Source organism: Rhamphochromis sp. 'chilingali' (assembly GCF_963969265.1).
Source record: "Rhamphochromis sp. 'chilingali' genome assembly, chromosome: 10".
Classification (NCBI taxonomy): Eukaryota; Metazoa; Chordata; class Actinopteri; order Cichliformes; family Cichlidae; genus Rhamphochromis; species Rhamphochromis sp. 'chilingali'.
Window position 1 is genome coordinate 2652961 of NC_137937.1, and position 137592 is coordinate 2790552.

Sequence of the window (137592 nt, forward strand, 5' to 3'; positions counted from 1 at the left end):
TGAGTCATTTTTGTCAGTAAAACAAACAACAACAACAATAATTTCAGTAATAATAAATTATTACTATTATTACCATTATATAACATAAATAAAACAAAGACAAATTATCTGCTATTATTCCAAAACATTATGTACATTGTGTATAGCTGCTGAGGAGACCTTAAGTGAAGGTAACTGATTACTCAAGATAACTAATCAGTAAGATGAGGTGTACATTTGAGCAGATACAGCAAAGTTGTGTCCTGCTGAATGGAACAATGCAGTTTTTATGTGTGTGTGTGTGTGTGTGTGTGTGTGTGTGTGTGTGTGTGTGTGTGTGTGTGTGTGTGTGTGTGTGTGTGTGTGTGTGTGTGTGTGTGTGTGTATTTGCCTGTTATCTTTTAAGGGCACAAGAGTATTTCTCACTCTCAGGAAGTGGCTTATCAACATCTACACGGAAGTAGAAGTGCACTTTTAAGTTTCTAACCAGTGGGGAAAAAAGGCTCCAAGGTGACAGAGAAAGGTTGAACAAGGCAGACGGACGAAAAACGACCTCCTCCCGCTCCTCCCCACCAACCTGCAGTCAAACAATCCCGATCTTCACGCCTCTTTGTTCAGGACTCCCATCAGCCTCGCAGTGGGAGGTGTGGTCAGAAAGAAGAGGAAATTGCTGTGAATTTGTGGGTAATTGAAAACACCTATATCCCCCTGAGCCTCCATATCTACCTGCTTTAAAAACCTCCACACCCCTTCTTTCTCACCATCACCCACCTTCTATACCAATGCACTCCTAATGGCACCCCCTTCCCATCCTGTCCTTAATCTCCCACTGGACTGAATTGATGCAAACGATTGCACGCCCATTTGCTGTCTGGTGGAGAGGTGACCCACTTGTGTGGTTCGCCCGCTGTCTCCTGCCCTGCCTTTTCCCAATTGCAGGTATTGATGCCCCGCCATTGTTTCCTCCTGCCCAGGGGGTGGAGTGGTTTGAGCAAAAATTGGGGGACCCCTCAGGTGTTTGATGGCTTTTATCGATTCACACCAGACTCTCCAGTTCCTATTTACCCTCTGCTATGCTGTGCAAGCTTTTTAGACAGCAGCTGTATCTGCAGAGGTGGCTATTGTTAAGTAGTATTATTCTGTTCCACTGATGCATAAGCACCCCTTTTTGTCTTCTCTTTTCTTCTGTGTGGTTGATCAATGCAGACAGAAGGACCTGTGCCGGTGTTTCTGCATGTCAAATGAAAGATGTCCTGCTTTCAAATGTCTCTGTTATTTGCAATGTCTTTTATGAGAAATACACCCTTTATAAACAAACGTCCAGAATTCATAAGGATATTTTAGGAACTCCAAAGTTTTGACCCTTGACTTCCTTAGCTTTTAGTGTGCATACATAGTTTAAAATGCTTTTTTTTTGGAGTGTACACTTTGCCTTGCTTGCTTGCTCTGAGTAATGGGTAAATCTAGAAGTCTAATAACTAGCTTTTTCCTTTCTATTTTTTAATATTGACTATCATTTCCTTCGTCACCGAAGAATTTAAGCTTCCCTAAAGGCTCTATGAAATGTGACATGACAGCACCCCCCCCCCCCCCCCTCTTGTTTTTTCTTTTTGAAACATAGGGTTTCTATTAAGCCTCATCATCAGTAAGGACCCGCTGTACGAAATTGTCACCAGAGCTTACAAATAGCTGCCCCTTTAAAAGCGTGCACCAGCAGCACCTTATTGCTCCAGTGCCAAGCTGATGAAGCTCTTAAGGTTTTTTTCAGAGTGAAATGGTATTATGCTAGCATGCAAGCATTTTTTTCATTAGCACAGATGTTGTGTTTCATACATTTACTACTTTTTACATGTTTCTGTGATTTCTGTGACTGCAATTGTTCACCATCAAAGTTATGAAAAAGGTCAACCAACCCTTTGTTTTGGACTTAACAGCAGGGTAGCAAAATAAGTGATCGTGCTGACAATCCAAGAAGATTAGCACCGTGCTGTCTGAGCCACATTAAATTCAGGAGTGGACACATTTTGGGTCAAATATGGTACATTTACTTGAAGTGTTAATATATTATCGGACAAGTCTGATAAAATGGAAAATGGACAAATACTTACATAGCATCTTTTTACTCGGTTGAGGACTTTGTTACTACAAGCAGGGGCGATTCTAGGATCAGAGCTTTGAGGGTGCTGAGCACCCAGAGAGCTGCCCAGCCAGGCAAGATAAACCTGTCTCTGTCCGTCCCTGCATCCTTAAACGTTGTCCCGAGTTGTCTCTGACTGTCTCCTTGGTGCATTTAAACCCCTGTTCCTCCCTGTCCTCATTGTCTGTTGTCTTCGTCTCCGTTATCAGTCATCATAATTTTACCATCTCTGTGCAAGTCTGCAAATTTCTTTATTAAATCATAAGATTCTTAAATTCATCAAGTCTCTCTGTGCCTGGGTCCTCGTCACAAAACATGACATCACTGTTTTGTACATTTTAACACAATTTAATCCCACATTTGTGAAAGAAAAGCAAAACACTTTTTTGAAAAGTGTAACAAAACCATCAAATCTGATAAAGTTTATTTAAATGCTGCTAAAGAAGAATGGATTGGAATAGAAAAAATCCTAACCTTAATTACTGGGGGCGAATAATGAACGATGCTCATAGTGAGTAAAAAGTAAACTGAGTGCATTTTTTGGACAGAGATTCACTTTTAATGTGTGTGTATAATATAACACAGATACATAAAAACACTCCCAAAACAGAATAAATTATTACAAATAAATTATAACAAAATATTAATAAAAAATATTAAACTGGAGGCAACTTTGCCTGTGGTAGAATGTCTACAATGTATGAAAAAATCTTTACTGCAGATACTAATTTTACTAATTTAATAATATTAATTTTGTGTTGTAAGATTTATGAGTTTCATGCTTTCATAGTGGTCCTTAGGACAGCTTGACATTTTATCAGGTGGTCCACACTGTAAAAAGTGTGAGAAACACTGATAAGTGTCTGTGTGCTTTTGGAAAACATTTAAAGCTGCTGTACAGAATCTTTGAAACAAGCTTAAAACATTTTTAGAAACAGAGCATCTGCTTCTCTTTACAGCTCCTCACTCCACCAGGGCTGTTTGGCTCTTTCTGATAGTGAGCACATGTGATGCACGTACTGCAGCAGTCATACAGACAACTGGATGGTCCAAAAGTTGGCCGACCTATTACTGGCTGAGGTTTTGAGTTGTGGCTGAACCACATAAAAATATATCATTAATTTTAATCTCCCCAATCAATGATAATGTTATGTTGGAATGTTGTTAAAGAGGGTCAAAATGTTTCAACCCAGTTTGTTTAGCAGATTCTGTACAGCAGCTTTAATATAGGGAGGACACAACTTCCAGATTGTGAGTAAAATCAGGTTTTTTCCTCTTTGTCAGTTTAACAGTTTCTGTTGTGCCTGTCACTGCTCCCTGTCTGTTTGCTTACCTGGTTCTTCCTGACCTTGTACTTTCTCCTCACGTTCCCTCTTTCGACTGACAATCATACACAAATAGATTGTATTCAATTAGATGAAAAATTACATTAATATGAAAAAAACTCTATTAAGATCACTAACAAAAAGTCCCCTCTCGTGTATTTTCAACCAAAAGGCAAATAACCAAACCACACGAACATGTAATAAAAGATATAAACATTGAAACACTGATCCAACATTAGTCTTGATTTTACACTTTTACCTGAATGTGGCTCCTTTTTTTGAAAAAACTTCCTCATATCCATTATGAACCTGGCTGTCTATCTGTACACACACACACACACACACACACACACACACACACACACACACACACACACACACACACACACACACACACACACACACACACCAGGTGTTCTAAGGTTAATGGGCATTCAGTCAGTTAGTATCCATTTCAAGCAGGACAGTGGTAACAACAGCAGGCTGTGGACAATTTTAAGTTTTAGATTTTAAATAGGCTGTATACATTTCAATGGGAGCAACAGGACAGTCAAATGTAGCTGATTTTACTACAGAGCAGGACAGATTGTAGGGTAGCAAACATCGTCGGAAAACATGTTTTCAACACTGCAGGTTACCTGGTGTAATGTTTTTCAGCTAAAAAGAAACATGGTCTGACTCCTACCAACTATATGAAGAGTAACTGAAGGTTAAATGCAGCTAATATGTCTCAGCCACCATCGCTCTGGCAGCAAGAGCGCTAGAGCCAGAGCAGTGGAGAGGCGAGCTGGAACAAACCATTTTGGGAGGGGGGGTTATCTATAATTTTGTTGCTAAAGTGTTACGTCTCAACCAAGTACTGTATACTTTTTATATTTTCAGTAGTGTGTCACACAAACAGCAAATATTATCAAAAAATTAAGAAATCTTTGGGGGCGATTTTAGCCCATTTAATGGGCTAAAATCGCGCCTGACTACAAGTCTCATTCACCTATTACACACTGCTTATGGACATCATATAGTACTTTCATCCTAAGGATTTCTTAGTGTTCACACACCCTTGAACTCAGGAATCAGAACATTGTCCAAGAATACTTCAGTATGCAGACTGCGGGAGTCAGGAATTGATCCACTGACGATTCTACTGGTAGATGACCTGTTCTACTACTTACAGTGTTCAAGAGTAACGGAATACATGTACCACTGTCAGGGCTGGACTGGGACAAAAAATCGGCCCGGGCATTTTGACTAGAGACCGGCCCACCAGGTATGATAGGAAAAACCATAAAGCCTTTGAATGAAAACAAACGCTGTTGTCACAGTGATGCACACTGTCTTGTTGGTATATATGTATCAATCTAATAAACTTAAACCTACACCATCCTCCCTATTCTGGTATTTTAATCAGTACCCGAAAGTGGACTGCTTGGTCGAGTTAATCTCCTGAACTATCTAGAACACATGGTGAAAACCTGAAATTAAGACAGAGAAGACTAGAGGTTACGTCTTGCTAACGGTAACTAGCTTGATGTACAAAAAAGACGCAAGAAAACGGTAAACTATTGCTAACAGAGAAAAGGGAGAGAAAAACATGGTTAAATTGTACAAAAACGAATAGTTCTAGCTACAGTCAACAGGGGAACAAGGTTTGTAATGTGCATGATTTAATTTGAGCAATCTGAAACCCATAATATGTATTGTATAGTTTAATAGAAAACGGTTAGATGAATGAGTGAATGAGCGGTTAAAATGGTGTCACATGAATAACATGGTAATTGTTTTATTTGTTTGTCTAGCTCTTACGTTGGTTCGTTGTCTGATACACGGCAAGGAATAATAATAAGGATTGCATTTATATAGCGCTTTTTCGGGGCCCTCAAAGCGCTTTACATTTCCACTATTCATTCACTCTCACATTCACACACTGGTGGAGGCAGCTACAGTTGTAGCCACAGCTGCCCTGGGGCAGACTGACAGAAGCGAGGCTGCCATATCGCGCCATCGGCCCCTCTGGCCAACACCAGTAGGCAGCAGGTGAAGTGTCTTGCCCAAGGACACAACGAGCGAGACTGTCCGAGCCGGGGCTCGAACCGGCAACCTTGCGGTTACAAGACAAACTGCCAACTCTTTGAGCCACGATCGCCCGGTAATAATAATAATAAAGGTTATTCAAAAACCATCAGTTCTGGCCTTCTCAGTTCGACTGGACGCTACATACTCTCATTGAGTAACGTAACGGAATACGTTACAAAATACATTTTGAGGCATGTATTCTGTAGTGGATTACATTTTAAAAGTAACCTTCCCAACACTGACTACTTAAGTCACAGCAGCCTCAGATAACATGCATTTGTCTACGCTTTCATATTACTTCAATGCTAAGTCACAGGTCCAATTGCTCTCACTTTAAATTTGATGTTTGATGTCAAAGCCACTGGTGGCTCTGAGAATTCACACGGTGGTGAGCTGGCACAAAAAGGACTTGTTGGGTTAAGGAAAAAATGGGTTAATTGCATCAAAATGTGAAATGAAAACTAAATTGAGATATTCTCATCCTGGGCCCATTATTCTGATCATTTGCTGTACAGTTTCATATGGAAAGCTCTTGTTTTACAATGACAATCATTCCCATTATAACTAAACATGATCCATTTACTTTTCAAAGAATTTTGCCTTCATGGGTGAAATAACCTGTCTCAGTCATTATCATATGAACCAAAATGTTGGTTAAAAGCTAAAACAGCATAATCTGCAAACCTTTCTCTCTCATTAATTTATTTTTATTTCAGTATCTGTATAATTAGAATTAGTTTGCAGTGTCTGTAATGAGGGGATATTTCCCATCCTGACTACTGGGAATTCTAACTGGCTGCTCCTTTAAACAAAGCTAGACTTTTCAACTTTTTGCCACATCTGACATACAAATTATCACAAGTCACAATAGTCACACAAAAGCTATGACTTCAAAACGCGGAGCAGAAAGAAGCTGCAGTAGGATACTTGCTGACTGATCTCCGAGAAGTGCCGAGAAAAACTGCAGTAATGAGCGCTTAGCACCAAACAGACAAAGTAAAGCAGGAAAAGAAAACAAAACAGGGAACGTGCAGATTGCACTTTAACAGCCTATTGAAATGTAAAAAACAATCAGTGGTGTGTGATCCAACTGCAGCGTACAGAAATAGAGCTTTAGAGCTTGTTGTGCTGCGAAGGAGAGACGAGGTGAGACTCTGGTGCAGAGAGCGGGCTCTCCATGCACATAACTATCTCTTCATCGGCGGCTTTCTTATGCTAGGGTTCACCCACTGAAATGTATATCACTTCCAAATATTTAATTTTCAACTTGACGTGTACCTCTTGTTTATATAACCAAAGCGTCCTTTCAATGGGAGCACCCAGGAGTAGAGGACGGGAGTGATCTGTGCCCCCTCCTGCTTCCCAAACACTAATGTATGAACACGTTCTCTCTGCAGCTCTCTTCCTCACACACTCCCTCTCCACCTGCACAGCTGCTGAGATAATGAGATTAAAAATCTATTTTTGCGTGTTACCTGCAAGTGGTGCATTAGTGGAAACATTCGGCACCACCAAGGCTATCACCAGAATGAATGGGAATGAAATTGCTGTTGCCTTTTCCTCACTTTAACACCTGTCACACTTACAGAGTTGCGTACAATGACATTTTGTAAGGGCAAGTGCTCAAGCCAAAAACAGGGCACCTAAGTATTTACTTAAAAATTGCACTCGGTAGGACACTTTGTACTTGCTTACAGACTTTATTTCTGTTTCTATGCATCTATTTATTTCAGCACCTATACAAACATGCACATTTCTGTCAGATGACAAAGCAACAGTTTAATAATCAACAACTTCCCTTAGTTCCCTTTCTGTCTGTTTTCTTAATCTATCCTTTTTCATGGCATTGTGCTGCGGCTGGCAATTATAAAATCAATATTGCACATGATAGTTAAAGGTTAATCTGTATTAACATGTGCAGGGTAAAACAATGATATAGATAACTAAGTGACTTGACACTTCAGCCTTGCCCTCAAGTGTGCACTTGCACAATCTCGGTGGATTCATTATTTTAATTCGGTAGTTTTATCCAGATTAGTGTCTGTCTCTGTTGGTTTTTCCTCAACAGCAGGTCACATTCACACATACAGCACATGCTACTAGTCATATGTTGCAAACTCATGCACTGACTTTTCATTGTTTCTTCTTGCTTGTACCTCTGAACAGTGAAAGAAACCTGCCTACAGTGCCAGGAACCTGATTCACTTGCACACGCACAACTAGGGCCGGGTCATATCATACCGTTCACGGTAATACCGGTATAATTTTGGGCAACGATAGAAAAAAGAAATATTGCGATAGAATATGGGTAAAACGCGCATGCGCAGTGCCTTTGGTTTCATACGCACACGTCGGAAAAAGCATGGTGGCGAAAGCGGATCGTTGAATGAAACGATGAAGCAGAACTGGTTTGTAAAAATGCTGCAGCTTCACTGGTGTGGAACTGGTTTAGCTTTCGTCCGTCAGATACACAACAAAGCACTATTTTTGGTAGAGCATGCTAGCAGGCCGTCGTTATTACCGTGTTTGTGGAAAATACGGCGCACTTAAAATCAATCCTTTGATTTTTCTGAAAGTCGACAGAGCCCCTTATAATCCCGTGTGCCTTATGTATGAACTCTGGTTGTGTTTACTGACCTCGAAACGATTTTATGTGCACGGTGTTGTGTTGGGCTCTTTTAATAAAACTCCTCGTTTAGGCGATAACGTGGAACACCACCATCTTTATTTCCAGCTTACTCTTCCTATCCAAACATAGCCTCACTTCCTGTCTAGAAGGGTAAGTACTGCCGCCTAGTGGCGCATGATATTCACCAATATAGATTACGCCACATCCCCCTTACTGAAGTTAGACTGGTACATTCTTTTGTTCTTCAAACAAAACATAACTGCATATAGTTTTTTCATTACAGGCATACCCCAACATTTCAGGAAACATAAAGTCAGTATTGTCATAAACACTTTTTCTTTTCCTCCTGTAACAGAATAAACACTTTCTCTCTTCTTTTCCACCCGCAAGAGAATAAACACTTTTTCTTCTTTTCAACCTGTAACAGAATAAACATTTTTTTCCTTCAACATGCTACCCTCAAAACCACAACTCAGCATTTGAAACACACTTTTCTGTTTTCAAACAATCAGCTTCACAGATCAAGTCTTTTCGGTTTAATCACCTCCCTACCCGACCGGGTTCTAATCACACCTGGTGTATGGGGTGCGCTTGGCTCAGAAACTGTCTCGGTAGGAGTAGCTTGAATCTGTGTGGCTTCGGTTTGAGCCTCTGTTTGTGGGATCGGCACAAGATGACTGCGGTTCCTTCTAATTGTCCCTTGGGGCCCACTGATGACGTACGATCGTGGAGTCGGGTGGACTGCTGTCACTGTGCCCTGTGCTCTTGCATCCGTGATCCAGACTGGTTGTCCTGGCAACAGTTTATCCAGTTCTCTTGTTCTATGTCTCTTGTTAAAACCTTCGGTTTGTCTCAGCCGTTTCTCTCTCTCCGAACAACTAACCTGCTGAAAATCAGGCAGACAGGGCTGTAAGGTTTCAGGAAGCATTGGCAAGGTAGTACGAAGCCTGCGCCCCATGAGAAGTTGAGCCGGGCTGTAGCCATTTGCCAGTGCTGTTGTTCTGTATGCCAGCAACGCCTTGTATGGATCGCTAGCTTTTTTGAGGAGATTCTTGACGGTCTGGACGCCTCTCTCCGCTTCGCCGTTGCTCTGCGGGTACCTGGGACTACTGGTAACATGCTCAAAGCAGTAGTCCTTTGCAAAGTCTCTCATTTCTTGACATGCAAATTGTGGCCCATTATCAGTGATCAATACTTCCGGTATGCCATGGCGTGCAAATATTGACTTTAAATGCACAATCACATTGGCTGAACGAGTTGGACTGAGTTGAGCAATCTCGACATATCTCGAGAAGTAATCCACTACTAACAGATAGTTTTTGTCTTTTAGTGTGAACAGATCAGCTCCTAAGTTCTGCCATGGCCTCTCAGGTAAACGTGTGGGCATAAGAGGTTCCCTCACATTAACTCTCTCCTGAATGCACAGCCTGCACTTAAGGACAAGTTCACCGATCTGGTTACTCAGGCCTGGCCACCACACTGCTTGTCGCGCACGTTCTCTACACTTGACTACTCCTTGGTGTCCCTCGTGTATTTTGTCCAGAACTGCGTTTCGCATGTTTGCAGGTATGACCAATCTTGTACCTCTCAGTAGTAGTCCATTGTGTACACTCAAAACTGCTCTTTCCGACCAGTAGTGCTTTACCACTCCCTGCAGCTGGTTCCTGTCCGGCCAGCCCTCTGCACAGTACTTCATGACTTGCGAACAGACGCTGTCAGACTGCAGCTGCTCACGGAGATCTGAAAGGTATTTGCTGCTAGTAGGAAGGCCCTCCAGCACTGTGTCAACGTAGATATCAGTGTCCTCCATAAGGTCATTGTCTCTGGGAATCACGTTGCCTGCCAACGGCAACCGTGACAGCGTGTCAGCTGTGGTGAGGCTTTTGCCTGGAATGTGCATTATAGTGTAAGAATACCTCATCAGGCGCATGCGGAATCTCTGTATCCGCGGTGGAAGCAAATCCAGGGCTTGTCCTCCGAGTAGGCTCACTAGTGGCTTATGGTCGGTCTCAAGCTCAAAGTGTAGCCCTAGAATAAAGTCACTGAATCTTTCACAGGCCCAGGTGAGCGCTAGCGCTTCTTTTTCCAGCTGAGCGTAGCGCTGCTCTGTGGCTGTCAATGATCGCGAGGCATACGCGACAGGTGACCACACATCATTGTCTTTCTGTAGTAAGACTGCCCCCAACCCGTATGAAGAGGCATCTGCTGAGATCTTCTGGGGTTTGTTTGGGTTGTAGAGCTGTAGCACTGGTGCAGATGACAGTTCTTGTTTTAAACTGTTAAAGGCGTTTTGTTGCTCATGCCCCCAGTACCACATGTTTTTAGTTGAAAGCAAGTCTCTCAGTGGTTTGTCTTTCTCAGAAAGGTTTGGGATGAATTTCCCCAGCTGGTTCACCATTCCTAAGAAGCTCCTAAGCTCACTCACAGTGCTTGGCTCTTTCATCTTCTGCACCGCGCTAGTTTTGTCAGGGTCAGGGCTCATGCCTTCAGATGACACAATTAATCCTAAGAATTTCACTGCTCTTCTGCCAAACTCACATTTTGACATGTTCAGGGTGACGCCTGCCTTCTCTGCACGGTCGAGGACAGCGTGGAGTCTCATGTCGTGCTCCTCTCTCGTAGATCCCCAGACCAGGATGTCGTCCATGTGGCATACGACTCCCGCGAGGCCGGCTGTCACTTCTGTCACCATCATGTTTTGGAAATGCTCTGGTGCACTGGAAATACCAAATGGCAAACGGTTGAAATGGTACCTCCCAAATGGCGTAATAAACGTGGTGAGGAGAGCAGATTCTTTGGATAGCGGTATTTGCCAAAAGCCCATGTTAGCATCGAGCTTGGAGAAATACTGCGCCCCTGTGAGCATGCCTAGTGTTTGGTCGACAGAGGGAAGGATATATCTTTCACGGCACACCGACCCATTTAAAGGTGTCATGTCCACGCAGATGCGGACTGTCTCTTTGTCCTTTTTAGGGGCTACGACCATGCCGCAACACCAGTCTGTGGGCTCCTCCACACGACTGATCACCCCCAACTGTTCCATCCTCTGTAGCTCTGCTTTGACTTTGCCCAGTAGTGGGAGCGGAACACGCCTGGGCACTTTCAGTGAATAAGGTTTAGCGTCGGGCTTCAGCTTAATCGTGTACGGTTTTTGAACAAGCCCGAGCCCATCCCATAGCTTCGGGTACACTTTCCTCACCGTCTCAAGGTCAATATTGTCCATTCGGGCAATTAATTTCAGTCTCACAGAAGCTGTCCTGCTTAAGAGAGCTACACGCAGGTTTCTGACTACGTAGATCGTCTCTGCAGTGCTCCTGTCACTGTAGGAAATGTCCTCCTTTGTGGACCCGAGCACGGTCAGTGCTGCACCTCCTGGTCCATACAGTGGCTTTTCAGCTTTTTGCAGGTGCTCATTTGGCTGCTTAATGTCTTTGAATGTCTCTTCTGAGATAGCTGTGACATCTGCCCCCGAGTCTAATTTGAAGGTCATGCTTTTGCCTCTCACGCAGATGTTAGCGAGCCACGGGTCTTCTCCTGAATCCAGTTCACCTAGGAAGAGTCCATCTGCACAGTCTGCCACCTCATGCACAGCTGTAGACCTACAAACTCTCCCGTAGTGTCCACGTTTCCCGCAGTTGCGGCATTCTGCATTTTTAGCTGGGCACTGTGCTGCTGGGTGCATCTGTGTTTTTCCACATTTAAAACATGTTTTAGTCTCTTGTTTTGTTATTTGTGGTTTTCGTGGCTTGAACTGCTTTTGCTCTCTGCTTCTGAATTTATTTGGCTGTGACTTTCTGACATGCACGGCATCCATGGCTGTTTTGCTTGTGCTGCTTTCGCCTCTGAGGTCAGTTTGCTGTCTTTTTATTTCCTCAGATTGTCTCGCCATTGTGATAGCTTTGGTTAGCGTCAAATCTTTGTTGAGCTGCATTCTCTCCGACAGTGATGAATCTTTAAGACCCACAACGAGCCTATCCCTCAAAAGTTCATCGTGGAGTTCACCATATTCACAGTTTTCAGCGAGAGCATATAGAGCTGTTATGAAGGAGTCAACTGTTTCCGCTGGCTGTTGTACTCGCTTATTAAACTTCGCTCTTTCATAAATCACATTCTTTCTGGGGACAAAATGTCTGTCAAATGCGTTTCTGACCGCATCGTACTGCTGGCGCTGCCCGTCTGTTAGGTCTAGTCCCCTTAGCACGTCGTCAGCCTCGTCTCCCATGCAGTATACTAATGTGTTCACTTGGTTAGCATCAGTTGAACCATTCAGATTACTTGCCATTCTGAAACGCTCGAAACGTCTGATCCACTTCTCCCATTCTTGGGGCTTTGTGAAGTCGAACGGTTCCGGTGGCTTGATGGTGAAAGTAGCCGCTGGTGGAGCTGCCGTAACCGGGCCAGGAGTCGCCGGTAGAGCTGCTGCTTGCTCCGTCATTTTCGTCGCTAGCCGTTCGCCAAGCTGACGTTTATTTTGTCCACTGTCTCTGTTCACCGCCTAGAGCGAGTGCACTTCTGACACCATGTTGTGTTGGGCTCTTTTAATAAAACTCCTCGTTTAGGCGATAATGTGGAACACCACCATCTTTATTTCCAGCTTACTCTTCCTATCCAAACATAGCCTCACTTCCTGTCTAGAAGGGTAAGTACTGCCGCCTAGTGGCGCATGATATTCACCAATATAGATTACACCACACACGGCGCTCGAAAATCTGTCAGATGTTTCAGTACGACTTTGCTAAGCTACGAAGCCGCACCGCTTGATGGATTGTGGGAGCATTACGGCTATCGTAGGCGGAGCCTCGCAGAGTGATACGTACTGTGCTTCAACATAATGTTACCGTATTGTGTGTGTATAACCTCTTTTTAAGTTTTGTGGATATTATACATGGTTACGCTGAGGATATGTCAGCCAGTTTCCACTGGAAACGCCTTTTGGTTAAACTGTCAGCGAGGAATTTGCACTGTTACATTTTTATATAACTTTAATGCAAAAAACAGCTGCTTGTTTAAGTGAAAATACATTGATGGGTTTTTTCTTTTGCACTAATAAAGTTGTGGAATTTTCAAATGTATATCGTGATAAATATTTTTGGTCATATTGCCCTGCTCTACGCACAACTACTCGAGACGTGTTCCACAGTCCAAAGGCATGCAGTGAGTGGGGTTAACTGGTCATTCTAAATGGCTGAATGGTTGCCTGTCTAGCCCTGCGACAGACCTGACCTGTCCAGATTGTACCCTGCTACCAGTTCCAAGGGAGAGCCTCATGAATATCAGTATTATTTCATTTTTATTCTACAACTTTAAAAAACTGTCAAAATTTCAAATAAAATAAAACTACAAAAATGGCTTATGGATTTGGTTGTGTGTCCAAGATGTGCGTCAAGGCTTTACTAAAGAAGACCTGTCATATTACATGAAACAAGCTGTTTTAGCTTTCTTCCCCTTTCCTCGGAGACAGCTTTCCTCTGATTGGCTTTCCCTTGTAAAAGCACACTCGCAGCAGTCATGTGTGGGGTTTCTATGCTCACAGTCGGCGGTAGGAGTCAGGAAGAAACATGTTGTGCTCTCACTGAGCTCATACAGAGACAAGAGCAGAACAAACTGAGTTAGAGAAGAACACACAAATGGATGACAAAGTGAAAGAATTGGGGGGAAAAGCCTCAAAAGACAGACCAACCCAAATGTATGTCCTGATTTTCACAAGTGGTTTACGCTAACAGGTGCTGGAAGATTCGTTTCAGTTCTTCTTGGCATTAATTTTCCTTGTGCCTGGAACTCTGCTGGATAGATGGAACGCCGTTCTTCCAAAGCATATTTTCTCCCAGTGTGTGTGATGATGGTGGTGATAGTGAGTGCTGTCTAACACATGTTCAAAATGTCCCATAGGTGTTTAATTGGGATGAGATCTGCTGAGTGAACGCCACAGCGCATGATTCACTCTATTTTCGTCCTCTTACAACCGTTTAGGGCCCTCATGGGGGCAAATTCTGCTGGACATATTATGTATCAGAATTCTTCACTTATTGCTTCTTTGGTGTACTGACTGATCTCACTGTGTTTATTTGTTATTTGCAGCAACCAGAATTCAAGGGAAGACGGCAGCACTAGCAGGCAGATAACACCACTGCTTAAAGCAGCTACAGTACAGGCAGGATTTCCACCAATTCCCTCAACCAACTAGAATAACAACAAAAAGTTACATTCCCAAAGTCACAAACTCATTAACCTTTGCTTAGTTTAAAGTCAAATAATGGTAAATTTGACTGGTTCCACTCTGTGGGGTCCAGGCCTGTTGGCACGACTTTCCCACCTTTAGCCTCAGATCAATTCCAGCGCATCCTGCCTACTCTGTTTGCACAGCTTGCTGCCCAACACTCATACTAATACAATACATTACCTCAAAGCAGAGCAAACTATTACCTGTCATAATGGGAAGTGACTGCAGTTGGCTCATCAAACAGGGCGACCTAACGACTCTGTGAAACTCAGAGGTTTTAGCAACTTTTAAGTTTGGGTCAGTATGAGCTCTGTGGTAAAACATGGTGGGTAATACTCCTCACTTCTAGTGTCTCAGTGTTTCTGATATCATTACTTGCTTACTTCATATCACTGATATATTTGAAATGTGTTGAACATGACTAGTTTGAGTTGTGGGACCTCTGGGGTAAAATGTAAGTGCTTAACCCCCTGCTCCTTCCAGACTCCAGTAGTATGTACAGTTTGGGGTACAACACTGTATGAAATGTGACAGTGTGACTGAGTATCATCATTGCACCACAGACATAGAAGTCATGGCTACCTCTGACTCGCATCACTGTGGAGCAAAGACACTATAAGCTCTGCACTTGCTGCTGGACCACAACATGAAGGGTTGTAATAAACTATTGTGCCATAAAACTACTTCACGTCTGAAATACTGCAGCTATAACCTAGAAAATGCATGCATAATATTAGAGTGGATTATTAAATACTAGATAAAGCTTTATGCTTTATAAATGCATGCACCATTTAAAAGTATTTTTGCAGATGTAGCTCAGTTCATACGACCTTCTGAGTGATGAGTAGGAACTTTCCCCCCGTTTGTCAGTGTGATTTCAATCGTCTTTGTTTTGGTTTTGTGTGAACAACAACATGGCGGTGAATAGATCTGTTGCCATGACATAAGTTTTGTTATGAACTGCCACTATCTATTATGAAGCTGAAATGAAGTGAACAAGAACTTATTTAGAAAAAAACACTATAACAGTACTTTTTTACTCAAATAATATGAGTTTTAACTACAAGTTATATAACCTGATTATATGTTGTGGTAATACGCTCCAGTGCAGAGCTGTGATCGCAGTCAGCAGGGAAAAAGGAAGACAAAGTGTGATATTAGGACATATTCTCAAAACATCTGATTGCCAACAGTGAAACAATCGATCACTAGGATGATGTTTGTTTGTTTTTTCAGTCTCAGTGTCACAGCTGAGATCTATGTGGGACTTTTTTTTTATTCTAGTAAAAAATGTTTTTTTTAAGCACTATGTTAATAAAACCAAAATAGGAAGTTTAGATTTTCCATTTTTCATGTTCGCTAGTGTTGTTTTAGCCCACCAGACATATCATTTTACTGTAGATAGGAATAACAACCTTATTTTGACTACTGTGGAACTGACCCACAGTTCTCAGCTACAAGATCATTGTAAGCACCTGATGGGACAGTCGGAGTTACTGATTCACAACCCTGCCACATTCCATCATGCGGCACTGTTGAAAAGTGAAGCCTTGCAGACTACACCTCCACTTGCTACAGTATTCTTGTGTTCAGCATTCCATTGTCCCAGTCACTCTCCCCCAGTTTTATCCCCTTCTCACTGGAGCTCTGAGCCACAGGCTGATTTATGGTGCAGGAAAGGCTTAGGAATAAGTTGTAACTGCAGTTTTTTATGTGGTGCTGGTGAGGTGTAGTTCAGGTTTCACATTATGAGATCTGCTTTGGTGGTCTTTGTTGTTAGCTGGGGCTGAGTGTGGAACTTAGCTGGGAGGGAGCTGCTATCCCGCTACCTCACCCAAGAGTAAAGCAACCCAGATGGGCTTCTTTCTGGCCAGTTAGCTGTGTGCTGTGATTGGAGCGGCCACTGAGTCATCTAGTGCTGTTAATATTATGGCTCAAGAAAAAAGTCTGGGTTTTTAAGGGTGCCTAAATCAGGATGCATGAGGAAATTGAAGGCCAAATTCTGAGAAGGAGAACAGAGACTGAGCGTGCTCAGAGAGAGCGTGTGGAACTGAAACACAGATTGAAACGATACACACTGCAAGCAGATGTGTTTTTGCAGTTTTAAACGCGGAGAAGGAAAACACAGAGTGAAGGCAGAGGAGATGCTTTTGACTGGATATGTGAAACATGCAGAGACAAGAGTGTCCTGTTACTGAAAATGGGGATCAGGTCCTATGCTGGAATGTTGCTCTTGCTCCCCTACCCCCATTTCACTCCCCCTCTCACTCTCTTCTAATCGGTCCCTCCATCACTTACTTGGCCTTTGTTTGACTCCCTCTGTGATGGTCCACTTCACTTAGCTCATAAACAATGCCTCCAGTTCCCTCCACACCTTCATATTTCTGCCTGAATATGAGCTTCAGCCTCTCTCTCCATACCTCCCTCCAAGTCATGTCAGACCTTTTTAACAGTAATGAATTGAGGAACTAAAGGACAGTGAGATATTTCCTGGATCCCTCCCCATCTCTGCGAGAAAGAAAAGGGTAAGGTATGGCTGTGGCGGCTGGAGCATGCTGAGATAATGACGGGCTCGTCGTACACATCAAAACAAAGCCAATACTTGGTGGGTAAAAGGCCCTTTTTGTTGCCTTCTCTGTGTGCAAACAGCATCACAGGAGAAAAGAACAAGGCAGTAAGACCAGCTGCTGCACACATCTATTGTCAGAGTGAGTCTACTTCTCAGATCAATGCAATTAAAACTATGAAAAGTGTAGCTCTTTAGGATGGTTGCTGCTACACCCAAACAGTGGACTTCACGTCGAAGCAGGGGTGTCCTCTTACCAAGAAGGGTGTCGTGTGGCGGCACAATGGTATGTCCCCAGGGGGGAGCATAAGCTGCCAGTGACAACTTGGCGTCATTTAAAAGCCTCTCAACGAAAACTCCTAACTCTAATTGTCCCTGCAATGCTTATCAAGGCTGCCAATCCCAACTAGAGCGTAAAGACAGAGCAATTTCCCCATTATAGCAGGAGCAGAAAAAGGAGGAGAGACGAGGGAGCCTTGTGTCTCCAGAGAGCAGTGCAGATGGCTTCATCTCCTAGTTCAAAAACACAGACAGGAGGGGTGGGGGCGAGGGACACACAACATGAACACTCACAGGCACTTGCAATGTCCTAGTGCACTTATGTGCACGCAGACAGAGGCACAATTCATGCACTGTGACAACATGCAATCAATTAGCTTTTAACCTCCTTTCTGCAGCCAGTTTTTTCAAAGAGCAGCCATAGAGGATTCATTTCAGTGATCACTGAGATCATGAATGTCCTGCCACAGCGGTTAGATAAGCTCGCTTCAACACTGTGTGTCCTGTGCTTTGATCTCAGACGTCCCAACATGGACATTTACATTAAACCTGATGGGAGAGCTGCATTTCCCCATCCCCGAAGCACAAGAATGCAGTACTAGGATGACAACAAATGTTGTCCTGATAGCATCACACAGACCGGGATTCAGCCGAAGCTTTACTATCCCATTGATGAGATTAATCTGTGTACAACTCAGTTGAAGTATACAGGAACCCAGGCTGAAAAACGATACAGTGTGCCTGTGTGTGTGGAGGAGAGGTTGCCTATACTAAAGTCTCCTTTTATTATCAATGCAGACATCTTTAAGTGTCTGCCGTCTGGCTCCATGAGGCTTATCAGTTCCTGATTGGCTTACACAATTATAGAAAACACACACAGAAGTGTGTTAGCACACATACACTTGAAGCCATGCTTGTGCGCGCGCACACACACACACACACACACACACACACACACACACACACACACACACACACACACACACACACACACACAGGCAAAGAGGCATTAAGCAGCCCACTTATATCAAAAATAGATCAACTTATCCTCCTTGAGGCAGCTGAGCGGTTGCACAGCCCATTAGAGAGCAAGTCTTACAGGCCTAACAGACAGCGACAAATATGGTTGTTTTATTACAAAAATCCATCATAGCATTCACCTAGCAGCACAGAAAGTGGGACTGTGTCAGTTCCCTTCAGTTTCTGAGGTCATGACCAGCAGAGTAAGCAAACAGAGTTAAAATGAGGCCACAGATTGGTGGACGGGGCTGTTGGCCTGATCTCTTTTTGAGCAGCAAACTTCCACTGCAGCAGATACAGCTGGAGACACCGAGATAACCAACTGTCAGGCATATCTTTTATTTTTATTTTTCTTGGGAAGCCTTCAATTCCCCGAGTTTCAACAGACCAATATAGGGATACTTTTTCTTCGTGCCACCCTTAACTGTCACCACACAGACACGCATCCTATTGTAGTGGCTGTGCAGGTGTACACGTGCTGATAAGAAGCATTGGTGCCCAGTGGGTCATCGAGGTTAGGCCACATAAGGGTGAGCTCTGCCCTCAGCCCTACACTGGCATTTCCATCCAGGGAAAGTACTGCCGAGGAGGGCAGAGGCAGCAGGGCTTATCAGGCTGGAGAATGAGAGCCAGGCACCCAGCAGAGCCATGGGGACTTGAACTTCTCGCCCAGCATCGTCTGTTTCAAACAGGAAAACCACAATCCACCACTGTCAGGCTGGGACTGAACATCAACCCCACCCTAACTGACTCTGTGCACCTCTCACCGTGCTTCGCAGTGATATCTCCCTCTGAAATGCCAAACTTGAACACACATATATACGCATACAAACCAGACAGTGACATTTCAGCTTTACTCTTTCTGATCAGCCTTTGTGCTGGCTCTTCAGAATCACTGAGATCTCTGAGCAGTTGGAGGCTGTAGTGTTAAGTTATCCTTGCATCACATGTGTAATCAAAAGACTGCAGTTTCACTCACCAAAGGAGGGCATTTTAAGGGATATTTATTTTATAAAGGGCAAAATGCCTGTGGTACTGAAACCTGTATCAGTATGGATAAGTGGCGCACTTCTGACTTTTAAAAGGTCTGTGCTGAGTGTAGATAGAGTGAAATAAAATAAACAAAGTACTGCTCATGTAACATGAAGAAAAACTAAGATATTTTTACTTATGAGAGAATATTAGGGCTAAAAGATTAAAATTGTAAATTTACAGAAAAAATTACAAAGTTATCAGAAATAATATAAGAGAAAGCTTTTTCATATTTCTCATACTAAAATGTTTCAGATTCTCAAATGAATTTTAATATTTGACAAAGACAACACAGGTAAGTACAAAATGCACCTTTCATGCAGGACCTAGGGCTCTAATATCAATCTAATATCTAATATCAAACAAAACAACAGAGACATTAGGAAGCAATCACCTTTTATTGATGTAGACTTCCATTCTCCTTCTGTTAACATAACCTTTATGGATACAAGGAAGGTTATATTTGAAATGTAACTGGCTACAAATTACTAGAAAGAAAGATAAAGTGTAACAAGCAATGCCAATATTAATATTACTCTGTGCAAGCAGTAAAACCTTTTTAATAATGTTGCACTTAAACATGCCTGCCTTTGCCTGGCCAGCTGGTTAAAATCATTGCAGACTCAGGTTGGTTTGATTGATCAGCAAATTGGGGAAGAAAGTGCAAATTCAGACAAGAGTCCCAGTGAGAACAATGGTAAATAAATGGAGATCATGTAAACACAGAAGCAGCTTTGTGTTCCTACTGTTGGTGGTGTTGCACTGTCGAAGCCATTCGTCCCAACGTTCACCACATTATATTGAAACATGCCAAATGTCGGCATTCCTCCATGATAGAAAAGATCAAATACATAACCAAATGATTGTGCTCTATTTATCCATCCATCCATCCATCCATCTTCATCCGCTTTGTCCGGGGCCGGGTCGCGGGGGCAGCAGCCTAAGCAAAGAGGCCCAGACCTCCCTCTCCCCAGCCACCTCCTCCAGCTTATCCGGGGGAATACCAAGGCATTCCCAGGCCAGCCGAGAGATATAATCTCTCCAGCGTGTCCTGGGTCTGCCCCGGGGCCTCCTCCCGGTGGGACATGCCTGGAACACCTCACCCAGGAGGCATCCTTGTCAGATGCCCGAACCACCTCAGCTGGCTCCTTTCGATGTGGAGCAGCAGCTGCTCTACTCTGAGCCCCTCCCGGATGGCTGAACTTCTCACCCTATCTCTAAGGGAGAGGCCAGCCACCCTTCGGAGGAAGCTCATTTCTGCCGCTTGTATCCGCGATCTCGTTCTTTCGGTCACTACCCACAGCTCGTGGCCATAGGTGAGGGTAGGGACGTAGATCGACCGGTAAATTGAGAGCTTCGCTTTTACACTCAGCTCACTCTTCACCACGACGGACCGGTGCAGCGTCCGCATTACTGCAGCTGCAGCCCCAATCCGTCTGTCGATCTCCGGCTCCCTTCTCCCATCACTCGCGAACAAGACCCCGAGATACTTGAACTCCTCCACTTGGGGCAGGAACTCATCCCCGACCCGGAGTGGGCACTCCACCCTTTTCCGGCTGAGAACCATGGCCTCAGATTTGGAGGTGCTGATCCTCATTCCCGCTGCTTCACACTCGGCTGCGAACCGTTCCAGTGCGAGCTGGAGGCCCTCACCCGATGAAGCCAACAGAACCACATCATCTGCAAAAATCAGAGATGAGATTCTGAGGCCACCGAAGCGAAAGCCCTCCGCCACTTGACTGCGCCTAGAAATCCTGTCCATAAAAATTATGAACAGAACCGGAGACAAAGGGCAGCCCTGGCGGAGCCCATCACCCACCGGGAACGAGTCCGACTTATTGCCCGCAATGCGAACCAAGCTCTTGCAACGGTTATATAGGGATCGAATGGCCCGTAGCAATGGGCAGACACCCCATATTCCCGCAACACCTCCCACAGGACACCCCGAGGGACACGGTCGAATGCCTTCTCCAAGTCCACAAAACACATGTAGACTGGTTGGGCAAACTCCCATGCACCCTCAAGTATCCTGGAGAGGATAAAGAGCTGGTCCAGTGTTCCGCGACCAGGACGAAAACCGCATTGTTCCTCCTGTATCCGAGGTTCGACTAACGGACGAACTCTCCTTTCCAGCACCCTGGCATAGACTTTCCCAGGGAGGCTGAGGAGTGTGATCCCCCTGTAGTTGGAACACACCCTCCGGTCCCCCTTCTTAAAGATGGGGACCACCACCCCGGTCTGCTCTATTTATATTCACCATATATAATTTATTTACTAATTAAGTGATTATAATTACATTTATTCAGCAGTGGAAATGGACTTCCCACGAAGGGTGACTGGGCCCTTCTTTAGCCGTAGGGTGAGGAGTTTGACCATCCAGGAGGGCCTCAGAGTAGAGCCGGTGCTCCTCCACGTCGAAAGGAGCCAGCTGAAGCTGACAAAGATGCCTCCCGGGTACCTCCTGGGCGAAGTGTTCCAGGCATGTCCCACTGGGACACACTGTCCCACATTGGAGGGATTATATCTCTCAGCTGGCCTGGGAACACCTTGGAGTTCCCCTGGACAAGCTAGAGGTGGCCGGGGAGAGGGAGGTCTGGGCTTCTCTGCTTAGGCTGCTGCAACCGTGACCCAGTCCTGGATAAGCGGAAAAAGATGGATGGACCGTTGGATTATTCAGTGCAATGGCCTAAGTCACAAAACCTAATCTTACTACTGTCTGCTTATTCCCCCAATCAGAGCTTAATTTTCTGCCCCACAATATCATCCTTATTTGTTATTAAAGGAAACACATTTTTAAATGTGATACTTGGCAATTGTCAAACAGCAGTGAGTGTCAGCTTACTAACTGGTCCCCAAGTGATGATATGGTGTTAAGTTATGAAATTCACAGTGAACTTGAAAGGTGGTGGGCTTACACCTTCTTTCATGTCCTTGTTGTCTGAAAATTCATGGCCTGATATTTGAATGACTGTGTAAAGAAAAGAAGAAAAGACGCTTTTTAAAACTTGCTATCATGTTTTAGTTTGAGGAGGAAGCATAAAACATTCAGTGTTACACAATCATTTAAATAGATTTCCTTCAGTGGTGTTATTGATTGTGCTTCGGTCAACATATTAGTTGACCTTCTTAGCTGTCTTGGTTCAGGGGTCTTTGCAACACCACACTGAGCATACATCCAATGTGGCAGTGTGATAAATGTGTCACAGTTTTATTTGTTTAATTCATTAATAATTCTGTTAGCTAGGTAATATTTAAAGACATAATATTACTTGGGTTTACAAATGTTGTTACCTGAAAAGAAAAGAAAAACAAAAAGAAAAGAAAAACTTGATTATTTTTCATCATTGCAACAAATTAATGGAATGAGAGTAACAATACCAGAAATAAGGACTGCTCCCGAAATATTATTTAGCTCTTCAGAAGTTCCAAAAATATATTTTTTCTTTTTTTCGATAGCCACATTGCATGTCCATCCATCCATTCGTTTTCTTCCATGATGGTCTCGATAAATGGTAAATGGACTGGTTCTTTAATAGAGCTTTTCTACTCTACTTGAGCACTCAAAGTAGAGTATTCAAGTAGAGTACCTCACTGACCCATTTACACAAGCAAGGAGGATAATTAGGCATGCAGACCGGAGACTGGAGCAGCCTGGGACAGAGCCACAGACCTTCCAATTAGTCGATGACCACCTCCTCCACCTCCTGAGCTACAGCTAACCTTAATAATTATAATTATTAAAAAAATTTAACATAAAAATATATTTTAAAGAACAGTAATTGCATTGTTAGTTGTGTCCCCAAAAACATGTGCAACCATGTTACCAAACTTATTTAGCCTGGAAAAGGAAGAGAAAAAACAATGAGATGACAAAGAAGAAGTGGCATGATTGGGTCAGGCACTGACTGAATGTTTCACTGTAACCAAAGCAACCCTGTTACCCATATTGCTAAAAGAAGACACATTCATTTCAAGCCTCCTACCTTTATTTGTCTAACCACATGTATCCTTGACCTTTACAGTAGATTACATTCCACTGCTATCATCTTCTTCTGAGAAAACACCAGTACTAGCTCTGATTTGCAACCCTGTTACCATACATATACAAATATATCTTAAAATGCTATATAATATTAGAATTATAAAAAATGTTTGTGGTCCTGAGTATTTATTAGTAACATGTATGTCATAATCTAAAGTAACAGTAATATATCCATTCAGCCATGTTAACGTGTGCAACCACATCAGTCTAATTTTACCCGGTTACCATATCACTTTAATGAAAAAAGCATAAACCTTTTTCTTAGCTCATAAAGGTTTAATATATTGCCTTTGTATTTGTCATGGTCCGTGGTCCTGTGTCTGTGGAATGCGTGATGCTCGGGTAGCCACACCCCCGGGCTGGGCCATCACCAGCACACCTGCTCTCCATCCCGGTGATTACACGGAGATCCACTTAATCCGGCGCTGACGGATGCTCCACGCCAGTCCGTAGTCATCCCCACAGTGGTAACCAGACTTCCACGAAAAGTGTGCATTCTCTCCTGCTTGGAACTTTGTTTAACCTGCCTACTTCTGTCCAGGTTTCTACTCGGCGTCTGCTACCTGCCTGTCCTCCGGCTCGACTGGATCTCGCGGTGCTCACCTGGCCCACTCGCCATTCCACGGACTTCCTGCCCCCACGGACTGCCACACTTCCCTCCCGAGCTCCCACGGTTCCGTTCTATCGTAAGGCCCTACTCTAACTCAGTCCTGATATGTTCTCCCCGCTTCCTGGCTCCCTAGTAATCATCTCCCCTTTCTATTGCAGCCCCCCGCCGTCCCGATCCCGGCTTCCTCGTGTCATTGTTTCCCCGGATTTTTAGTTTCTGTTTTGCTCTCTACTTTCCCCGGGTCGCCTTTCGTTGTTTTATTAAAGTGTCTTTTTGTTAGCTCGGAGTCTGCGCCTGGATCCTTTCGTGCCCGCGCACCACGGCGCATGACAGTATTGGCTTGAATTATTATATGAGTAGATTTAAAAATAAATACTGGAATACAAAAACATATGACTACTGAAAAGCAGAACAGGTTCATTTTAAAGTTGCTGAAGTGAATGTAATGAAATGATGTAATCTTTCCATGGGTACTATGTGTACAATTTTAAGGTGAAAACTGAATGCAATCCACGTTAGAATAAGGTTGTAACCAGCGAAGTGCCGTGAGTACTGTCAGACACACTGTACATTTCCTCCAGTAAAACACTCACTTTCACTTTTGTTGTCAATCATGAGAAGTTCAGCCACTCACACCAGTGAAAGCTCAACTCAGATCCACAGACAGGGCATTTTTCTGTCTCCTACAGCTCCACCATATTAACTTCCTTCATGATAAAAATAGTCCGACATAAAGGCAATGATATATGATCTCAGTCATTCACCTAAATTGGACAAATGAGGCCCACAGGTCTGAGCTGTTAAAAGCCCCCACCCATCTCTTCCATGATAGGACCAATGTGTGTGTGGAGGATGGAGGTGTGTTTTTATGTATAAGGATCTATTTGTGTTATGGCACTATGTGTGTGTGGATGAATATAAACACACGATGACTCTGTTCCATGACCCTCCATAGCATTTGTTGGAGCGTCTTTTTAAAAACAGATGTGTGTTTGTTCACCTCATGCTCTGCATGAAAGAGCGAGACAGTGAGAAGGAGCGTTGTTGCATCTGCTTCTCATTAAAGGGCGCTAATGAACGTGTGTTCCTCCTGGTGGAGTGGGGGAGTTGATGAGGGCCAGCCCTTTCTCAGCTCTCCCGTTTGTCTCAAGACAAACAGGGGAGCTCGATCCCCAGACATTCATCTGACAGCATCTTGCCGGTTCCTTCTTTAATGATGAGGGTGATGCCCAGTGGCAGGCACAACTGTGACTGTACCTGGAAATAAAAATAAGTCATGTTACACAGAGTACCTGAGATAGTACAGTGTTTATATTTATATGTAAGAGCTTTTGAATAACACAAATTCACCAGTTTCCTAAAGTCATTTGGTGCCTTTTTAAATATTATTGTTATTTTTCTTTTAGTTCATGTACTTGTGTACACGTAAATGTGCGAGGATCAACTGCAAAAAATCAAGTTTTGCAGGTGTTGCTTTAGAAAAGTAATGTATTTTGCATTTTAAAAAATTAACAAGTACTGCATTATGGTAAATATTTTCTCTGTGAAGAAAGTAATAAATTACATGCTTTGTTGCATTACACCAGCGAAAATATGGCGTGAGACATGCCATTACATAACTAACAGTTGACAATACACTACAAACCCTGGGCTCCTCATTTTTTCACTAGTGTTGCATTTGGATAGGGTCAGTGATGATACCTGGACCCTACAGAGGTTGCACAGGTAGTCCTTCCAAAGACCTTACAGAGAAACTCAATCATATGACCCCCTAAGAGAAAGCACTTTGGCGACAGTGGGAAGGAAAAACTCCCTTTTATCAGGAAGAAACCTCCAGCAGAACCAGGCTCAGGGAGGGGCGGGGCCATCTGCTGTGATTGGTTGGGGGTGAGGGGAGGGAGACAAGACAAATCCAATACAGCATCATCTTTGCTTTGGGCCGTCAGCTACTAAGAGAAAGATCTTAGAGATGAGTGTCCTCGTTAGGGATTTGTGTTGGTGTGTGGGGCTGTAGCCTCAGGTTTATGTTGTTAGATGGTGATTATGAGACCATGTATTTTAGCTATTTTACAGAGTAACATGAAAGGAATGTAACAAGTAGTATAGCAAATTACTTTTTCCTGGGAATAATTAAGTAATGTACTGCATTGCTTTTAAGAAAACTGTAATGTGTAATAGTTAAAAACCTCAACAAACATACATAAATGTTTGACCCCAAGCATGCAATTAATTTGCATGAATGCAATTTCTTTATTGCTGCTTAGCAAAGGCAGTTATTCTCAAAACGGTGCAAAAGAGAATCCAATGACAATCGATAAGAGAGTCGATAAGCAATATTGATAATTGCTAAATTCTTATCAGTTCCCATCCCACATGAGGAGCCTGCTGTATCATTTTTTCACTTTGTTTTTGGGCTTTCTTTGAATTCAGCTCTCTGTAGGTTGATCATTTTCATTTCCATTAAACACTGCAGTATCCTTTCATTCCTAACACATTACGCAGTTTGTATCCAACATGATTTATCTCCCACTGAGATCTGATGGGTTTTTCGAGTGTGTTCCTTTCATTTTTTTGAGCATTAACACACCAGTCCAAACAGCACTTCACAGATAATGTGGTTGCTCTCTTGATTCTACTCTAACACAGGTATAGGTAAACATGGAGGCTAAGGAGCTACCAGCCTGACTACTCATCACCGCTTTTGTTACTTACTGAACACTGGCCAATCAAAATCAATTAAATTGTATCAAAGTGAGCACAATCCTTCTTCTTTCATCTTTGTTCTCTCATAAAGTTTCATGTCTGTCTGAATCTAGCCTTTAAAATTGCCGACATCTTGTAGCAGCAATTGGCAGTTATCAGTGGAAGCAGGATTAACTTGGCTTCACTGTGTGTCTCATTAACAATGGCTCGAGCTTTTCACGTTCAGCCCACCAGCTTTTTCTGCGTGTTTTCACAGACGCATTGACGTGAACTTGATGTGAGACTAGCGTGAAAGACAATCTGCTGCTGGCTCTGATTTCACTGCTCTGAGATCAGATACAAGCTCTGCTTTGCATGCAATCACATCTGACTTTAACAAGGAGCTTCTCGGATTTTTCCTTCTCCACAACTCTTCACTATCAACTAACAGTAAATATTTTGATGATAACTAGACAAGTCACAATATTTTACAATTCTTCAGCCAATTGGTCCAAAATTGCAGAAAGATGTCCAGAAGGGTCCATGAGGGCGTCGGCTTATATCAGAATCAGAAAGACTTTATTTATCCCCAAGAATAAAAGACAGGCAGCCCAAAATGTTGTGTTTTAATCCAGTTTGTCTTGTTAAATAGTGGAGGATTTCTTTTTCTCTTTACTTACCTTCCTGTGAAGCCGCTGGTCTTGATATGTCTGATTTACTTGTGCCAGCATTAATGCATACATTACTTGCTACTTTAAAAAAAATAATGCTTTGTGTTACTTAATACTTCTGGGATAAGTAGTTTATTAGATTACTCAAGGCATTATTTATGTGTTACTCTATGACTTGGACTGAGATGCTGTTTAACATTTGGTTCAGGCCCCGGTGCCAAACACATCCCTTTGAGAAGACACACAGGAGCTTTCTTTTAAATGCATGGTAAATTTACAGCTCCTTATATCGTGTTTTTCTTCTCTCTCTGAGCACTCAAAGGGCCTCATTCCCAAATTCATACAAGCATTTTTCTACTACTAGGTGCTTTTTATTTCACATCTCCAATGATTGAGAAACAACTTGGGGTTCGGAATCTTGAGACGGGTGCAGCCAAGGATCAAACCACCAACCTTCTGGTTGAGATGGGCAGCTCTACCTCCTGAGCTAAAGCCCGCCACTAATGTCTGTTTAAATATAAACACAAGACAGCAAAGTTAAAGAAGATATGAAGGTTAGAGTCTGCAGTCCAGACTGCTAATCACTTGTTCTGCTGAAGATCAGGCTCTGGCTTCTCTCCTCACGGTGTCATACACTCAGCTTCTACATCACTCTAGGTAACACTGTCATGCTACCAATGGTTGTATCTGTACTGGAGTGAGATTTTCCTTTAAAGATAACAATGAAAGAAAGATGAAAGCGTTTGAAAACTCATTTTATATGCAGAGAATTTGCTTTTTATTTCTCCTGAAGAGTAATGGGGAGTTAAAATAATTTCTTCTTTTTTTATATTTCAATTGTTCACAGATAATAATGGTGGTTCGTTCCACTGGAACCAAATACTGTATGATGGGAAATAGACTGCATTTATTTCTGTAGTCTTACATATGAGTGAGGGTGCCTTAAAATTCATTATACAGAATAAGAACAGACATTCAAACAGTGATATATAACACTGTACATGTGCTCTGCAGACCAGAAAAGTCCAATGGTTCTGCGTCATATCACACAGTGAAGAAATGACTTTGTTTATTAAGCACTTTTAGAGAAATGTTACAATGTGTCACACAAGTAGGAGCAATAAACCAAAATGAAAAAGTGATAAAACTGTAATGAACAGGTTATAAATCACAGAGAACAGTAATAAAACGAACACATTATAAAGTGATACTCTGAGCGATTATAGCAATCAATCAAGCACAAAAACAAAGCAGAGGCACGTTTAAACCTGATTTTGCACTAAGATGTTTTGGCAACTTCTTGGAGGCCGCTTGTCTGTTTAAGTGAGTTCAGTCTGCTTGAGTTCATTATTTATTTGTTAACTTTACAGCAATCCTTAGAATATCAGGAAAACTGCTCAGTATTATTGCTGTAAAGTCAAACAGCAGATAAAGTAAATGTACCATTATTATATGTGCAGCCTGTGTACTGATGTTGTGTTTTTATCTATCAGCAGAACACTGGGGGAGAGGTGAAGTAAGCTGGTGCTTCAACCACTTTGCAAACACCCTTCTCCTCCTGCCCTGCAGCTGTCTGTGAGTCTCTGCGGTGAGAAGGCCTCCCTCAGGTTTCTCCCACAGCCTGCTAAGGTGGGTATTGATACAACACCCCTGTGAGCTCCCCTAGCACAGGCACTGCTGGCAAAATTCACATCATAATCACTCAGTGAAGTTGGCATCTTTTTAATATGTTGGTGTTGAGCTAATCCTGTCAAACTAGTCTGGTAAGCTAAACCTCTTAATCATCATGATCAGAGTTTTCTACAGTCATTGTTCTGGATTCACAACCACAGAGAGCCACAGTTCCTTCGGTTCTTTCAAGGCTTTGATTAGTACTTCAGTACTTAACGCAGACACAGAAATTCATTCGTCATGAGGAGGAGCAGCAAAAAACAGTGACTGACCATCATAGTGAGCGATGGCTATCCAGGATAAATGCACTGATCAGTGTGCTGCCCTGACATTAGCGTCAGCTCAGATGTTTGACATACTTTGAGTTTTTTCTCACTCAGTTTGTCTCTCTGTTGGCTTTAAAAGAGGCCCCACTCTGAATCACCACACTGCCACTCAGGGACACCAGCGCACTTTAAATTACTCTAAGCCAGACTTCTTTAATGTCTGCTTGGTTAGTTAGCTGCATTGATATGCTGTATGACACACTGTTAGTTAGTGCTAAGTAACAGACAAATAAAATGCTACATTTTCACTCACTAAAATTTGAACACAAATTTCTAGAAAGCCGATATTATTTGTTTATTAAAAATCCTCCAAAAAGGCAGAAACACCAGTCCAGTCACTTGGATTAACACAGGTGAAGGATTCCCAGAAGCATTCTTTAGGGCTGGAAAATGAAGTAGAAAAATAAGGAGGAGAGAACTGAGAAAGCCCAGGTACAAGCTTACAGGCAGATTGAAGTATCTGCAGCTTTTCCCTGTTGCAGGCATTCAATGCTTTTTTCCACTTTCAGTGTCTTTGTAGAACAATGTAGCTGGGACACCAGAGGTTGAAAGGCGGGTTACATTTGTTGACTCCATCACATTTATCTGTCTTTGTGAGTCTAGCTCTGAAAACACCATTCCTCAACCGTGTCCAACGGTGACAGCTATGGGTAATGACAGTCAAACGCTTGCTTGCTCTTCATTTACTCCGAGCTGGTAGTGTAACAGTTCGCTCAGAACTCTTAAGTGCTTGTTAATTTAATATGCAAATAAGGCTCTTGTCAATCTGAATGCATTTTAATGAAACGGCTTCTGCTTCCATGGGCGGCGGCTGCTACTGGTTGCAGTGGAGGATGTAAAATGGCCAGGGGCAGGTTGAGCAGAGAGTACAGGGGAGGTATAACTGAAGGATAGTAGAAAGACACCGAGCTAGCTGGTGTTTTAGGGGCAGAGCCCAGACGACACATTGATGGCCACATGACACTTGACATGCATTGACGGCTGGCTGCAACACTTGCAGACGATGCAGATGTCACCTTGGCACTGGACCTCTGCGATCTGTGTTATCCAGAGCTTCAAAACAGAATCCCGGGTTTTGAAAGGCGCAAACTCTTCATCAAGCAGCATCGGCACAATCACGATGAAATGCATGCCACCCTCTAAACACATCTGTCTGTTTAGGACAGAACTTAGCTCAACCTTTGCCTACATATGGTTGGTGCAGTGTGCTGAAATTGAGGTGAGCGTGTTATTGGGAAGGTGGTGGGGGTGGATTACAGGCGGTGTTAAGTCAAGCAGGAACCCTCAATGTTGCTAATTTATTTACAGATTTAATTAGATGGATAGAGCCCTCACAGATATAAGAAAGAGAGGAGAGATGTTGCCAGCGTTACAGCACTTTAATTATGGTAGCAGGCTCCTGATCCCTGCGCTCTGCTGTCTAGGGAGCCAGTTAATTAAAATCCTCATTATTTTACTTTTAATTAGTTCCCCCCTCTTTTGTTTCCTTTCACCATATGGCCGTGTTCCGTGGTCAAATTAAGGTAATTGAGCTAATTAAGCCAATCACTTTAATTATTCAAAGCGTTCCGATTGGCCAGGAGAACTTTTCTCCCTCTCCCCTTCCTGACATTCCTGAATGAGGCTCGGAGTTGTAAAGTCCCTCTCTGTCATTACGCCCCTCTACTCCCCTGCTGTAGGCAGTGAGTTATGACTGGAACATGCCTCGCTTCCTACATGTTTCAGCTCTGTCTCGTGTTTTGCTCTAGTACAATGGCAAGGTTTGCAGCACTGGAGCCCTTAGTGAGTTCAGAATCAGAATCAGAATCAGAATACTTTATTCTGATTCTGATTCTGATTTATTCTTTATTCAGAAATCACATTCAGCACACTATGGTTATGATAAATTAGGTGTGTGTTGGAAATTGTTGTAGCTGGCTCTAAACAGTCGTGTAGCTCTTCGGGATTTGGAAGCTACCATAAATAGCTTTGGCAGGCCGGCGAGCTTTCGGTAGGATTGCGAGCAAAGCTAAATGCCGTAGAGATCTTTAAGCACACCAACATTCAACGTTTTACATGCTTGGGTTCTGACAACAGTGAAACCAGATGGCGTTTTTACAGCAAACATACCTGTGTTGAGCTCAGTGCCTCAGGGTGGACAAGACCTGTCTATCAGCATTCACCAAGCACACTCCGCACACACTGAAGCTCACTTGAATCATTCATATTGAGGATCTGATTTCCAACTCGTCATGTACTTGGTCTGAATCCCTTGCTGTATTTTAAAATACGAGGCTCCCTGTTGCCATCATTTTTAACAAGCATAGGAGGCTGATGGAATTTATATTCTGAAATAGGCTGTTAATCATGACAGTGGAGGTCAGTTTTATTGCAAATGTATTAAATCCAGCCTTTAATAAGTGGTTAATGTTGTGAAAGGGTTTATTTTTTATCCAAACGAAGTGTAATTAAGTAGCTTAACACTAGCCGTCCGCAACCCCCATGCCACGGACCCATCCCGGTCCCGAGTCGTTTGGTACCAGGCCGCGAGAGTTGAGGCTCAGGTGTGAATTTACGTTTTTCAAGGTTTTTATCGTTATTTTTTTAATCGTTTTAATCGTTCACTCGGTTTTCCTGGGTCTTTTCCGTGTGTTATGAATAAATCTTCTTTTTTTGGTACCAGTACTGGTTTTATTTTGTTGACCTTAAAGGCCGGTCCGTGAAAATATTGTCGGAACAAATATTGTACTAAAGGACACCTGAAAACAAAAATGACAATCTCATTAAACCAGAATAAGTAAACTACTCAGCAGAAAAGTAAACCCGAGATTTCTGTTAGCAAGTAATAATCACGTGTAAAGGAACTGAAGGAACTGCGTTGCTGTTTGTTAACCTATCAGGCTCCTGTTCTGCACGACCAGCTCACAGTTTGCATTTTCACGGACCGGCCTTTAAGGTGTGACAGACACTTGCTTTTCAGATAAACATTAAAATGTTCCTTTGGGATGGGCTAACCTTGAACTATTCCTTAGTTATGCTGCTGTAGACGGGGGCTTGCTGGGGAATTTCCCATGATGCACTGAGCGCTTCTTCACTTGTTTTTACAATATAAATAAAATTGAATCAAAATAAATAGTAAATATTTCAGAACAAATGAAATATTTCCTGTTAACAGGAAGTGAACCAGGCTTTTTTTCTAGTGTTTGTTCATAGGTGATTGCTGGAGAGTTGTCTTGCTAATATTTCTAAGGATTTACCTTTCACTATGAAGCACCTTGTGATAACTGTTAACCCTACGGGGTGCTGCTGTAGCCTCTCATATTTTTACGGTAATGCAGAGGCATTCGCTGTGCATCCATAATCTTATGTTAGAGCGGTATAATACCACTTAATACACAGAAAAATCACATTTTCATACAAGTAAAATATGAAAAAAGTTAGTCACAAAATGACACAAACTGCTGATACTGCACTGTGATAAGAAAAGCAGCACTGTCACTTATAGTACCAGTTTAAAATGTAAAAATTTCACTTTAATTTGATTTAAATCAGTTTTTTATTTTTCATACATCAATTCACAACAACAGTCGCCTGAATGAGCAAGTACTTGGCAACAGTGGGAAGAAAAACTCCCTTTTAACAGGAAGAAATCTCGATTAGAACCAGGCTGAAAATATTTTCTGACCTACTCGAGTAAAATCTAACAAGGAAGATGCAGTTGGTGTTCTTAGTTTTAGTCTTAGGTTAAGGGATACTGCAGGTTCGAAGCAACGTTGCTAGGAGTGGCTGGAGAATAATGAAATTGTGTCATGTTACCAAAGCATTTATTTGTCTTTAAACTGAAATGTCACAGATTCCAGTTTATAATGCATCACCTGTACATGATAGACTCTGGAAAAGAATTAGCAGCGTTGACACTTGCAGGAATGCATTGCTGCCAGTTCTGTAGTTTGGGGTGATAGTTGACACTGCAAATGTAACCGGGGATACTCAACTTAAAAGCACAAAAGTAACGAGCACTTAGATTTATTATTGAAATGTATACTCAAAGGTTTTTTTGGTTGCTTGTTTGGGGGTTGGCTCTGGTGCTCACACTCTAGGTCACATCTGGTGACACATTACAGAGTTGAAAAACAACTCCAGCATATTGTCTGGTTCCAAATACTTCACATACACAGGCACACTCGTGAGAAAGTGCTTCTGGCTGACAGACTGACAAATCAGCATCAAGGGGGGTGGCCATTTTTGATTTGTCACAGGAGTATCTGGGCAAGGAGGAGGCATCTCCTGTCCTTCTCATCATAAGCATGTAAAAATATCTTGGCATCTTCTTGTGTCTTCACACAGTGTGAGGTGGAGGAGCTCAGGCAATTACACTCATCTGCATGTGTTAATATGATTAATTAGCAGGAATAAACACTTTCCTATGACACAAGCTACACGGTGAGCCACACACCTGCAGAAGCTCTGATAAAAGACAACGCCTCATGGCAAAGTGCCTTTTCATGAGACCCGCTAATTGGCATCTGAAAACGTTCCGGCTAATTAGGAAAAGGCAGATGAGGCTTGATTAGTTTGAATGCAAAGTGTAACTTGTGGTGTGGTGGGACTCGGGAATGTGCCAAGATTTTATTTCTTCACCATCACGATACAAAGATAATTGTGATCATTTGCATACGTTAATGAATTTGCGTGACGCTTCTTGATCAGACGTGGAATAAATAATTGATGCGGTATCAGCACCTAGCATGACAAGTGGGACGCTTTGAAATAACTAAGCGCATTAAGGTGCGAGTTTGATGGCTGCCATGCTCCCAGGCAAGGTGTGAAAGTAGAGCAGATGCTATCTTGTGCTTCCTGCACACGGCGCACTCTGTTGCCACTATCACACCAAGATTAGCTCCAAACTACCGACAATGCGCTAAGACTTGAAACCTTTTTATATAGCATTAAAAAGGCATAGCGAGTTAGATGCAGCTCAAGGAAATGCATTTCAGAAGCATTGCAAAGTGGCAGAGAACAAAGAACAGCAACAGGAAACAAACCAGGCTGTGTGGGAGCTTTAATTGGAACATGGTAAACAGTAAATACATAAGATTTTTTCAAACGCCCTGGATGTAGAGGGAGCTACATCCCCTTTAATTAGCCTGCTTTCAGATTAAGCTTTATAAGAAGCAAGCAGCCACCGAGTCAGTCAACCTTGGGATATGCCCCGAGTTCAGCCTCCCAGGAGCTCCAGCAGCACAGATACAGGGATCATGTTTAATTGCTTCTGTAAATGGTCAGAGCTCAAGCCCCCCAATTCCATTCCTCAGGGTAATCAGGCATGTTTTCACCATACAGGGCGAAAGAGAGTGAGAGAGCCAGTAACATCCACCACGCTAGGTACCATGCCACATGTTGCCACTGTAATGCCACTAACGGGCTTAACCTCAGATCACTTTGTGACATGTTACAAGAATCGTTTTAATTGAATTTTTCTTTCAATGCCACATACCACCACCATCCCAACACAAACACCAAACACGCATCTGGTAAAGAAACAAAACTATACAGCAGAAAAATAAAGTTGCACGGGATTGTTTTACTTTGTCGATGTGCAGGGCACAAGAGAAATCAACACGTGACAAAGCAGCGACAGGCTTTAAAAGCTTTCTGCTGCGGGTTAAAGGATTTCCAATGACTGAATATTTTCACATTTTTGTCATCCATCAATTTTATCTCCTCAGTGTCAGATCTCCAGGTGAACATGTACGTAAGAGCGAGATCAGGAGTTTAGTAATAAAAAAAATACAATTAAAAAAATAAAAACAGTGATGCTCAGGGGAAAAAATGCCACAAGGCATCAAGCAAAAGTTCAGTCATTTTACAGCAGTCCATCAAATGTTCACTCAAGCAGCTTTTGCTCTCCTCCACTTGGCATCCAGCCTTTTGTCCTTTAAGAGCCTTTTGCTAGTGCAACTCCTGAGTCTTTGCATGATGCACAGACCACTTTAACATTGACCACAACATAGACGGGACTTTGCATGTAGTACAGAGGGTCTCTCTGATATGACGAGTTGTGGGATATCTTGAGTGAGAAACTGAGAAACTGTGTCCACTCTGGGAGGGGATGAGAAGCAGGTGGGTGGTGATGGGAATCCACAACAACGGCAACAGTAGCACAAGAGAAGAAAGGAGTGAAGCTTTGGAGAGGAAGGCAAGGGCAGCGCAGGGCACGTTTGCCACTCAGCATACCTGCAAATGAACAAACAAAAGCAGTGACCACAGAGTCCTGCATCACTTATCAAGTGCTCTCTTCATCTTCAAATTAATGCATAACAATGCACAATACCTGTTATTATTACAGTTCTAAACAGCAGTGTGACAGCAGCAGCTTTGAAAAGCAAGGAGATTATAGGACTGTTTACATGTTGCATTTCAGTTCTTTACAAAAATCAGTGCACATTTTTAATGTAATGTAGCGATACCGCACTACATTAAGGAAAAATGTCATTACAAGTAACAATTCAGTCATATTTGACTGAACAAGGGTTTCTAATGTTCTTTGCAGACTAGTGACAATGTCCAAGTAACCCAAATAATACATATCAAATATGTGATTTCTGACTTGTGAAACATTTTTGTTCAGTTATTTGAAAAATGAAAGTTTTTCTTCATAACACAGTGGCTGTAGTTCAGGAGCAGTTCATCTACCAATTTGAAGTTTGGTGGTTCGATCTGACTGCATTACAGCTATTAACTTTATTGGCTGTACTGTATGAATGTAAGACTTTCTGCATTTACGTTGTAGTCAGGTTACCACATATTTTTCTTCACTTTAATAATACCATCGGCCTGCTATTACCCTGTCAAAGAGGGAGTTAACAGAAGTTTCATTCCAGCACAGTGACGTTAGCTGACAGTGAATTTACACTCCGTCTTATTCACCTTCTGGTTTGTCAGCACAGAGCTGCTCTGGAGTGCTGGCAGGTGGCTGTTGAGCAAGGCAGCGCCCGGTCTGTCGTGCTCACAGAAAATTGTACCGTTGATGTAATGGAAGCGATCGCCAGGCATTAGTCTGCTCCTGCAAGTGGCACAGCTGAAACACTGCAGAGGATCGGGGAAGAAAAAAAATCTCATGTCAAAATTGAACGATTTTCAGTTGATGCTGGATGGAAGATATTAAAAATAAAACTCTACAATGCTGAAATTCTGTTGTAAAAGCACCTAAAACATCTTAAAAGAAGTCTCAAAGCGTGATTATATGTGGGTATAATTCCCTTTTCTCCTGACACATCTCCACTTCAAATCCTAGATGCTTCTGTCGAACAAGCTGCGGGAGATGAAGCACAGTAACGTGAGAGCTGGGGATTTACCTTGAGGTGGTAAACATTTCCCTGTGCCCTCATCACCATTTCGTTGGCTGGAATTGACTGGCGGCAGGCACTGCACGCCCCGCTGTGCCCAAACAGTCTGCAAACACAAAAACAAAGATTTGGTTTTGGTAAGATCTGCATGGCCTCGGAAATCTAAAAATCAGCAGCTTCCTTTCCCTCCTTCCTCTGGCTCTCACCTGATGTAGTCGCTCCGACAAAGAATCATGCCCCCTTTGCTGTAGCAGGTGGTACCGATGTCCCCCAGCTGGGCTTGGCAACAAGAGCACTTGAGGCAGCGCGTATGCCAGTAGCGCTCCATGGAGAAGAGCAGAAAGCGGTCGGCAATCTTCCCCCCACATCCTGCACAAGACCTGGGGTCTGACGGTACACCTGGCACTTGGCTGTTCACCATGATGCTGTGGCCCTCTGAGGCTCCTGAATACACAGGATGGGTGAGACGGGTGTAACCAATCAAGGTTCACTCACCCTTTAAAGATTTCAAAAACAACATTAATGCTATTAAATATCTGGAATAGATCTTAAGAGAACGGAGTTGGTTCCAATCTGAAGCACTTTTTCACATTTATGGTTACACATGCTAAACGTTTACAAGGCTTCAGCATGACTGCAACATGCTCTAACAGGCTGACCTCAACAGAACATACGCAACATGAGAGAATTACTGTGATGTTTTTTACCCAGAATTCTTTGTGCACAGCGAGTAAAGCAGAAAAGGTCAAATATACAGTGTAGATTTGCATTCGAGAGCTGTGTAGTTTCAAAAGAAAGCTTTTTATGACAAAAATACCGGGAAAGGATTTACTCGCGTTACCGGTAGATCAAAGGTGTGTGTGCGCGCGCGCGCTGGAGGGCTGGGGAAAGTCACCAAATGTTACTTTTGGTAGAGTTCCGGTAACTGGAAACATCAAAAACTATTTCTGTTCGCGTCCTTTAGGTTTATATTATTATATCGTAGCCTAGATGCTACTTAATGACACGAGCTGCTAGCTTTGAAAGCGGAGCTGTGCTCAGAAATGCGCGCGCGGACGTAAAACAACAGGAGAAAAAGACGCGTTACCTTGCGGAGACGAAGCTTTTCCTCCTGACGAGAGAACTTTTTGAACCTGGAGAAATATTCAGCCTGCGCACGCTCAAAGCTGTGGCCCCACACTTAAGCTCGACATGCTCCAGGATCCATATCGCTCCAGAAAAGAGCAAAACAGGATTAGCCACGGAACATTAAGCCCGGGACGGTAATAGTTGAGCAAACTCTCCCCGACGTCCAACTCCGCGGATAAATAACTAGACGTACGCGTGAGGACGACACATGACGCAGCTCGTGCTCCTCCGCTCTCCGTCACAGCTGTCTGTCTGTCAGCTCTCCCCTCCGTCTGACGCTTTTGACAGCGACCCTATTCATCAAATTCCGTAAGGGGGCTATTTAAATTACCAAGAGGGGACGCAGCCGACGAGAGGCACGTAGCAGCCAGTAGAAGAGCAGGAGGCGTGTCCACAGTCAAAATGATTTATGAGTTTATGGGGCCTTATTAATATGCATATTTTCATTCCTTGAGCTCCTTACAGAGCTTCACTGAGAGTGTAAACTCTATAATTATGGAAGGATATTTTACAGTGCTTTGGAATATTCAACATTGTGTGGGCATTTCTTTAAAGGCAGTGAATAGCTGAGTTTAGATATATATCTCCTACGTCACAGAAAACTGTCGTTTAAACTGCAGATTCTACACAAGAAATTATGAAAAGTTAGTTAAAACTTCATATCTAGACGATCGTGTAAATGCGTTTGCACCTCTGAATCCATATCTATATAATTATCTATATACTGTGTATTGTTATGATTTAAGAGTACCATACTACTTAAGTAATAATACACTGAAGTATTTGATTGACTATATTTTACAAGCCAGACTTTATTATGTGTCAGTTTATTGGGTTCACCAGTTCAAAGGCTTGTTAATACAAATATCTGATCAATCACATGTTAACTACTCAGTGCATTTAGGAATTAGACTATCTGCTGAAGTTTGACCCTAAACCAAGAATAGAAAGAACTTATTTAGATGGCATGGCTGTGGGTGCCAGACAGGTTTGGTTGAATGTTTCAGAAAATGCTCGTCTACTGAGATTCCCCTGCAAAGCCAAGTGTGTGGCAGCTCCCTCGGTGAAAATACGTGGTTCATGCTAGAGGTCGCAGGAGAATGGCCGGACACATGGCACACTCTGGGCACCTTAGTACAACCTGTGCATGGCTTAAATGCCACAGCCGAACCTGAATATTGTTGCTGAGCATATCCAATCCTTTATGACCACAGTGTGCCATCCTATGGCTGCTTCCAGCAAGATAACGCTGCCTGTCAGACAGCAACTGCATGATGATATCATGTCACTAAGGACCAAAATCTCTCTCATCCTGTTGTTTGTTTACTTTTGGAACATAGTATGGCATGGTTCAATAGTTAAAGTGAGCCAGTTAAGCATACTTGCATACAGTGATGAAAGGAAGTGTATGGTAGATAATTAGTACACGCTACCCACCCTGTTTTATTTGTCGGTGATCAGCAGCACTTCAGCAGAGCAGTCTCAGTAGGTCAGAGATTTTCATTCATGAGTGTACTTCCAGCTGAGTTCCAGTAGAGGATCGTGTCCTATAATGTTCTGAACTTGGAGGTGAGCTTGGAGAAATAATGGAATCAGTTTATTTTTCAGATTTACATTTAAAGCTTTGTTTGGTTGTTTTTTACAATAATATGCCAATATAATACATATTTAATATGCTACACTGAACCAGTTTCACAGATGGTTGAGTGTAGTCACTGATAATGATACCAGCTGGTTCCTTTTTTGCTTTTCTGAATTTAGATTATTACATTTAATCTAAAGCTGCTTTCAGACATACACCATCCCTGTGCTGTGATACCAGCACTGAACAGGTTAGACCGCCCTGGTGACAGTCCCAAACTCCCAAACTCCCAAAACTCTGTCCAAGTTGTTTTGGTGGGGCAACACACTTTCTCATTGTATCCACTAGAGGGCAGTGAACACTCACTATTCAAATCCATCAGCCTCAACACTTTCAGACAGAGACAAGCAATGAGTTGCTTCTTTAAGTTGTTTTAGTATCTGTCCATTATTTTTAAATGCCATTATAAATAATCGTAATAAAAAAAACTGCTATAGTTTATGGGATGATGCAAATGTTTGTAACCAATGGGAGTCAGAGGAGCAATGTGAAGAATGTTTGCCAAATTGTAATAGTGAAGTTTTTTTGTTGTTTGTGTCTATTTTGTTATGTTTTTCGTAACATACTGCTCAAAATCTAAGCCATGATTTATTTTTATTGTGGGTGTAACCTTTGAAGAGTTAAAGCCTCTTAGTAATTCACGGAGCAGCACGCAGCGGCCATATGTAGCACCAGGGTCTCGTTTCACTCTGTACTGTACATGGTTGAAATGACAGTAAAAGCCACTTGACTTGTTCAAATGTTCAGGTCAGCTTTACTGTTGACCTGAGGAATAGTGCACACACATATACTTCCTCTGTGATCCATGGTACTACTCCTGCATTTCTGGTTGAAACTGCTGAGTTCTCTGTGGAAAACATTTACCTAATGCAATGCAACAATTCCTTTAGCACTGTCTAATCATATGTGTGCAATATGCATGGTTGGTTGTTTGTTTGTTTGTTTTTTCAAACTCAGTATTTAAACTTAGACTTGACTTAATGACAATGCAATAAAAAGTTGAAAAGTATAGAGGCCATATTACCATTTAATTTCTTTTCCATCTATCCAAAGTCTAAAAGGTCTGATGTGCCATTTGGAATGGAGTTTGTTTCAGTTTGTTTCCTGTTGTTTCCTCAGCTGAGAAGCCTCAAGGCTGGATAACGACAATTTCTGTGTCTGATTTTCTTTTTCTGTGAACGGGAACTTGAAACAACAAGCTCACATCTATAAAGGATAATGAATTCATGTTTTTACTTTTATATAGCGATACACTATACTGCCAAAAGTACTTTCTCATCTGCTTTCTCATCCATATGAACCTAAGTGACATCACATTCTTAACACATAGGGTTTAATATAGCCCAGCCTTTGCAGCTATAACAGCTTCAGTTCTTCAGGGAAAGCTTTTTACAGGGCATCAGTTGGGACTGAATGATATTGATTTGCACTAAGTAGCAGGATTGCTTTCTAATTAATGGTATCTTTCAGCTGGTGTCATGGTAGGAGGATAATCGGGAGACTTTTTGAGTGGATTGTTCGGTTTTGGCTGTGGAATATGGATTTGGATCACAGACTTTGAAGGTTGGCATTCAGTTCAATTCAATTTTATATATACAGTGGATCGGGGAGAGGGAGAAGAGAGGATAGAAGTATGTTAGGAACTTAGAGCAGCAAAAGAAGTTTAGAGGGGAATAGTTCAGATAACGTAATAAAAAAATGATTATCAGAGAAGACTTTAAAATAATACTGACGATGAAGGGGTGCAGTTAGGCCTGATAATTTAGTCAAGAGAGCTGAAAAAGAAGTTTGAAGATGTAACACTAAAGTACTCAGAGATGGAAGTCTGTTGATAGCCGTTAAAACAGAAGAGCAGACAAATAAAGTGTTAAATACTGAAAGTACCTGCAAAAGTGTGTGAGAGAGGAAAATATTGGGGGAGTTTTAAGTGGGAGTAATCACAGGTATTCCAGTAGAGGAAGTATATCTTACAGTGCAGTCAGCAGGATTAAAAGACTGGCGAGAACAGTCAATCAGGAAAGAGTTGATGTGTCTGTAATGCTGGAATTCCAAGAACTGGTTCTTCCAGGTAGAGTTAAGATCGGATGTATGAGTTTTCCAGTAAGGCCACATATACCTCTGCCTCTCAGGTCTTATAAATGCCAGAGGGCACGTCGCTGCAGTGTGCAAGGGGAAAGTGCAAAAGAAGGGAAGGGAGAGTTTCAGCAATTTTCAACAGCAGACCAACGACAGACTGAAGAAACCCATCCAGCAATCAGAGTGGAGAAGATGATTTTGTTCATTGCGTGTGCAATAAACCGTACAGACCAAGCAAAACACAAAACAGAGAAGATTAAAATAATTGTGAAAGGGGCAGAGACATTTTTGGCATAAAGGATTTTAATTTATTTATTTTAATTTAATTTATTTTAATGTCCTGGGAGCATGTTCATAAGAGACTGGGGGGAGATGAGACGTCAGGAGGACCAGGAGAGAAGACAGTCTGAGTTTTATACAGTGAATGGGTAAGAGAGGTTTCATTAAGGATCTTAGAAAGAAACTGGATATTATCTGTATTCAGGAAGCCTGACTTCGACCAAGTTTGGATTTTGTTATTAAAGAGTTTATAAAGAGTATGAGAGTGTGTGGAGAGATAGAAGGGAGGGTAGAGGGGAGGGTGTGTTATATTTATGAAACAAGTAGTTCAGTATAGAGTCCTCGGAGAATAGAACGCAGAAATGGGGTTTTGGATCAGCTGAGTGTAAAAGCAAAGCTTTACTGATTGATCTACGTCCCTGCCCTCACTTATAGTCATGTTCTGTGGGTAGTGACCAAAAGAACGAGATCGCAGATACAAGCGAATACAAATGAGCTTCCTCTGAAGGATGGCCTCTCCCTTAAAAATAGGGTGAGAAGTTCGGCCATCCGGGAGGAGTTCAGAGTAGAGCCGCTGCTCCTCCACAGGAAGGTTTGGACATCTGACAAGGATGCCTCCTGGGTGATATGTTCTGGGCATCTCCTACCGGGAGGAGGCCCCGGGGCGGACACAGGGGAGAGGGAGGTCTAGGCTTCTCTAATTAGGCTGCTGCTCCTGTGTCCTGGCCCCGGATAAGCGGAAGAAGATGGATGGATGGTATAAATGATCAAATGTTCTAATGGATTAAGTGTTTTTGTGGTAGGAAGATGAATAACATTAAGGTGTACGACCACTGTTCGTCGTACAAATGTTTACATTTATGCTACGAGGTTTAAATTCTCAGTTCATTAGACTAAAATGATGTTTTAGAAGTGGGGATGAAATCAAGGTCAAATGATATAAACAAGAGTTGGAAAGGATAAAACAATTTACGTTTCTGGGGTTGTGTTTGATGAAAGGGTGACATGGACTGTCCATATTTAAAAAATAATAGACAAAAGCTAGAAAGTGTTAAATATAATGAGGTGCTCAGTGGGAATTGACTGGGGAGCTGATAGGAAATCTTTGAAAGCCATATATATTGGGTAAATTAGATCAGTATTGTATATAATTCTGCTGCCAGAGCAAGTCTTCATAAGTTCGATAGTATCCAGTATCAGGTGCTAAGACTGCACAGGTGCATTTAAAACAACCCCAACAGCAGCAGTACAGGTAGAAATGGGAGAAATGCCCCTAGAAATCAGAGGAGAGCAGCTAACACTGAACTACTGTGCAAGTCTACAAAGACATGGTCAAGATCATCCAACAAGAACTATTTTCCAACCCTGCTGGGAAAAAGAGAAAAGAGAAATGAAGAGTGGGTGGACAGTCAATCGGAAAGCGGCTGAATGTAATCTGGACAAGATCAGCATTAGCCAAATAATACCACCATGGATATGTGGTGGTAAATCTACTACACCACTGTCCCCTGATGCTATAGTAGATTCAACACTATTGGACAAAAAGTTTAATTCCAAACTCACAGACAGTGCAGGCATATATTGATCAGTATTACGGTTATGTCAAAATCTATATAGATGCATCTACTAACACAGCCAACCACAGCGGGATAGTATCAAAGCAAGGAAAAGGCTCAGTGATGGATTATCAGTTTACAGTAGAGTAGAATACGGCAGACAATTGAAGAAAGGTGGCAAAAGCAACAGGAGGAAGAGAGGAAAGGGCGATGGTTTTACAAAATCCAAAGCAAAACAGGAGAAATGAGAAGCGCAGAAAGGAACAGGAGAGAGGAGACAGACATGTTATTTTTAACAGGAAAAAAAACATGAAAATATATGAAAATCTGGCTGCAATAGAGAAGATGAAACCATAGAAAATGTTTTAGTGCATTGTCAGAAATATGATGCTGAAAATGAATCGCTGATTCAAAAGCTCAGAGATATGAAAGTGAGACTGGACTTGGTTGATTTATTTCACAAGAACTCGAAAAGTGAAAGTTATCCAGCCATATTTTGTTTTTTAGGACAGATTCATTTGTTTGGGAGGATATTTTTTTGTATTTCAGTCCACACCAGTTGTTGGTGGTAATGCACCATTTCTCTGTTTGCCAACTCCCAATAAATAATAAAAAGGAAACACAAGAAGAAGATAGCGTTGTTTTTTTTAATTTATGGTTTGATTTCTTTGCATGTGTCGATTAGATTTGTCGTTACTGGCATCTGGCGAAAATTTCATGTCAATAGCACCTTTAGAAATATATTTACTTAGAAAATCGTTGATGTGCTCGACATTTGTTTTACCTGCTATATTAGAAAACTAGACCAGCACTACTAGTTCTTTAGGTTCCTTGTAATACATAAAGTTGCCTTATTATCAAAAGGATCAGCAGTCGCAGTACTACTGGAAACACTGTAGTAGCAATTTTAGAAGGATATCCTATAAATCAGTGTTTGACGTCACAGTGCTTCCTCGACTGTGACCTCTCGGTCTGATCAGAAGGCTTTGTGGAAAGGTTGACTTTAGCTCCATAAAAGATGTTGCTGTGACACTCTCCTGGTTCCACACGTTCTTTTTCAGCACAGCAAGAATAATAGTAATAATTTATATGGAGACATACAATGTCATTCCTCATTATCCCACTTCAGTACATCCTTCTTTAGAGTGCATGGTAGCGGTGGGAGCACGTTTCGTTTTTTTGCTATGGACAAGAGTGGCAACCTGAGCCAACTTCCATACTCCCCGAGGCCCCTGTTTATTTCCGACACAGTTCCTGTTCCTCTGTCAAGGCCATGCTGAAAGTCACAGCCTGCTGCAAAGCTGGGCAACACCTGTAGCTTCCAGTCTGAGTTTCCAGCCAATATAAACCACTGTAGAGCACCACTGGATGGCAGGCTGCCAAGCCGTCACATTTATGCAGCACGCTCTGTGAGACATCCTTCCATCTGAGGCTCTATTTTCTGTTTATCTTGAGGGTAAGTCAGGGTCATGTGAGTTTTGTAGTATTTGTTCAGAAATGATCCACTCTAAATAAACCTCGATGTTTCATGAGTACACATGTGCTGGAGTCACATGCTGTTCTGTGGGTTCGGATTAGGATTATTTAGCGGTAAAATTCTGTTTTCTTTGTTTTGTTCCTACTGTTCAGTTTTGTTCTTCCAAACACACAAACATGATTCTGTCCCAGATAATGTACCCTACACATTTATATTGTAGATATCATTTTGAAAGATTTTAACTTCGTTTCTGAGGATTAGTGTGTTTTATGCTATTTTGACATTCCAGACAGGCCTAATACATTTGAGATGGAACAGAAACTTTTCATAGTTGCTAATAATCAGTATGGTCTTCTAAGCTAATCCAGTTTCCTCCTTGTTTCTCTTGATTTGTCCCTGCTGCGTTCCCAACTGTCTCAACTTCTCTTAGTCACCCTCCTCTATATTTATTGTCTTCCACGTCTTCTGTTTGTTTCCAAGTACCTTAGTTTCTATTTCCTATCTTGTCTGAGTTTTTTTAAGATTATAATAAAGCCCTCTATTGCCATTGTGCGTCATGCTAACTGTGCCAGAATAAAATATAAATAGAGACAACAGGAATAAATAACAAGCAGGAGAAATATATTTATCCAGCTGGATATTGTATCTGATGTAAAATGTATAGAAATCATACATATACCAACAAGACTGTACATCACTGTCACCACAGCGTCTGTTTTCATTCAAAGGCTTTATGGCTGTAATACCTGGGGGGCCGGTCTCTAGGCCGATGTTCTGTCCCAGTCCAGCCCTGCGCACGACACGCAGTGAGTTAATCTGAGAAGGTGCATTAAAAAATAAATGGCCGGGCCAGCGCTGCACATCGCAAATTAGCTCACATACACACATTAGTTGTGCCGCTTCTTAATGACGGTATCTTAGCTAACAACCCCAACTACCAGATTCAACTTGTAATTGGCTAAAAATAACTTCGCCTACCGGTGAGAGGGACGTTGCTAGCTGACAGTTTTTTCAAGCGATGTTGAAATTTCCACATTCAGACACTTCAAATGCTTCAGCAGCTGTTCGCTCAGCATCAGCACCACGGAAATACACGGATACATCCGTAGACTCAGGACAGAATTCACAATGTGTTTTTGGGACTTTCAGGTGTTTGGACCAATGTTTTCTTTCTGATCAAACCAGAAGCTTTAATGAGCAGCTGGATTTGTCTCTCGTTAACTGGTTGGACACAGAGGACATCGACATGCAGCTGATTGAACTGAAAAGCTCGACTCTGTGGGGTCAAAGTTTGCAGAACTACGAGCACAGCTGGAATCCACAGCTGTGTGTGTTCATGGAGCTGCATGTTCACCTGCTGGACGTCACTACCTGACAGGTTTAACTGTCTTCAGAACATTGCAGAGGCCTTATTGACAGTGTTTGGCTCTAATGTCTGTGTGAGCAGATTTTCTCTCACATGAGTCCTCAGGTAGCCTCTGAACGCTGGACACTCGGAGACCAGCAATCATATTAACATGTGTGTCTCTGTATTAACAAACATGCCATATTGGCCCAGTTTATTTTTCTTATCATTGTTGTGAGGAGACCATAGATAGCATTTGTATTTTCTGTTGTACAGTTCATTTGCTGTTATGGATAAAAAGTCTTTTTTTGTTTCAAAATAGCTGATAACTATTCGCTGACAGCTGCCAACATCTGAGAACATATATAATTCTATAAAGTGGTTCTATATAGTGTGTAACTGTTAATATAGAGCATTATTAAATTTATTGCTAATGCAATCATATGGCACATTGACTTCTGAGGGAATTTTAGATGCACTCATCATCAGAAAGGTTGCCGACCCCTGATTGACTGAGAGAGATGAGCTCAAAGTGTAGCCAACAAGCTCCTCTGTCACAGGTGAAACTCCAACACGACCACTAAAATATTTTGTGGTACTCTGTTGCACTTTATACATGTTCATAAATCACACCAACACTTGAGCCAGTTTCTGAAACAGAGAAGCTTCAGACTACATCAATGATGTCACTCACCCTTAAAGAAGCAATCTCAATGGTTGAGTTCATTTCAGTTTCATTTATATAGCACCAAATCAGAGGTAAAGTAAAGAGCCTACAATACAATGATTATGAAAAAGGATGTTGTATATTTCAAACTGCTCTTGTAAGTAATCCTCCTTTCCTCAGATCTTCCTTCCTGTTTGCCAGATGCTCTCAGGGCCTGAGGTAAAGACAGAGGCAGCATACTGAGCATTGTAACTAATGTGTATATATATATGTGTACACATATACACATATATATATATATACACATATACACATATATATATATATATATATATATATATATATATATATATATATATATATATATATATATATATATATATATATATATATATATATATATATATATATATATATATATATATATATATATATATATACACACATATATATATACACACACATACATATATATATATATATATATATATATGTATGTGTGTGTATATATATATGTGTGTATATATATATATATATATATATATATATATATATATATATATATATATATATATATATATATATATACACACACATACATATATATATATATATATATATATATATATATATATATATATATATATATATATACACACACATACATATATATATATATATATATATATATATATGTATGTGTGTGTATATATATATGTGTGTGTATATATATATATATATATATATATATATATATATATATATATATATATATATATATATATATATATATATATATATATATATATATATATATATACACACATATATATATACACACACATACATATATATATATATATATATATATATATATATATATTGATATATATTGATATATATATTGATATATATATATATATATATATATATATATATATATATATATATATATATATATATATATATATTGATATATATATATTGATATATATATATTGATATATATATATTGATATTGATATATATTGATATATATATATTGATATATATATTGATATAATATACTGATATTCTCAGGAATATTCCCTTATATCTACCTGGGGTACTTCTTTTGGGGGTGTAAAATTCACTGAAACACCAGGATGACTCTTAAACAAAGCAGCAGTTAATTGTTGTCAGGGGCCACCAGCTTTAGTGTATAACAACTCGGATCATTTACCTGAGTTTACACCAGACAAACAGTGCAGGTAGACAATTGTCGTCATCTAGAGGCACTGAACAGCGAAGTGGATGGTAAGGAAGTCTCCATGGTGAGAAGGCATTTATGTACCGTATGTTTCTTTCTGCAGCTCAATTTTATTCTTATTTGTCATTGGTAATTTTACATGGTTATATCTACACAACACAGATATGCCTACTTAAACAATAATTAATAATTGCAATAATAATTGTACTGCCCAATGCAAGCATGTATGTATGTAAACAGAACTGGTGCTAAAACAGAACCCTGTGGAACTCCATAATTAGCCTGACTGTGTGAACCTGACTCCCCATTTTTATGAATATCTATATTTATAGATTTAATCTATTAGATATGATTCAAACCAGCATGGTGCCTTTAATATGTACAGCAGTAGGACCAGTGGTATTCCCATTAGGACATATTTGCACTAGACCCACACCCAGTATTGATGTGCAGCACATGCAGCCCAATTAAACTAAGACAAAATAACCAAAACCCTTTTCTAGTTCAGTTGATCATGGTCAGGACTACAGAGTTGGCCAACATGTAACTCACCAGTAGTTCTAATGATAGCCAATAGATCACTGTGTTCCACTCTCCCCTCAGAATGAGGCACAGGCCGGGGTGAGGAATGTAGTAGTCCACCGTAAGGTTTGTGCTAAAGAGCCAACACTGCACGAGGACATGAGCAGAGGTGGGACGTAACAAGGTATATATGCTATAACTGTATGATACTTTCTACTTTAAGTAGAATCTTCAGGTGTTTGTATCTTACTTAAATATTTATTGAAGTGCTCTATTGTGCTCATAGTATGAGGTCTTTAAGAAAAGATGGGGCCTGGTCTTTGAAGACCTTGTAATGAGGAGAAAGACTTTAAAGTCTGTTATGGATTTAACACGGAGCCAGTGAAGAGAAGTCGATATGGGCGACATATGTTGTCTCTTTGTTGTTGTGTCGGTACTCATTGCTGCACTTTGGATCAACAGAAGAAGCTTTTAGAAGAAGGTGTAAATAACGTTACAGTAGTCCAGTATAGAAGCAAAAACAAACGAGTTTTACAGAGCCACTCTGAGACACAATGTTTGTAGAGTGAGTGAGTGACCAAGATCTCACCAGTAGTTCTGATGATAGCAGCCAATAAGCCACCATGTTCCTCTCTCCTCTCAGAAAAAGGCACAGGCCAGGTGAGGAATGTGGTAGTCCACTGCAATGTTTGTGCCCAAGAGTCAACCAGAAGCTTGTGTTAGGACCTGAGGTGAGGTGGGAAGTAATGCACAGATACTTTGTTGCTGTACTTAAGTTGAGTTTTCAGGTATCTGGTGAATATTTATCTTTTGACAACTTTTTACATTTACTCCATTTTAAATAACTTTCTTTACTTTTTACTTCTTACATTTACAAAACTCGTTGCTTTAGGTTTACTGCATTTTGAGGGAAGTTATTATTTTACATCATTATGTACCAACCAAATGGTGGGAACAATAGTGCATAAAAGACAATCCTATTGGTGTACGAATCTTTAACCTCAGCTTGGAAATGTTTGCTTACTTGGACACACTGCATTTTCCACAACACTAATGGAATAATTAGAAACATTTTATTTCATATTGCTTCATTTTATGCTGTGGAACCTTCACCCAGCATAACATCACCTCAAACTTTTGTTTACCATAAAGACACATCACAGGTTAAGTTTTTATTTGACGTACAGGAGTTTACAACCAATAAACTTCTAATACACAAGTGACAGGTGTCAAATATGAAGCTTTAAGAACCAAACATGTATTTATTATATGTACACAGTGATAGACACACGTTAAAAAACACAACGGTATCACACCTCGAAAAATGAGGTGATCCTCGAATATTCTCACTCCACAACTAAGAGTGAAGTCTGTATAGCCTGTAGGATTTTAATCAATATACCAAAGTAGCATAATAAGCACAGTCTGTAAACTCCTTTCTGAAAGCCTGTCGCTGTAAAACAGACACATCTCACACATTTCCCCGTCAGTACTTGTACGGGGAACAGGTGGACTGTATCAAGCACAATCCATGTGAACCAACAATCGATGCCACTGCTCCTCAGCATTTTAAAATGTGGTGAAGAACAAAGATGCATGTCTTTGATAACCATTACTTCCTGTTAATATGCCTGTTAAAAAGCCTTCTTTATGTTTGACAAGTTGTCGTGTCACCCTCTGTGGAAAAGAAAACAAAGTTGAAAATAAATTAAAGTTTCAGTTAAAGCTCTCGGCCTACACTGTGGCATAGCAGTCACACTGTTTTGTGTCGTCCTCGAGACTGCATAGGACGCTGGAGAGGCACCGCCTGTAGCGTGGACAAAGTGACATCATCATGACAGCAAGCTTAAAGTGCAAGCGAGCGGACTCCTTTCCCACCCAGCGGACAGACATTGAGGCAGTGAGTTTAGCGAGGGGGAGGTGCAGAGTCCGCTGATAAGTCAGCATCAGTCTCTGAAAGTGTGGATGTCATTGTAGAGGTTGACGGAGGTGCTGGAGTGATAGGTGTGTTTACCACAGCTCGTACCGCAGCTGCAGCGCTGGATCCACATTACATTGTAGAGGATGTCTCCACTGGGGCAGTGGAAGCGGAGCTGCACGGTGCGAGAGAGAGACGGGGCGCAGCAGCGGCCGTCAGTGCAAGTCCCACAGGTCCGAGGCCGATATCGCTGAGCTGTAGAGCATCCACCAAAGGTGATGCTGACTGGCTCGTGTGGGCGGAAGGTTCGCTGACATTTCTTCCAGGATGACAGAGACAGCCACAGTTAAATAACAAATCTCAGATGTTCCTATCGGCATTCTACATCCATCTCCATTTGAGTATACACTACCTTCTTAGTTATGGGAAGCTGCAGGTCACAGTGCTGGATCTGGCACAGTCTGGTTTCTCTGACTAGCTGACAGTCTGGGTTGTGATTGGTCACACGACTTGAAATGCCCATCCCACATGTGGCAGAGCACTGGGTCCACTCAGTGGTCTGTGGGAAACACTGGGGCTCATGTAAGACCTCAGAGAGGGGGAACGATGCGATCTCTGCGTGAGAGCACAATACAGCAATGAAGTCATGGATGCCAGCAGACAATTAGTTACCTTGTGAGTCACTTCTTGGAGTTCTTGAGGGTTTTGTGAATATTTCACATCAATAAAGTCATCAACTTATTTGAGAGTGCTGCTCTGATGATTTACAGTATTTTCAACTTTACCTCTGAATGTATCTGCTCCGCTGGCAGCTGGGAGGGGATTCTGTCGCTGGACTGGCAGCAAAGGACTGATGTGGTTTGGGTGCAGCTGGCTCTCTGTTGGCTCACTCAGCTCCTCGCTGATGCTGTTGTCATCATCACACACCCATTCTTCACAACAGCCACCCTCGGGCTGCGCCAGCCGGGGCTTTGAGCATCGCCACCGAGGCAGGGGCACTTGGTAGGGACAGAGGGGCATGCAGCCCACCACACCATTCATGCAGGTGCACTGGTGCTGGCAAACGGGCTGGAAGTCCTCACCATGCTGGTACACTCGCCCATTGAATGCACAGGGTACGCCATGAGCTTCAGCTGACATAGAAAACAGGAAACTGAGCTGTTAGCAGACACTTTTGAACTTCATGGAAGGATACGGCAAAAACTTAATGAGTCTGTTTGCTGCGTTTTTGTGTTTTTACCTCTCACTTTGTATGTTGTATAGCTTTTTACGTCTCGCTCACAGGAAACACTGCTGATGAACTACCATTTTGGCTTTTCCATGCTTTCCCTCTGTTGTTTATCTATGTAACATGTGTTGAGGCCATCCTCTAAACACAGATGCTGTCAGCTGCCTCATAGTTCACCATTTTCCATTTTCGTTTCCATGCTAAAGCCACTTTTCTAGCTGAAGACTCAGAGTGTTGCTTTGAGTGTATTATAGTGGCAGCAGCTTCACAACAGGAAAACTGTTAGCGTTATCACGTCTGCAGCTTTGATGCTAACATCAACCAATAATCAAGCATCGTCTGTGTGTTAATGTGCTGCTGTGTCACTTTTTCTGCTTTAGTGCAAATCAAACTGACTTTTTATTTCCCTGAAGGTACACGTGTGAAGGTCAAGATCCATGGAATCAAAAAAAACACATACTCATAAAATCTGTAAAATCTGCTCAACCTTTTACTTTTCTTCACACCAGGCCAGCTGAGCAGTCAAAGAAAAGGTTTCTTATGGAGGACGAGCTAAAACAAAACATTTCTGACTGGAGGTCAAAAGAGATGCTGAAGCAATGTATTGCAAAAAAAGAATAATAAATAAGCATGTAAACATTATCTAGTAAAGTTAACCTGAGTAACCTGTAAGTGAGCCTAATATTGGCCCTTCAGCTAAGACGTCATACTCTAGAGAAATACACCAAGAAATCAAATGGATTTCCTATCAGGGAGATTTCATGCTTTTTGAACAGTTTAATGCTCCCTTGTGATCTGTAATGATCCCACAGATTCATAGCACCTTTTATTTCAAATAAATGTTTGCATTCCTGCTTTTTCATTTATTTATTTTCCAGCTAGACCTTAAGCAGCTCCTCCAGAGCCATTAGAGTCATTACATAAAAGTGTCCAGAGTTCCTTTGAAATGCATCTGCAGGGTGTTTGTGGACAGTTGCTCTGTAATTTCAACAGTGTGCATGCATCTACCCTTGCTGTCTGATTCTCGGTACAGGAGCTGTGTTTTTGTTTGTAGCTTTTGTTCCAACATCAGAATAATTATTCTTTTAATGATTTGAAGCTGTGAGCTTTCAATAAACTCCTTGCTCACCTTGACACAGTCCTCTCTCTGGGTTTCCTCCAGCCCCCAGATGGCAGTGCAGCCCCTTGATGTGATCACAAGGTTCTGTCGTGCTGCAGTCCTCATTAAACTGCCGAGCACAAACTTTGCAGCAGCCACAGTCGTCAGTTACATGACTGACGCCGGGCAGGCACAGTGGAGGCGAGGGGGGGCAGGAACATTCAGCTGGGCATGCACTGTCTACCTAAATACCAGGGTCAGAGGTCAGCTCAGACTGATTTTTATTTATTTATTTTTTAAAATGGTAATCAAAATGTTATCTAAAATAACTATATGGAAGATCACAGAAATAAAAAGCATTTAAAGCCACAGAAACTCACCATTACTGCAGCTCTGCCCAGCATAAACAGGGTGAAGGAGATCCGCTGCAAAGCAACAGGACAAAGCATCCTGATCCCAGCAAATAAAGCAAGCAAACAAAAAGTAGGCTTTCACATCCAGATTCCCAAGAGGAAAGAAGTTATTTTTGCAGCTCCAGGATGAAAAGTATCCAGAGGTGAGTTTGGCACCCAGAGGTAAATTTGCCTGTGCCTCTCCAGCAGCGTGGCTCAGCTCTACTTCAGTCAGAGGTTTCTCTCTGCACTTATAGACACACATGCCCCTGCCCTGTGACATCATTACCGCGCCTCTCAGCAGAGCGTCCAGAGAGAGGAGGAGGAGGTGTGAAACACTTACAGATGTGTTAACGTCACAGTGTAATTATGGATGAGTCAAGGTGTCATTAAAGGTGTCACCAGGAAAACCCTGGTTTACAAGAGCTGCTAAATCCTGGTTAAACTGCTTGTAGTTTTCAGACTGTGTGTGAAAATCGTTAGTTTTCTATGCATGAACACGCTAGAAAGGAAACAGCAGAGGACATACTTAGCACATGAAAAAAAGAAGCCAGTGGTTGGACAGGTGTAATGGAAAACTTAAGGAGGGAATCCCGCTCAGTGAGGCTCAGAGTGATTAACTGTGAGAATGGAGAAACTCCCTGTAAACAGCTCTCTTCTACACTGAAGGACAATGTGCTCAGAACATCCTGTGTTCCCTCCGTCTCTTTCCTAATGGGCAGCATTCCAGGAAACACAGGCTTATCCTCGTGTTCCCATGATTGGCAGGAAAAACTCTGCATTCCCATTGTCACCGTGGTGGCACGTAAAGAGTGTTTTGCTGGAGAGCAGGAAAGTCCTTGCATTAAGTTGGCCTAGGCTGTCAAGAAACATGGGAAACTTAATTTGGCTTTCGATAAGGCTGCTGAAGTTTCTCTGGCCTGTTCCTTAAAAGCAGCACTGTGCAAAAGTCCACGATCGTCCCCTTAACGCTTTACATTTTGCACCTCACAGTTTAGTTTGTGAAGCCACTTAACACTGAGCTATGAATGTTTCAAGCCTTACAAAGACACTTAACTCAAGGGATGAACCGGTGTTGTGTCTACACGTAACAGACTATTTTAAATTGTATATACTTTGGACGGTGGGAGGAAGACTCCGGCTTCCTCCCACTGTCCAAAGACATGCAGTTAGTGGGGATAGGTTAATTGGTTAATCCAAATTGCCACTAGGTGTGAATGTGAGTGCGAATGGTTGTCTGTCTCTGTGTGTTGGCCGTGTGACAGACTGGCGACCTGTATACCCCGCCTCTCGCCCTATGACAGCTGGGATAGGCTCCAGCGCCCCCCGCGACCCTGAAAAGGATAAGCGGAAGCGAACGGACAGACAGACAGATCTATACTTTGTTACTTGCAGCCTGTGACAAAAGCACGTCTACAAATAACATGACAAGGATAACACAATTCTGAAATAGCATATACATATCTTGGCATGGTGTGCAGTGTGTCCTTACAAAACTTGAGGAAACTGGACACGCGGAGGACAAAAGAAGAAGCAGGTAAAAAGATAAGCTATAACAAAAACTTGAAATCCTTGGCAGAGCCTCGACTATTGTGATTAGCCTGTTCCATTGATTCCTGTCGTGCATTTACAGCTACACTTTTTTTGAGAGTGAGAGAAAAACACTCATCCCCTGAACATAAAGAATAATGACGAAGAAGAAAAATGTCTCAGCATTTAATTTTTTTCTATTTCTAGGCACCACATTGTAATTCACATGTAATTCACCACACAATAGCATAAATGTGAGCAACGTCAGCCACTTATGTAGGTTGTGTTCTAGGCTCTACAAGAGTTCCCCACAGAACTCTGATTCAGTCCTGAGACATAGAACATGGATGAATGGGTGAATGAGACATATCACATCTATCACATCTATCACTCCCAGCATGTAAAGCGCCTTGAGCATCATTAGACCCGGTTTACTTGCAATATTTAACATGGAGAAGAAAGGCTGCTGAAACATCCACAAAGACTCCTTTCATTCCTGCAGTGGACTATTTTCACTCCTGCTCTCAGGAAGGAGGTCCAGGTGTCTCAGGACCAGCTTTGGCCCTGGTGCCAGACACCTGAACTGTGACCCAGCCTGATCACATCCACATGAAACAGCCATGAACTGTCACTCAGTGCAGCTGCTTGCTGGCAGTTATCACTTTTCCATCTGCTAATACTCCACATGCCTATGAAGTTTATGTCATCTTTGGAGGATGCTTTCATTCTTAAACTAGCACAGTCCACTGCAGCTCCTATATTATAGTTATACATGCAAATATATTTTACTGCTTCACTTATCTTGTAATTCTGTTTACCGAAATGACCAAGACATTTCAAGGTGTCGAAGATTTCACATTCAGACGTGATTTGAAGACTCACCCAAGCCTCCCACAGCCCACCCTGAGAGCTTCATCAAATCTGAGCATGCTGCAGTGAGCCAGCCTGTGGCCTTCAGCTCTCTTCCTAACAGCAGGCATTGCAGCTTCAGACTGAAGCAGTCATGTTACTGTGTGCAACATCAAATCAAACACAGTGTCCCGACTTATGCAAGCAGCCACCCAGACAGCCCGGCCAGCTGGCTTGTAAAACAACTGGGACGCTGAGCAGCAATGGGAAAGGGGGGGGGGGGGGGGGGGGGGGAAGCACCTTGCTGGGCAGCAGCAGGGAGGTGAGCAGTAGTCTGGATTCTTGGCATTCCTGGCCCACAAAGCCAGGATGTGTGCACTGGCCACGATGTGCATCGGACACTGATGCAGGAGCAGGAGGAGTTGAGGGTGGAGAGGTTGCCAGTTTGGCAGCCTGCTGCCCTGACTGTGTGCCAACCATTGTTTGTCAGCCAGGCAAACTTTTCCAGACCACATGGAGGTCAGGAGGCATCAGGGATTTGTTTGTTTTCTCAGTTCAATATCTGACACCAACCACCAGCCTAACTTCCTATCAACTCCTCCAACAAGTCAGTTTTCCTGCATGAATCAAGCAAGGCAGCACGAATGAATCCATGTCCAGCTGTCATTTTCTATCCTGATATTTTTAGATTCTTTCAATGTGAGACTTCCTGGAAATCTGGCAAACCAAATGGCACAGAAAGAGTGGGGATCACAGTTTCGACGCAAACAGGAAGTATGTGCAGGATACGTGTGGAGGTGCTGTTGCTTCTGACCACAGCGAAACAAGAAAGACACAACAGGGACCCAGACAGGACCCACAGCAGTGAGTGGATTAGACAGAATTTATATATGTGAAAACTCTGCCCCTCTCACCTGGTGAGGGGCGATATGTATATGGTCTCAGTTTTCTGAGAATTTAATTTTAATTGAGCATTACAGAATATTAACCAAAAATATTAAACACCCCCCCCCCCCCCCCCCCCCGCCCCCCACATAAAAGCCTCAGGATGCAGGATGCAAGTTTTCACATAACTCCACCATTAAATAGAATATTTGCAATGATTTCTGCAGATGGGTTGTCACTGTTGTTCCCACTTCTTCTTTTTCAGATGTCTGGGTTCGACGTAACCGTTCACATTTTGTGCTACAACATGAAAATGGTAAGAAAAGAGCACACATGAATTTTACATTTTCCCTCAACATGTGGTAGCTGGTAAGTGGCTGAAGGACACTAGAGACATTGTTTGAGACATTGATGGTCATTAAGTGAAACACAGAAGTTTAGTGGAGGTGACCAATGTGAAATGTCTTTATAACCTAAAGCTAGCATTTTATGTCTGGTGCCTGTCTTATCAATATAATCTTCCAGTTCAAAACATATGAAACGTTTTTTTTTCATTAATCCAAAAGCCTAAGTGAAGTGGTTCCATAGTGTTGTGGTCTACACAACAACATTTGCCCAACATGTAAAAGGTTCCTGTTTCAAAACTGAGACGAGACACAAATCCCCTGGGGGTTGCATCAGAAAGAGCAGTCAGTGTAAAGGGGAAAGAAGATCATCTGATGTGGTGAACCATGAGGGAGCAGCTGAAAGAACTTCAGTCCTAAAGCCTGCAGAAAAACCCACTGGCTGTTTTGTTGAGGGGCTAACTTGTGGAATTGGGATCTTCATCCCGATCTCACATTTGTAGCAGTTTATTCTGCCCCTAACTACCTTTCATGAACTGGTGTACGCTTTTATAGTGCCAAAGTACTATATAAGTTATATAATATAGTGCCAAAAAAAACCCCACATTATTATTTTGGGCAATTTATATATAATTTCTTAGTTTTTACCTCCTTAATTTCTTTTTACATTCATTCATTACAGGCTACAGGATTTAGAAGCTGCTGGATCATGATTTAATAGAAGTTAAACTCTTCATCTAACAGCGTTTGATAAAACAGGAAATGACCATTAAAGTAACTGAATAAAAGTTAATGAAAATGTGGGCTACTCCTCCATGTGGTGTCTGCAGGTGTGACTGTCCTGCAGCTGTATACAAAAGACAGTCATGGTTCAGCTGGCAGCTGCCCAGGAACCAGGACAGAGGGAAGCTGTGGTCTGCACATTCCTCCTCAGCATCTAATAGCAGTGATGACAGCGGGGAGCACAGAGCACTAGCAATAACCTGGCCATTGTGCGTCTGACATGAGCAGGTGTGCTGCAGCTCCTGATGGTCCCACCCCTTCCTCATGGTGCATAGAGAATGCAGCGAGTGGATTTAATCAATTAGTTTTCCTGGGTGCTGTGACTCAACAGCTTCTCTGTGGGCTGTATGTGTAGTCTCCGATGTCTTTAAATTGAGTAACTTACCCTTTTATTAGGTTATATAAACTGGGCAAAAATGAGTGCTTCTCATCGTATCAATGCATAAATAATAAAGAGCATCACCAGGAGCAAATAAGCCCAGAGGGAACTGCTTTTTTTTGTACTGCATTCATGCTATTGACTCATTTAAACCTAGTGATCAGGTTCAAAACCTGAACTTCACAATATAAAAACAAATTAATCAATAAAAATAAAATAACAGAACAATGGTTCCTTAACTTTTGTCATATATACAGTACTGTGCAACCACCTAATACTGAACAGAATTTGCAAAAAAGCAAGGCATCAACCAGTGTTTAATCTATGCATAACAAGCAGCTTGGCAAGAAAAAGAAACCATCCATCTTCTTCCGCTTTATCCGAGGCCGGGTCGCGGGGGCAGCAGCCTAAGCAGAGAAGCCCAGACCTCCCTCTCCCCAGCCACCTCCTCCGGCTTATCCGGGGGAACACCAAGGCGTTCCCAGGCCAGCCGAGAGATTTAGTCTCTCCAGCGTGTCCTGGGTCTGCCCCGGGGCCTCCTCCCGGTGGGACATGCCCAGAACACCTCACCCAGGAGGCGTCCTTGTCAGATGCCCGAAAAATAAAAGGGGTTTCTTTTTCTTTAGGAGTCAGCTGAGGTGGTTCAAGGTTCAAGGTTCAAGGTTCTTTATTTGTCACATGCATATACTTGTATAACTATGCATGTGACAAATAAAGAACCTTGAACCTTGAACCTTGAACCACCTCAGCTGACTCCTAAAGAAAAAGAAACCCCTTTTATTTTTAGATAATTTGTTATTAGCAGCCTGTCACAAAACAACATTTTAGTTTTTTTTAAATTGTGTTGTCTCAGTTTTAATTGTCTCAAATTGCGTGAGCAAACAGCAAAGGTAGGGGAGTGGCCAGTTGCATTAAGATATTTAATTGGGCAATACAGAGTCAGTAATGACAATGAACAAATGGGCTGCTGTCAGTCCTTGTACGGCCGGTGTACAGCAGCCATTCAGGCCGCCATCGGCCCAAAAGTGTTGGTCCACCGGCAAAGTGCCCAGGAAATGCCCTGTGTCCCAGATTAACAGTCCAATCACTATCTGCAGAGGGTCAAGCAAGTCCTTATAGTCAGCTGAACAGTGAGAACAAGATCGGGGCTATCAACACCTACGCCCTGCCGTGCCTGTCAGATACCCTGCTGGGATAATAAGCTGGCCACTAACATCAAAACCAGGAAGCTCCTGACCATGCATGGAGTCAGTACCACAGTCCAGGATGAGACAACAAACATCCACGAGTACATCAGGAAGATGTAGAAGATTAGAGGCACTAATCATGGCAGCAAAGGAAAAAGCTCTAAGTACAAGTGCCATAGAGGCTGGGGTTTGGGGGCAGGATGCAAGACGCTACCAGGCAGGGCATACATGGAACGCCATAATCAATAGTATACCGAAACATCTGTGCTGAGTATGGCCTGGAAGTCCTGAGGTCAAAATGGTAGACGTGGTCGACAACGACCGAGCTAAGATCCTGTGGGACTTCCAGACAAGTAGAGGAAGACGACCACTGTGTGTAGACATAGCGATACTGAATAACAGCGACATCAGGAAGAAGGAACATGAAGAGCTGGAGAAGTACCAAGGACTCAGAGAGGAACTCGAGAAGATGTGGAGGGTGAAGGTAACAGTGGTCCTGGTGATAATAGGAGCACTTGGTGCAGTGACCTCACAAGCTAGGTGAGTGGCTCCAGCAGATCCCAGGAGCAACATCAGAGATTTCTGTCCAGAAGAGCGCAGTCCTGGGAATAGTAAAATATTCCCAGTGAAAGACCCTCGAGCTCCCACGGCTCTGGCAGAGGACCTGAGCTTGAAGGATAAAGACCATCCGAAGGGGTGAGAGGGGACTTTATTCATACATGTATATAACCGGAGAGGGAAAGGAAAAAGTTAAATAGACTGGTAGCTCTGTCCTGACCAGTATCCTAGACCACATAGAGTAGGTGGGCTAGAGGAAGATGTTAGCCAAGATAATGTCCATTAGGGACGACACCTCTCACACCCTGCATGACTGTCAAGGCCCTGAGCAGCTCCTTCAGCAGTGACTGTTACAGCAGCACAATACCCACAAAGGATAAACACTGTTAAAAATCCATGAGTGTTATTATCGCTCCCACTGCACGTTATGTACACATAACCAAAAAAATTTTCCTACATCGTCATTATTCCATCCACTGTGCAATGCACCAGTACCACTGGCAGCAAAACAGCCCCACAGCATTATGCTGTCACCACCATCCTTGACTGTTGGTGTTCTCACCTTTATTCCTGCAAACATACCTCTTGTTATTGTGGTCAAACAGCTCAATCTTTGTCTTGTCTGATCCTTTGGCTTGTCCATGTGGGCAGATGAAAATTTTAGACAAGTTCGAAGGTGCTGATTTTGGAGTAGGGACTACTTTTTTGGTCGGCACCCTCTCAGTCCATGGCACTGTGGGTCTTGGTGGTTCCTGGGTTGTTCACCTTAACCAGTTTCCTCTTATCTGACAGTCTGGGTCTTCTTCCAGACCTTGGGAAAATGTTGAAACTGATTTTTTAATAAGTGTGGGAGTGTGTTATTTGAGCTTGTATGTATACTTTTAACTATGTGCAAGAAAATCCAAAGTACATTTCAAATTTCAAATTATACGCCTTTGACGTGGTATATCAAAGGTGTACGCCATAATTCAACCCTGGAAAAGGAACAATTCAAAGAAATAATCAAAAGCCCAAAATTACATGACATTCATGCCCAAGATGAAAACGTATGTAAACTTTGGATCACAACTGCATGTGAAGCTGAGCACTAACTAAAGAAGGAAAAAAGAACTTGTATCAACTGGCGAGGCAGAGAAATAAAGCTGGAAAGGATGTGCAGCAGGTTAGGGTGTTTAGAGATGTACTAACAAACATTTCTTGTTGAGACTGAGAAGAGAGGCCCCGATCAATGAGCAGCAGAATGACTTCTTGAGAATCAGTAAGAGCTCTTACAGATACAACGTTTGCTTTGTGCGTGTCAACAGATAAGTACAGAGAGGAGGTGCATAATGTCTGTGAATCTAATGACAGGATATGATCAGGTGAATCAGTAGAAGCAAGACAGAATGCATGTGTGTGAATGAGACAGAGCCAAGAGTGAAGCTACAAACAGTAGAGTGAAATGTGGACACGTTTAAATACTCAGAGTCAACTATCCAAAGCAATGGACAGTGCACAGAGAGGTGAAGAAGAGATCGTAGGTAGGTTGGAGTAAATGGAGGCGATTATTAGAAAAACTTTCCTTTACGTTTGGTGTGAACAAACTCCGTAACACACTTCCACTTTTGTTTGTCAGCACTTGGGGAGCTCCAACCGCTTGGGTCTGGAATCCCAGAAAACACTGTGCCATCCCTGCAACAGGTTTCAGGAGATACAGACAAAAAGGACTCTGGAGGAGTCACGATTCATAATGTCACAGGAGGATAGAAAAAGCCAAGCCAACCAAGTAGCAGCGTGAAAACAGAACTGAAGACACTTGCAGGATTTAGCTAAAAATGACTGAGGCCAGAACATCAAAAAATGCTGCCTCTCCCTACAGCAAACCTGAGGTTATTTGACCTGCACACTGCATATTTAGTACGCTAGAATAAACAAACTGGTATTTCAAAGGAACTTTAGTGTGGGAGCTGGCAAAGTAGCCGACTGACAGACAGTGTCCTGTTAGTGGGCAGGGGAAAGGTGGCACCACCACACAGCACTGCCTGTGATTCAGAGGGGAAAATGTTATCGCAGTAAAGCTGTAAACACAAAATGTTCCAGAGCTCCCCTACGGGAACTGGGGCACTAACACATAAAGCTCATTGTGCCCGAGGAAGCTGGAAAACCATGTACACTAAAAGAAATCAAGTCATTTTTAATGAAATGACAGCACATAAGGTATTGTACATGTGAAAAAAACAGGCCTGGCTGTATTTTGTTTCCTTTGGTGAACTAGCAGCATTACTTGTTTACTTAGTAGCTAGCAGCACGCACTAATACCCAGTGACAAATACTCAGTGTTACTGGGAACTAAAATTAGGCATAGGTGTTTGTGCTGATATTCAACTGAACTGAGGTCATTTATTCAAAGGGCTCTTTGAAAGTCTTCAAGGTTTAGGGTGTGAAAATTTGGGACCAACCTGAATGGACAGCATGTGTTTGAAATCTGGGTTTGTGTAGCTTTAAAATACAATTTATACAATCAAACCAAGCCAAGGAAACTCACTTGTAAACAAAACAATGTTAGTATTAAAGCTATTCTTGCTTCTGCTGTTGTTGGTCCTTAAACCAGCCGTGGAGAAGAGCAAAGCTATGACACACACTGAGGAGAAACTGAGCTTTAAAAACAATCAAAGTTTTCACTGCAGCCGCTTCCTGTGTTTTTACCTTTTTTTTCACATTTCTCCCACTTCCAGCGTCTCCCAAACACCACCATCACTCCCTTCCCCGTATGCTGTGGCTCTGTACAGGGGCCCATGTGCCACAAACAACCACTCTGGGACACTCTGGTTCTTTTTTGTTGTTGTCAGCCTGAGCCACAGAGAAGGCCTAAGTCATGATATGAAATGGATTTCTTCTTAATGAAATGAAAGCTAATGTTTAAAAACAGTACAAGTGTCCACTAACTGTTTTTCTGACTTGAGCAAGTTTGACTTTGAGTTGAGGCCTCCTTGCCTCCTGCTCTGTCCCACATTTGTCATCTGCATTTATGAAGTGAGAAACAAAGGAAATTGTTACCTTTGACAACTTACTTAGCTCAGGTGGTAGAGCGGGTGACCTACTTACTGGAAGGTTGGTGGTTCGATCCCATTCTGCTCTAGTCTGCGTGCCAAATATCCTTGGGCAAGGGTCCATGTTGCCCACCGATGCATCCATCAGAGTATGAATGTGAGTGAATGTTAGATAGAAGCATGAAAAACCTTAGATAAAGTGCTTGTATGATTGGGTGAATGCACGAGTTGTATAAAGTGCTTTGACTGCTCAGTGAGAGTAGAAAAGCGCTATATAAGGTAAGAATCAGTCCATTTACCATGATGAAGCAATGTGATGACAAAGTTCAGTGAAACCTCATGTTGACACCTGGCATAAACCTAAATCTTGTTGCAGTCCACATGGACCATTTCGTACAAAGACCTACTCTGCAGAAGAATGTTTTATGCTGGTTTTTTGCAGAGTTTTATTTTATGATTAAAAGGTCTTAGAGGATGTAATCTTTAAAAAACATTCAAGTCGTAGTTTAACTGTACAAACCTCTCAGATTTCAACTTGAGTGCTTCCAGGACTTTTGGGTCAGTGCTGCACCATAGTGACTCGTACTATATTAGATAGTTTATATTAGGTTGGTTTTCCTGTTGTACCTGATGTGGCTGGATGACAGGAAATGACTTGACAATAACAAGTATGTCCTTTTACAAGTATCCTTGGCATACATGAGAAGCTTATGAGGAGTTGAGACAGAATTCATTTCCAGCCTTCCTGCATGGAGGCCAGGGGAATCAGGAAAATACGTGATCAACAAGCACTCTCTACACACGACACTGAAGACTAAACCCAGCAGTTGTGTTTGTATTAGCACTTTGATCTTATTCCCACTCTCACTGTGCAGTTCCTGCGAGTTGTCCAACTGAATCCCACGTAAAAGACAGTCCTAGGGAGGGTCAGAGACCTCTTTGTGTCTGTGTCAGCCTCTGATTTCTGGGTCAATATAGACTTCAAATGAGGCACTCTTAAGTTGGTTTTTTTTGATAAATATGGTTTTATGCTTTTGATAACATAACAGGATATTAGTGGTGTAGTGCTGTTTTGTTATCTAAGTTTACTGTGGCTTCCCAACTTGTGCAGATTTGGGTTCTTTCACATATTGTCAAATTCCCAGGTGCAGTGTTTTGGTTGGCTTTATGTTTTTTTCACAACCTCACCAGTTGCAGTCCGGAGATGGGTCATTTCTTTCCCTCTACAAGTTTGGCTTACAGTTTTCCATGTACATGTTGCCTGGAAGGAGGCGCTGCTCTAAAGACAGTGTCAGTGCAGCATAAAAAAGATCGCCCAAAAAGACTGTAAAATGAGTGAATGTAACCCTGATCTTTAAGATATGCAATGATTCATCACTACAAGTCCAAAAGTAACACTGTGAGAAATCATGAAGTTGTTTTTGACCAGAACATATCATTCAAAGTGCAAATTAAACAAATATGTTTAATATTTGTGCATATATGCATTTGTGCAACATCTCTAAAATTAGAAATATCCTGTCTCAGAGTGACACTGAAAAACTAGTTCATGCGTTTCTTACTTCTAGGCTGGACGACTGTAATTCACTATTATTGAGATGTCCTAACAACTCTCTAAAAATCCTTCAGTTGATCCAAACTGCTGCAGCAAGAGTCCTGACAGGGACTAGAAAGAGACGGAAGATTTCTTCCATATTGTCTTGTCTTCATTGGCTACCTGTTAAATCCAGAATCGAATATGAAATCCTGCTCCTCTTGAATAATCAGGCCCCATCTTCTCTTAAAGACCACATAGGATCGTATCCCTCCAATAGAGCCGTTCAGGCTCATCTTCTGTGCAACCAGCTCCCAGTTTGGATTCGCGAGACAGACACCTCCTCCACCAAGTTAGCGCTCCACCTGAACTGTGGACAACCTTATTCCAAAGTGGGTTGAATTCATTTTTCTCCATGAACACCCAGAACACCCCATAATGACAAAGTGAAAGAAATTAGCTTCAAATTCATCAAAATTTATCAAAAAAATAAAAAAAATAAAAAAAATACATGTACATAAGTATTCACAGCCTTTACACAATAATATGTTGAAGCATCTTTGGCAGCAGTTACAGTCTTACGTCTTTTTGAGGATGACACTACAAGCACAGCTTGGTGTATTTTTACTCCCATTCCTCTTTACAGAACTTGAAGCTCCGTCAGATTGGATGGGAGCATCACAACCACGTGCTTCGCCCCAATCCAAGGTCCTGAGGAGGTTATCATCAAAGAGGTCTTAGGTCATTGCTGCATTCATCATTCCTGTACTTCAAATATAATCCACTTTCAATGTATGAGAATAAAATAAAGCAGGATACTTTCTCCTTGCTTCCTGCAGTAAAGCCACTTGGCTAATGGCAGTGCTAGTAGCAGCTTCTAAGAAATATTCTCCATTCCAGTGAGAGAAAATCCCAATGAGCCACTCATCATCAGCCCACCCTGACACATTAACCACAGTGATGGATGGAAACACATCATCTGGTAACACATATATGCTAAAATTAGCCATCAGCCTGCATGAAACACATTATTTCAAAGTGCTGCGGCGGGTTGAGAGATGTCCCCACCTTCATAACCTGTTGCTGTGGCCCTGCTGGAGGAAAAGATTTCACCAGTCCAGCCAAAACGAATACATAACAAGTGCATGTAAACATAAAAGAGGTTGTTGGCAATTTCAATTTTTAGACAACACAAGCAATATACAACCGAAAGTGAGCATATTTTCTGCCAAGGTGTGACATGGTGAGGCGACTTCCCTGGATTCATCCGCCAGTGTTTTAACACATTATGGTCTCAACACGTGCATTAATTTCAGTTCTGAGTCACAGTTTGGTAACGATTAAGAACCAAAAGATACTCGTTTAGGTTTCAGATCACGTTTTGGGTTTAAATGCCACTTTCTCAAAAGACCCCATCTGGCAGAAAGCCATGAAGGCTAACTTCTCTCCCATATGCAGTTATTTGTTTTTTATGACAACTCTGTAACTAAATTTTCGTAGTATGATGGTACAAAAATCACCTGATCGTCTCAGACCTCCCATATGCAACTCTATAGTAAAAAAAAAAAAAAAGTTCCCTTTAACTATAAATGTTGCAGTGATGCTTTTTTCCTTCCTTTTTGCAGACAAATGCCGAGGATCAGTAGGAGCTTGGCCTGTTTTAAAGACAGTTACCTGGTGAGTGGCTACGTAAGAAAAATCCAACAAAAAGTGGAAAAAGTTCGCTGATCCTCGCAGGTCTGAGACGATCAGGTGATTTTTGTACCATCATACTACGAAAATTTAGTTACAGGCCCTCTGAGGGCATCAGGGTGGATAAATGTTGCTTTTATTCACTTTATTATCACAATCATCTTTGAGACCCAGATTCATTTTCCAGGGCCAAAAAATGCATCTAAGATCTGTTAAAAACTGCAGCCTTGTCAAGTGTCATATTCTAAAGCTAAAAATAAATAAATCACATACTGGCACCTATTTGAGTATGAAGGTAAAATTATTACTTCATTAATTACCAAATATGGTGTACTTAAAAACACTGTATGTATGTAAATAAAAGTATTTTCGGCATTAATTGATACAAAGTAACTGAGTTGGTGAATAAAAACTGACCTGGAGTAAATTGCCTGATGCTTAACATTTCATGGGAAAGCAAGGCTGAGAAATGCTTTTTCTGAGGACTTGCAACATAAAAGCTAGGTTCAGTTTATTAGTCCCACATGTTTTTATGCTGGGACAAATCAGAATGTTAGCCTTGAAAAAAATACCAAGTCACTAACTGTACTTAAAACCATGAGCCAATGAAAATTTGACAGCTATATCCCATTGGAAAGGACTACTCAGAAGTCATTTATATATGTTTATGTTTGTGTGTGTATATATATATTTTTTTTCTTTCCATATTTTTATAGAATTTAAAGGTACTAGATTTAAATGCAAGTTGCTGGGCCACTGAAAACACTGCACAGGGTAACATTAACCCCCCTAACAGACTAAATGTATTAAAGGCTCACTTCATGCCAACTAAAACTAGGAAAAAGGAAAAGTAGGAAATTTTGGCTTTTCTCACATTTGAATTGAATTCACTAATTACAGAAACCTTTCATCTGACGCCGAGCGTACATTTTCCTACAGGTTGCTCGTCAGCTTGATGGCGCTTACTCAGCAGCAGTGTAGCTTTCCTTTGGTCTAGAGCTCCCTCTCCTGGTCATTGGCAGACATGCCACTAAAGAGGCAATCATGCTTTGTGCTTTAACTTATAACCAATCAATAGTTTTTATATGTAAATAAAAGGATGATGTTCACTTCAGTGAATGTTCCTGAAATAGCCAGGACTGAACTTACACAGTTACAGTAAAACACATAACACTGAACCAGGAGAGTCAATAAAGGCCACGTGTCTCTGATCATTTATTTTTTGAAATTAATATCAGCTTAACAAAAGTACGTAAAAGTTCAGTTTTTAAAACTGTGATTAAAAACTTAGCGAGTACAGTCTGAAATCATTTATTCCTGCATGTGAATCTGCTACACTGCATGTTAAAATCTGGGCCTGAACTGATTGCATCATCAACTGTTATTAAACAAGTACAGAAAGGCATTTCATTAGATTCCTCTAATTACAGGCTTTCAAGGCTGAAGCTTTGCTTTGTCTGCAGCAGCCGATCAATGAGCAGGATCACACGGAGCTGCAGAGCTAGACTGACCATCCTCTGTTCAGTCAGTTCATCTCTTTCACCTTCACGGCTCTACCGTGGAGACACAGCTGGTACACCTTGCAGTGTTTGTAGCTTTGGAAATTAAAAGACGCAGACTAATAGTGCTCTGGTTCCATGTCAGTTCATCCAGTCCAGATCATCATCATCCTCGTCATCACCAAACAGGGGAGCAGGTGGTGGACGCCCCTTTAGGCTCTGGACACAAAGCAGAGGCAAAAAGAAGAAGAAGAAAATCACAAATAGTGTCCAAGTGCTAAAACATCTCCGACACAACACACAGGGGAAGGGCTGGGTTTAGTGGGATGAGGTAAAAGCGCTCAATCAAATCTGAGAGCTTTGCCTGAACTCTACAGATCCTTCCTTACCATCTCCTCTTCCTCTTCCTCCTCGCTGGGTGCTGCGGGGGGATTGGCAGGAGTTGTGTTCTGGAAAAATGGCTCCTCTCCATTTTCCTCATCAATTCTCCCAGTCAGACTGAGAGAATAGCAGAAAGAGGTGGGGCGAGGCAATAAAGCCAGCAGGATAGCGTTTATGCAAGCGGTTAGTTAGCAGGAGGGTATGTCAGTAGTAATGTAGACATAAATATGTTGCAAGTTACAAGTCTTTTCTTAACACTCTCTATGCGCTTAAGGTTACATTATTCATTGGCTCCACTGGTAAACTTTTCAGTATTACTGACAGCTGTTTGCCACGACAGTCTAAGAAAGAATACTTGAAACGTGATGCGTTCAAGGACGCATTTATAAGCACGAATTATAAGTCCTCACATGACGAAGTACATGAGCCCCAATTAAAGCAACCATGTAACAGACCAATGTTCACTCTGTCCTGTGTGTATAATTTTATACTGAAACATTGTTGTGATTGGCTGGAATAACATTAACCATAAAGTGTATATGAAAAGTGGACGCAGCTTCCCAGTCTATAGGGAGGCCAATGAGGCTTTTTGTTTTTTGACCAGCAGAGCCACAAAATCAAACTCGTAACTTTACCACCAGCCGTTATGACCTGTGCTCACCCTGTGTTCTCTCCCGAGGTGTCCTGAAGTTCGCTCGGTGGTGGAGGCGGGTTGGATGGGGGTCCAAAGGCTTTATGAGAAGCAGCATTTTTTTCTCCTACATCCTCTCCATCATCTTCCACGCTGTCCACGCATGCCTCACTGGTCACTGCAGCGTTCGTTTCTGACACAGCATCTTGCCCATCGTCAGGTGAACGCTCATCTGGATCCAAAGACTTGCTGGTGTCTTTATCTTCTGCAGAGCTTTCAGGAGCAGGTTGCTGCCCCTCCTCCTCCTGTACCTCGCACTCTGCTCCTGGTGCTGCCGTTATTGTCAGCTCTTCTGATTCGAGTTCAGTCGTTGAAACTGGATGGATATCTGTGCTTTGTGAATGTTCTGCCTGAGTTGTTGTGTTTGACTCACACACCGTCTCCTCAGCTGCTTCTTCCTGATCCTCACGAGTCTCCCTGACTTGATGAGAATCTGAATCAGCCACATGTTCCTCCTCCTCCTCTTCCTTTCTGACCTCTGTCTCTCCATTTATGTGCACATTCTGGTGAGGTTCTTCTTCCCGTTTCACATTTTCAACCTCTTCTTTCTCCTCTTCCTCCGCTGTTTCCTCCTCTTTTGTAATTGGTCTTGTTGCAGCCCCGCCTTTGGCACTAAGGAGCTGCAGAGTTACATTCTAGAAGAAAAGAAAACCACATTAATGGCTGGTTCTAGAATTCTGTGATTCAAAACCAAATGCCAGTCAAACACTTCCATTATCATGAGATGAGTGCTGTGATTGTACAATATGGATAAATGAACAATGCCTTTCCACCTGTGGTGATGTAAGACAAAAGATGTGTCGATTAGTCCAAACATTTAAGAACTCTGAATTTGTGCACAAAGGCTGCATATAAAAAAGAAAGGTGTGGTCTGTGGCTCTGCTGCAGTGGAGGGGTGGTACAGTAAGCTCACAGGGGGCGGTGCCAGGAGGTCTGAGGGGACAGGTGAAAGGAACTGGAACTAATGAACTCTTGGCGTGTGTGGTGTGGCAAGGAGCTGCAAAGCTGGCTTCCTGGTTGAACATAAGGTGCCGAAGCAGTGGAAGTGTTTTAGAATAAAGGCGCTACGACTGACACTCGAATGCTGTGAGGCTCCTGATCGCTTCAAAAGGATTTTACCTTAATGGTAGAGACAATGACCCCCAGCACAGCCTGGCCGGTGTAGGATTCAGTGAGATCGAACTCCCCTCGCAGTGAGTGGAACACTCCGTTCATCACACGCTTCACCTACAAGAACACAAATGGTGAGTTATGTCCCAGCATGCACTGGCCTTAGACTTCACACAGCATCACACTAATGCGCGTACCAATAAGCAAACTTTTACTTCAGCTTATTGATAAGCGCTTTGAGTGCTCAGAGTAGAAAAGCGCTATATAAGAACCAGTCCATTTACCAGCTGTGATCCATGATGCGTACCCACACTAGGAAACCCACTGATTATGAGTGAGAACACGTGTTTGGTATTTTTAGGACTAAATCATAGAAGAAGAAACTCTACGTCCCAAAATCAGACCTACTGTTGATGTACTACAAAGGCTATGATGGTGATCGGTCATGCTGTCTCAGTTTAAAGGAGCGTGAACATAATCCTGTATTTCATGCTCCTCACTCGATTTTTCTATATTATTCATTATATTCACTCATTACATTTCATCTAATGATGTTTGATTTTACAGGAGCTGCAGAGCCATCACTCCTCTGACCTAAGCTTTAAGCAACCATGACTATGGTGCAAATCAGCACTTTGACTTCCTGTTGAACCTGATGTCTCAGATATGTCTGAAGGTTCTCAGTCATCTAGGTCATGGATGAAAAGAGACTTAAAAAGAAGAAACTTCAGGAATGTTTTTCTGTCTCAGCTCCTTGGACTGATTTCTCAGAGAAACCTGTTGTCCTAACTGTTGGCTTCTCATAAAAAGATGGAGATATTCGTACCGTTCTACATAGAAAACAAAATGAGAAAATGAATTTACTGAAGCATTATTTACGATACAAACCCTCTGTGAAAAACTGTGCTCTCAAGATATTAAACATTATACAAAGTGTCTCTTCAAACAATACATCAGTCATTTAAATCAAATTAGGTTAATATTAGGCCTCTGGAAATATATAAGAGATTTTGTTAAATATAAATGTCAACTTCATGCCAGGAAGATTTTAATAATTTTATTTTGCCAGGACAGATTTCACCTGCTCAGCAGCTTAAAGCTTTTCATAATGGCCAAAATGTTTCTATATAAGCACATCATCTTAGTCTTTGCTGTGTGATGCCGTGTTCTCCACAGCAGAATCGTGTACGTTTTCAATGCAGTCCTGTGTCAGGATCTGAACATCTTCAATGTTCGATACAGGTTTTACGTACAGACACTGCTCAAGATTCTCTGATTCTTTTACTGATATTCTGTAACATATATTATAAAACCAGCCAATACTTTACAGCTGTGCATGTAGAAATATTATTTTTAAACTGTTGAACTATGTGCCCACACAGCCTCTCAAAGTCTGGGACGCTTCCCCAACTTTACTTCTAGAAGACTCTGTTCTCTCAGACTGTAGGAAGCTCGTTTCATATGCAATCATGTTCCGAGTAAACCATTTAGTTTATATGGGAATTATTTTTTACCATAACTTTCTGTGTGTTATGACAAATCACTGGATTCTGCTTATATTTACATTTAAATCTCAGCTTTTTTTGTGTTTGTTAAATTGTACATTAAAAAGTTTCCCTTAAAAAAAGTCAAATTCCTGCCAAACATACAGCATTTTCTATAATGTATATGTTACGTGGGTAAAGTTGCTAGATACACTTGAAAGTATCTCTCAACACGTCAATATAATAAATAAGAAATGGTTTTAAAATGGGTTCAACCGATATTTAACATGACGGACTCAACATCAGAATCCAGTACTGGATTGGAAACATCAGGCAGTATTATGGAAAACAAGCTGAAAGCTAAGACTAAAGCACCTGCACTGGCATCTGGAGACATTAATGAGCTGCTGCTGATCATTTCTGATTTTCATTCTGTGATTTCTATCAGCTAAACAGCTTCTTAAAGTGACAGATGAAGACAAAGGCTGCACTGCACCTTCTATTAATTGTTCTGTTTGAAAGGTTTCATGTACTTCTCACCTCTGCTGCAGTGTCTCCAGAAGCCTCCTGCTCTTCCAGTTTGCTCTCCAGTTCTGCCACTCGTCTTCGCAGCTTCTGTCTTACAGTCGCTCCCTGCTGCTCCAAGGCTGTGTACTTGAAGAGAATAACATGACATAAATATATGTAATGTAAATCACAACGGTATGGTTGTAACCCCTCCCACCCCATGCACGCCTCCATGATGGACCATCGGAGCACACGCAGCAAAAGACTGGAAATGCAGAACTGATCCTTACAACTCCTCCTCACTCTGTAGGTGATTTTCCTGAGGATTAATAACAAGGCTATTCTGTCATTCAGACCGTGCACCAACAGTTTTTCATTGAATGTTTGTTTCATCTCCCCATCATAGCACAATACTATGTCACTTTAGAATCACCTGCACTGATAAGCTTCAGGATTTAGTTATATTGTTACTTGTTACAGTTATTTGATCTTATATTTTGCACTATCCTACTGTATACTTGTATTCTGTTGTACATATTGTATCTTATTCCTCTGCTCCTCTGCCTCTCTCGCTGCACTGAACATGTGTACAAAAGAATTTCCCTCAGGATAAATAAAGTTCTTCTTATCTTATTTTAATCAGTCATAACAGGCATTTAACAGCTACTTCCCAGAGAAACAGAGGAGTCCCCGCCACACTTATTACCATCACTTTTAAGATCAGGATTCTGTGTAGCTCTGCTTTTTGTTCAGGTGAAAATGTCAAGATTTGGCTACAGCTTAGGCACAGTCTCCGTGCTAAAGGGCTAAATATTCCTGGGTAGTGAAGTCGCTGAAAAAATGCATTCCCAGCTAATAATAAATATTTAATCTTGTTAGACAAGATGAGTCAAATGCAGTCATCCATCTTACTTTTTCCTGAAGAGCGTGCAACTCCTCATGATGCTTGTGTTGCTGCAGCAGACTATGTTCTTCTGAGTCTCTCAGCTGCTTCAGAGCTGTAAACTATTGACAGCAAACATGATTCAACAACACACCATGTAACGTGTACGTGTCCCAATATAAACTTTTCTCAACTTTAAACTGAACAATTGAAGAAACTACTGCTGAGTGGCACAGGACACCGCAGTAATGAAACGTGTGGTAGTATTATATTATATATGTGGAATGTTTGCTAGTTACTAAATGAATGGTGAGTTAAAATGATTATTATTGTTATAATAATCATCTAGAAAAGGTCAGTGTACTTCTCACATTTCTACGTTAATTAAGAGATTCATTTAAAAGTAAGTTTTTTTGTTTTTTTAAAACACGTTTCAGTGACAAAGCAACTCAAAGTGCTTTACATGAAGTGCCAAAGGGCGTAAAATGAACATCATAAGACGATATGAGAGCACGAGCTCATGCACCTTTTCCTGCAGCTGGGTTAACTTGTCCTGCAGACCCTCTCTCTGCTCTGTTAGTTCAGCCACCTCTCTGCTGTGCTGCCCTTTAGCTGAAGCCAACATCTGGGAACACTTGCCCTTCCATTCCTGCTCAAGCTCTGCCTGCAGCTGAGACAGCTTCAATAAGCATGTAAAGCAACGTTAATGTTCACAAAACACTGTTGATCTTTCCATTTAGAAGATGTGATCGCCCTTGGGCTGGATGCAGAGATGTGACCTGTTCTGATGCAGCGTTGTCACTGCTGGTCCTGGCCTTGCGAAGTTGAGCTCGGAGGTTGTCGAGCTCCTGCTGGCTGCTCTTGCGGAGCTCCTCCACCTCCTCATCCCGACGCTGACGCTCCACCTGCCATTTCTTCTTTCTTTCTGAAAGTGCCTAAATGTGAGGCACACCTTTTTGTCAGACATCCCTTTTTGATTTTGTTTCCATGGTGACTGTGTATTGCTGTAATTCATTCACAAAAGAATGAAATCCGCTTACTCGTTCTAGGCTCTCCTTGTCAGTCTTCAGGTCCTGCAGCTCCTCTTCCATGGTGTTCACTTTCAGCTCCGTCTCTTTGCGTCTTTGTTTCTCTGAGCGGTACTGAGTCTGAACCCTCTCTGCCTCCTCCTTCAGCTCTGAAACACATGAACACACAGATGGTTAGTCCGGTCCATTTTTCAAAAAAATAGTCTGACATCTTCTCCTTTGCTCTTTATGTACCAGGCACTAGATGTTCTTACACAGGGTTGCCTTGATTTTCTTGTTGCTGATGTCACACATGCATATTTTTTAAAATCAAACGTTTCTGTTAAAGTAACATTCGTAGCTCAGATGTTGGAAGGGAAAATATCTGTGTGGTCGGTAGCTCTGGCCGTAAGTTTACAGGGAAAGACAAAAGATTTAAGGCATGGACAGAACTGTCCAAATCACCACAAGGACACTGAGGCTGCTCTCCATTTCAGCAAAAAGGGAAAGCGTGAGCTCCCTGCATGGTCGAGAGTAGAGAGAGCATACATTAAGGCATTCGTTGAGAATGAAGAATTCAAAGAGAATTCAAATATTCAAATCTATCCATGCATGGATAGGGGGAGGGGGGGAGAAGTCAGATACACCCTGGACAGGTCAGCCTCCTTCCACCCCCATGACATCTGTCTGTGCAGGCCACAGAGACAGCCAGATTTAACGATTAGCCTAACCCCATTAGCTGCGCGTCTTTGGACTGTAGGAGGAAGCCCGAGTACCCGGAGAGAACCCACACAAACAGGGAACATCCAAACACCCCACAGAAGGGATTCTAACCCAGTCTCTTCTTATTGTGGGGCAACAAAAGTGCTAAGCACTAAACTTCTGGTGCTAAACGTTATGAGGATACGGGACAGGCTTCCTTCTGTGTGGCTGCTGTATGTTTTGCAGTAAAACACAGTTTTGATTTCCTTTTCTAACAATCCGATTTCAGCTTCTGTGTGACCTCAACTAGTCCTGTTAACTGTCATAATAATGTGAAGGAACAGTTATGTTAAAGAAAGAAAATCTTCTGCTTTAAGTCAGACAATTTCAGATTCAGACAGATTGTTAGGAAAACGTTTGGGGAATGTTTAACAGTGGACCTAATGATGACTATGAACCAGCCAAAGTACAAGCTCGTTACACATTTAGTCAAATTTATGAGTTTGTTCGCTCTCTCGAGGCGCTCAAACCTTTGGGTGTTTTTGCTTCTTCACTTGTATGAAATGTATTCATCTGATAAAAGGATTTGTACATTCTATAAATAAAATGAGTCTTATCCTTCCATGTTATGTCTAATATGTCCAACATGTCTTGCTTCAGCATCAGCTGCTCTAAGTTTAAACAACAGGACAAAGAAGCAGTTAAACCTGCGTAAACCATCGCTGTGTTTTTCTGTTGGAGATGTTTTAGAGAGACATGAATAAAACTTTAATTCTTTAGTCCCTGTGTGTTGGTCCTGTGACAGACTGGCGACCTGTGCAGGGTGTACCCCGCCTCTCGCCCTATGAAGGCTGGGATAGGGTTCAGCGCCCCCCGCGACCCTGAAAAGGATAAGCGGAAGCGAATGGATGGATATAATATCTGCGGAGGTAGACTCTGTATTGAATGCACCTCTCTGATTGCAGCACCAAAAATTCTGATATTCATAAAAAGGCACAATTTTTATAATGTTTTTTATACTTATCGGGCACAGTGTATTTAAATCGAGCACACAAGCACCTTCCAGCTGTGCTTCCAGGGCAGCGACGCGTTGGCAGCGGCTCTCACCGTCCTGCAGCGCTGTGCTCAGTTTACCCTGCAGCTCCGCGGCCTTCTGCTGGTGAGCTGAAGCTTCGAGCTGCAGCTGAGACACCCGCGCTGCCGCTGAAGCCAGGTCCTCTGTTAGACGAACCTGGGGGAGTTGGCGAGAGGTGAGAGGGGAAGATGTACTGGTGGCACTATATCAAAATAAAAGCCACAGAGATGGTGGAACAACATAGAAACAAGCCTGGATGAGTGTCTGCTGGTGCTAGCAGTGTGTCCCTGTGGAAGGAAAATGGTGAGTGCTGATTGATGAAAAGGAAGCAGAAGGACAAAAACAGAAATAAGGTTAGTTGAGGTGCCAGTGAAGGATGATGAAAAAGGGTGATCCAGTGGCTGCAGTCAGACTGGGATCAAATAGGAGCTTCTCACAGTTCTTTGTGCTAAATTTTGTGCTTTCTGGTCTGCAATGACCTGGAAATGACTATTTAGAGTCTCGGGATTTTTTTCAGCTGCGCTCTCTTACAGCATAACAACAAAACTGCTTTAGGCAGCATTGTCTTCCTGTAATTTAAACATCGATTATAATTCTAGATGCTTTTTCTTATTTTACAGATTCTAGCTGACCCCAGTCTGATGGCACTACACAGAGGAAACAGGCTCACCTGGCCAGAGCCCAGGTCCAAAGGCAGAGGATGCTGAGAAGAGAGAGCAGTGAATAGGAGTTTTTCCTCAGAGCAGCACTGCAGCTTGAATACAATGAAAAGAGCATTTGGAAAAGAGTGGAATCAGCAGACAGCAAACCTTTAACCAAGTCCAAACTACAAACTGGCGACACACAAGTGTACAAACTATAGGAGCACAATAAGAAGGCAGGCTGGAATCACCAAATACACCACGTTATTAAACCTTACACCACACCCTTTGTACACTTAATAAGCAATTCAATTACAAAATCACAAATAAATCCAAAACAGTTTAACCAACATTTATTCTCAGGTTTTAAGAACAAAAAAACCCCAAAAAAAACATTAAATCTCAATTGTGAAGACCCGCAGCCGCCTGCCACAAAATCAGCAGACTGTAATATGCTGCATGTGACCACTAAGTCCAACACATGTCCTGTTAAGTTCTTAGTCCTTTCACTAAAAGGGAAGTCTGTCACCACAAACATCCAAAACTCAGCCAACAGCCTTATTTGATTCATTAAAGACCAAAAATACCAAACGACTCACTTTGTCCTGCTCAGCCTGCAGCAGTCTCGCCTGGTTCTGTTCACTGGACGACTTGAGGGAGTCATTCCTCTGTTCCAGCATCAGGTGACTCTGCTCCATGTACCTGAAAAATCACACGTCTGCATCAAGCACACTCAGGCTCAAAGACTCCCTCGTGCTTTCATTAGGCTATGTGGGACTGCTTGGTTACTGTTAAGATCAAATTACAACGTGACAGAGAGACAGACAATTAAACATTAGAACTAGAAGCAACCCATTCTGAACTGTTAAAAACTGCATCACACTAAAACTCGCTGGTACTGACAGAACATCCAGGCTTATGTCATTAAAAAGTCTGAATTACAGCCTGGTACAAAAAAATGTTTTAAACTGTTAATGTTTCTGCTGTTTCTATAAAGTTTCATAACAACTGCAGCATCAAGGAATTCATCTTCACGTTAGCATTTCAGCTGCTTCCACATTGTGCCTGTATTAACAAACAAGCAGCCACACACTTAACAAACAGGCTTCAAAAGTCAGAGTCTATAAATCTCTGAATTTTACTGCCAAGATCCCTGATGGCACTGTGCAAGGAATAAGAATCTGAACATCTAAAGAGACTTAAGCTTTAGGCTGCCCCGTATCTGTGCGTAATTCTTAATTCTTTCAACTCACCTCTGGTTCTGGTTGATGAGATCTCCGATCTTACGGTTTTGCTCCTCGATGCGAGAACTTTTCTCAAACACTTCTTTTTTTAAACACTCATTTTCCTGAAAGCAAAATAAGTGCTCAGAACAGCTGCAGATGGGGGGATTTAACAATGCCTCTATAAAGCACTGCGCTGCTGATGCATGTACCTGAACAATTCTTTGGATATTGTGCAAGATCATGGAGGTTTCCATCGACACAGTAGACAAACCCGTGGAAAGGCCCCCCTGCTTTTGAAGATCATCGATCTGTTAAGATTTTGAGGAAAGAAGAAAAAAAACGAAATCAAATGTTTCTGCTTTGCATTAAAGCTGCTTCATGATTTTGTACCATTTCAGAGTGTACCTTTGAAGCCAGCTGATCCACTTTATCGCCTACTTTTCCAACAGCTAAGCGAATCTCTGTGTTATGCTGTCTGGCCTCAGTCATCAAGAAGGAAGTCACATCCCCAGAGCCTTGAGAAACAACAGGAGCACACAAGGGTGTGTAATTTGAAACCATTGCATCCAGCATTATTATCATGAGGTCATCAAATGAACTAGTGGCTTCCTGGTGGTTGAATCCTACCCATGTATGGGACAGCTGGTGCAGGGTAGACCTGGCCCACAGGCTGCAGTGGAGTCTGTGTGTAGGAGCAAGGCTTTGAAATGATGTAATGCACTGACATAAACACACATTTTCCATCTCTGCCACTACTTCTTCCAACATGTATTAGAAAATATTAAGTTAGTACAAACAGTGGCGATGCTACACCTGGAACGCGTGGCTGCTGGTTGGCAGTCCAGGCTGTGCTGTCACAGTGCTCATAACAGGAAGTAAGGCGGAGGTGGGAGGAGCATGAGGATGAGGATGTACTGCAAAAAAAAAACACTGCAATTTTACAGATGCAGGAAGAGAGAACTGACGGATGAGTAAGGACAAGAAGTTTACCGTGTGCAGCAGCTGCAGGAGCAGTGGTGATCGGCACTGGAGATGAAACTACGGGATGATCCTTTGCTCTGCTGCCACTGGTGTCCTGGAGATAAACGCACAGCAGTGTGAACTCACCAATGATGATGCCAGAAAACATTTTGTGCGTCATATTTTCATGTGAAAGAGATGCATTAATCTCATCATTTTTCTTTTAGACTTAGATTAGATTTAAGGACATGGCGAGCACCACTGCAATTTAAATTTTTCCTCTTCGGCTCTGCTGTCTGGTAATGTCCACAGTTTTGAAATCAAAATGCAATGCTAGTTTCCTGTTTAACTAAAATTAATCTAAGAGCATAAGACAGTGTAATAATCCCACACACCTCTACAGCCACAGACCATATTTATCAACAAGATGACTTAAAAATCAATAAAGACAAAGTGTTAAGAGCATTCTAAATGTATGAAAAAAAAAAAATAAATAAATATATATATATATATATATATATATATATATATATATATATATATATATATATATATACACACACACACACACATACATACACATACATACACACACAAAGATACTTATTATTAGTTATTCATTATTAGTCATATTAAAAAATATGGTTACAATCGCAGTTTTGTAAAATCAAACTAACCTGAAATTTAATGACTCATACACACTGTCTTCTATTGCTAAAGACAAACATAAAACACTATTTTAACCATATGTTTTAAATATCATTAATAAAAGGGAAAAAAGTAAAACATGTAAATGTTTTACAAACAGAAAAACATCCAAACATTTGTGTTTGTGCACATCCATGGAGACACACAGACACACAACAGTATGAAGTACAGTTGTGTTTGGGACAGTGTGGCTAAGTGCCAGCTGATCCACATTTCACTCAGATGCCACTTTAAATGTAACAAGAAATAACATACAATATAAAACAGTTTCATCTTTTGTGAAAACATAAGCAAGGAGCCATTTTATTCCATATACGGCATTTGTGGGTTTTGTACAGACAAAGTTAAGCAATTAAAGCAATGGACTAATTTTCCTTTGTTTTTTTTTACAGAAAATAGCCTCCTAATCTAGATCAGCTGTGAGAGCCAAGGAACAATCTCAGGGACTTCCTGACATGAAGTTTTTACCATAAATTTGTCCTGTGAAGCTTAAACACCAAGTCTTTTGAAGCAGGTACTGCAGATAACACTAATAACGCTAATACTTCTAATAACAACCCTAATAATAGTTAAAGTGCAAACGACAGTCAGGACCCATTCCATGACCTGAAAACATGAAGAAGCAACGCTCCCATCCACCAGTAAGAACCCCAGCATACTGGCAGCAAGTGTTTTCTATCTAACATTCATACGCGTATTCATGACGCATCCATTGCAGAGCACTGGGTTAGTATCTTGTCCAGCGGTGTTTGGTATGGAGACTGGAGCAGGCAGGGATTTAAACACCAACTTTCCAATTAGTGGATGACCTGCTCTACCTCGTGGACTACAGCTACAAACAGTACACTGGCCCTACAGGAGGGCGGTGGTCATTTCCAAAGATAGAAATCTTTTTAAAGAAATGCCTAAAAATACACTAAACCAGGCTTAGCTGCAGGATTCAGGTACATTTTCTGGAGAGTATTTTAAGCACCTGTGGGTTTAAAATGATCTACAGGTACAGGAATAAAGTTTATCAGGCTTTGGATACAAGGGCAGTAATATTTAGGTTACTGACAACAGGAAAATGCTAAACCAGTACACATGACAAGATACTGACCTCAAGCTCAGAGTCACTGGATTCAGGCTGGCTGGCCACCCCTGTCAGAAACGGCAGCATGGGCTGGCCCATTTTTGCCATCCGAGAAATCAGTTTGGCTTTAGTAGCATCTGGGTTCTGAAATTGGAGAAGAATAGCAGCTCCAATCTTCACAGCACCAAAACAAATGAATACCAAAAACACAAAATGAGGTGCTTGCTTACAGCCAGCTGCTCACTCAGAGAGTTTGACTTTGCACGAAGTGGTGGCTCCCTGGGAAGACAAATCAGCTACTGTGAGGGGAAAAAAAGTTTAGAATAATAGTGCTAACTATTTTATCAGGTTTAAATCTTACCCTGGTCTTCCTGAACCTGAAGAGGGGGCCTGTGCTGAGGGCTCTGGGACCAGATTTTCAATACTGAGGGCTGGGGAAGGAGCAGCAGAGTCTCTGGAGCCAGCACTTGCCCGATCAGAGCCACTGTCCTTTGAGAACTTGACCTAAACCACAAAACAAGCTCAATAAGCTTCTAATATTTCAGAAAGTGGTTGAACGGTAGACTATAGTTGCTAAAACAGATACAAGCAGATGAGGGAGATGTCGAGGACTGTGCAGCGGATGTTACCCGTCGAAGCTCTGCTTCAAAGATAAGAGTGCTGTTAGCCGGGACACGGTTAGGGACACCCTTAGATCCGTAAGCTAAATCGGGTGGGATGACAATGAGACGACGGCCTGCCTTCTTCATCCCCAGCATCCCTTCCTCCCAGCCCTGTGCATACAGCGAAGGAGAGGAAAGAGATGATGAGGTAATAACATAATAGCAACAGAAGAGTGATAAACGGCACAATCTCAGTGCTCACACACTAATTTAAAGCTATGCTAGAACCTTTCAAAAGGAACTGTAGCATTTTTGGATGATTAGAAATGCAGGACAGACCCAACACAAGAGCAAATATAAATAAGTGATGATTTAATAAATTGAAAATTATATTTATTTAATCGACAACATCATAAGTTAAGGTGAGCCTAAAAGCAGCTGGCTAATCCACTGGTCTCATTTACGACCCCAGCATTGTAAAACAAATTAATATCAAACCTAATGTGAGAATGTAATATTGGCTTTTTTTGTCATTTAAGCAGGCAGTAGCTAAGCCGTTTCATGTATTATGTGCTTTTTATTTTTAATGAGTGAATGAACTGTAACATATCTTTAAAAATGAGGCATTCTCCAACTTTCTTGGTTGACTAATAGTCTGTGGACAGTGAAGAATGTGGGCTGTAGTCTCTCTAAGTGAGAAACAAACGGCTCTAAGCACAGTGCAGGTTACAATCTATAACATAAGAATAGAACCCTCTAGTGTTTTGTTAGCTTGTCAAATTACATCACAAGCTAGCATGAGGCATGTCAGACAATGATGATTATTCCCATCACCAAGTCTTGTACAAAGAAAAGAAAAAAAAAAGAAAAGCACAAAGATTTCTGCAACATCAGTACTGATAGGGATGAGTTTTCTCTCTTCACTGGCTGTACTGTAATTCATTATAATCATCAGGATGTCTTAAAAACTCCCTGAAAAGTCTTCAGTAGCAAGAGTCCTGACAGGGACTAGAAAGAGAGAGCACATTTCTCCTGTATTGGCTTCCCTTCATTGGTTCCCTGTTAAATCCAAAAACCTGCTCCTCACATACAAGGTCTTAAATAATCAGGCCCCATCTTATCTTAATGACCTTGTAGTACCATATCACCCTATTAGAGCACTTCGCTCTCGCTCTGCAGGCCTAATGGGAGGCAGAGCCTTCAGTTTTCAGGCCCCTCTTCTGTTGAACCAGCTCCCAGTTTGGCCCAGGGAGACAGAGCTCCCCTCTACGTGTAAGATTAGTCTTAAAATTGTCCTTTTTCATAAAGCCTAAAAAAAGGATATAGTTAAGGCTGGATCAGGTGATTCTGAATCCCCCTCTACTTATGCTGCAATAGGCTTAGCTGCTGGGGGCTTACCATGATGCTCTATTTCACTCACCATCTGACTCCCTTCCACAGTGTGTATTGTATGCCGTCTTCCTCCCATCAACCCAACTGGTCATGGCAGATGACCGCCCTCCCCAAGCCTCATTGCACCAGAGGTTTCTTCCTCTTTTAAGGCAGTTTCTCTTTACCACTGTCGCCAAGTGCTTGCTCAAAGGAGGTTTGATTGTTGAGGTTTTGTCTGTATTATTGCAGGGTCTTTACCTTATAATTTAAAGAGACTTGAGGTGACAGTTTTTGTCATTTGGTGCTATACAAATAAAACTGAATTTTAAATACTGAATGTAGAACTAAATCTTTTCCAAGAACAGTCAAGATGGGAAGATTAGGCAGCTCTCTGCAATATGGAGAGCATAATGTTTCGAGCTTAGTCCTTTTACAACAAGCTACTTAGTCATGGTAACAGGAACTCTGATCATCATACCTAAAATATATGCTAGTTGATGTACATACCGTACATATAATATTACAACATCGTAGTGAAGGACAGTCTGGTCACACAGTGTGTTAACATGAACGACACACAAACTTCAGTTCACTTAAATCCTGTGTGCATCAGTGAGTTTATCAAGTTGCACAGAGCTCCATAAAAATGTAGCTGGAATTACAGTGTTTAGCTATGACAGCTACATTATTCATTCACGTTTTACTTGATTCAATGAATCCACACAGAAAGCAATTAGCTCAGCATGCATTATCTTGCTGCTGAAGGTTGGTTGCTAACACACATTCAATGCTCAGGCTGCCTAGATAATCCTCCGATGTATTTAGCACCCTGCCATGCCAATCAGCAACCACCTCATTTAGTTTCACTCGAACCACCAACTTCATATCGCCCGCACTTATTTCACCCATTCTTTTTATGGTGTTGGGTTGCCACATCACTGCATGTCACTTCCTGTGTGGACAGCCCTTTGAGCTACTATTCACAGTCACTGCAGTATACTTTCACTCACTCTGATCACTTTCCCAGCTCCAATCTTCAGTCGCAGCAACTTGTCTTTGTTTTGGTTGGAGTCAAACATCTGTAGCAATACAAATAAGATTCAAAGACTTGTTCGTCATCATAACCAGAAAATCCACAAGAGAAAAAACAAAAAACACTGATACTTGTTAAAATGAATGATGTGAGTGTTTGACCTGTCCACAAGTGTGGTTCTCCAAAAGCCAGCCCGTGTACACCACCTCCACAGAGTCTCCATTCTCCACTGACTGGCCCTCACCAAGACTGAGGTCCTGGAGTACCACTACATCTACAGTCGCAGCGCTGTTCACTTTTGCTAAACATACCTGATGATAAAAGATAAGATAACCTTTATTAGTCCCACACATGAGAAATTTGTGAAGACTTCTTCATCATGCTTGTACATAATGTAGACTACACACATCGTTTTTTGAAGATCGCCTGATACTTTTGGACTTTGTGCTGTCAATAAACAAAGTCTGTTTGTTTTGTGTTGGCCCAACTGTAATCACAGTATTTATTATTTGAGGCTCACCTCTTTGCAGAAGTCTGAAGCTGATTTCTCTGACTCAAACATAAGGGACCAGTTCTGCCTCTGGTCATCATAAAAAGTGCAATAATTGTTTTGCTGTACCTGCAGAGGAAGAAGAGCATGTAGCCATGAAAACAGTCAGTGGGGGAAACAGCTATTCTTTACAGCTGCTACAAGCTTTTCAAAAGAAAAACTATCTAAAGAACAGGGTTTAAACAGGTATCGCAATGATTATCGGAAATATATAACTAACATTTTCAGATGGTGCATCTACTTTTGTATCCTTCATGACTATACTCACCGTGAAAGCAAAGCCCACGTGAATCTTGGCAGAGGTTACTTGTTTCTGTTGGCTTAAATACAGAAGCAGCTTGTACTGAAGAAAAGAAGAGCTGAGCTCATTATTAAAAACCAAACAAAAGTCAAACCAGGAGCATAAAGTAAGAGACTAAATAACAAAGCTCCAACCTCTTTTGTTGTATGGTTGCCCAGCACAGCAGCTCCCAGCTTTCCCTGCTTCATGTACTGTCCATTAATACTACATGAGACAACACAGCTGTTCAGTGAACAGAGAGAGAACTTTGGGGGAGTAAAGAGTTTAATTTGTGTAAAGAAAAGGGGGATAATGCTCCAAACAGATGTAAAAAACAAATAAACATGAAAACTGACATTTAGAATATAGCACCTGACATATTTAGATGAGTGCTTAAAAATGGTTTTCAAACTCACTATCTGAAGGCTTGGACTGCTGTTGCAAATAATACTGCTGGAGCTCCAGGTTGTGGAGCTGGCTTCTGATTGGATGGAGCTGCAATAATATTAAAGAAATGATCAGTGGTGGCTCTGCACGACAACTGGATGTAAATTCAGCAATGCTGCAGTTCTGAGACTGTTACCTTGGTTGGAGCTCTTTCTAGGCTGTTTGGGGGCTGTGTACTGGAATGACTCGTTCCCCTGACTGGTTTCCTGGTCTAATCCAAACAGGGAAGCCAGCTTGGCCCTAAAAAACACAAAAGATTATGTACATGTGGTTGTATTTGCATTGCTATATGGTGCTTTAAAAAAAAACCAAAAAAAAAAAAAACATGCTGGACATCTATACTGATACTGGGTAATGTGTTGGGAATGAAAGTATGCAAAATAATGTCATGGAAATTAAAATGATTAAATAAAAATTATTATATTGTATGCATGTCTGAAACATCAAACCATGATCCCATGATCGATTCTGTAGTATCGTGATATTTTGTTTGCTAATAATGTATCGATACAGGGACAGCAGAAATCGATATTTTGTTACAAAAAAGGGTTTTTTTGCTCTGACTTCAGAGCATGTTGATCCTTTTTCTGAGCAAGAATCCTGACATTCCTTCACTGTCCAAATGTGTTTAACTTTATTTTGGCAGCAATAAACATGACAGTTTACTTATTTTAATTTAAGACACGTTTTATTTTAATTAAGTTTAAAACTTTTTTATTTAATGTAAAATTATATTTTGTTTTAATTTACTTTTAAATTCTTCAGTTGCTGAATGGGCTGCATAGTTTTCATAAATTGCATAGTTCAGAATAGCTATAATTGTACCAGATGGTTGCATTCAGTTAAGTTGGCCAGCTCTGTTCTAGGATGCCCTCTGGACCCAGTGGAGGTGGTGAGTGACAGGAGAACGGCGGCTAAGCTGTCATCCCTGATGGACAACATCTCCCACCCCATGCAGCAGACTGTGACAGCACTGAGCAGCTCCTTCAGTGGGAGACTGCGGCACCCACGGTGTGGGACGGAGAGATTTCGCAGGTCTTTCCTCCCCACTGCTGTCAGACTCCATAATAAAGACTTTAACTGATCAAGCACACACATCCATACATATGCAATAATACTAAGTGCAATAATCCTTTCTGTCATCGTTGTATTTTTACTCAGTTGTATATAGTATTTGTTGTATTCTATTTTTATCTTATTGTATATTTATTTTATTTTATTCTACTGTATATAGTATTTTATTTTATTCTATTCTGTACAGTTGTGTACTGTATTTATTCTTATTGTATTCTAATTTTTGCCTCATAACTTTTGCACTGTCCACTCCTGCTGTGACAAAACAAATTTCCCACGTGTGGGACTAATAAAGGTTATCTTATCTTATCTTATCTTCTTATACAGGTAGACTACAAAGACAGTTGTCAGGCACAGGCTACATCCACACTAGCCCGGATAGATTTGAAAACGGCGTTTTCGTCTGAAAGCGAAAGCGAGTGAGAATTAAAGAATTTGAAGAAAAGCTATCTGCAGCATGTACAAACTGATATTAATCTTTAATAGGACTGTCAAAATTGAGAGCAAACAAAACAACTGCCGTATAATGCCTTCTATCTTAGTTTAATTGGTCACATGACTGCATCACATGACTAAAATGTAATTGTTTTCAAAAAGTCTTTTCGCTGTCCACACCGCGACGTGAAAGCACTGTTTTTAAATGTATGCATTTTCGAGAGCGTTTTCAAAACGCTGCATTTTCCTTCAGTGAAAACGCCGTCTCAGTGTGAACAGGAGGCCAAAACGGAGAGAAAACGAGGTGTGGACGTAGCCACAGTGTCATGGTGCTGCCCCCACCACCCACCCCTCTTTACTGAAATCCCACCTACTCTTATGTGTGATGGCAAGTCTTCAAGAGACAAAGACCAGGAAGGAACCAGGTCCAGACAGTGTGTCACCCTCCTGCCTCAAAGTATGCTCTGACCAGCTGGTTCCCATCTTCACACTGATCTTCAACAGATCCCTGAAACTGTGTGAAGTCCCCTCCCATTTCAAGCACTCCACAATCATCTTGGTCACTGGGTTAAATGACTACAGACCTGTCACCCTGATATCCTTTGAAAGACTGATGCTGGCCTGCTGGTGCTGGTTGTGAATCTTAGCTTGGCAATTCACCAGGCCTCGAGTATGGACAGCTTGTTGTACTTCTTAGGCACCAGTTTCTTCATCACACCTTCCTGCAGTTCTGACAGATGGCTAACTTCCCTCCATGCTGCCTTTATGGGCATTATTCAGACATATGCAGCAGCACAGCGCTCCCAACTACTGTACACCTTTTTTGTGTTTTTGTCCTCTAATGCAGCGGTCCCCAACACCCGGGCCGCGGACCGGTACTGGTCCGTGAGTCGTTTGGTGCCGGGCCGCAAGAGTTGAGGCTCGGGTGTGAAATGTATGGTTTTCAGGGTTTTTATCGTTAAGTCGGTTTCCCTGGGTCTTTTTCCGTGTTGTAGTCGTATGTCTTATTTTGAAAGAACTATTTACGCATTGCCATAGCGATCAGAGAGCATCAAGAAGCAGAGAGGAGGATCTCCAAAGGTTGATTCTGTTCGTCTGGACGTAGCGTTTTGTGGGAGAAACGTTTCGTCACTCATCCAAGTGACTTCTTCAGTCTCAGCTGACTGCAGGTTTCCCCAAACGCTACGTCCAGAGGAACAGAATCAACCTTTGGAGATTTACTCACTGAGCATGCATCAAGACAGAGAGGATGTTACTCTCAATGTTGTTGGCGCATTTCAGGAGGTGGCTGCTAATAAAGTTACACAATTACACAGTGAATTCGGTTTATTATTATATTTGCAAAATACCACAGTTTGTCTTTGTCTGTATCATTTTATTTTGTTGTATTTGTCCGCGACACCTTAAAGGCTGGTCCGTGAAAATATTGTCTGATATTAAACTGGTCCGTGGTGCAAAAGGTTGGAGACCGCCGCTCTAATGTGTGCCTTTCTCTTGTTTTGTATACATGTCTCATATTTGTTATTTATTCCTGCTGTCTTTATATTTTATGACCCAACTTCCTCACTCCCCCTTGCCATAGCATTTGTGTAGAGATTAAGGAGTCAGCTGAACAAGAAAAACACGATTCAGGGAGTTGCCACATATGTCCTGTCAGTCATCAGATACTTTACTGGGATAATAAGACAGTCAAAGGAGGAGACTGGTCCCACTGACATCAGGGCAAGAAAGTTCCCTAGCATGCATGGAAGGTTTCACCACAAAAGTCCAGCACTCTGACACTTTACGCTAAGTGGAAGGAAAGAAGCTTGGGACTAGTGAGTGCCAGAACCACTGTTCAGGATGAAACAAAGATCCGCCAGTATGTCGGAAAGATGACACAACTCAGTGGTTCCCAAACTTTTTTTGCTGGGCCCCCTTTGTTTTACAAGAAAAATGTTCGCGCGCACACATCCTCCAACCACACACACACCCATATTTTGCTCCATTGCGGTTTATTTCAAACATTTAGTAAATAATTAAGCAAATACAAGTAATCTGCAATAAATTACAGGTAGTAAGAAAATAAACGACTAACTCTTTTACGCTACGTCCGCACCTACACGAGTATTTTTGAACACGCAGCTGTTTCGTCCACATGGAAACGGCGTTTCGAATCACTGAAAACTGAGATTTTTAAAACTCCTTTTTTGAGTTTAGTGTGGACGAGGAATACAGAGTTCGTCACACAACATCAAAGGTATGTGCCTTTTTCCACGTCACGCTGTACGCCACGTTATTGTTTACATGAGATGAACTGCAGAATGGCAGACACAAAATACTGTTAATCTGACTGACTGCAGGTTTTACACACAGTTACTGTCCCTCCATTTACAAAGGCAGAGGCATCACAGTGTGATTATTTTACGTGTAGTTGTTTTTTTCCCCGTGTAATAATATTCAACATTGCTTTTTCAAAAAATGCCTCTCTGTGCAAAATGGGTTTAAAAACATAAACAGCTGTGGGATACTGTTTGTCCATGATTTGAACCGGGGAACAAATCGTGGCAGGATCAGCCTGATGTTATTTGTATCCCGCTGTAACTTTACTGTATAAAGTATAGTATAGTATGTACAGTGGGGTAAAAAAGTATTTAGTCAGCCACCGATTGTGCAAGTTTCCCCACTTAAAATGATGACAGAGGTCAGTAATTTGCACCAGAGGTACACTTCAACTGTGAGAGACAGAATGTGAAAAAAAATCCATGAATCCACATGGTAGGATTTGTAAAGAATTTATTCGTAAATCAGGGTGGAAAATAAGTATTTGGTCACCTCAAACAAGGAAAATCTCTGGCTCTCACAGACCTGTAACGTCTTCTGTAAGAAGCTTTTCTGTCCCCCACTCGTTACCTGTATGAATGGCACCTGTTTGAACTCATCATCTGTATAAAAGACACCTGTCCACAGCCTCAAACAGTCAGACTCCAAACTCCGCCATGGCCAAGACCAAAGAGCTTTCGAAGGACACCAGGAAAAGTATTGTAGACCTGCACCAGACTGGGAAGAGTGAATCTACAATAGGCAAGCAGCTTGGTGTGAAAAAATCAACTGTGGGAGCAATCATCAGAAAATGGAAGACATACAAGACCACTGATAATCTCCCTCCATCTGGGGCTCCACGCAAGATCTCATCCCGTGGGGTCAAAATGATCATGAGAACGGTGAGCAAAGATCCCAGAACCACACGGGGGGACCTGGTGAATGACCTGCAGAGAGCTGGGACCAAAGTAACAAAGGTCACCATCAGTAACACACTACAACGGCAGGGAATCAAATCCCGCAGTGCCAGACGTGTTCCGCTGCTGAAGCCAGTGCATGTCCAGGCCCGTCTGAAGTTTGCCAGAGAGCACATGGATGATACAGCAGAGGATTGGGAGAATGTCATGTGGTCAGATGAAACCAAAGTAGAACTTTTTGGTATAAACTCAACTCGTCGTGTTTGGAGGAAGAAGAATACTGAGTTGCATCCCAAGAACACCATACCTACTGTGAAGCATGGGGGTGGAAACATCATGCTATGGGGCTGTTTTTCTGCCAAGGGGACAGGACGACTGATCCGTGTTAAGGACAGAATGAATGGGGCCATGTATCGTGAGATTTTGAGCCAAAACCTCCTTCCATCAGTGAGAACTTTGAAGATGAAACGAGGCTGGGTCTTCCAACATGACAATGATCCAAAACACACCGCCCGGGCAACAAAGGAGTGGCTCCGTAAGAAGCATTTGAAAGTCCTGGAGTGGCCTAGCCAGTCTCCAGACCTCAACCCCATAGAAAATCTGTGGCGGGAGTTGAAAGTCCGTGTTGCTCGGCGACAGCCCCAAAACATCACTGCTCTCGAGAAGATCTGCATGGAGGAATGGGCCAAAATACCAGCTACTGTGTGTGCAAACCTGGTAAAGACCTATAGTAAACGTTTGACCTCTGTTATTGCCAACAAAGGTTATGTTACAAAGTATTGAGTTGTATTTTTGTTATTGACCAAATACTTATTTTCCACCCTGATTTACCAATAAATTCTTTACAAATCCTACCATGTGGATTCATGGATTTTTTTTTCACATTCTGTCTCTCACAGTTGAAGTGTACCTCTGGTGCAAATTACTGACCTCTGTCATCATTTTAGGTGGGGGAACTTGCACAATCGGTGGCTGACTAAATACTTTTTTGCCCCACTGTATATCTCCAAAATGTCAGAAGTAGTTAGTCATTACAAGAAGTGTTTGTGAACAAAAAATCACGAATGTGGGATACTGTTTGTCTCTGCAGGGAGACCTACCTCGGCACTTGTGCAGGTGAAGCCAAAGGGCAGATTTGCTTCAGCATATTTTCTAGTCTTTGGCTTAGAATGAAGTTGGTTTGGAAACATATTCAGCGATGCTTCATCTCCTGCTTTGCGTTTCTGTAGGTGCCCGTGCTAGCAGTGTCCACGCGTTTTGTTTTTTTTCCCCCTTTCCATCCCGCGCCCCCCCGCCATGGCTCTGCGCCCCCCACACTTTGGGAAGGTCTGACACAACTGATCCTACAAATGGCTGGACAAAGCTGGACTAAAATACAGCACAGAGGCACTAATCATGGCAGCACAGGAATATGCACAAGACTGACAGAGGCTGGGTCTACAACACTAGGCACGAGCCCAGGTGCAGGCTGAAATGGTGGTTGTGGTTGAGAATGACCAGGCCAAGACTTCCAGATACTGATGGACAAATTGGTGGCAGCTAACCAACCACATGTAGTAGTGGTGGGCAAGAAGCGGAAGAAGTCTGTAGTAACAGATATAGCCATCGCAAGTGATAGCAAAGAACACAAAAGCTTGAGGAATACCAAGAGCTAGAGATGTGGAAGGTGAAGGCAACAGTGAGCCCTGTGATCATCAGAATACTGTTGACCACAGGCAGTACCCGCCAGACGGCGGTAACAGCACCAACATTTTATTTTATAGTCAAGTTCCCAGGTATAAACTGTATATATAGCAACCAGACATGTGTAAACAAGAAAGTGTCACAAAACCACACATCATCGAGCTGGCATCAAGATGTCATTATTGTAACCATTTTAACCACTACCAGCTGATGTTTGTTTTTTTTTTTAAATTCAAATATACCATTTTGTCCACAGTCATAATACCCATATGGAAGAGATATTTATAAATCTTCTGACGTTTGTATCTGTCTTGTGTGAAACTTGTATGCTTTTCATACAAGAGTGAAAACACATATAAGATCCCTTGAAAAATTATATAAATGAAACTTGTATCTTTTGGATATTTACTAAAACAATATATGAAAGTGGCCACTTTCACGAGTGAATCATATCAGCCTTATATGATTCACTATATGAAGAAGGCCACATCTGATGCAAGTCTTTTATAAGTTTATTCTATTTCTTTTCCATATGGGGGGTAAATTATGTGGGACAGTAAGTAAACTGTCTGTCACATATTTCACATGACATCAAGATTCTTTCTCTAATCACATATTTTATAAGCAAATGGCTGAAATGATTAGTTCGTTATCCAATTACTTGCCAAGTAATTTTTAGTCACTGGTGGCAGCCTGATACTGACCCCTGGAACTCCTTCCACTGGTAATCACTGGCATCTCCCAGAACAGACATGTTGAAAGCCTTAATGCATTCATCTCCGACGGTAAGGAACTGGGCTGAGGAGGGGCAGCCAGTTTGCATGTGTGAGTCAGAATCCTTTTAATGCTTGTTCCAATGCTCGTCTCGCTTGCTATGCTGACCACTCAACCCCCAGTGCTATCACACTTGTGTGACAAATTCAACAGCGTAGCAGAAAAAGAAGAAAAGCGCAGCGCTCTGGCTTTAGTGCTGCACGGGTCTTTGGAGGGAAGAGATGGGCTGTAGCAGAAGCCTTCAACTCCAGTCTACTCTAACAAGCAGCATGTGAGAGGAATTAGATTCCATAACACTTGTCCCTCCTCAACAACAGGCTCTACGCTTGCCACTGATCCCAAACGCTCACACACACACTGCACTACAGTCACACAGAACTCGTGCAGAGGGAGGAGGCATGAGAAAAGTGGCAAAGATTAAAAAGTCAGCTGGAAGCTTTCCTAATACTCAGTGAGTCTGTCCCATGACAAAAGTGCACCAAGTTTGGGTCTTTCAACACACAGATCCCTTTTTTCTTTAAAGAAGAAGAAATAATTCAAGCTTCTGGAACTACTTTTCCAATGACACTAAGAAAGCTGCAAAACGCTGCATTTTGAAAATAGTGTCAAATTAATTGTTTTAATTGTTATGCAAAGGTTCGAATTTACACACAGCTGCTTTAAGCTACCACATTCTAAGGCCAGGCTTTGGCTGAAAAATGTAAAAGAATAAATAAATGAATGACTAAATTTATTCATAGGTTTGATAGTGTGCTTGGCATCATTGTCCTGTTACATGGCTGTCTCAGCCAACCTTTAGCCCTCGATAGATGGCCTTTTACTCCACAATACATCTCCCAGATGCTCTATGAGTGTCACCTGGTCCAGCTCGAGACATGATTATCAGATAATGAGTTCATGGTTTTTAGAAATTTAGAGAGAACATAAAAATTTAACAATAAAATACATCACTGTTGCAAGAAAGAAAAAAATTAGATTAATACTTTATAAAATTGTTAATCTAGTGATTTAGTATGCAGTGGTAAAATACACAATTCAAAACAGGTTAACTGTTTTATTGCTGCGAGCGCTCTTTATAGTGCTGCACATTAGAGCTCTGAAGCTTAGTGGATACAGTCAACATAAAATATAACGTCCCATAGCGCAGTAAAGGTGAAGCGAAAATGATTTGGTTTTTTGGCATATCAATGTGAAACTGCTCTTACTGATTGAATGGGTATTTGTGGCACGTGTCCTATGCTCTAACTGCATTTCCAGTAGTGTAAAACAGACTAAGAAGCTAAGTCAAAATCAAGTATAAATATGTTTACACATTTTGTGAATGGTTAAATGAATACACACACATTCCCATGACAACGTGACACACAGTTTGCATTAACAACTGGGATTACATCATGTATTTCCCAGTACAAACTCTATAGTACTCTTAAAACACTGGTTTTTATTTTTCCATTGGTAGTATTTTAAAACACGTCCAAACGTCCAAAACTTGCTTCTACGGACATACGTCCCCATTCTTATCAATGACCGTTTACCTTCCTAATTCCTATGGAAGCAGTAAACTCTATAGAGTCATGTGAACTCTTTTTCACATAACTGTATACCACAGTTAAATGTAGTATAGCCATCAAAGTGTCTATATCACTGTGAATCAGCCTGCAGTGTTCTCATTGTATTCATTTTATTATTATTTTTAAACTGTGTGTCACAGTTTTAGACGTCCCATATCATGCTGCTTTTGTGGCTTTAGTTTCTAGAAGTAACCTCTTTATATGCACATGCACGCTTCCATAGTAAATACATTCATTTTCATTTACCAGTTAGATGTTAATAGTCAGAATGTGGTTCAGTAAGTTGGCTTGAGGAATCCTGTACTGCTTACATTGAGGGCAGGATGGGTTAAATGTTTTTCAAGAACACTTTGAAGCTCAAACAACAGTCCAGTATCTCACAATTTACTTGGCTTTCATTTTTTCTGAAAAGAAAATATCCCGATGTCAGATCTTGTTGTGCTCATTCACCCTGTGTGCAAAGCATCTCTCCTCACTCACACACATTTTTAAACAAGAAAGTCTGTGGCCAGTTCACGCATGAAAAAACATCACGCACCAACTAATTTTCACGCACCTGTCCATAAAATAAGTTAATAACTTCAGTAAATGAAAATAATGAAACTCTTTAATTTGCAGTAGCGTCCTTCTGAACGCGATGACGTTTACTGTGAAAAGGGGTAAACATCATCGCGCTGTTTAAAAAAACAAAAAGCCCCGAAGTTTTGCAGGTTTTTGCCTGATAAAATCATCTACTTCTTTTATGCTTTTATTGCGGGCGACAGATAAACACGAAAGAAAAATTACATTTGATGAAGGCTTGAACAGTCTGAGAAGCTACATTCATGAATGCTACTTGGAAAATGAGCCACAGAATCATGTGAGCAGGCAGAACCAACACCGGAGTGTTTGATATAAGCAATCATACTGCCGCAAACCTATAAGAGGTCACACTTTGCATGACAAAACGATTCAAACCCGCTCATACCTGTTAACTTTACACTGCATTAATAGTCCTGAACTTCACTTAAATGCCGTTTTATTTTCTTCATTGTGTATATGAGGTCACTTTGAAATTCGGCACAGATATGTTGCTTTGACAAAACTTCACATCACTTCACCGGGATTCTCTTGATATTCCGGTAAAACACGTAACAAAGGGAATTAAAACCATAACTGAAATATGTACTACATGTTAGAAAGGGGCTTAAAATGATCCGCCTGCTCTTTAGACTTTTTTAATGGTGGTGGACTCCATTTAATCACGATTAATACAAAGATTAAAATGAAAGCTGGGTCAACGGCTAGAACATGGGCTAAATCCTGGTGAGCTAGTTAGCTTATAGCCTAAAGAGCATTAGCTCGGAGTACAAAACCAACTCACCCTCCTGTGGGAGACAAGAAGTCTCCGTCCTCATCGTCCCCAACGAACATTTTTTTAAAAGTTTGAAGCCTTCGTCTATTAAATAAAAGAAACGCACAAAAATGTATTAACTGTTTGACATGACTAGTCTGCGACTTCCCCTTCCTGCTTGTGCAAAAGTCAGCTGACTGTCCACCTGATCCGAGTTCAATTGACCGCAACTACCACTAGAGGGGGCCAAAGACCATATATAATCCCTGAAACACGACCAGGACAGGTGAGGTAGGCAAACCGCACAAGGTCATCAGGAGTTGAGTGTTGCTCAGGCTGTGTCCCAATCCAGGGTCTGCAGCCTTAAAGGCCGCATTTTAAGGCCGATTACATTACAGCGGCGCGACGAAGGCTGTCCCAATTCAAAGGCTGCTCGAAATGCGGCCCTCAAATGTGGCCTTCATTTCCCTGAATTTTAAGGCTGTGGCGGTGTACATATCCCACAATTCATAGCGCGGCAGTCGGTGTGGATAATTTTGCCGCAGACGACAGAAGCGGAGCGGTCAAAGGGTAAACTGTCAAAAGTAAGTACTGAATATGATGTCACTTATTGATGTGCAAATGTTTAATAATGAAGAACATTAAAACATTACTGTTGGCCACATGTCGGCAAAGTTATGTGACATTAGTGATGTTTGTACTTTCAGCGTTTACTTTGTTTTAAACCCTTTAAAATATAATAATACAATAGTCGACCTTAATCTTACAGAGAATCTGATGATTTTGTGGATAATTAAAGTCAGTCATATATCCACAAACACAACAAGCTGAAAGTCAGTGATGCTGCTCGGTTTGCAGTCCTGAATATCACGGCACAAGCAGGATTCACTGCACTGTTAATGTTAGCTATGTTATATTGCTGCCTCTGTTCGGTCACACATGTGTCCACTGCACCATCTGGGAACTCTTCTTGTTTACACTCGTAATAACACAAACACTAAATCCTGCTTCTCTGGTGCTGTTGTGTAGCAGTGTGTACACCTGAGACTGCCACCTGTCTGTCTCTCCTGCACTCTCTCTCTGTTTCTTTCTCTCTGATTGTGGAATAAAAGTATGAACATGTGTTTATAAGTTACACTTGTGTTTGAATCCTGCAGCTTATCACACATTTGATTTCCATGTGTGACAACTGCAAGTGTCCAGAGTGAGGACAGACTGAGGGACCCACTGCTGCACATCATCTGTGAGGCTTTGCAGCCCTGATGATCCACCAGGACAAACTCAGCTGTGTGTGAGGAAGAGGAGGAGGAAGAGCCAGCAGCAGCTGACAGATGGAGAGAATAGACAGACTGTTCCCTGTTTGTGAAGGACTGCTAGGAAAGTTTAACATAACTGTCTGTGCTGAATCAGTCTTATTAGGTAATGTTCAAATAATGTGATCATCCCAGTGTTTCCAGTGTGGGAGAAAGTACTCAGGGCCTTCAAGTTACACACTATGAAAGGCAGCAACAAGTTTAATGTTCAGAAACCTAAAGTATGTATCAGCAGCAGAATGGAGCTAAAATAAATGTTGGTTTCAGTTCTATGAAGCTTTGAGTATTTTGGATCAGTAGCTGCTGTGTTTGTTGCATCATATTGCTGTAATTGTTTATATGCTTTATATATTCTGAGCTAAGTTGATCTATAGTGTTACATCATATTCTATAAGGATGTTATGTGTTTGTAGACTTTCTGCCCAGTTTGACCCATTTAGCAGAAGTCAGCCTGTTTAAGGCTCTGATATCTATTCTGTGTGACTTACAGCAGTTATGACATGGTCTGATTTTCTCACCCAATAAAGGAATATTTAATATATCAGTCGACTCTTCATTCTATCAGAAACAGTTATCACAGCTCGAACATTTTCTTTTTCCACATATAAGTAAGCATTGAGCCAAATTTAGTAATGCCAACATATTAAAAGAACAATATTTGCCTCTTATATATAATACATCTATAGATACACTGTCACAGACACTTGTCTTTGAGTGAAGATTTAAGGTGATTGGAAATTTAAATAAACGCAACTTGAATCTTTACTGAAGCTCAGTGTTTGACACAGAGTTCAAGTTCACTGCTGTAATATAATAATCTGACAATAACTATAATATTGGCCATATTATATTTACATTACCAAAGTGAGATGATTTTAGTCTCACGACCAACATTAGCTAATTGTTATTTACTAGCTAATCTTAAAATGACTGTTCAGTACAGAAAAGCCCAACAATCATGTTTTACAGTCACGTGGTCTCAGCCTCAGATACTCAACTAATCAAAGTGATCTCATTGAAAAAAAACGAATTTACAAAAAAACATTGTTCTCCTTCATTTCTGTCAAACAAACTGTATGAAACGTTTCGCGCGGTTAGTATCATGGTTGCTAGGCAACCTGAGCAGCGCGACGAAGGCTACACCGTCCCATTTCACAAGCCTCGCACTTCCGCACTTCTCGTGCTTCCTAGCACGCGCCGTACCTAGGCGAACTGCGCATACTCCGAAGCATGGGTCGCTGGATTGGGACACAGCCATTCAGGGGACGCTGTCCTTTAGTCAACTCTGACCTTCGACCTTACAAGAAAAAGAAGAAAAAGAGCAGAGAATAATTTCAAAGATAAAATAAAAGTAGTAAAATACATTAAATTCTGCTGAGCTTTCATTGTTATTCCTGATTTTTAAAAAAGACAAATGTGAAATTCATAATCAATGAGGGCTATGATCCCTACACATGCGACTGAAATGACTGCTGCTGTACTTTTGGGAGCACTAATTATTACAAATAATTGTTATTGCTTTGTGGTTATTATATATGTAGTACATTTCATATATTATATCAATATTTTTTTTAATGAGGTGAAGATACTATACATACATATTCACATCTGGTTTATCAATATTTAATGAAATCATTTGAATGTTATAAAATTATTTCTATAAATTTACTGTGAAAAACATTCTGAAGCCACACATCTGATTTAAATGGGATTATTAAATACTCGTGTGCTTCCTCCATCTTTTTTTTAAGTGTTTTCCTACCATTGTTTTAAAAATAGATCTCATTATATTCACATAAATGCAAGCACATTTCCCTCCATCAGTGTTAATACTGAGTAAGACTCAAACCTTCCTTGTTTGCCAAGTTCATTAAAAGAGCTACATTCACTGGCTCAACTCCAAACAGCATAGGTCAGTCCTGACCGACAGCAACACAGTTTAATGTGATATGAGCACTGGTGTTTGTATGTAAATGTATTTGCAGACACTAACAACACTCCATCCTTTCTGTGAAAGTATAAGTGGACCACTTGCAAGCACAGATTGGTAAACTGTTAAATGCAGACTGAGTTATCTCAAATAACTTATTTTTATGATGAGATGTCTGTTTGCCTGCGTCAGGCTGGCGACCTGTCCAGGGTGTACCCCGTCTCTTGCCCTATAGTAGCTGGGATAGGCTCCAGGCCCCCCGGGACCCTGATAAGGATAAGTTGAAGAGAATGGATGGATGTTCACGGCGTACACAGAACAAATCTTGCTGACACTGATAATGTACAGATTTCACCCTTGGCATTCCCATGAGGTTGAGTAGTGTCCTAAAATCCAAAACATTCCCTTTAGTTCATGCATGTTGATACATGAAATATCTTTGCCACTAGGCTAGGAGAAAATGTGGTATGTCATTGATCCGATTACAAAGTCAGAGCAAATATCTAGACAGTGATTGTGTAATACAGCTAAACATTTAATGTCATTTTATTAGGAAAAATTAGATTTTACATCAAAGTAAAATATGTTTCTCCATTCTTTCTTTTTTAATTGAAGTGGCAACCCCCCTTCTGATCTCTCTGGATAGATTACCCCTTCATAACAATGTAGGGCTGAATCCAGCCAGCATGTTTGGGCCAAAAATTCAAATTTATTTTAAATCTAACTGTCCAACTGTCTCCAATATGACCTTATTGGAACTCTTTGTTTGTTACCTGCTGCTTTAAAAATGTTTCCTTGTGGTATGAATGGTAGTATTGTGTCGACCCACTGGGATATAAAGAAAAACATCCTTTAAAGCACAACTGAATGTATTTTATGATTGATTTGAAATGTGAAAGTGTAGTATCTAATGGTGTCGTGGGCTGTTTCATAGGCTTCCTCAGATTTCTTGCTAGCCACCCTATGCATCGTGTCACTTCATCCCTCAACACTCGCACAGACGTAATAGACAATTTAATACAATCCACTTGCTTTACTCTCTTTCAGTATTTACAGCAATATTATGGCATCTAAGGCATTTTTCACTTGTCAAAAAATATACAAAAATAAAGTTGCATCTGTTTCTTCCCATGTCACAACTGTCATCAGTCCATCACTTTTGCTGCGCCTAGGAAGAGCTAGGTGATTTTCCTGTTCCGCTTCGCTCTACGTGTGGACGGAAATCTGATGAACTCAAATGGTTTACTTTGGTCCGTGTTGGGGAAGGGAGGTAATCCTGTGTGCAGCCTCTTGATGAAATGGACCTCTCTCTGATTCTCCCTCGTTCTGGAGGCTTTGATGGGCCTCCCTTTCCGGGTGAAAGCCACATACCAGCCCTCATACTTGGCATTCTGGAAGGCTGTGTAATTGTTCTCCAGTACAATCTCAGTGAAGATACAATCTTTGCTCCGGCCATTTGGCTGTGTGAGAAGACAGAAAGGTTTCTTGTGTTACACCTGGACAAAAACTGATTCATCTATATATAAAATTATTGCCTGAACTCATGGAATAAATGGCTTTATACAGTGTCAAAAAATGTCAGTGCAAACAGCTTAAAATAAGACTAACATTTGGAAGACAAAACCAAATTCTGATATAAATGAGATGCTGAGAGAACGAGCAATAACCCAGAACAATAACCCTTCTTATTTCAGTTTACTCAACAGTGAGCTTCTGCTGACTCACTTATGCAAATAGCTTCTGATGTGTGTCAGGTAGAATTATTATTTTCTTTCTTCACTAATTGCAAAAACAAAACGTATTCAGATTGCCTAAGGTGAGGGTTAGGGCTGGAACTGGCTGGAGCCTTTATGACTTGTATTCATGGATTTCAGTTGGAATTATTGTTCTATTTGTTCCCTTATTGCCAAGATTTGGAAGAAAAATGGAAAACCAAAACGTTCATATTATCATTGCCTACGATTAGTTAGGGTTAAAGTTGTGATCGTCAATGATAACGACTTAAGCCTCACGTGGTTAAATGCTGGCAAATATTGTTACCTTTGCACAGAGATGTGCTAGCTGTCTTTATGCTGCGCTAAGCTTCTGATTTTAGATTATGTTAAAACAGTTGATAGGTATCAAATTAAAAATGTAATCACCCCTTTCCCCAATGATCAAAGGAAACTAATGTGATTTAATCATTTGTTGTCATCTTCTGATATGTTGATAACAGGTACAATCTATAATACTAGAAAAATGTAACAGAAAATGTGTGATGGTTACATTCACGTTTGTTGCAACTTTGTACACAGAATTATTGAAAAGAACTGTTCTTTTTATCTTTACCTACAGACTGTGTCACTGAACTTCTTATCTCTGTACAGATATCACAGCAGCCACAATTTCAACACCTCTGAATTGTGATGAGAACGAGATTTATGACTTGTCATGTCAGCCAGATATGTGATTCCATCTTTTCCATTTCCGTGAAGGAAGTGGAGAGTTGACTTATGACCAAACACACAGGGTGTGCATGATGGGAGGGTACTTCCCCCAGTCATTGTCAACCATGGCCAATAGGACTGAGTGATATCACTCAGTCCTGAGAGGATCCCTTTTTTCCAGTACTACATCATGTCCTGAAGTGACTGACAAGGTATGAGAATTCAGTAACAATGGACTGGAGCTTTAGCATCTGAGCTACAGTGTATGTTTTATTGGATATGCAGTGTGTTAAAGTAAAGTCTGTATTTCCTCTGAGGAAAAGTTTTCTCATCAGTGGTAAGTTTTCTTATGGGAAGATGGTTACGCTAACTTTACATGCTACAGACGGAACAATAGCACTGATGTGTTCTACCTGATGTGTTCATTTTCAAGATGTTCAAGGTGTTCATTTTGCCTTAACCTCTCAGTATCCACCAGCATCCACCAGATCATTGGGAACCTAGGGTTACAGTTAGGGTTAGGAGTGGGGTTTGCGTTCAGTTAATATCTACCCCAAATAAAAGTTTTGGAAAAAAAATATATACTGCATTGGCAAAGTGTGCTTCATTTAAAATATAAAATATTGTAGTTTCTGAAAACCTTCCTGTTTAGAGTGTAGCTAAAACAAAACCCAACACTAACCCTAGATGGGTTGACCTGGTGGATGTCTACTATAACACAGTTTGACTGCTTTTTTGTTTCTTTATTTCTTTTTGCTTCACCACATTTGTCCCCTACTTTGCTCACTAAAGTCAGCATAGGTGTAGTTTCTGTGTTAACACATACTCCTCAACACATACCTTTCCAACAAGCTTCCCCTTCCGGTTCATACAGAGGTAGCGCCCACTTTCTGCACCTCTTATCCTAACTCGACTGCCAAAGGTGTCTGTCTCAACAAACAGGCGAGCTGCGGGAAAGACACAAGACTGTCAGGGGGCTGAAGACAAAAGGAGCCTAGGACACAGCCACAGACTCACTTTTGTCTTGTGTGTGTAATAAGTCATGTACAAAATGTCTTTATGGGAATCAGGTATTATTGAAAACACACAGTGACACTGAAATATAAAGCCCAATTTCTGCTGTACCATGTATGACCAGCATTTAGTGTCTACTATTCACTACAGATATAAAACCTGCAGGGATAATGAGTTAATGCTGTTAGTATAAGAATCTGCACTTCTTTGCTCTGTGGACTCTGTTGAGCTGAAACTCCTTAGTGATAACAACCTGATGAAAGTCAAAACACCAACTGATTAAACAAATGTTATGTCTGGTCATTAAAGACCTAGATCTTGCAAGCTGAATATACATTCTCACTTATTATTCTGCAGTTAATCATGGCCATTACAACAGTCTTGTGTATTGGGACTACAGAAACAAAGGGCTTGTCCTAATCAGCCACTAAATTCATCAGACGATGGTTTCATGGATGCAGCAGGGAGGCTGAATTAACATACAGGACTGAAAACACCTCAAAGTGGGAGGGACGGGCAGGCTGGATGTGAAACTGCTGGCTTTGCCTGAGGACATCAGTGCCCAGCAGGGGCTAAATAGCTGCGCTGTGGGGAACCACAAAACTCCAGATTGTCACTAATTCCTCGGAAGAGTCTCTTTAACAAGGCATTGTCACTGATTGCAGACTAGTGTACTGCATTCTGCCAAACTATGCAAAACCCTTAACCTCTTAACCTCCACCAAGTCATTTGTGACTTATTGGGACAGGAGTACGGTTTCGGTTCAGCTCAGTGGATTTCAACTGAATCTCTACTGAATATAGAATTTTCTCCTATTTGGAAGATCGAAATGTTAAAGCTTTTAACAGAAAAATATGTATGACACTTTATTAACATGTTCAGCTACTTTGTGGAAAATGGCCCTTTTTTAGTATGTGGCTAGCATCATTTTGTGCCTTTTGATAATGCAACTATTACAATATATAGAAATCTTGGAATGAACAAACTTCTTCAATTGGATTTTGGAAAAATAAATTAATACTCAAAGCCTACTGATGATATCCATGATTTTTAAATATCAAATATATTGTGAATGTAATACACATTTGAGATATGGTAAATAAGTATGCAATTGCTCTTTTCAAGGTTTCTGTACAGGTATAGTTACATAGTCACAAAATGTACTATCATTATTATCATTATTATTGTTATTATTATTATTGTTATTATTCTTATTATTATTGTTGTTGTTATTAATTTATTATTATTATTATTATTATTATTATTATTATTATTATTATTATTATTATTATTATTTCCTAAGGAAACATTAATAATAATATCAGTATTATTTTACATGAATATTCAGCCATAATATTAATGTAGAGAAAAGTTCATATTGTGGCAGCTCTATTCAAAATAAAAATACAATCCGGTGGTGAGTCTGTCAATATAAATGTATTAAATTATATCTAAATGTATAAAACCAGTTTGTGATCATTACAAATTTATCCCGACACGTTTTAAATGATGTTAATTGCCCAAATGTTAACTGTACTTCACAGTATGCGTGTTTGAACAAAAATGTACCTTTACATTAAGAAAAAGAAGAACATAAAACAAATCAGTTGAAAATCTTTTTCACGTAAATGTTTTTGTATTATTTTTTCGAGGGATGGGCTGCTGGAAAGAAAATTGACAACTTAATGCTTTCTCATGAAATATCTACCGGTAGGCCTTAGTGATCGTAATCCTTGGTTATTCTTAAAGTAACTTGTTAGCTCTTACCGTACAGATTTCCATCCTCGGCGGTGGCGGTGACCCTTTTGCCGTGAATCTGGACGTGTTTCCCGCTAGTGCGACTGTAGAGCTGGTAAACTCTGACCTGTCTTCGGCTGAGCTGGTCCGTCACTACGCCCTGCGTCCTCACATACTGGTTAAAATTAGGAGACGGGTGATTCTCCCCCTTTTTTATGCAAAGGGAAAAATGAAATACATAATGTTGTCTTTCTAATCTGGGATAAAGAAACGATAGCCAATTTTAGAAGCACCAAAATACGTCAGATTTTTTCACAAATGAATAGGCTATTCTTTTGCACACTAACATCGGCACTCATATTCAAATGTCGTTTGGATCGTAGCCTTGTAATTGTTCCTTCTTTCAGCTATTCCTTATTGTTAACAGGTTTAAGTTTTAGTGGCTTACCTGAGCCTGACACCACAGCACGAAAAAATGAAACGATCTGCAGGAGTAACAAAAAATGAATGAGCAACAAAGAAGTGATTTTTTTGTGGCTATCATACAATCAGAGTGTGTGGCCCGCTTACATGTAAATACAGTGTTGGTTTATTCCATACATTCTCTCTCTTATTTTAACCGGTCAAGGAGCAGAGTTCTTTCGGCAGTAAATCCCAGAAGGATGCGGTAAATAAATCCAAGCGTTCCCACAGTGTCGCATATGCACTCCTGACCTGTCCATCCACACCGACAAAGTCTGCAGCAGTTATTTCCTGTCACATTTATCAGAAAACTGATCCAGCTGATTGGGTAGTGAAAAATTCTTCGAAACATCAAAAGCGGACGCATCCATTATAAAGCAGAAAGGCTGTAATGCTGCTCTTTACATGACTAGGATGGAAACGTGAGGGGATCCCCAGCTCGCTGCGCTGCTGCTTGGTTTGATTCCAGCTTTTGAAAAGCCCTCTGTGTCACTGGGACCCGGCTACTCACTGGTTAAATGGTGAAAGGCTCAAGTCCCTCCTTGAAATCTTGTGGGTGGGGACAGCAGCGGGACCAATAATTTACAGTTTGTCAGAAGTGCTAAGACAGATTTCTCGAAACTTTCTGAGCTTTTCTTGAAACTGTAAATGCAAAATACAGTTTTCACAGCACATTTGCATCACACACAGTTTCAGTACAACGAAAAACACGTTTGCCCCGAACAAAGGTTCAGTCAGCCTGTTTGTTGCAGATGTTGATGATTACGCTTCAATTCTTTAAAAATACCCACAGGATCTATTTTTCAATTTACCCCTGCAATTCACTGCTGTCGTGGATTAGTGATATATAAATAACTGAAGCGAATGCTGCTGTCAGTGTTGTGTTTAAGAAATGACATCTGTGCTTTAGTTATTTAACTTGTCCTTCCAGAGGGAAACACCTGGGACAGGTCGCCTGTCTGTCAGGGTTTAATCTACTTTCAACATTAATTACAGCACTGTGTTTGAAAATGAGAAGCCTATTAGCAATTTATGGGAAATGTTGGGAGGTGTTAATGAAACTACAGCAACCTCCCACAACACTTCTGCTTGTGTTACCTGGTCACACTTTGGGCTCATGTAGAGCAAATCATTTAGACAAAAAGTGTGTTTTTTCTTCACATGAGCAATCAGCATCCCGAGAGAAGCTCCCGAGCTGCGCTAACAGTGGAGTTCAGAACAGCCTTTTCTTAATCCGGCCAAAACAGTGTAAGAAATCTACGCAAGCCAATTTTGGATGTTGTCCTTAGGTTTTTTTTTCTGTTCCGATTTAATGTTGAAAACCACTCTAGTTTGTAAAAGCTCTCTGTTCAAGATAAACGACCTTTTGTTTTCCTACCCCACATAAAGCTTTATAACGTGAAAACAGGAGTGCAACTGGACACAATACCAGTGCAAGATTGTTGAAACCCAGCAGATAAACATCAGTCACCAGCTCTGCTATGTTTGCTACAAGTGTGAGACGGACAGCACATGAGTTTTCTGAAAAAATAGCAGTTTCTGCCTTACCTGAAGGCTCTTCCTGGAGCACTCACCTCACTTACTCAACTGCCTGCAGCATTCTCTCCACCTGTGGAAAAGCAGACCAGTCACCTCTTCCTCAGGAGTCCAAGTAAGCTACCTCACTTTCACTCACTAATTGGACTTTCCTTACAGAACTTATTTGGACTTCTCAGACTAATAGCTCTCTGTTCACCCAGAGTCACACCTGTCATGTTCATATCAGCTAAGAAGAGTCACCTCCGTCCTTGCTGCCTAAGTTCAGCCCATGTGGCCCATTAACAAAAAGTGGTTTGGGGTTCAGTGGTTGAAGCACTGATCTTCCACTCAGCAGATGCCCAGTAGACATTAAAGCAATAGTCAGTGGTTTTGAGACTGCATACTGGCCTCTGTGTTCCCGTATTACATTCCCTATGGGCTGTTTTAACTGCATGCAATCAACGTATGGTCAGATACACGATATTGCCAAAGGTAGTCTCTTTCCCATGTAAATCACTGAATTCGGGAGTTCCAATCATTTCCATGGCCACAGGTGTATAAAATCAGTGACCTAGTCATGCAGACTGCTGCTACAAACATTTGTGAAAGAACGAGTCTCTCTCAGGAGCCCCCTGGGGAACAAGTCCAGTCATGAAAAGGCCTCGCTACTAAATATTCCACAGTCAACTTTTAATGGTACTATAACTATGTGAAAGCGACTGGTAATGACAGAAACTCAGACAAGAAGTGGTAGGGCTGAATAAAATCACTTAGTGTGGTCGGTGGATGCTGAGGCAGAAGGTCTTCATCTTTCTGCATAGTCAATTGTTACAGACCTCCCCACCTCATGTGGCCTTCGGATTAGCTCAAGAGCAGCGCATGGAGAGCTGCATTCCAAACCTTATATCACTGAGCACAATGCAAATCCAGGGATACAGTGGTGTAAAGCACATCTCCACTGGACTGTAGGTGTAGACGGGTTCTCTGGAGCGATTAATCACGCTTCTCCATCTGGCAATCTGACGGATGAGTCTGATCTGCGGTTGTTTTTCAGGAGTTGGGCTCAGATCCTTAACTCCAGTGAAAGAAACTCTTAATGCTTCAGCATACCAAGACAGCTCTGGACAATTTCATATTCCCAACTTTCTGGGAACAGTTTTGGCATGAACGTTACGGTTCCAATCTGACCGTGCACTAGCGCACAAAGCAAGGGCCATAAAAGCATGAATGAGCGAGTTTGGTGTGAAAGAACTAGACTGGCCTACAGAGAGTCATGAGCTCAAACAGATGGAATACATTTGGGGTGAATTAGTATCATCAGTATCTGACTTCAGCTGACCTGGAAACTTCTGTCCAGGTACCCTCTCCTCCAACAAAATGGGAAACCCCGAACAAACCTTAATTCTGTGTTGCGTTGTCAGGATTTAGAAATTTGATTTAGAGCAGTAAAATGTTACCTGCACGCAAAATGCTCAAAAACAATAAACAACAAGAAGAAAACAGAAAATCAAACAGAAATGAAAAAAGACGAATGAGACAAAATGAAAGAGAAAATAAAGGAAGGTAAAAAAGAGGAGCCAGAAAGGACAAGGAAAAGAAAGATGATGGGGAGAATTAGAACAGGGGAATATGAGAGGTGAAAAAGAACAGAAAAGGCAAGTGGAGAAAAACTAAAGAGGGGAATAGGAACGAGAGAAAAGGTAGAGAAGAAAAATGATCAAAGAAGATCTGAGAAGACAGCAGAGCTGGTAGATGGGCGTGTATTTTGTTAGCTGCTGGGTCCAGATGAGGTGTATTTTGTGAACAACAGTGTAACATGAAGCTTCAAGTGCCTTCACGTCTTGGCCTTCTCACGTTCTCTTGACCTCACTACTACAATCATCCCCACCGAGGGCAATAAAGCAGTAAAATGCAGCAGTTAGGCATCTCTGACATGTTGATCTGTTTTTAACTGCTTGACAGGAGTCACTGTTACTGACTGCTGATGTCACCTTTACTGTAAGCCCATCAACTCATCCATCAGTTCTCCTCTAGTGGAACAACAATTAGTATTGTCTTAGTAAGAAAACACACACTTAGTAATGTGAGTGATGATTTAACAGCATGATGCAGGCTGCAGCAAGTGTGTTTTTGTTTGCCTGGGGAAATAACTTGGCCCGTGCCAGCTTATAATGCTGCAGTGACAGTTCCACATCATCCATGCGATGAGAACGCTCTCTCCGATTCATCGTAAACTGTCTGAAAGAAAAAATAAACTGACAACAAAATTCTTACAAACAGCATAAATTCAGTGACTGAGTGAATGATTTGTTCATGTGATAAATGAAATGATAAAACCTGGATTTCAGACAATAAGAAAACTAAGACTAGGAAAATTATATTAGAGATTATATGGTTAGAAATAAAAAATAAATACAAATATATGTTTATTTTTAACTGTGAAAGAAATACTTTGATCAAACTGGAAGCATCACTGCTTGCCGTGAAACTGCTGAACTGCAAATTTCTCAGAAGAAAATTTGTTAGTGTGTCTGTGCAGCGTTCCCTGATTCTCAGGGACATCTGAGGTGAAACGAGTTTGAAATGATTATTTTTCCAAAATAATTTCTATTAAAAAAATGAAAAGAACTTGGAGCACCATCCCTACAAATTACTTTGGAAACGGTGCACACCAAGGTCGCTGACCTACGCTATAACTTAAATAAGTTTTGTGCTCCAAATCAGTGTGTTGAAATTGTGACTTAGCATCCTAAGAATACTGTAGCTATCATGGTTGTTAGGTTGAGGGTATAAGATAAATGCCTGACCACTAATCTTTTCCTTAAGCCGAATCTGTGATTGAAATGCATCTTATCTAAAATCCATATACATAGTTGGGGTAGTGAATGGTGCCCTTTCATTGTATGTTAGTTTTTGGTTTTTATTATAATTTGGTTGAGTTTAGTGATACAAAATCTGGTTAATTTCTTTTATAAAACAGGTTTAGATGTCAAAAATTAATGGCTGGGTTTGGATTAAAAAAACAAACAAAAAAACAACAACCTAGTTCTAGTCTTGTTGTAGCCCTGATGAACAATCAATATGTAGCATGAGAACAGGTTGGGCATTAGCATTGTGCTGACCATTGCGTACTTGCATTCTGTTTATGGATCCTTACTCATCCCAAATACTTTGTATATCCCAGAAACACTTTTCACAAAGTGTCTGTGAAGGTTCTCAGTCATCCAGGTCATCGTAGTCAAAGGAGCTTGTCTATACGTACAAAGATTAAACATTCATAAAGATATTCTGTCAGCAGGTCTGCAGATTGCATTACTGTCAGTTAAGCTGCTTTATACCAGCTCAGAATATGTTATGGAACTGATTTCAAGACTTTTGGTCCCAGTTAAATTAATGACCTACTGGTACCACACAAGGCAGTTATAGTGCTTTAGAGCCTCAGACCTCGGGCCTCAGTGTGTGGACAAGTCTTTATCTCCTTTTCTGACTGCGTGCCAGCTGTTCCTTTGATGTGCTCTTGATAGTGCCTGACGTTGTTTTTTACGTTGTGAATGGAGATCATTTTTCAAAACAGTTCTAGAGTGGACAAAATTTTCTTTTTAACAAGTGTGTTGAAAAATCGCATTAAAAAAAAAAACTACATACATGTTCGTATAGACAAAACTTAAATCAAGAAAGGGAATAGAGTATTGGCAGTCAGGGCCACTAAAGCCCTGGAATAACTTAGCAGGAGAAAACCAGGCAGTCTAAGTCAACAATGTATTTCAATCCCACCTTTCGAGGCTGTCTCTTCATTCATAGTATTTCAAAGACTCTTAAGCACTGTGCTGCAGCCCACACATGATGCAAAGCTCTGAAGCTGTTCAGATGTTTTTCTAGAGCAAAGCGCTTTTTGTTTCAATGTTAGTATTTCTTTTGCTCCTGACATTAGCTGACACAAACTGGACTTACTTTACAAGTCACATTAACAATTCACCTCATAGGTAGCATTCTGCAAGCTTAAGAAACATGACCCACAGTTACACAAGCTAGCAGGAATTATTCTGTACTTGATGTATGATGGCTGTTGCAGGACTTGCTGTCATCACTTTGGAACTCACTGTTTTCTCGTTGTCAGCAAGATGTTTATGTAATGGGATACAGAATGAAGATTCAGAGGAGATGGCCCTCATGTAGCTTGCCCTGCTCCTCTACATCGTCAACTTCCAATACATATGTCAAACACATTACTGCAGGGCAGAAGATACAGAAAATATTTAATGCCACATGCAAAAACTCTGTATAATACACCTGCAAGGCCCTTTATAATTCTTCTTAAATTCCGTTTGTTTTATCTGATAGTTATATCTTATTATTAGTAATAGCAGACAAGTGCTGCAACAAAGGAATACTCCAAATCTGGGGTAAATAAGACATTTAATATCTTTATCTTTACCCCCAAACGGTTGATTCTGTTCATCTGGCCGTTTTCAATTGGAGAAATGTTTGGTCACTCATCCAAGTGACTTTGGTGTCACCTGGACCTGGTGCACCTAAATGTATAATGAGGGTATGCTGGGAATGCCTAACAAAGGCCGTGGTCCACGAGATCTTCAACTCTCACCAAAGCATTTCAGCAGAAGGATCATCATCAGCACCTCTGTTGCTGAGGCTGCTGCACTGAGCGGTGGCTGCAAGGTTGTTGGTGCCTGTCATGGGGATAACCCTGGAACCAGCTGGTGGACACCAGAGGTTGAAGCAAAAACTTGGATCTGGGGGGAGTTCAGTGAGGCTGTGGAAAAAGAATTACAGACTGCCTTGAAGTGATTCTGGCAAACCCTCGGGGAACACAGGACGGGAAAGCAGTGTTTTACTGACACAGTGTACAGTGTGGTTAGTGCTGCTGATTTCAACCGAGGACTGAGGGCGGTGGAAGGAATACTTCAAGGACCTCCTTAATCCCACTGACACATCTTCCATAGAGGAGGCAGAGTGTGTGGACGAGGGGGGCGACTCAGGTTCTCCCCTCACTCTCACCAGACTTGAGAATGTGCTCCAACTATAGGGAAATCACACTCCTCAGCCTCACCATGAAAGTCCATGCCAGGGTGCTGAAAAGGAGAGTCCATTGGTTTTTCGAATCTCAGATACAGTAGGAACAATTTTTGTTTCACTCTGGTCGCAGGACACATATTTGAGGGTTCATGTGAATTCATTCAAACAGTCTAAACGTATTTTGTAGACTCGGAGAAGGCATTTGTCCCTTGGAGTATTCTGTGGGAGGTGCATCAAGGGAGTGATGGATCGCCAAGGGTACAATTTTTCACAGCCTCCTGCACCTCTTGGGTGAGGTGTTCCTCCATCAGGAGGAGACCCTGGGGCAAACCCTGGAGAGATTATATATCTCGACTGGTCCGAGAATGCCAAACCCAGCCATTAATGTTGTTCTCCTCGACAAGCTGGGTGAGATGGCTGAGGAGAGGGAGTTCTGGGCTTTTCGGCTTATATAAAAAAGAAAGAAAGAGAAAACTGATGAATGGATGCATCTTTAAATCCAGCACTATATTGTACACTTTACTGTCTGGACTATTGATTTGGCAGCTGTTTAACTGAAAGTTAATTCAACTTTACCTATAAGTTTTAAAAAGTTTGGACGTTTCTGTGACTTCTATAATGTATGATTTGTACTCACCCTCACTTTAACCCCCATTTGTACTGTTTTGCTGAACACACTGCTCAGGGGTGCTTCCCCCTTCAAACTCCCCAATTTTTATGAAAAAAGCGAAGAGAACATGGACCAGGGGTCCTCTCGTGTCGACCTGTTTGTCCTCCCTGGTTTTCCCTCTCTCTCACCTGTCAGCGTGCATGTGGTCTCTTTATCTGTTTCATAGGCAGGGTTCCTCGAGGGTTTTATAATACGAGGCTTGTTCAACATAGGTAACTTTCTGTTATCTGAATTCACTTACACTAACAATGGCGATCAGGATAAATGCCACACGAAGCTGGCTGTCAGCTCATTAAGTTAACCCTGAGTTTCCCCTGCACATTCACATTAAAGGGAGAATCTAACCAATCTCTACATGGATCATACAACTTTTCTTTCACAGAAACTGATGCTTATTAGTGCTGCCTACTCCAGAGATGTTATCAAACGGTGATTAAACATCTGCAAAGGACATAAAAATACAACAGTTAACTAGAACACAAGAGAACGTAATTAATGCTGCAGAAAATGATTAATCTGGTGAGTTAGCGCTCAGAGCAGTAAAATAAACATTTTAACGCCAGTTAATTATTTTACCATGATGGCTACACATTAGAGCTCTGAAACAGTTTGATGCAATTACACATAGAAGCTTACCAACCTAATAAAGGAGAAATTAGTTCAGTTTATCGCAGAACAAAGTGACATTAATTTGACTGATTGAACAGGTATTCTTAGTATGTGCTCTGCTATTTATTAGCTGCCGTGCCAAGTTAATTTCAGCAGCAGCCTTTTCAACTGCACCATATTTGCATAAAAGTCAATAATATTTGTTTAGGAAATTTAATGACATGTGGATACAAATGACAGCATTGTGTCGCCTGCAAGTTTTGGTTTCATCAGACTTTTTTCTTTTGCAAACTCCCACACAACTCCGGCCTTTCTCAGGGCTACTGTAGCTCCAGTGACAAACCAAAGGGGAGCTGGTGGTCTCCAAACAGCTCTGACCACATCGTAAAAATCTCAGCCATAAAGAGCAACTGGCAACTCTTTCTGACCCTGCAAAAATAGAGGCAAAGGTTCAGAAAGTGGGTGGTCCCCTTATGAATGATCAAAAGAAGAGAAAATTTTAAAAAGAAAAGAATGGAGGATTCACTTGGGCGAGCAGTGGGGGTCTTCTTGTCCTTCACAATCAGATCAATCTTCACTGCTCCCAGTCAACTGATTCTGCATCCTAGGAATGTTCTATTCAGAATGTGTGTCATTAGTTTTTATTTTGATGACGGCTCACAGGCAGAGAGAGATGAAAATGTACAACTTCGTGCTTATTACAAAGGCTGCTGACCCTTAGGTATTGCCCTGCCATTTGGAAGCTGACCATTTGAGCTTGCCAAATTTGACACAGCTGACGCAGGCAATAAATTTGAACTAGTTTCCCCACCCCCTATATCTATAATGAGTATTCCTCTTTGTACACACACGTATTCAAGCAATCATAATGGAAATCCTAATGTGATAATCATGGGATAAAAGTTGCCTTAATGAAGAACAATGCCAGCACTGCAGAATTATGAATCTGCACATGTGAAAACAATGTTTAAAATGTAGCATCTGCAAGTCAGAATAAGGTGTGTGAATAACTAAAGCGGATATGTAAGAGGTAATGGGTGACAGACAACATTGTTAAAGTGACCAGACTGTGCAAATCCCTCCCAGTCCTGCAGCGCTCCAATGTCTGACAGGTGAAACCCAAGTTGCTGATCCGTGATTAACACTTGCCAGTTGCAGACAGGCTCTGCCTGCAGATGAAGCAGTCAGAGAACTTAGGAACATGTCAGACTTCAAAACTAATAAAGTGACTCACACAACTGCAATTCTCAGGGCAACAGACACTGAGAGTATGGGAGGGTGAGGGGTTACAAGGGGTGGTGCTAATGAAAATAGCTGGACGCTGCCCAGCTACGCAGAGTCCACAGTGTCAAACGGGGCCCAGCATCTGTGTTATTTTTAAGGAGCAAAACGTCACTGAGCAATGAACATGCTCAAGGCGCATATCTAACAGGGTTAGATGCAAGGTCATACCCGAGCCAGATCGCTTTCTGAAGACAGACGCTGTCGCTAATAGTAGTGACACACGTGCTGTTGCTTTGAAGCAGTAACTGAAGAGAGGGCTCGAGAAATTCATTGTTGCCTTTTAATTGATGGTATTGGCGTGAAGCTTTCTGTAGTGTAGTTTAAGAACTAACTGATATATACCCACAGACCAGAGCACAGATCCACAGGTGGGACTCTCACAGCTGCTTCTAAAATCTTGACCAAGACTAAATGAGTAAACAAACAATTAGCCAGAGCCTTTCAATTCTAGAGAATCTCTTCATACTACTCAAATCTCTTTTAAAGCCTTATACAAAAAAACATTTCTCTTTGTTCTCACTTTTGTTTTATATCTTTTAAGTATAATTTTGATCCTATTTATCTGTATTTTAAAATGCTTACAAATAATTTTATTGATCTTTTATTATCAAAATGTACCTATACAAAGCACTCAGCTGGTCATCCTGACTTCTACCATTATCAATTTAAATCTCATATTTAAATAAAACTCTGCAGGTATCTTTTTATGAAATTAAAAAAAACCTGTCACTTGTCAATTTCATGTTCACGTGTACAAACAGGATTTATAATTACTGGGTTGCATACATCTGCTGGCCACCATACTACTGCATCTGACAAAACACTGAACACTTGGGGATTTCTGGGCTGACTGAATCGTATCTTATCAGCTTACTCCACAATCAGGGTGGTGACCGTTGGTTCATGTTCACGGTGGATGCTTTATTGCCAAGCGGAAGAGCCTCTAGTGTTTCAATGTTTCAAATCGTTCACATTTGTTAAAGTGCTTTTCACTCACCGTGAAAAGCACTTTAGACTTTTGGCACAACTTATGGTTTTAGTCACCACTGATAATGAGCAGTGTCTGTAAACTCTTTTAATGACTCAATGGAAGAAATACATGTTGGCTTCTCATTTGGAACTGTCTTCATCCACAAGCAATTTCCACTCATTCTTTTTCTTCCTATTACAATCAAAGTCTAGCCTTTTTTTTTTATAGTTCACTTATCCAGAATGCATTGCACACACAATGTAATGGTAGCACAAGTTATGGGAAAAAATCTATATTAAACAAACTGACGTTCAAAGCTAATTAATAATTTATTTTTGTAGTTTTGTAATGATGTGCTTTAGCAGGGAAAGGCATCGTATCATATAGCACATTATGGTCAACAAACTGGAAATATAGCAGTTCCTTTTACTGACTGTGTTTACAGCTAATATTTTTGTTTACAACTTTTATATGGACTTTTTTTGGAAAGAAAAAGCCGGCTACATGAACTGAAGACCAAAAAACTACATTTAGTCACGTGGTTAAATCATCACAGTGTTTGTGGTGAAATAACTAGCTCTCTTTAAACAAATGATATTGCCAATATTTAAAAGGTTTAGGTGAGTTTCTTTTAATTTATTATGGAACAATTCAAGTCAAAGTTTTTTTTTAAACAACCTCCGTGGACCAAAGTGCTGTAAATGTTATACAAAAACAATCACTAAATTAGTAAAGTGAAGCAACAGAATAAAGAGCTGTCATTTCAGCATGTAGCTAATTTTCATTTTAACATTTGATAACCTCACAAAATTACTGAATCTGACCAGAGAGGAAAAAAAGCATCCAAACAATGTGACCTCTGAACACCAGCTCAGGGAAACTGGACATTTATTAGAAATTAGTTATGGATGGAGAAACATGTGACCTCTTGCTCCGGGAGGACACATCAGGCCATTCTATTTGGCTGGTTTGGGATTTCAAGGACTAATTGATGGCCATTTTCAAGATTCATTCTGTCTGTCATCAGTTGACGGTAAAGCTACAGACATATGCCACGGATGTCACTGGGCCTCGCAGTCAAAATACAACCCCCCCCCCCCCCCCCCCCCCCCCCCCCCACACACACACACACACACACACACACACACACACACACTAGCCCTGAGGAATTCTTCAGAGTAATCCTTTTGAGTCAAAGACTTAGGTGTTCTTCAGTTCACAGAAGAAGCCGACAAAAACATTTGTAATCAAAGACAGAGAATCAACTTTATATATGTATATATTTGTGTGTATATAAATCAATTTAACAAACAGGTTTCATAGTTGTAGGCCACTGGCATTTTCTTCCCCTCCTCGTCTTTTCTGGGGGGTGGGGGTTTCACTAGTTCACTACTGGTACCATGAGATCATATCTGGACTCCACAGAGCATACACAGCCTCTCCTCTAGGATGGCACATCAACATGTGCCAATGGCAGAAAATTTGCTCTGTCTTCCAGCACAGTCTCAAGAGCATAGAGCAGATTCCAGGAGATAAACAGTTATTCTTGGAGAGCTCGACAGGGCTGTAGAAGTTCCTTAACGTATCAGCAGGACCCAGTGAGGATGGGTACCGCTGTATTAGGGTCCTTTGATGGGTCTTTTGTATTAGGAGAAACTGGATAAGCAGTGCCAGAACCCTACAAAATGACCTCCAGCAGGCTACTGGTGTAAATGTCTCTGGCCAAACGATCAGAAATTGACTTGATGAGGGTGAGGCTTGACATCCTCTAGTGGGCCCTGTGCTCATTGCCTGGCACCTTGCAGCCTGAGGTCCACCAGTGGGAACCTTTTTGCTTTTCACAAATGAGAGTATGTTCACCCTGAGCACGTGTCACAGACCTCAAAGGGTCTATTTAAGCCATGGAGAACATTATACTACCAATGTTCAGCATGACCACTATGGGTTGGGTCTGGATACAAGGCCAGCTGAGATCTTCACTCTTTGCTAGGTGCTTTCCTTTACCTGCCCTTGCTCTGTTGTGTTCCCTCCTAGTTTATTCTGGTACACAAGCTTTGGTTGTATTCAAGAGTTGCTATGACAACAACCACGCCCATTAGGTAGTACTGGATTGTAATGGAAAATCAGTCAATCCTAGTCAAGTCGTGGCGATCCATGATGAGTCAATCTGAGTAGGTACTAATGGAAAAGATGCTCATGCTGCATGGACCCCTGTGCTGTAAATACCTGTTATACTTACTCGTATCCAGGCAATATTGTTTTCTTATTTCAGTGAAAGAGTTAAACTTGCATTGACCTCCTGGGTCTTGTACATACATACATTTCTATGTATGTATGTATGTAAAAAAAATATCAATAATTAGAGAAGCTGTTCAGTTATTCATTATTATTGTTATAATTATTATTATTTGGAACTTATAGGCCAAAGATATATGATTGCACGAGTGTTCCTAGGATACAAACTGTATGAAATATGTGGAGGAAAAACATGTAGTTCCCATCTGTGCACAGTTCTCCTCCTACCAGCAGCATGTTCATTCTACTAGTGTGGTGAGAATGTGAGACCCTGGGCCCCAGTGCCAGTTGGTATGCTGCCGTGGAAGAGCTTTATGTAGAGCTGCAGCAGCTGTCTGCTCTCTCCCTCCTTCTCTGATCTCTGCTGTGCAGTTCACACCTGATCAACGACTGCACTTCACACAGGAATTTTCCATTTTCTATTTTCTGTCACCCTATGGAGCCCATCCCCTCCCCCAACCCCATCAAACAACAGCCACCAGACCAATGGCAAGACAAGTACCCTTCCAAATTGGCGGCTGGTGACAGCAACACCCATACTAGCCACTGACACAATAGCACGCCTGGTATTTCCATCCAGCTTCCATGACTCTGTTGCTGCCTGTCACTGATGAAAGAAAAGCAGCTAAAGGATACTGTTAAAGGTACTATGTTTAGGCATTTGTCATAACTACATTATTGTCAAATTCATTCTGGAAATAAGGATACTTACCTTAAACGAATAGGCACATCTTAAAGGATATTGTTATGTGGTTTGGGCTTATACCCCACAAAGAAGTGGACATTATGATTTTATCTGTTGGCATGAGCATCAGGACATCACAGACTTCAGAGTCTCTGGTTTACCCAGTTTGTGAGGAAAAATAAACAAACCCTTATGAAGGAGACATCTAACCATAAAAGTGTAATCTTCACAATGAAACCACAAAACACTACGCTAGAGTAAATCACAGTTAATCATCATCACTGCCTAAGAAGAACAGCAAGCTGCCCATACCTGAGGCCTTAGAAACTGGCATGCAAAGACTCACAGCCTTGGCCAGCCACTTACAGAGGTATACCAGAGACCTAGAAAAGCAGGAAAATAAACAAGCTGATCTCCACTGAACCATCTAAGGTGTACTCTCAGGGGCAGGGGAACAGCCCCACCAAGGCTGAAGATGAAGCAATACTAGAAGAGCACATGGGAGAAGGACGCATCACATAACAACAATTCTCAGTGGCTAATGGAGCTACGTGCAGACCATATAAGGAGCCGGATCCAGTAGGCATCACAGTGACAGATATCCAAGAAAGCGTCTCCAATATGAAGAGTTGGACAGCACCAGGCCCTGACATGATTCACACCTACTGGCCAAAGAAGCTGACTGCACTCCATGAACGTCTGGCAGCATAAATGCAGGAGACACACCTGGAAAGGCTAACTTTAGGTTGAGCATTCCAGATACCCAAGGATCCCCAGAATAGACTCAGCAATAACCTGCTTCAGTACCCTATAGAAGCTCCTGTCAGGCATTATAATGGCTAAGATAACCAGGCAGATGGCTCCATACATGAGTGGGGTATAGAAAGGAATTGGTGGAAACACCAAAGGGGCAAAAAAAATCAGCTTTTTGTAGAGAGAGCAGTCGGTTGAGACTGCAAGACCAGACTGACTAATTTGTGCACCGCCTTGAAAGACTACAACAAAGCCTATGACTCAGTGCCTTTCACATGGACCCTGGAATGCCTACAACTGTACAAGATCAACAGGACCCTAAGAGCCTTCATCAGGAATTAAATCAAGATGTAGCAAACAACACTAGAGACCAACCTCAAGCCAAATGCACAAGTTACCATCATGTGCTCTACCAAGGAGATGCTCTGTCCCCACAGTTGTTCTGCTGGTCATCTACTGATTGGGAGGTTGGTGGTTCAATCCCTGGCTCCCCCAGTCTGCATTCCAAATATCCTTGGACAAGACACTAACCCCAGGTTATTCTCCAATACATCCACCAGAGTATGAATGTGTGTGAATGTTAGCTAGAAAGCACTTAACAAGCATAGGAGAAAGTGCTTGTGTGAATGGCTGAATGTGGCATGTTGTATAAAGTGCTTTGAGTGCTCCAGGAGAGAATAAAAGCACAGTATTAGAATCAGTCCGTTTATCATTTGCACCTCAGCCATATAATTAACAAGACTGGTTAAATGTAAGATCCATACCAGGGAGGTGACTGCTTCTGAGGAGTTTCTGTCTGAGGCTTCCGTGTATTTCCTTTAAAAAGTAAACGCGCCCAGACAAGATAACATCCCAGGTCATGCTCTCAAAGCATGCGTTAAAAAACAGGGAGATGTCTTCAACCTCTCTCTGTGTTTTTTTCTGTCGTCCCCTGATGCTTTAAGAGGACTGCCATCATCCCTGTCCCGAAGAAACCTAATAAAGCTGTCTCGATGACTATCACCCACTAGCACTCACTTCCACTGTTATGAAGTGCTTTGAGCGTATAGTCAGGACTCAAATCACATCTTCACTTCTAGCCTACAGACTAAACAGATTCACAGATGATGCAACAATGCTAGCTCTGCACACTGTCGTTTCCCACCTGAACCATAAGTTCATTGACTAAAGCTCCCCTTTCAGCACCATAATTGTCAGGATCCTGAGTCTCCAGACCCAGCGTTTTTAGTTCTTTGTGATTTTTGTATTTTGTACTCGTGTGATTTATTCTATGGTTTCTAGTTTTGATTCATTGCCCTTCATGTTTCCCCGTGCCCCCTCTGTTCTGTAAGTCTGTGTTTCGTGGTCTGTGTCTTTGCATGTTTTGAGTTTCTTGTGTTTTCTGTCACTCTGTATAGAGATCGACAGACCACGGGACTTTTGCGCATTGCGGGGACGAGTGGCAGCAAAATCAAAACACTGCATCAAGCACTAGTATTTCCAGCACCGGTAATCATTAATTCTGCAGTTTTAATCCCTACTTGGATTTTATTTGCCCCAAAAACAGTTCTGTACAAAACGACGGAGAACATGGCAGCTCCGCACAAAGACAGACGTGACGAGGAGGCAAAACAAAAAGTACGAGGAAAAAATCAAAGGAGTGAACAGGAGTTTAGAGTTTAGTTTGTGATGGTCCAGTTTAGTTTAGTTTGCTTTTGTATGCTTTTTCCCTGCCAGCAAATTAAGCTGAGTTCCTTGTGTTTAAACCTCGTGCCTGCCACACAGCGCTGCCTGACAATAATTCCATTCAGGCTTATCACCAAGCTTTGAAATCAGCTAATCAGTGTCTTCTTATGCAACTGGATCCTGGACTTGCTGACGGACAGACCACAGGTGTCTGTCACGTCATCTACACTGACGCTCCACACTGGTGTCCCTCTGGGATGTGTGCTCAGCCCCCCTATTGTACACCCTGTTCAGCTACGACTGTGAGGCCACACACAGCTCCAAGACCATTGTTACATTTGCAGACGAACCCAGCATCATTAATTGCATTTTGAATGGAGAGGAGTCTGCTTACAGAGCAGAGGGGAGAGCCCTGGTGTTGGGACAACCTGCTGATCAAAATCACCAAGACCAAGGAGCTCATTGTGGAGTACAGGAGACTGCAGGGTGGAGGGCACACCCCTGCTGACATCGAGGGGACAGAGGTGGAGATGCTTCAGGTTTCTAGAAATTAACATCAGTGAGGATAAGAGCTGGTCACAACACGTGGATGTGATCACAAAAGCAGTGAAACAGTGGCTCTTTTCTCTGAGGATGTTTGGCATGGACTCTCAACTTCTATCGGTGCATCATTGAGATTATTCTGTCTTGCTGTGTCATGACCTGGTAGGACCTCAGCTCTGTGGAGGAAGGTCAAATCAGCACAATGTATCACAAAGTCTACACTGCCAGCCATTCAGAACCTCTACAGACAGCACTGTATGAGGTTGGCCCTCCAGATGCTCTCTGATCCCAGCAATACACTCTTAATGCTTCTGCTTGATGGCAGCAGGTATGAGAGCATCCACACCCACACCAGCAGATTCAGGGACAGTTTCTACCCACAAGCCATAAGGGTACTGAACTGCTGAAATATCTGACAGCTGCTTTTGCTGTATCACTGTACAAGTGTATACAATTACCTCTGCACAACAGCCACTACAGTATTTTGTCATATCCATCCATCCATCCATCCATTCACTTCCGCTTATCCTTTTCAGGGTCGCGGGGGGCGCTGGAGCCTATCCCAGCTAGGGCGAGAGGCGGGGTACACCCTGGACAGGTCGCCAGTCTGTCGCAAGGCCAACACACAGGGACAGACAACCATTCACACTCAGATTCACACCTAGTGACAATTTGGATTAATCAATTAACCTATCCCCACAAGCTGCATGTCTTTGGACGGTGGGAGGAAGCCGGAGTACCCGGAGGGAACCCACGCAGACACGGGGAGAACATGCAAACTCCACACAGAAAGACCCCGGCCTGATATTGGAATTGAACTCAGGACCTTCTTGCTGTGCGGCAACAGTGCTAACCACCGTGCCACCGTGCTGCCCATATTTTGTCATAATCTGTATTTATTTATTCAACGCTTGTTGTTGTTGTTGTTGATGAATCTATTACTTTATGTGCAAATTTTGCTTTTCTTGGTGCAATACTGAGGGGGCTCTGAGCCTAAGAAATACATTGCTGGTAGTGATGTGCCATTATCACCTGAATATGACAAATAAAACTTGAACTACTCCAATTTTTCGTTCAGGCCCTGGTATGTCTCTGTTTCCTTTCTGATGTTGCTGTCTGGGACATCTATCACAACTATGGTCTTCTGATTCTTGCTAAGTAGAAGTACAGGTACTTGTGTTAAAATACTCTGAAAGTTGAAGTACTGATTCAATTTCCTTACTCTAAAAGTTCTGAAAAAGTTCTGAAATGTACTCAAAGTAAGAAAATAAAAAGTAGATACTTTTAGGACCTTTTACCAGCATGTTTGTGCCGACCTAAATGAACCTTTTCTGCCTACATTTAATGAGAATCAGAATACTTTATTGATCCGTAGGGGAAATATTTGAATAAGAAAGAGGAGCATGTGCAAAAAGGGTGTAGCTACTGCAGTAAACAGTGTGTTAAGTGGATGAGCTGTACAGGGAGATGGCCACAGACAGGAATGATTTCCTGTGTCGTTCAGTGGTGCTTTTTGGTACTCTTAGTCTCTCACTAAACGTGCTCCTGTGACTGACCAGTGTGTCATGGAGTGGGTGGGAGGTGTTATCCAACATCGTCTTTATCTTGGACAACATTTAAAGGCCAATTTTGCTTTTGGTTAGTGCTGTTGCCTCACAGCAAGTTCGACTGAGTTCGACTCCACCATCTGTGTTGAGTTTGCAGAGTTTGCCTCTGGATGTCTGGAGCCTGGATCTCCTCTGTGCCTGCTTCATGCCCTGGTGGACAGGGCTGTGGCCCCCCCACACCCTCTAGCAGATCATTACATGAAGGAACCTTTTAAATACAAGCGCGTTCATGCTCACAGGTGTACACACGGGTGCTCACACACACAAACTACACCCTTTTTGGCTCCTACCTCAAAGCACACTGTGTGCTGTTGATCTTATGTGCTGCACAATAATGTTTAATATTTAGTATTTACTGTTATATTCACATAGATCATTGCAATGATGTTGTTTATTATGTTGCTCTTTTTTTTTGCTTCTTTTTTCTTTCTCAACAGGTGATTGATATTTATATTTTTTGTCTGTTTGTTTTGTTGGTTTTTGCCCTTTATCACCGTCCCTCTTCCCCGCTCTTTTTCTTTCCCTCTTTCTTTTTCCCAGTCAAGTCTGTCCCATGTTCAGCAAATGAAAATAAAATAAACAATAAAAGCGAAGGTGAATCAAATAGACCAATATGGCAAGGCTGGGATGGTCCATTTGGTAAAGTAATTCCGTTGGGCATCTTTCTTTACCTTTAGACAATAATTCTGATGCAAAAGAACCAAACGGGACAAAAAAAAGAGTTTGCATGTTTTACCCGTGTTTGAGCGGGTTGTCTCCACGTGGATTGTGGAATCCATCAGTCTCCGGCTACAGCTTATGTAGCAAATCATGACTGTAGACAGTCTCACTACCAGTGTTGGTCAAGTTACTTGAAAAAAGTAATCAGTAACTAATTACTGATTACTTCCCCCAAAAAGCAATCCCATTACTTTACTCATTACTTATTTTCAATAGTAATTAATTACTTAGTTACTTTTTAAAAACACGATTTACAACCTGAGTAGGTGATAAAGCGATAGATCTTTCAGCCCAATTCTACTTTTTCTACATAATCCATCATACAAAATGTAATCAAATGGAAAAGTCTCTTTTTAAAACTTGTTTTATTAGTTTTAATCTTTTAACTTTATGCATCAAGCAAACATTTAATTATATGCAACATTCACTGACTGGAAGAAATTAGTTTAATATTTAAACCTATTTTCTGGACATTCCAGCTCATAAAATAAAATATTTTTTGTGTTTACACTCAGTCTTTCAAATAGATGCAAGTAAAACGCAGCAGAAAATAAATAAAGTCAAAGACTCAGCGGTCCTGTTGCTCTATTTTCACCTGTAAAGCAGGAGTGGAGCAGGCGGAGGTTTACCCTGGTGCAGGTGTGCCGCAGCGGTCAGTGGAAGAATCCGCGAGTTTCTCTGTGAGTTTCCCATTACGTCGTAGCTACTCGGTGCTTGCTTGGAGGTTTAGGGGGTTTTTTCGCTGTAAAAAGAAGTTTTCTTCCCACGCACAGCGGACACTAATGTTTTTGTCACTTTGTATGGAATCAAACTCAAAGTAAGGTCAGTACTTCCACGCTTTAAACGCTGCACGCTCATACTCTCTCTACACAGCTGTTGTCACGAACGTCGCACTCGCTTACGTCACTTTCATGAGACATTCTCGCAAAAAAATCACGGTTTTAGTAACGCAGTAACGCAGCGTTCCTACGGGAAAGTAACGGTAATCTAATTACCGTTTTTGCAATAGTAATCCCTTACTTTACTCCCTGCTCACTACTGCAGGGGCACGTACTTGTTTTCTTTTACCTCTGGCTTGGTTGCTGGTCTCCTGTCAGTGGCTGTTTCCCCCAGAAGAAAACAAAGGACTTAAATACACGTGGAATGAGGACGAAACAGGAAACACATGGGGAACACAGCTGGGGCTAACAACACAACGAGACAGAGAATGCAAAGCTGAACATAACACATCAGATGAGGAACCTTGAAAGTAAGTGAACCAAAACAGAACATGGTGCAGGAGACAGGAGACTACCAACGTAAAACAGGAAGTAACGGAAACACACAGACCAAACCCAGACAGACCCGACACAGACGACACCAGAAAATAACAGACATGAAATCATAACTGAGGCAACGAGACACAAGAGCACAGGAAAGGCAAAGTAACAAAACCAAAACTGAGTCAAAAGAACTCAGGTTGCCAGTGATGAGTCCAGAAAAATCAAAAGCCCAGCAGCAGGAGTCCAGAACAAACCAGAGGAGCTGGGTCAACCATGAGACAAAACAGAAAGTCCAAAGCAGTTCTGGGGGTCAACCCGGGGATCGAGAGCACCATAGTCCAAAAATGGAGCTGGTCCGGAGGCCGACCGTGTTGAAGACGGTGGCTGAGGAGCAGACGTGGCTGTCACCGACATCCCTCGGGTGCTGGGCCACTGGACGTGGCTTGGTAGGCGCAGGATGAACCTAGGCAGGACGAGCCAAGGCAGGAAGAGACGAGGCAGGACCAGATGAGAGTGTGGAAGCCTGAGGCAACGGCGCAGCCAGCAGTGGCATGGAAGCCACAGGCGGTGCAGGTGGTGGCTGAACGGACCTACCAGAGCCACCAGCAAACATGAGAAGGTGTTGGAAGGGTTCTCCCAAGCCTCCAGAAGGAACAGCCGGTGACTGTACACCAGGTGACTGACTCTTAACTGCTCTCCTCCAGTGAACAGGAACGGGTGCTGGGCCTGTCTGAACATCAGCCATCCCCACCCAAGGAACATATTCAGGTGCAGGGACGAACTGGGTTCTGGCTACCCTTACCCTGGGACCGGCATAGGTGCAGGAGCTAGCTAGACCTCTGCTTCTCCCACCTAAGGAACTGAAAAGGGTGCAGGAGTTGGCAGGGTCACAGTTGCCCTCACCCGGAGAACAGGGACAGGCACTGGCAATGACTGGACGTCCGCCATCCCCACCAGAGAAGTAGATGTGGGTGCAGAGACAAAAGGAGCCTCCCCCAGCCTGGATACTGAAGCAGGGACCAGCTGGGCCACAGCCACCCTCACCTGAGGAACAGCCCTGGGAGCAGGAAAGGGAGGAGGAGAGAGAAGTCCAGGAGCAGTCACAGGTGCAGGAGTATTAACACAGGTTGTGTCTGAATAAACTGGGAAGGGAACAACTGTGTCCGGGGGTGAAGCAACAAAACTGACAGGCTGTGGAGTGAAACAGATGTCGAAATTCTGTTTGACATGTAAACACAAGAGTCCCTAGGAGAATAGTCACTGGAAAAATCAATACACTCGGGCCTCAGCTGGCTGGGAAACTAGAGAGGCTGACCTGCTAACAGAGTTACTCACAGTGAGTGAGGTGTCAGAGGGTCTGGGGTCCGAATGCTCGAACAGGCCAGGCTGAAAATCCTCCGGTGAGCCGGGCTGAAAATTCTCTGGCGGGCTGTACAGCGAGAACGCCAGCGCGCAGATCAGCAGCATCAAGTCGGGGGAGAGCTGAACAGAAGGAGGTGAAGAGTGTGTGCCCAGCTTAGTGTCTGTAAAGAACTGAGTTAACCGTGGGTTACTCAGAATGACAGCGTGTACCACGCTCAGCCCAACAAGAGTCTTCAGTGGGAACTGCACAGTCCTGGCCACAAGTGTTCGTCAATGGGTCCTGTGCAGTCCTGGTCATCAGGGCCTTCAGAGGGTCCTATGGCAACATAACCTAAACTCGAGGGTCTCGAGCCACCTGAAAATGAGCAGCCAGAATGAGGGTCCCAAGTTACCTGAACTTGTGTATGGATGTCCCAAGCTGGCTGAAAACAAGCTTGTGGGTCCTAAGCACCCCCACAGGTTTTTCCATTCATGCCACTGGCTGCCTCACCATCTTTGGCCCTTTCTTGGCCTCCTTCAAAGCCGTACTCCATAGAAGCTGTACCTCTGTTGCTGGTCTAACCTCCTTGGTCCTATATCCTGCAATACCATGACACAATTCCCTTTTAAGTGGCTATGACCTCCATGTAGACTGCCATCGATCTCTGTCTGTCCTGCTGCTTCACTGCTGGCATTCTATCTGGCCTCCTGGTGGGCTCTGTCTTCACTGCTGCCAGCCTCCTGAGGGTTCCCGTTTTCTCCTCCACTGACAGTGGTTGCTGGACACGCCTCTGGAAAGACCTCATTAAATAAATAAATAAATAAATAAATAAAGTTTTATTTATACAGCACCTTTCTAGACAGAGTCACAAAGTGCTGCACACAAGATAACAAATAATAAAAGGTCAAACAGACAATATAAAACAGGCAAAAATTAATCAAAAGCAGTTTTTAAAAGGTGAGTTTTGAGTTGTTTTTTTACAAACAACTACTGAGTCCACAGTTCTTAAGGTTTGGGGAAGAGAGTTCCACAGTCTCGGGGCCACAGTGGCAAAGGCTCTATCACCCTTAGTTCTCATCTTAGTCTGTTTTATAGCAAGTAAGCCCTGATCAGATGACCTCAGGGACCTGCTAGGGACATAAGGCTGTAGCAGATCGGAGATGTAGGCTGGTGCCAGTCCATGCAAGGCTCTAAACGTCAAGACCAGGATCTTAAAATTGGCTCTAAATTCAACAGGAAGCCAGTGTAGCTGAGATAGCAATGGTGTCACATGTGAATACTTAGAGGATTTTGTCAAAAGCCTAGCTGCAGCGTTTTGCACAACCTGCAGACGATCCAGAGAACCTTTGCTTAGACACATAAACAGTGAGTTACAATAGTCCAAGCGTGAGGAAATACCTCATTATACCTCTTCTACCCTCCTATCCAAGGCATCATAGAGCCTACTTTTTTGAGCCTATTTTTAGCTCAAATAAAGGTTTGTTTTTTGTTTCTTTAGTTCATCTCCGTGTCTGCAGTTGGGTCCTCTATACTGTAACAGAATGACACACTTTTCCCTGACTGTAGCCTCCATGAGGTCTGTCATCAACCTTTGTTAATCTCTCCTCACATCTGGCTTCTACAGGCTGTATTTTACCCTCCATGACAACTTCAGAGCCAACGAGAGCCTATGCAGACTCTGCAGCCCTGTTATCTTTGCTCTTGCAGACAAAATGCATAGGCTCTCTCAGAATGCCATCAGTCACGAGTTCTATACATATATGACTTCAGCAAACAAGGTCTTGTGTTACTTCAGTCAAGAGGTGAGAGAACTGCTAATGCAGGGTAGTAGCAGTGATATGAGGCTCAAGTACCATAACCACAACTTAAGGACATCTGTACTTGTTCTGAGCCACTTCAGAGTTGGCCCCAGAGTGTAAGCTATGGATGAACCTAAATGTAATAAGCCTGTTTTGTCGTGTGTGCTGTGTACTTAAATGCAGGGCTCAACACACTAGAGGAAGTAAACTTAAAACGGCAGCTTTATTTGCTGGAAAAAACTCCACAATGAAAACATGAGAACTAAACCAGAAACATGAAAACTAGGGAACTAAACTCGGAGAGAGAACTAGAAAATACAAAGAGCATGGAAGAAACACACAGCACGGAGAGGGTACGATGCAAAAACTATTGAAGAGAAACACAGGACTTAAATACACAAGCAGGACAACGAGAGGATGGGAACAGTAACACAGCTGGGACAAATCAGACCTAACAAGACAAGAGAAGCAAAATCAGACACACTGCACACAGGACAGAGACTATCAAAATAAAACAGGAAACATGACAGGCACAGAGGCTTGGACTTGACACTGAACAGAGGGAACTTGGAGCACAGAGATAGGAGACACGACTGACTGGGGAACAAGAAAATAAACATGAAGACAGAACTAAACCTACACTAAACATGAGGGGCAAAGGAACAAAACCCAAGAACTAGAAACAAAGAAGAACCAGAGAGCCAGAAATACAGAACCATAAACCAAGATGAATAAAAACACAAAACACTGGGTCACCAACCCAGGACCACAACAGCTTTAAAAATGTTGAAAGTATGAATATTTGAGTGAAACGTAAAAGAGAAAAAGTAAAAAGAATTCAGAAAAATCTAAACTCAATTAAAAAACAGCTACCTGAAAACTTTACTTCGATACAGTAACAAAGTACTGGTACTTCCAGCCTCATGAAACAAATGTCTAGGACTTTCTTTGTTTACATTTTTATTATCTTTCTGTCTATATTGTCAACAATAGAAATATCTATGCATTGTCCTTAAGCTGTACTACTGTAATTCTTTATGACTCGATTGCCCTAAAACTCTCAGTCCCAACAGCCTTTGTCAAGGTTCACAGTGTGGCAGGCTGAGAAAGGAGCCAAATGCAGGACACTGACATGAACGTAGCGAAAATAGCTTTAATGCTGAACTTGACAGACTTAGAGCAAGATACAAAATAAAGGCAAAGCTGGGAATGAGGGACAAGGGAAAAAAAGAGCACACAGCGTGAAGGAAAAGACAGTGAGACGTAACAAAAACAAAGGAAACGGAGGACTTAACAGACATGAGGTAATTAGGGAGATGGTACATAGCTGGGGAAAACAAGGCACAGGTGAACTAGGTCAGACTAAAAACAGAGGAAGCAAAACTAAACATAACAAACACAACACAAGGGGATTTCAAAATAAAACAGGAAGTAACTAGCATGCTGGACCACAGACCGAGGACCAGAGGCTACAGCTATCAGCCTTCTCTCCTGTTGAGAATCAGTATTAATCAGTAATTAATACTGATTTAAACTTCAATTAATTGTGCCACATATTATGATTTGAAACGGCCTTTTTCAATTATTATAAAATAGTTATTATTATACATTTTTTTAGTTTTACAATAACTGTTTAGGAATTGCAGCAGCTTTTATACATGGTCGCCCAATTTCAAGAAGTTAATCAATTAACTGGCAAACAGTTTCATGCCATAGCTGAACAACATGTGTGAATGACGATAAAACTGTTTGCACAGTTAAGAAAACAACTTCACCAAGTTGGGTTAGGTTAGGCACATACCATAACAGGAACACTGGTGTTTATTGATGATGTAATTGCCGACTGAGGTAGCAGAGTTAACACTAAAGCATAAAGGCTTATACTCGCTGACACTGATCAAGCAATGCTTCACAGTGCAAATGACCAAATGAGTGCAAAACAAAAAAAATGAGTTTGTTTCTAACTGCAAAGAGGTGGGTTATTTTTCTAAGGTCAATTCAGTCACCTGTCAACTCAAAAAGCACGCTTGTCAACTAATGAATGCAAAACTAAATAGAGTTTAGTATCTGGTAGAGTATCTCAAGGGAACATATGATGGTGTCCATAGGTTCCAGACTTCAAGTAGTCATTGACTGCAAAGGATTTTCATCCAAGTATTAAATACCATCATTATCATTAAAATTATGTTAATTTCTCCAGTTAATTTTGTACCTCTAAGGCACTAAAAAACAGCTGTTAATGCAAAAGTTTAATAAGCCCCTTGAGTTAAAGCTGAAAGTCTGCACTCCAATCATATATTTATTGTTTGATTTAAAATTTAGTGTGGTGCAGAGAATTAAACTGTGCAACACATTATTGACGCATTTGTTTATAGCTTGTACATTAAGACATATTTACACTGAAGAAAATGAGTCTTAAGTTATTTTTCATATCTTTTTCACACATTTAGGAATTACATTGCTTTTCTGCAGGTCTGACAGAATTAAAAAGGAGAGAGATCATAATATTTAACGTCAGGGTAACCCCGTCTAAACTATGCTCAGTGAAATGTCTAAAATGCTCAGAAAACTAGCTTAGTAACACCAGTGAGTATCAATAAGCACGTCATTATGCAGGAGGGGATACGGTCAGGTGGTCTTGGAGGGATCTCTCTAAGAGAACAGCACTTAAACACTTCAAAAAAACCCACACAAGTGTGTCTCTTTTTTCTTCTCCTGGATCAAGCCCTAAGCAAGTCCCTACAGGATCTATCAGTGTGGCTGCAATTGTGAGTGTTAACCTCCCATATCAGCTATTAATTGTCTCCATTAAGCCCTAACTTAGTGGCATTACTGCAATCAGAAGCTGGATCTCACTTGCTGATGGCCAAGTGGTCTTATTCAAAGGGTGCTCTGATAACAACGTTTGATCTTGTTTGGTTGAGTGGAAGGTAAACGACTGTGGGGGTCAAAGACGTTTGCAGTAATTCCATTAGCACATTCAGTTGGGTCATGGGTGCATGACCTAATTGGATGATGGTTGTGAACCCTCAAACGGGTATTAGCATAGTATTATGAAATAAACAACAGCTTTCTAATTACTCTGTACTAGAGCTCTTTTTTTAGGTAAACATTAAATGTTTCCACTTAAACAATTAAAAAAATTAAAATGTTCAGGAAGAAATATTATATTACCCAGATTTATTAAGTACTGAAAGACCATTAGCACAAACGAAATCTACTATTTTTCAATCGAATTCTTTTTTTTTTCTTTTTGTACTTAAGAACAGTGGTGCTTTCTAATGCCTGATTTATGCTTCAGTTGGAAATCCATATGTAACCTGCAGGGTAACTGCAAACCCCTCTGAACCCTGCTTCGTACCATACGATGTAAGCTGGTGTGCACCTCCTGAGGAATGTATTTCACATCAGGTCAACATAGCCCACAATTATTGCTATGCCTTCTTCTTGTGTATTTCTGGCTACTTTTTTTGTTGGAGTTTTTAAAATTTAACAGTAAGATAATATTAATCATCACCCCAGCATAAAGAATAATAATTATTGCCTTAACATAACGACTCATGAATATCAGGAGATTCCTGGAGGGAGATTGCTGACATTTTTGAAATGGACATAAGGGAATGTACAAAGTAGTGGAAAAACCTGAGGGACAAATATGTTTGCCTCTGAAAAAAATCTAAAACAACTCACCACAGCAAAAGCAGGGAAAAGGCCCAACATTTGATTTATTTCTATCACTGGCACCGACACATCTGTCCCCAAACACACAGTAATTCACACCTAAGCATGAAACAACTTCTCCATAGTCAATGTACAGAACATGGACCTAAGTTTATGTGACTTCACTGTTTTAAAGGGCGTTTTGCACCCAAACAGAAATGTTAAACAGCAAAACTGTGAAATGGTAAACCAGCACTTTTAGTGTTCTACAATGACAAAAGTTACAGTTTTGCTTTTTACATCAGTGGAGTCTGATGGCGTGGAAGAGAAAGAGTTGTGTAATAGTTCAATTTTCCATTGGCAAAAATCTCTCCAATTGAAAGGTACAGGAATGAAAATGCTTCAAATACTGCAAATACTTTCTCCCCTTTTAAGCAAACTGTTTTGGTTGTTTCTTTTATTTTGTTTTGTTCAGTAGAAGTTTTTCTGACTTCATTTGAAGCAATACATTGCTTACTTTCCAGTTACTCCTATAGTTTCTCCAAAATGAGGGTATACCAAATATCTACTGTAGGTAACGCACACAGGTAATACATGGATAAAGAAACTATCCAGCAAGAATCTTTAACGCCTTTATGTCTTAGTTACCATGCTAACATGTTTTAGTTAGCTAATTAGCACTCAACACTGCCACCTGGTCATAGATCAAACCAAAACAAATGTAAATGTTAACCTGATGGTGGTGGCAGATAAAAACCCAGATCACAGTGACAAAAATGTTCAATTGATTGAGTTTTTCTTCTCCATTTCACCCTATCCTTAGCATCCTTTACCAGTCAGTGTCCCAGCATTTTTTAGTTCGATTCAATTTTATTTATACAGAGCCAAATCAAAACAACAGTTACCCCAAGGTGCTTCACATTGTAAAGTAAAGACCCTACATTAATACAAAAAAACAGGAAGAAACCTCCAGCAGAACCAGGCTCAGGGAGGGGCGACCATCTGCCACAACTGTCTGTGGGTAAGGGGTGGAAGACAGGACTAAGACATGTTGTAGAATAGAGCCAGAGATTATTAATAACTAAAAATTCAATAGAGAGAGGTGTATAAACACATAGTGAGTGAGAAAGGTGACTGAAGGAGAAACAGTCAAGGCATCATGGGAATCGCCCAGCAGCCTGCACCTATTGCAGCGCAACTAGGGGAGGATTCACCTGATCCAGCGCCAACTATATGCTTTATCATAAAGTAAAGTTTTAAGCCTAATCTTATAAGTCGCCCAAATCCAAACTGGAAGCTGGTTCCACAGAACAGGGGTGTGAAAGCTGAAGGCTCTGCCTCTCATTCTACTAAGGGAGGCAGGAACCTCAATGCTATAGGAACCTCAAGTCCACAGTCTGAGAGCAGAGAGCTCTAATGGGGTGATATGGTACTATAAAGTCATTAAGATAAGATAAGAAGACAGTTTAACTAATTGGTGTGTTATCTTACATATGAGTGAACCTGTATGCTATGCCTTGTAATGATACAGAAAGCATGACAACAGAATTGGTCCAAGCACAGAACCCTGTGGAACTCCATAAATAACCTTAGTGTTTGAAGGTGACTCTCCATTTACTGAAACTCTTCAAATGACCCACTCCTCTGCAGATGATCAGTTAGCTGTTGTACGACTACTCTTTCAAGACTTTTTGATAAGAAAGGAAGGTTGGAGATGAAGATGAAGCACACAATGCTACATAATGTTACGTCTGTGAGATTATTTTTTTTCTAATGCTTTAAATTTTAAACATTTAAAGCCGCCATGTTCACCACCTCACCCCTGTATTTCCTTCTTCCTCAGTGTCTCCAAACGTGCCTTCCCCCTTTGCTCTTCCTTTATTTTCAGCCAACAGTAGCACAGTTTCCACCGGCAACCTGTTGCCCAACAGCACCATAGGTGGTTGGCAAACAGGTTAATACGGTTGTTAACCTGTGCCCCAACCAAACATCGTTCTTTACGACCTGCACATTTGCTCTGACAGAGTTTTTATGCCTGATACTCTTCCTGATGCAAACCTCCCTATTTATCTTAGCTTGGGACCAGCACTAAGAGTACACTGGTTTACTCCTAGTGTGCTCCAACTGCACTAACCCCTCGTGGCTGGGTTAGGTATTTCTCCTTTTATATATGGGGAATTTGTCTTTGGGTTTTGTATTGCAAGCATTCTTTATTTTTGTCATTTGTCAAATATATTTTAACATTTCTGATATTTTAAATCAGCAATTAGCTTATTAGGAAACATTTCACTCTTTGGCCTGATTCTGACTTTTAACCCTTGCACCATAACTATCTGAGTAAGCTGAGGTGCACCTCTCCAGAAATGTAACTACATGTCAGGTCAATGCAGCAAAGACTGACTGGCGCAGAAGGTAATGGCACAGGATTAAAAGGGGCTTCTGGTTAAATCACAAATTACGACATAGAAGTCTAAATCACGCTTTAATGAGACTTCCAGTGAATACCTCTAAATATCTCCAGAGACAAAATAATGAAGCTACAGGGATACTTACAAGTTTTTATTCACCTAGTCCTGATCAAAACGTTCCTGGAGAGATGGAAGGAGGAAGGTCAGCTCCCATGCAAGGCTCTCAGGTTCTGACAGGATACATCAGCATACTGAAGGAGCAGTCAACAGCAGAGCAAAGATAAAGTCTGAGATCTGACAGGGGATATGGTTACATGTCACTTCTGATAGCTCCCAGCATTCCTGAGAAAATGTCTGCCTATACCTTACTTCAGCACTCCAGTCCCCTCTCCCTCCTTCCCGTCTCTCAGGTTGACAGGCTGGGCAGCAGACACAGGGGTCCACAGCAGGGAGTGTGTGTCTGTGTGTGTATGTGTGGGGGGCATTGATGGACAAGCATCACCCTCCTACAGCCTCCCTCCCCCACAGCTCCCTGTATATTTCCAGTCACACTCCAATTAAAACAGAAGCAGCTCCCTGCTCTCGGGGCTGGTTAGGTGCAGACAGAAGGTCAGTCAAAGACAAAAAGAGTTAGACACCCACTCCTCACAATGTTTTTCTTTTACACCAAAGAAGAAGATGTGCAAGCATGACTTCTAATCTCTCATGGCTGTTGGGAAAGAGAGTGTAAGCTTTCATTCTACCTGAAAGCATAGCAGTAAAATGTTCAAGAGGTTTATTGCCTTTTATTATTTGAACAAAGATGAGAAGCAGCACACGGGCCACACTCATTAAGCCACTTATTTGCCTGTTTCTGTAAATCTATTGTTTCGTTTTTTGTGTATTTTTTATATTGGCAGCTGTGGCTCACCACTCCTACTTTGTGAAATATTTGCGTGATTATCAACTGATAATATCAAAAAGTTTTTTCTCCTGTGGTGCTTCTTTAAAAGGGAAAACATTGTGCAAATGTTTGAGGTCTAATGGCCAGCCGATTCTCTGGCTGTCAAAAGAAGTTTCGTTGTGTAATTTAGTTTAATTTCATTTTTGTAGCACATTTTCACATCTGTGTCAGTGAATACACACATGTAATAGTAACATTTACACACATAGGGGAGAGAGGGGAGTGAAGGAGAAGTTCCTGGTGCATCATGGGAAGTCGCCCAGCATCCTGAAGGCCTGAGCATCATTCTCCATTTGCAGTGTGAGGACAGACCATCGGGAACTGCAGACAGTCCGTCTACTATGACTATGGGCTACTCTTGCTTGTTCTTTTGTTGGTCTTCTCGGCCAACTGTCGAGAAGAGCAACGTTATAACACACAAAGAGTGGAAATAAAAATGAGTGTGAAAAACAATGAAGCTGCTATCTGCACTTTTCATCTTTATTTCTTTACCTTTGATGTTTCTTTTATGCTTCTCCTCTTCCTTGTGAACTCCACTGTCCCTCCCTTCTCTGTGCTAGCCCACTTGTCGACCATTCATCCATGTCGAGCGCTGCTTGCTACCAGGTAAAGCAGACAGCTGCTTAGGGCCGCAGTGGGGGGCTGGGAGGTTCGACAAACTTTGAACTACAGCAGTGGCAGTGTGATCTGTATAATCTGGGAATCTCTGATCTGAATAAAAACCAACACGATTGTACATTCCTGTCTTTAACCCAGCTTTGTAGACAGCAGAGATGGAAGTAACGCGTTACTGTAATCCGATTAGTTTTTTCAAGTAATGTCAAAGCAAAGTCCTCTGCTTTTGTTCAATGCACACAGTAATACTTTGTGTGTGGGTACAAGTTGGGGTTCGGTATCTTGCCCAAGACTAAAATCACTGGGGAGTGGTAGATGGACTGGTTCTTGCATTGCACTTTACGACTCTGAGCACTCAAAGCACTTTAAACTTGCCTCATTCAAACAAGCACCTTTTTCTTATGCTGTTTTAAATGCATTCATTGCAGGCTGGGACCAAACCACCAAACTTCCAGATAGTAGGTGACCTGCTCTACCACCTGAGCTACCTATTGGTCATCTCAGGTGGCTGAGTCGACCACCGACCTTCTAACTGGTCCAGCTCTACCTCCTGGATCACTGTGTTGGTTTCAGTTTTCAGCCTGCTGACTGCTGCTAGACACTAGCAGACAAATATTTGCAAGCATTTTTATCCTAAAACAAAGCGACAGTGTTATATGCGTGTGTTGGCTGCTGCCCCCAAGTGGCTAAAATTCTCATTAGAAATCTGAATGTATTTCCAGTTCCAATAAATACCTTTTATGGTGCTTAACATTACATGCCATAGCAGCGGCTTTTGAGTGTAGAAAACCCCAACACCTGTAAGAACAAAGCCAAAGTGAATGAAGCTGCTCTACGATTAGATCTAACAGCTACACTTTCAAAAGTAATGCATTTCATGTCCTGATAGTCGTTTTAGCCCTCACTCTCAAAAAAATTGCAGAATAGAAGAAAAATGCTGGACCCTCACACATGCTCTCTTTTAAAGACATTCCAGAAGCTACCAATAATTGATGTCCTGCAGGGTACTGTATCCATCAGACTAACCCACCCACTGCAAATTCTGACCATCTCAATGCTCAAGTGCACCTGAACCGTGAAAGGAGGGTAAAAATTAAGTCTATTTTGGGGCATTAAAAAAAGCCTGCGGCTTATCTCCCGGCTGGAGCATTGCCCTCCCCTATCTGACACACAAGGAGGCAGGGAAGCTGTCTTGAATGGGAAACAACATGACACTTTACAAAGGCATGTTAGAAACAATTAGCCCTGAGTGCCAGGGTTTTGATTTGACCGTCTAATTGCCGGTTCAGTATGTGAGGTGAGGCTGGGAAGGATGGGGAGCTGTGAGAGCCCTGGGGGAGAGCCAGTGTCACACAATAGCTGCCTTTATTTCACATCCAGCTTCTGCAAAGTGGGTATGCTCAAAAGATTTAATCCCACATTCAGTCCTGACAAGAGAAGTCATTCATATTGAAAAGGTGGGTACAACACTGTTTCAGGTGCCTCCAGTCTACCTCTTATCCCTACCCACCCTCAAAAGTCTGAGAACATGAAAAAAATCAGTATTATAGTAGGTTTTTTCATCTTTGACTTTTTTCTTCTTCAGGTGAACAAGGTAGAGATCCTGATCCTCAACAGACTCGCCTCTGAATCCTTCACTGCAGCTCTTCTCAACGCACTTGCTTTTTCACAGAGGCCAGATTGTCCAGGATACTCTTCCTGACTGTAGTATTTGTGAGTGATGACTAACACAAATAACAGTAGGCCGTGCATGTGAAAGGATGGAACTAAGCTGTAGAATTACAGTGGTTTGAGCCTCATACTTTCACCTCCTAACATGGCTGAGATTTCACCCCTCCACCCCTCTTTTCCCTCTGTTTCAAGAAGTCCATCCTCACATACCACATCCCCTCCCAAACCCCCACTCTTAAATATCACCTGCGTTCTGCTCTTTAATCACCTCAATAGGCATTCCTTCATGCAGTTTACAGCAGTCTGTCATGCACAGGTAAGAAGCGAAAAAATTCTCAAAGCAAGAGTGAAGCAATCCATGCAAGCTACAACGACAACAAAGTCCTTGGAGCGCTGCACAAGAAGAAAACACACGAGGAACACGCCTGTAAAAACCACGAATATCTAAATGTGACAAAGAATTCCTACACACACAAACACAAATTCAGGGTTCATACAATTTGTGCCCAATGTTTAATAATAATAACCAGTTAGTTGAACTGGGATTAGAGGATTGTTCTGTAATTTTAGCAGCAGTTACTGTAGTTGAGAACAGATCGCAGTAGGAATATCTAAGAGAGCATCATTTTGCTTCTATCACAGCACACACTTTAACGGGTAGACCAGGATTTCTGTGGGGTTTGGTCATTTAATGTGCAATGTTAAGATTGTATTCATTGCTTTTTCACAAAATGTTGTGACACTGTAAAAACAAACAAATGTAAGAAAGTAACGGATTTAAAGAAACAGAAAGCAAGCACTATGTTTACATTTATATCGAAAAGGGTCTGAGACATCTGTCTTCTCATCTCATCTGAGAACAACACGGATCTTCACTGTTTTCAAAAGGTGATAAGCAGCAATACAGCAGCAATGGAATATGTGCTGCAGGTAACTTGGCTTTATCTTGGTGAATGTTTTTTTTGTCCATACTGTGTGCCTTGAGGTCCTGGAAATCACAACCATTTATCATATTATTTGATATGAGCTGATTTAAAAAAAAATTTTATCAGTTAAATGAAGATAATTGTGTCCTATTTTTATTTTCATTTTTACTTCTGACATTTTGCCAATCGAGGTTATGCATTTCGATGTACAAGAATGTTTTGAACTCATGATAGACTGGCTTGTCTCGAAGGACAGTCTCACTAAGCCTAGTTTGTAGAGTGTTTTCCAACAAGCCATATAAACCCAAAGGTGTGTTCACACTGATTAGAGAAGACCCTAAATTTCTCCATCACCTAGGTTGACATAGAAGGTCACTTCAGGCAGACACCAAGTCATAGGGGCAATAGATCCTGGGACCAACAAATGCACAAGTTGTAAAACTTAACAAGGTGTGAATGCCCTTTGTGTGCCCTGGCCCTGCAGTATGCAGGACAGCCTACGATAGTTCTCAGGACCTTTGATACACTGCAAAAGATGTTGAGTCTGAAGCTATGTAGTCTTTAGAGCTCAGCTGAATTACTTTTGACAAGATGCACAGAAAGCGTGTTCGCCTATCTAACATAGTAATACCATAGATGCAGTCCATTTTCATCTTTAGAGTCACTTCCATCGAGCCGAGCTTCTGAAATGTATTCAATTTAAGCTTGGACGGTAAATGATCAGTTGTCAGGAACTGTCAGTGGCTTGCATTAAATGATCAATTCACAGGAATTAAACACTAGTTAAATATATTCTGAAGTGTTCTGTTGGGTTACAGGAGGGATTTGGGAAAGCTGCTAATGTAGATAATGAAAGGAAGTTGATTAAATCTATTAAAAGCAACTCTTCATTGATAGATACTGTCAGTGTTGTCATAGTTACAGTGCTGTGAAAACATATTTCACAATAACAGGAGTAAATACAAAATGCAGATTTTACCAGACCTGTTGAATCAAGAAAGCATTTAAAGAAAACTTGTCTGAGTGAAGTACGCTAAATGATGAATAAGCAACACTTCATGCTACGATCTGAAGAAATTCACGACTAGATGAGAAACTAAGTCAGTGACATCTGGCATGATGCTGTTTCTAAGACTCCAGTGAACCATGATGAAAGACATTATCCACAAATGGAGAAAACCTACTTCAAATGTGTGTCAATAACTCCTCCAGGAGGCCACAAAAGAACAAAATTTAAAGAACTGCAGGCCACACTTACCTCAGTTAAGGTCAGTGTTCAACAGTAAGAAAAAGAGTGGGCAAAAGTAGCATCCATGGGAGGGTTCCAAGGTGAAAACCGCTGCGGACCAAAAAAAAAAGAAAACCCACAAAGGAGGCAATTACTTTTCCACATCGGAGGACGGAGGTATAAGTAAGTATGACAAATATGCAAAAAAACATAAATCGGGAAGGGGAAAAATACTTCTTATTGGCACT

At 41.7% G+C, this 137592-nt stretch overlaps 4 protein-coding genes and 2 long non-coding RNA genes across 10 annotated transcripts; 1 reads left to right on the forward strand and 5 right to left on the reverse strand.

The window, feature by feature from the left end:
- Window positions 1-34805: 34805 nt before the first annotated feature.
- LOC308404766 (LIM domain transcription factor LMO4-B) lies at window positions 34806-38056 on the reverse strand. 2 transcript variants are annotated; one of them, XM_080894970.1, is made up of 5 exons: window positions 37678-38056; window positions 36797-37086; window positions 36600-36696; window positions 36172-36330; window positions 34806-35478 (listed from the first exon to the last, which is right to left on the reverse strand). In XM_080894970.1, the coding sequence occupies exons 2-5, from the start codon at window positions 37009-37011 to the stop codon at window positions 35470-35472; spliced, it is 480 nt and encodes a 159-aa protein (XP_080751096.1). In that variant the 5' UTR covers window positions 37012-37086; window positions 37678-38056; the 3' UTR covers window positions 34806-35469. The 2 variants fall into 2 exon arrangements, with proteins under 2 accessions (XP_080751096.1, XP_080751095.1); XM_080894969.1 differs by having other exon boundaries at window positions 36797-37034; window positions 37678-38051.
- A 10576-nt stretch (window positions 38057-48632) lies between these two features.
- On the forward strand, window positions 48633-57991 carry LOC308404899. The gene is made up of 4 exons (XR_013973234.1): window positions 48633-48715; window positions 56236-56411; window positions 56698-56748; window positions 57607-57991. It is a non-coding gene; the product is annotated as an uncharacterized lncRNA (long non-coding RNA).
- Window positions 49575-53469, reverse strand: ccn1l2 (cellular communication network factor 1, like 2). Of its 2 annotated transcripts, none has more exons than XM_080895111.1 (5): window positions 53157-53469; window positions 52807-53016; window positions 51235-51582; window positions 50862-51064; window positions 49575-50768 (listed from the first exon to the last, which is right to left on the reverse strand). In XM_080895111.1, the coding sequence occupies exons 1-5, from the start codon at window positions 53452-53454 to the stop codon at window positions 50478-50480; spliced, it is 1350 nt and encodes a 449-aa protein (XP_080751237.1). In that variant the 5' UTR covers window positions 53455-53469; the 3' UTR covers window positions 49575-50477. The 2 variants fall into 2 exon arrangements, with proteins under 2 accessions (XP_080751237.1, XP_080751238.1); XM_080895112.1 differs by having other exon boundaries at window positions 49581-50768; window positions 52807-53020; window positions 53157-53374.
- A 9126-nt stretch (window positions 57992-67117) lies between the features above and the next one.
- fkbp15b (FKBP prolyl isomerase family member 15b) lies at window positions 67118-94452 on the reverse strand. Of its 2 annotated transcripts, XM_080894965.1 has the most exons (30): window positions 94286-94452; window positions 84304-84407; window positions 84137-84215; window positions 83876-83945; window positions 83709-83783; window positions 83411-83509; window positions 83052-83201; window positions 82868-82936; window positions 80514-80657; window positions 80246-80388; window positions 80115-80163; window positions 79912-80028; window positions 78135-78219; window positions 77958-78058; window positions 77772-77826; window positions 77550-77659; window positions 77354-77452; window positions 77172-77266; window positions 76518-76620; window positions 75948-76031; window positions 75262-75433; window positions 73534-73670; window positions 73273-73428; window positions 73020-73172; window positions 72523-72615; window positions 71644-71757; window positions 69629-69736; window positions 68480-69144; window positions 67827-67935; window positions 67118-67656 (listed from the first exon to the last, which is right to left on the reverse strand). In XM_080894965.1, the coding sequence occupies exons 1-30, from the start codon at window positions 94333-94335 to the stop codon at window positions 67579-67581; spliced, it is 3666 nt and encodes a 1221-aa protein (XP_080751091.1). In that variant the 5' UTR covers window positions 94336-94452; the 3' UTR covers window positions 67118-67578. The 2 variants fall into 2 exon arrangements, with proteins under 2 accessions (XP_080751091.1, XP_080751092.1); XM_080894966.1 differs by lacking the exon at window positions 75948-76031 and having other exon boundaries at window positions 94286-94451.
- A 3274-nt stretch (window positions 94453-97726) lies between these two features.
- fgf17 (fibroblast growth factor 17) lies at window positions 97727-106543 on the reverse strand. Of its 2 annotated transcripts, none has more exons than XM_080894968.1 (5): window positions 103246-106543; window positions 103124-103160; window positions 102706-102850; window positions 100765-100871; window positions 97727-98958 (listed from the first exon to the last, which is right to left on the reverse strand). In XM_080894968.1, the coding sequence occupies exons 1-5, from the start codon at window positions 103275-103277 to the stop codon at window positions 98677-98679; spliced, it is 603 nt and encodes a 200-aa protein (XP_080751094.1). In that variant the 5' UTR covers window positions 103278-106543; the 3' UTR covers window positions 97727-98676. The 2 variants fall into 2 exon arrangements, with proteins under 2 accessions (XP_080751094.1, XP_080751093.1); XM_080894967.1 differs by having other exon boundaries at window positions 97741-98958; window positions 102706-102883; window positions 103246-106538.
- A 15497-nt stretch (window positions 106544-122040) lies between these two features.
- On the reverse strand, window positions 122041-132490 carry LOC308404767. Its single transcript, XR_013973193.1, has 3 exons — window positions 132326-132490; window positions 132107-132212; window positions 122041-124894 (listed from the first exon to the last, which is right to left on the reverse strand). It is a non-coding gene; the product is annotated as an uncharacterized lncRNA (long non-coding RNA).
- Window positions 132491-137592: the final 5102 nt, after the last annotated feature.

Coding starts and splice junctions, on each gene's coding strand:
- LOC308404766 (XM_080894970.1), bottom strand. CDS start 37,011: ATGGTGAACAGCCAAGTGCCAGGTGTACCGTCAGACCCCAGGTCTTGT. Junction 36,697..36,796: donor TGTCGGAGCGACTACATCAG/GTGAGAGCCAGA, acceptor TTGTGTTTGCAG/ACTGTTTGGGCACAGCGGGG. Junction 36,331..36,599: donor GAAATGTTTACCACCTCAAG/GTAAATCCCCAG, acceptor GATCCTCTGCAG/TGTTTCAGCTGTGCCACTTG.
- ccn1l2 (XM_080895111.1), bottom strand. CDS start 53,454: ATGATGTCACAGGGCAGGGGCATGTGTGTCTATAAGTGCAGAGAGAAA. Junction 51,583..52,806: donor AGAGAGAGGACTGTGTCAAG/GTGAGCAAGGAG, acceptor TTTCTATGTCAG/CTGAAGCTCATGGCGTACCC. Junction 51,065..51,234: donor CGGAGCAGATACATTCAGAG/GTAAAGTTGAAA, acceptor GCTCTCACGCAG/AGATCGCATCGTTCCCCCTC.
- fkbp15b (XM_080894965.1), bottom strand. CDS start 94,335: ATGTTCGTTGGGGACGATGAGGACGGAGACTTCTTGTCTCCCACAGGA. Junction 76,032..76,517: donor TGCAGGCTGAGCAGGACAAA/GTGAGTCGTTTG, acceptor ATTGTATTCAAG/CTGCAGTGCTGCTCTGAGGA. Junction 73,429..73,533: donor ACAAGGAGAGCCTAGAACGA/GTAAGCGGATTT, acceptor CCTCACATTTAG/GCACTTTCAGAAAGAAAGAA.
- fgf17 (XM_080894967.1), bottom strand. CDS start 103,277: ATGTATGGAATAAACCAACACTGTATTTACAT. Junction 102,884..103,123: donor TGCTGTGGTGTCAGGCTCAG/GTAAGCCACTAA, acceptor TGCATAAAAAAG/GGGGAGAATCACCCGTCTCC. Junction 98,959..100,764: donor AGGGGAAGCTTGTTGGAAAG/GTATGTGTTGAG, acceptor CTTCTCACACAG/CCAAATGGCCGGAGCAAAGA.